The following is a 144,179-nucleotide window of genomic DNA, read 5'->3' as shown; positions in this document are numbered from 1 at the left end:
TTCCAACATCAAAGCACCGTGTTGGAAAGCTGTGTTGAAAAAGATTCAGGCCCGTCCCTCCACCCATGGCAGCATGGATGGCAACAATGTATTTGTCAGCCTCTGCTTCTGCAATCAAGGCCTGGGCAAAATATGCTGTGTAAGATTGGGTAGGAGTACTGGATTTGAATTGCTTTCCAGTGGCTGGATCAAACTTCACTACACCTGCAAAAGAAAACCCATCATGATAGTCTTAACTAGTCTGTTTCTCAAGTAATAAATTCAGCAATAAATGCAGGAATCCAGTGTTTACCATGGTACTTGTCTGCAGCTCTCTCGGCATATGGGTATCCCCGGCCTTTCTCAGTCACAACATGGATGAGGACTGGTCCAGTTGTACGTGTATTCTTAACCTCCCAGAGAATGGCCACAAGGTCATCAATGTTGTGACCATCAACAGGACCAATATAATAGAGACCAAGCTCTTCAAAGAGTGTTGAACCAGATCCACTGACCATTCCACGGGCATATTCATCAACTTTTGCAGCCAGTTTATGCATGTCTCCACCAATCTTTTTGGTAATTCCCTGCCACAACCTCAGTTGTAACAAAGATCAGATTCACAAGGGGGGGGGGGGGGTATGACAGATTAGTTGTTACTGGAAAGCTTCACTAACCTTAGCAACCTCCCTTAGTTCTCTGAGAGGCCTGCTGGACTGCAATCTACTAAGAGCACTGCTCAAAGCTCCTACAGGTGGCGCGGGCCCATCAAGAGTAGCTGTGGGTAGTGAAACTTGTCTGTTGTCATTGAGAATTACAATCATGTCTGAGTCTAGGTACCCAGCACTATTCATGGCTTCATAAGCTTGCCCTGCAGTCATAGCACCATCACCTATTACAGAAATCACACAGTTCTCTCTGCCCTTCAGGTCCCTACCAACAGCCATTCCTGTTTCCCAACAAATTAAAACCAAGAAAACTTATCAGAATCGATGACCAGACAACCCTGCTGAGGTTTCTGAAAGATTTGACCTCAGAAATCTAGTTGGGTTCAGGATAAAATTCACATGGAAGCTTTCTGTAACCCAAAACATTAAGGCACACATAGATATAGGATATGGAAAAGAATAAACAAATACCCAAGGCTGCAGAGATGCTAGTAGAACTATGACCCGTTCCAAAGCAATCGTAATCACTCTCTGAGCGTTTAGTGAATCCTGATAGGCCGTTTGTACGCCTAAGGGTCGGCATCTTATCTCTTCTCCCTGTTAGGATCTTGTGCGGGTAGGACTGCAGAGTGAAATGGGTATTATATTAGCAAATTCTGAACACGACCTTCTGTGTCTTCTTCGTCAGCAGAGATATAAAATACAGGAAACAAATTACAGAAAATAATCTCTACATGGAAGGAGGACTGAGGAGAAAGTAAACTAAATAAAGGGGGGAAGCGGCGACCTGATGACCAACATCCCATAGAATCTTGTCTTCTGGGCAATTGAACACATAATGAAGAGCCACAGTAAGCTCAACCACGCCAAGGTTTGAACCAAGGTGACCCCCCGTCTTAGAAACGCTGAAGATGATATCGGACCGCAGCTCATCTGCTAGTTGCATCAGTTCCTGCATGCAGTTACAGATGATAAATCGGTTTAGTGTGGAAACGACGGCATACAGCTTTTCCGATCCGTGAAACAAATACTGCATATCTTCGTTCATCTACGTACCTTGGTGGAGAGGTTTTTCATGTGGTTTGGATAATTAATGGTATCCAATAGAGGAGTGGGTGGTCTCTGTGAGTGATACTCCCCGCTTTCTGATAGTGATGCGCAGACACCATCTGGCCTTCTTCTCCTGACCTGCTCCAAATCAGACAACCAAAACAACCCATTTCTTTCAACAACTCTTGTCTCGAAAACCGGGACTTCGGAAGTAACAAAAGACTCAAAAAAATCTTGATGGGTTTTTCGTCAATTTCAAAATATCTAACTACCCACTATAAAAACAGGACAAAATTCGGGGAAATTTTCAAAATACAGAAAAAGAACCAGACCCAATTGTTCATGTTCATGTTCATTTTAGTTTACACGAGTCCTTTCAATGTAAAGAAATATCAGACCTTATTGTGTCTGTTTTGGAATTGGTGTGGAAGATCTGCTCCGCAGAACAGATGAGAAGAGAACGATATCGACTTGAGGGAATCTGAAGAAGCTACTTCTCTGGGTAAATGGAAAGGGAAAGAGAACGATGAGAGAGCCATTGGAGATACAATTGCAACAGTAGAAGCAGGGAGAACTAGAGAGAAACCCCGAAACTGAAACATTAACAACAAGATAATGAAAGAAGAAGGAGAAGAAGAAGAAGTACAGAGTTCAGATTCCTTGATGGAAGATGGGAGGAGGAGAATAATGAAATGGATCACTCCACCACAATTCCCACTTCTCTGCTCAGTGTAGGAGGAAATAATTGAAACGGGAGTGCTTGAATGAGATTTATAGAACTTCATGTTTGGTTTATTCAAGTGTGGGCCATGGCCCACCCAAATAATCGACTGGGCCTTTACGTAGTTTATCTCCATGCTGCCTCGGACCAATGCATGTGCAGCAGTGCAGACCAAACCAAAAGGGCACGTCTTCACTCATTGGACCACCGACCCTACCGACCACGGACCACGTAACCAGTCATCACGATTCACGAACCTTATTTTCTTTTTGACTAGTTTTGAGTTATGACTAATTGATCGCCACGTGTAAATTTACGTGCAAATATATAAAGGAGGAGAGAGAAAATAATGGATGGATCATGGTTTTCAAAATCGGACCGGATGGCCGGACCAAAAAACCGGGAATCAATTAGGTAATCAGTTCTGTTTCATTTTAAAGTTGCTTTTTGGTTAAAAACCGTTGATTTGATTAGCAATCCCTTGACCTGACCGGAAAATGATTTTTAATTATTTTTATTTTTTAAATCAGAACAGACCATCCATTCAAACCAGATGGTCGGACAATTCAACCCCAAGAACGGGTCCCAAAACGGTTTCCTGTCCAATCCGGTTTTAATAACCTTGGCATGGATGGATCAATGGTTTTGATGTAGAGCTGATGTGCCAAAATGATAACAAGATTTAGAATTAAAAAAAAAAAAAAAAAAGATAAAAGATAAAAAAGATCAACGGTTTCGATGTGGAGCTGATGCAATGTGAATGATCTTCACCCTAGGCCCCTATGACGTGGTTTGTTAAAAATAAATGCAAAACACTTCCCTGAATCGTTATCGTCTTGTTCTCAATAATAATATTCTGGGTTAAATTACATATAGCTTAACTAACTTTGGTTAGTGAAATTTTAATACCTTGGACTTTCATCAATATACACTTAAGTCTAACTTCTCTAAATTAGGGTTAAATCGGTATCACAGTGAGGGTGAAAATTACTAAAATGCCCATATTTAATGTTTACAACTAAACAAACAAAAACATTTGAATTCTCTAATGAAACTTTCAGGCAACGAGAATAGATAAATACTAAACAATGCTTACATGTTGGTTTCAAGGTTTAAAATATCAATATGTCCGATATGTCGGTAGGGGTATATCGGGCGATATCGATACTTTTTTTTTTTTTTCAAAATTGGTTGAGGGGGGCCGATTTAAGGCTCCTCCACCCCCTGAACCGGTCAGAACCCCGATACACCCTCTATAGGGGCATATCGGAGAGCTCCTGGAACAATACGTATCAGTTGATATGGGCCGATGCGTGTTGATACTTTGAACCTTGGTTGGTTTTTATACATATGCAAATGCATTGCCCACCAAAATTTTTTCCACCATTGTTTACATCCCATGGCAAAAGAGATGAAAAAGAAAATCTAAACATAGGTGTTTCGTAAATTCATTATTATCTTAACATTAAATAGGTGTTTAGTGGGGTATTAAATTATTACAATTGAAAGTTTAGGCCCTCAAGTGTCACTACCCCCAATGTATAAGGTACCTATATGTAATTTACCCTAAATTTTGTCAAAAGCTAAGCCCGAACTTAAACCATCAACAGACCTAAGAAATACCTTCATGTTTTAAATAAACTAGTTTAAGGACACGCACTATACATATGTGCAAGTAAAAGGTAAAAACATAAATTAACATTATAAAATCAAATTTAACTTTCATGACTTACACCAAAACTAAAACAAGTATCCATTTTATATAGTATATAGATAGATATGCAAACTAGACCTAGACCTGTTCATGGGCCGGACCGGGCTTTGACTCTTTACTAACAAAAAACTGTTAGGCCCGAGCCCGAGCCCGAAGCCCAACCTAATAAAAGAAATTCAAAATTTCCCCTATTCAAATGGACATTTTTTATTTTAATTTAGATGTTTTTTCTCCTATTTAAAATGAACAATGAGCCTACAAGTGAATCAATGACCTTCTCAAATCAAAAAATTTATTCAAATAGACAGCACATAGGGTTTTTACTTAGGTTTAACTATAGGTCGGGCCGGGCCGAACTTGGACCGGGCTATTTTGGCAAAGCTCGAGCCCGGCTCGAATTTTATGTGGACCGGGCTTTTTGGCTTGAGGTTAATCCCGCGGGCCAAAAAACCTGTTCAAGCCCATCTGGGGGTCGGGCCACCCGGCCCATGAATAGGTCTAATGCAAACACACCCCCTTCCATTGATTTCTTGAATCGTGATGGAAAATAGCAATATAATCCTTCAAAGTTTTAAAATCTCGTTTTTGTTCATTAAAAGCCTTAGCAAAAAGTAATTCACATGATTTAATTGGATTTTTTTGTTCACTTTACCAAGGAACAACAAAGGCCAAGTTGGAGTTGAACTTAATTCTCCACTATCTAGGAATGTCAACCAGTTGGGTTCATTATGTATTTGCCTCCCTCTTAACCCAACCCTATCCAACTTAATAATTCATATCTTGTGATGCCCTTGTCACAATCAGACACCAAAAAGCTAATGGTGTAATGTTCTTGTCAAAATTAAATATATAAACGATTGAAATAAAAGATAAAAAAAGGAGGTTTGGTCAAAGCAAAACTCTTAATATACAATTTTTAAGCAACTAATTCTGCAATTTTTATTAATTTATTTTTTTTAATTTCTACTTTATTTATTGATTCGGTTTTAAAGTCTTTCGAGTTTAACAACATTTAGCAATGTTTATATTGATTAAATAAAAAATAATAAAAAGAAATCAATATATAAACACATAAAATAAATATTTTATTAAAAATACCCATTTAATAACTATATTGTGAAAAAATAAATAATAAAAAAATATTTTATAATACATAGTATAAAACTATGAATTAGAGTAATGAAAATAGGAGCTGCACAATTTTTTCGATGCTTGAGTCATTTAAAAAAATAATAATAAATCAATAGGAGCTGCACAACTTGTTTGACGCTTGAGACATTTGAAAAAGAAAAGATAATAGGAGCTGCACCATTTTTTTATGTATGAAGCATTTAAAATAAATTAATAGGAGCTGCAAAATTTCTTTGATACGTAAGGCATTAAAAAAAGAAAAGTTAATAGGAGTTGCACAATTGAACCTTGTACAACAAAAGTAATTCCTATATATATATATATATATATATATATATATATATTATAATTTTAAAAAATGATTTCTCGAAAACACCAATAAATAGACATTTCGGAGAGAAAAAACGATACATGTTCCATGCCAGACGTATCAATTATCATATGGAAAATTTGAACCTGCAAATCAGATTGTCTGCGAACTCAGTCAAAAAATGATTTCTTCAAAACAGCTATAAATAGACAGACATATCGTGATTCGTGAGAAATCGTCTCGGTGACAATTGAGAGGATGGCCTACTAACTAACTCAGAGTCAAAAGATGAGAATAATATTGATTCAATTAAGCTGAGTCGGACTGACAGGGTAACAAAAGTAAACCGGATTTGAATAAAATTTTCGGTCCAGAGTCCAGACTTTTATTAGTTTTTCAATTTTATTTATCCACACCTACACCTACACCTACACCTAGTTTAATTACTACTTGTAACCAATCAACGGGTATCATAAGCTGAGTCAGATCCGAACCCTCTCACCCTCTCAAAATCCCATATAGCTTGGACCATGGATAATGGAAGTGCTTTATTGTATCAATGGTGGTGTTTCATTGTATTATCGGGGAGATACGAGTATATTCCACTGGTCCCATCAATTCAAAGACTTCCAAAGTTTAAATTCATCTCTTTGAGTTAATTCAGCCAATGGAAAATGGCACAGTTACCCTTCTTCTACCTTATCCCCTTCATATCTCTCGACAGTCTTTTCATTCAGTAGGTGCTTGGGACCATTGCCATTTATTTTTAAAAATACACTAACACCATATAGGTGCCTGGGCGAGTTTACATCTCCGCCCCACAACGTCCCACAGCACATTAGAAAATATATCCCAATGATGATATCATCGGGATTGAGAGTGGTATTATCATCAGGAGATGTTTTTAATACTCAACAGAGATGTGCTGTGGGGCATTGTGGGGTGGCTCCTTTTGGGGTGGAGATGTGAATTCATATTTATAGGATATCCTCCTATTCCATTAATATGTGCAGTATAAACATAAACTAGCGGATTTGGAGGGGTGAAATACAAAAATGACATTTGGAAATACAATAATAAAATAAATTACTTTTTTGTTAAATAAATAACAATAATTATATTACTTAGAATAATAAATAACTATAGTGGCCTCAATTTGGTTTAGGGCTGGGCCAATCTAGGTAGAAACAGTCTTGAATCAATTATTTTATTTAATTGGTATAAAAGCACAACCTGATTATATTCAAATATATAATATATATATATATATATATTAAAACAAAAGCGATAACAAATTTTCTCCTTTTTTTGATTTTTTTTATTCCATATCATTTTTGAAACAACCAATGAGATGCACTTTCCAAGAACCTAAATAATCTCTTCTCCTAAAATTTCTCCAAAACTATCTCCCCCACTTTTTCCAAAATTATCTCTAATTCCTATTTATCTTCTAAATTATCTCTATTTCCAATTTATCTCCAAAATTATCTCTAATTTAGTAGAGCATTTCTCTCCTAAATTATCTCCAATGCCTATTTATCCTCTCCCCTACTTTTTATATATATCTATCTCAAAAAACTTTGGATTAAAAAAGTTAAGAATTATTTAAACTCTAACAAAATTATATAATAACTTTAAAATATTTATTAAAAACACAAAAAATAATTTTATATTTTTATAAAATATATGTACTAACAATTTAAATTATGTTTTTCTGGATTATTAATTTAAATGTTTTTAAAATATTTAATAATATGTAATATCTTTAAATAAATAAAATTCAAATAATTTTATAGATTATTTAAATATTTATCATGACTAGATTTTAAATAGTTAAAATAACAGAATTATGTAATAAATTTAAAAAAAATCTTCAAAGTAGAAAAATAATTATAACATAATATTGTAAATAACTAATTTCACTTATATCAAGTAATAATTCAATAAAATAACTTTCAAAAAAATAATATTTATTAATAATAATTTTAAACTCTTAATTTGTATTTATTATATAATTATATATATATTAAAATTAATATTTATTGTATTTCAGTAATTATTTATTGTTTTCGTGATAGATGTATTTTCAATGATTATTTATAAATTTATTTTGTTTTGTTATTTAACAGAAATTTCCAATAATCATTGGAGATTAAACTACTATTATTGAATTTTTTAAATTTAATTTATTGTACTTATTGTATTTTTGTTATAACTTATTGGCTAATTAATATTTATTAGAGATTAAACTATTATTTAAGATTATACTATTTATTGACTAAGTTAATATATTTTTAGTACTTATTGTATTTTTCACTACCAATATATTTTCAATAATTGTGTATTTTTGCTATAAATTTTCAATAATTATTGAAGATTAAACTATTGGTATTTATCTTTAAATAAATAAAATTCAAATAAATAATTTAAATATTTATCATAACTAGATTTTAAATAGTTAAAATAACAGAATTATGTAATAAAGTTAAAAGATTTCTCTAAAGTAAAAAAAATAATTATAACATAAAATTCAAATAAATAATAATTTAATATATTACAAAATTAATAATGAAATTATGTAACAATAGTATAAATTATGATTATATGGATAATTAAATTCAATAAATAATTAATATTTTAAAATTTAAATATTAATGCACGGCGGAGATGTGCTGTGGGACATTGTGGGGGGCTGATTTGAACTCATATTTGTAGGAAGGTTTCCAAATAAAAAAAATAAAAAAAAATATTGGGCATGCAAATAGAAATGATTGGAGTGGAGCAGGGCATGGGTTGGGATTTCTAGCCCCATTAGATTATCGGGTGGCAATGGAGTGGTCAGAAATATTACCATTATTAATTTACAAAAATACCAAATTTTCCAAAATTATGAAAATTAATTGACAAAAAACTCAATTACCAAAAAAAAAAACTGCCAAAGTTAATTACCAGATTAGCACAATTACTTTACCAACATTTTATTTATTTATTTATTTGATAAATTAAAATTTAGTAATTTCTATTAAATTAAATTACCGAAATATTTTATGATAAATTAATTATAAAATTACCAAAATCACCCCTAATCTGATTTTTTTTTAGTAAGACGACATTCGTTTGGATTCAAGCAAATTAGAAATTTAGTTAGAGTTTGCAATCATTTTGGTACTTGCAACACAATTAAAGGAAAATTTGCAACCTATTACTAAATTTGGTTCAGAAATGGCTACACTTTTTTTGGTTGATGAAGTTATCAAGAAAGTTGTACCCCTTTTGCATTTGTTCTATCTTTTGCATGTCAACCAATAAAACAACGTTAAACTTATAGAGAGGTTTGAACTCTTTACAAGTTACACAACCAAACAGGCAACTACATGTCTCACTCCAAAACCTAACCAACTTTGCATTGTGCCAATTTTTTGGTTGGTGTAACCATCAAAAAAGATCGGACCAAAAAAAGGCTGTACACCTTTTGCTATGCATTCGTTATATCCGATATGGGTGTTATTGACCGCTCCATCATCAGACGACATGTGGCATGCTCTAAGGGGCATTTTCGTCATCTCAGCCTCATCTAAGGGTATCACTGTATTTCCTGCCAATGCATTTATGGCAAGATAACACTCGGCTGCATGGATGTATGTCTCCGCATTAACTCCCACAATCACAGCTCTCGACAAGTATAGCCGTTACACTGTGCCCGTTGTGCTGCCTCGTGGGCGACTCCAAAACTACTATATAAGAGACTCCATGGCCCTAGGTATGGCCTCTCATGTGCACTTGCTCATTTTAACGGTTCTAGTTTAATGATACCTTGGCCTTCTCAGAACCCTCAGCTAATTTGACTGTAGGAGTTTTCGAACCCTAGACCACATCCTGGTGACCCTGACATTTTTTGATTCTTTGTAGGTGGGACTCTCATCCTCTTCATCTCAGAAGTGATAAAGCTGTCATTATCTCCGGATTTGGCAGCAAGGCTATCTTTTTTATGTCAACCAAACAAACGATAGTAAAAACTTATAATGAATTACTCTTTATAAACCAAACAAGGCCTGTGCAAATCTTAGTGAAAAACCTAACCAACTTTGCACCCAAAACAAGTAGAGCCCTAAGGGCATTAGCTAACCTTCTAATTTGAACAAGGAAACAAGGTTTTGAAAGTGCCTAAGCCTAACCAAATTTAATGAGGCACTCTTTACAACTTTTAAAAGAGGAAGCCTCTTGTCTGCAGGGCTTTAGGCTTTGAGTGAGGAGGAGAGATAGTTTAGGAGGAGGTTTAGGAAGAAATATGGATTGTGGTAATTGTTCAAGGGACTATAAAAGCTAGGGGCATGCTGAGAAGGACTTCGGTGGAAATAATAAAAAAAGATTCATGTGCCAATAATATAATGATGGATATGGCACTAAACATAATAGAATGACAAAAGAGGATTCATGTAGCTACCCCAACAAGGCTTAGATGATAATGGTGATTTCATGATGGGCCACACAACAAGGGTATCCCCAACTAGGGGTGCAAGTCAAGCGAGTTGGGTCAAGTTTATGGTCAACCCAGGCCCAACCCTAAGATTTGGTCCTAAGGCCTGAGCCCAAGGTCAAACCTGATCTTCTCAGCCCGAGCCCAATTTGATTGGACTTGGGTTAGGCTCAAGCCCGAGCTAGGATCGGGTTTGTCAATTAACCCACTCTAAAATTATACATGTATGTATGCATTTATGCAAATATGTATACATATGTGTATGTATATGTGTAAATATGTATCTATATATTTATGTATGAATGTGTATAGTTGGGCCAGACTCGACTTGGGCTAGGTTCTGCCTACCTAAGGACAAGGCCCGAGACCAACCTGAAAAATAAAAAGCCCAAATTCTTGGGCCCAAGCCCAACCCCCAAGGACTGAAAATCCAATACCAGCCTGTGTAAAACAAATCAAAACCATATGGTTTAAAAATAAATTGTTTCTCAAAACCAAAAAAAAAAACATGTTCTTGATTGTGGATGTATTTCTTGTTTTCATATTTTTGAAGGGTGAAAATTTTGTTTTTGTTTTAGAAAATATAACTTGATGGTTTTAAAAACATGATTTGTTTTTGGAAACAAAGCCATCTTGTTTTCACTTATCAAAATCTAGACCTATATGTATATCTATACTACTATACAAAGTACGAATAGAATCTAAAATTTTTGGAATCTTTTCTAACTAAAATACCCATTTTTTGAAATATGATCCCTATTTATTGTAAGGGTAGAAAATGTAATTTGAATGCTATTAATGAGTGCATTCAATTCCTTCTCATTAAATCAAAGATTTAAGGTATTAACTCTCATTCACCCCCATTGAATCATATATTTAAGTAATTTTCGTTTCTTCTCAGCATTAAAGTCCACTAATTAAATTCACACATAATAAATCAATAATTCCAATAACATAAAAATTTATACTTATAAAGGCCACCAAGAAAATATATTGTTTTCATTTAGGTGGTGGTAAGAAATTAAACCATTTTCCCATTTGGAAATAAAACTATTTTTATATTCTCTCTCATTAAATCTCAAGTCTAAGGTATATTCTCTCATTAAATCCTATATTTAAGATATATTTTTCTTATCATTAAATTCTATTAATTAAATCCACAACATTAATTTTAATAGTATAAAAATAAAAATTTTGAAAAGTAATTTGAAAACAAAACCATTTCCTTTTCTCCCGGTGGTGGGTAAGCATTTCAACCATTTGTGATCAAATGGGATAATCAATAATGCCATAATTACATAATAAAAAATTAAAATAAATACAATATAAAATATAGAAAAAAAATGAATTGGGTATACCTCTAATACTGGTATTCATTACATTAAACAAAAATGAGTATGAAGTGTAATAAGTATTTTTATTAATGATGAAAATGGCATTTCAAATTTAAAATCAACCTAGAAATAAAATGATGTCATAGTTAAATAATAATTTTTATAAAAAATGGAAAATATAAAGAATGGAAAAAATAAAAAATAGAGAATTTTTTTAACACATATCTAATGTTATATATTTGTAAAAAATAAAGCGCAAATTTCTTAAAGTATCACTATGATTTGGGAAATTGACTAACTCTACGTTTATTGTCTACATATTGTCTTAAAGTAAGTCCACGTTTTTTGACAATTCACATCGTTGTTAAGTATTAATGGAGAAACAAAATTTTAAATTTTCTCTCCACTACTCCTCAAATTTTAAAAATAAAGCTCAATTGATGAAAATTTTCAAGAACTGTAACTTGCTCCACACTCTCTCACTGTCACTGTCGCCGCCATTGTAATTTGCTCTATACCGTTTAGTTCTATCCTTTGCTGCTTGTTGCTTACTCGAAGCTATTGGAACTTCTTGGTTTCAAACAAAGGAAAATGATTGTTGGGGCTAAGAAAGTAAAGGGAGACACGGGGCGGTGAGGGAAGTGGTTGGAGACTAACCTGTGCAACCTTCTATTATCTCAGACCCTTTTAGGATGTACTCAGCTCCTTCTTCTGGATAGAACATGTCATTCTCTGCAAAGTTGTTCTACACGTAACCATTCTTATAGTTGAATAAACATTGATACCTTTTGTAGGACCTCTGAGAACTGTAAGATGATCCATGACATCTTTGTCCACAAAAATCATCAGCACAGGCTGATAAAAGTTGATATGACTGCTCTGAGCCATCCATTGTGATGCAAAATCATCAGTGTAGGCAGGCAACTAACTCTAACTGAGTCTAGTATATAAAATCCAAAACTACAGAAATCTCCTACTCAAACTGATGAAAAGGACCACTTGTAAAGTTCATCTTCTGAAGCTTACACAAACCCTCTCCCAGTTCCATCATTGCTCCTCTATGATTCTGGTTAAAGAGGTGATGAAATTCTATGGCACATTGCAGAATCCCATGGATCAGGGTTCATCTCGGCTCCTTTGCCTTGTTCCATAGAGCTTTGGGAAAGTTGTGGCACTTGTAGTAATCCCTATTGTTCACGAGTGAAACCGCTTCATTGAAGTTACAGTTCTCACCTTCTTCGTCATCTTCACATAAATATATATTCCTATGGTTAGTCAATTTCCTAAATTATAGGGGTACTTTAAGAAATTTATCCAAAATAAAAAATATTGGGTATATCTCTAATATTATACATTCATTATATTGAACAAAAATGTGAATTATACATAAAAAATAATTTTGTCAATGATAAAAATGTAATACAAAAGTTAAAACCAACCTAGAAATCAAACTATTTTCCTTTTTGGTAAGGTGGGTTAGTGGTTTGGGTCAAATGAATTAATCAATGATATGATAGTTAAATAATAAATCTTTAAAAAATAAAAAGTACAAGTAATCAAAAGAATATGAAAAATTATATAATAATTATGTCAAACAATAATTAAATATGATAATTAAAAATTATGTATATAATGTAGATGAAATATATAATTTAAAACTGATCCAAAAGCAAATCTATTTTCCTATCTAGACGGTGAATCAATCAGGAGTGCTCACGATTCAGTTAACGGAACGGTAGGGTTATTTTTTGAACCGAACCGACCTGTTTGGTTTTTCAAGTATTCGAATTGATACAATAGGTTAACCGATCGATCGGTTAATCGGTGGACCGGTTAACCACGGTTCGGTTTTTGATTTTTTTTATGCAACTCAAAATTAAAAAAAAAAGGGAAAAACCTTCCCTAATCCCTAATCGGAGGCCATTGGTTGGTCTGGCCCGTTAGGAAAGAAGAAGAGAGATGAGAGAAAGTGACTGAGAGAGAGAAGTACTGACTATCGATTCTAAATCACCAATCTTCCACTAATATGCAACTATTTCAACATAGAAAATAAACATTATCAATGAGAGAAAGAAATAACCTTGATTGTTAACCTATAACGGCTTTAAAACCCTACTATCTCAATTAACGAAACAATCAAGGGCACTCGTAAAAAAACTAATGCTCAATCGAATCTCCTAGCATCTGAGGCGTGATGGAGGGAAGAATGTACCAGACATTTGATGGCAAGGTACCAAAACCGGAGATCATGGAAGATGATCTAGGAAGCATTGAGGAGATGGAAGGCCTGGCGGTAATGACGACCTAGGTAGAGAGGATGTGCCTGCATGTAGATGTTAGCGGTAATGACGACCTAGGTAGAGAGGATGGCCGAGGAGTAGAGATGCTCGCCCGAAGGCCATCGGTCTGTTGGGGAAGAAGAAGAGAGATGAAAGAGAACAGATGTGAGAGAAGAGAACTGAGAGAGGGAAAGGCCCGAAAGAGAAAGATTTTAGGTTAAAAACTTCAAATCAAAACCACAATTCGATTTTAAAAAAATATAATATATAAATTATATATTATAACGAACGTGTACATTTACTAGAAAGAAAGAAATTTTATAACGAACGTGTACATTTGCACTCATACATTTACACCCGTACAAATTTGCATTACAAATAGAGCTATAGGAAAATATATGATGGATATAAGGATGCAAATAATTAGGTTGCATGAGTAGAAGAGTTTCAACTACACCCAAGCCCTAGTGCATTCAAAGTTAGCAAATGTTCAACCCAATGAGATTGTACCTCTGGGGGATGTCAACCCATTCCCCCCGGTACCTTAGCTTTGGCCAATACGCATAAAGAATTTTTTTTTTTTTCCCTCATAGATTCATGTCATACTACTTTCAAAGTAATTAGTGAACTAAATGCTATTATTTGTAACATTTTCACCTCCCATCTCCATGAATTCTAAAAATTCACCTTTTTTTGTGGTAAGCATTTTTACCCCACTTTTTTTCTCTTGCATTTTTTAAAGATAAAAGTACTCAAAAGACATTAAAATTTTGGAGAAACAAATGGGTTGGTGACTTTACTCTTATTGGGGATGCTAAGCAGAAGGTAATTGAAAATTATAACCTTTTGGTGTATGAGGTCATTGACCTTCGAATTATGGTTGTTTATAGTTCATGGCAAAAAATTAAAATAGTTTTCATTTTATTTATCCTCAAGGATGATAGGTTGATCTAAAAGCTTAATTTGAATGATAAATTTTCTATGAGCTTTGCTTACAATGGGAGAGTGTGCTACCAACAATGGTGAATACCTACATCCTAGAAAGTTTGCAAAAACCCAAAACGGCAAAAAAGTTAGGAAGCTTCCTTATCTTTCTACAAAAATCTTTCATTTAATAGCCCAATAGACCATAATAGAACAAGATACTTTGCCAAAAGGACTTGATCTTTAAAGACAAGATCCTAATATATAGCTCAATATGTCTTTTGGCCACTTGGGGAAGATCTTTCTAAAAATACTTACTAAACAATGCCAAAGTCTTAAGTAATAGGTCAATCCCCATCCTAGTCTAACTTACCAAACCTTCAATTATTTTTGGGGAGTTCAATTATGCTATAATTATTGAGTTAGGGACCATTTTGGAGATAAATCTTGAATACCCATTAACGGGCTGTTTGGCATCCTTATCGTTTTTTGGAGCAACGGCGCCACATCAGTGTCACATCAGAAAAAAACAGTGCTCCAGGAAATACGCATTTGTTTGGAACCATTTTTCCATAAAAAACAGTACTCCAAGCCATGCCTCGAAAATCGGGAAGTCATGGCTTGGAGCAACGCCAAATTTGACGTTTTCTAGAGTTGCGGCTCGTTGCTGCCAACAAGGCAGTGATGTGGCACTAGATAATGGGTACCAGTGCTAAAAACGTTTCCTAGAGCAATGGTACCAAATAGAAAAAGTTGTTGTTGCTCCAGGAAACGTCCCACCTGACAGCAACAGTTCCAAACAAAAATAAGAGCACCCCAAGCCACACATCAGCAGCACCGTTTTCTCAAAAAACAGTACTGCAACTGCAGCATCGATGCCAAACGGATTGTCGCCCTTGATGGCACAGTCAAAATAAACTTTGATGCATTGCACCTATCAAATGGTCAACGTTCTATTGCTTGTATTGCGTGTGATCACCTCAGGTCAGTCCTTGATGCTAAGAAAATATGTGCTTCTATTAATTAGGCGGAAGATCAGGCAGTGTGAGAAGAATGTGACCTTACTTACTCTTAACTTTAGAGATCATCCAATCATTGTGGAGGGTAATTTTAAACTAGTGATAGATTGTTTATTGAAGAATTGGATCCTTGGGGCTTAAGAAATGTCATCGAAGATTGTCTGCATGTAAAGAAGTTGCTGGAGAATGGAGTTGTCTTTCATCATGAGTTTCATGAAGCAAACCAAGTTACAGATTGTCTTACAGTCTTACTCGTGAAGCCAGATTTGTTAGTTGCTTGGATGTGTCTCATCTTCCTTGTAGTATTTAGATTTTATTTGTTTTTATGATTTCAGGGGTCATATTTCCCCTTGCCTTGTGTAACTTTTCCTTTTTTTACCTAAAAAAATCTTCTTTCATTAGTCACCAAAAGATTTATGAATTCAACTGTCATTAAATGAAACGTGTATTAGCAATTTTTAGTATTAATATAGTGCTATATTTATTATATTAGAAATTCTATTTAACACGACCATCTAGAGACAAAAGTTAATGTAAGAGTATTAGGCACACTTTGGTAGTACTTTTCATAGTTTTCTTTATATTTTTGAAAGTTTGAGAATACAAAGTACATGAACGCATTTATTTAATGTGTTTTTTACTTTTAAAAAATGTAAAGTAAAAGTACAAAAAATACAAAAGAGCACGAAGTCAGTTTTTAAAATTTCATGCCTTTTAGCCTTGTAAAAAACTTTATACTTTCTAAAACATGTGAACCAATCACACTATGATACTTAATCACCTCACCACATTGTATCATAAACACATTAATGTATTCAATGGCGTAGTATCATTGGCTTAACTTCAGGTGCCATGTTGTCACGGGGGTAGTTCTGCAACGGAAGAAACCCGTGCGGCGTCCAGGACAAGCCTGATGTGTGCTTAGAGGATAGGAGTTGCCCGATGAGATGGCTCCACCAACGTTAGTAACACTGGATCATGACTTCAAGTCGCATGGTCGGGGCACTCGGCTGGCTCTGGCCAGTTCATGGGAGGCGCCGCTTACGTGCTAAAAGGGAAAGGCCAAGATGTGAGGTGACTAGGTGCCGATGTGATGGGTCTCTTGTATGCCGATGATGTAGGCACCTGTGTGCCAATGATGATATGCAACCGCTTGGGCCGGAACACACCCGTGCACTATGGGCAACGGGATAGCTCATTCAGCTTGGGTAAGGGGTTGGCATGGTGAAGGGACAAACTTGAGCCAGTCCTGCATGCCAAGCCTCCATTGAGTATCGGAAGCGCAGTGCCGGTCCATGCACTGTCCCCATGAGCATGTGTGCGCCCATGAGGAACCTTGGTAGCCATGCTAGTCATTAACCAGGGCCGCCCTGCAAAGGATGTTGGTCTAAGAGTGCCAAGGTTAGGCACCTAAGGAGGTCATCACCCCTCCTCAAAGAGTACGTTAAGCTTTTGGTGGTCTGCCTGAAGATAACATCACTTTTCCCAAAAATCTTACAAGCAAAAATGACGATGGTGTCCCTTAACGTAAGCCTGCCAAGCATAGGCAAGGCTAAGCCTGTGTCAGACCGTGACAATGTGGCATCCTTATATACTGTCATACTGTCATGTAGCATCCACATGTCATTGGTCCAACATTCAAATGCCATGTGGCATCTGAACATAACTAATGACAATTGTGTGCTATGTGCCATTCATCTATACAACCATCTAGCATGTCATATCATTTATTTACCTTCAAATGCCATGTGGCGTTCATTTATGTTGCCACATGGCATGTAATATCATTGACTTACATTCAAATGCCATGTGTGTCCATATATGATGCCAAGTGGAATATACACATATAAAATATTTATTGTATCCAAACGTCATCATTTAATTTGAAAAAACATATTATTGAAAAAAAAAATTCATCCAAATGGTTTTGAAGAAAAAAGTATGAAGCCAAAAGTATACGCTGTACTTTGTACTTTCATGATGTTGAAAGTACAAAGCACGAATACAAACAAACATGGCCTCAAATATCTAATAATATATTCAAAATGAATAAATCGATTAAATTTGCTAGTTCATTCATACCAAAATATTTTATATATTAGATGGCAAAAAAAATAATTCAAAGTATTAATTCTCTCCAAATTTTACTTTATATCAATTCAGTATTCATTCATTTGATTGGGGAATTAATTTAATAAAAGATAAATATAATGTTTGAGGAAATGGCTCAAATATGACACCAGAGAAACTTGAAACCAATGAATCGATATCATAAATGTGGTAACCAATTGGGTCATATTTGTCAAAATTCAAGGGAGGGGTTGGTTTTGATTGGTCAAAACCCTTCTTGTATTTAGAGGTGAGCATTATCCGATTAAAACTGAAAAACTGAACCAAAAATTTTAGCTTTGGTTTTGATTTTTAGAATTATAAATTTGGTTAATTGAAAAAACCAAATTAACCGAACTTTGCTATATAATATATAATATATTCATATATTAATATATAATATATAATATAATAAAATTTCATTTCATAATATATATAATCATATATTATATATTATATGTTATAATATATATATAATAGATAATATATATATATATAAATTGTATTATTGAAATTCGATTTTAACCAAAAATTTTGGTTTTGGTTTATTCAGTTTTGTTTTTAACTGAATAAACCAAATGCTCATCCCTACATGTATCATGTCTTTCTAGTAGCATATATTTCCTTGGAAGAAAATAAAAAGGATTCATGGCTTTTTTTTTTTTGCATATTAAATGAGCAAGCATCAACATTTGGAAAATTCAATTATGTTTAGAAAACAATTGTAAATTAAATGCATGTGAGTTTTTTTTTCAAATTTTCAACCAAACTGCACTTAATAATATCCAAAAAATAATTTGTTTTACTCTTTCACTTTATATCTCCTTCTTTACACTATTTTTGCAGCAAACTCACTTTCTCTTCTCACAATTCCTCCAATAAACCCTCTCTGATGTACAAATAATTTAATCAATAAAATGGTAAAATAAAATAGTATTATAGAAATGAATAGTTTTTGAGATTCTAAAATTCTTCACACAGATCCTAGTAGTTTTGGAGAGAGAATAGAACTAGTATTTGTTGTGCTTCTTGAGTTTCCAAACAATCTTTGCATTATTAAAATACTAGTAGATGTGCATGTGCGTTGCACATGGAAATTTTAGATAATAATAATTGAAATATCGAAAACAATATCAAAGATGTGTCTAGATTTTTTTTAATTTCTTCTATAATCTTTTATATTTATATTTATTTTTATTTTTTTCTTATTTAATGACACTGCTTATATCTTGTATAACATGATGAATGTATAATATTAGGGGTGTCTCCCTATTTTTCTACAAACTTGTTTTTTCCTTTTCAGTATTTCTATTTATTTTTCATTTTTATTATTTAATTGTGACATCATAGGTTAGCTTAGACTATTGAGTTCTTGAACCATTCCCCGAATATAAAACATTTTCCTTTTGGAGACAATTTTAAATTTTGTATTTTATTACATCAGTAATAAAAATAATTCTCGTTTATCAAACTTATCTTTTCTTTTAATATGAATTAATATATAATATTAAATATGTAAATTTTCTATAGTTTTTCTATTTAAAAAAAATATTTAACTATGAGATATGGGCAGATCCAATGCTATGAATATTTGAATCATTGAGTTGCCACTCAAGGAGGAAAATGGTTTCATTTATAGATCAATTTTAAATTTTGTATCCCATTTTCATCATTAATAAGAATACATTTTATTTATCATACCTATTTTTGTTTGATATGGCAAATATATAATATTAGAGATATACCTAAAATTTTCTATTTTCTACTTTTATTTTTATATATTTTTAAATTTTTAATATTTAATTATGACATCATAGACTCACCTATTTGACCCAAACAATAGAGCTACTTACTAATTAGAAAAATCGATTTAGTTTTTAGTTGATTTTAAAAATATAGGTCTTATATTACTAATATCAATGTTCATTGATTTAATGATGATAGATAACAATACCTTAAATATAGGGTTCAATGAGAGAGAATGAGAGTAAATGCATTAGATATGGGATTTAATGAGGGAATGAAATGCACTAAAAAGTAACATCCAAATTATAATTTTTGTCATCACAATAGATAGTGACCAAATTCAAAAAGAGGGGTGTTTTAGTCCAAAACATCCATAAACCATGGGAATCTATTCACACCTTTAGTAGTATAGATAGATAAATAGATATAGATGTATATCTAAAATGTTAAAGTAAAGTTGAAACCTTTTTTCTAGAAATTGACTCTTAACTAAACACACTAAAACCAAAATCTTTGGATTTTAGGCATTCCAATTCCAATATCAAGTTGTTGCATAATTAAAATATTTCCATATCTCACAAGCTTCTACAATTGATCTCATATTCAAAAACCACTAAATTGCACTCTTAGCCATACTTTTTGATAGACAATATCAAAATGCTCTCTTTGCTTTTACAAATAGTTGAGATTGGTCAAGAATGAACTTTATAAAGAAGAAGAAGAAGAAGAAGAAGAAGACATTATTAAAGGAGAGGCATGAATGAACAAACAAATAATTGTCAAAAAACAAATTTCAATTGTCAATAATCATTTTGGACTTTACGCCATTGGATGACAATCATAAAGCAACAATCTCCATCTCCTCCTCCCCCCACCCCCTCAGAAAAAAAAAAGAAGAAGAAAAGAAACTGTTGAAGATTAATCAGTTTTATGTTGTTTTTTTGGGTAGTTGTTTTATGTTAATTGTTAGATAGGAGGTGGGGACCATAGTATTGTGAGTCCAAATTGTATTATGTTTTTGGGTATATAGGTTGTTTTATGTTATGCCGCCCTATAAGGGCATACTTGTCTTTGTACTGCTCTATTATTTTTAGTATAAATAATAAGTGAAGGGGGCGGCTACATTATTGCTCTCTTTTCTTTTAGGATCTCTTCTTCTCTTTCTTTCCTCCTCTCTTCAAGAAACCACTTTTCTGTTCATATTTTTTAAGTTCAGCAGATTTCTACTTGGTATCAGACCACCAGTTAGAATTCTTGAAGCATTCTCATGCAGCCCTAGACCTTCCGACTGCATGAAGTAACAAAGGGCTGATCGATCTGCTATATATTGCCCAGTTCTTGGATTTTTTTGTGGGATCCAGTCATCAAGAAAGTAATTTACTGTTCAGCATCAAAATCAGGAAGAACTAGAGTGCAGGGAAGATTCCCAAAAAAGTTGGACTCTTTGTTTTTTATATGATCTTGGGCGCCCAGGTATTATTAGTTTTCTTTTGATATTCTGAAGAGGGCAGTTAAGTTTCTGGAATTTTCTAAGCCTCATAGAGTGATTAATTCACTCTTCTCACTGTTGAGAGGTGTGGGGAGGAGAGAGATTTATCTTTGGATGAGGTTTTCTTCTTCCGGAATGGTTGATTTTTGTGTGTGATATTAAATTGTTTTTGGAAGGTCTCCAATCTATTTTTTCTTATTGTCAAATTGTTAGAAATAAGATGGAGAGTTGGAATACCAAGGTGAAATCCAACGGTACTATGAGACTGGTGTTGGAGGTAGTAGTGGTATTTTTGGGTCTGTAATCATTACTACAATAAAACCTGATAGTACAAATTATTTAGAGTGGGCACAATCAGCCAAGATGGTTATTGGTGGCCGTGGAAAATTAGGTGTAGAAGAATTACATGGTAATGTCCAGGCTATTTAATTCTATGTTACCTCATATTGCCAAAAATTTCCTATGGGCTAATAATGCTAAGGAGATTTGCGATGGAATGACTGAAACCTACTCTCATAAGCAAAATGAAGCCAGAGCTTATCAGTTAAGGAACCAGGTGATAAGTATGAAAAAGGAAGAAAAACCCCTTGTCGTGTATTTCTCCATGCTAAAAACCCTTTGGCAGGAAATAAATCACTTAGAAACTATGGTATGAGAAAGTGTAAATGATGCAACAACCTATCATAGACTAGTAGAGAGGAATAGGGGTTTTGAGTTATTGGCAGGGTTGAACCTTGAATTTGACATTGCTAGGAAACATATTCTTTCTAGGGAGGGTGTGACACTCTCTCAATCCTATGCCTTTATCTCTAGAGAGGAGAGTAGGAGGAATGTAATGCTAAGACAGTCTGGGATTGATCAATCGGCTATGGTTAGTCCAACCAAACCTAAGCCAAATGGAGATAAGGGGAGTAGTGAGACTGGAAGGGAAGATAAGAAGGACTTGGTGCGTGATTATTGTAAGAATCCTAAGTATACCAGGGACACTTGTTGGAAGCTTCACCCAAATCTTATGCCTGTCCGAATAAAAAACAGAAGGGAAATGCAAATTTTGCTACTACAGGAGACTCTCCGGACCCTCTTTCCCAAACTGATTAGGAATCCATTGCAGTAGCAATAGTGATAACAGAATTGGAGAGGTTTTGACAACTTATGAGTAAGAAAGCTTCACTTAGCTCTGGCCTTCCAGATGGACAGCAGAATGCATGAACCAACTACATCACTTCTTTTGCACATATAAATAGTTCATATGCAACTGCAAATCCTGCATCCACTTCAGATAAGGAGGGTTCATCCTGGATTATAGACCCATGAGCATCTGAGCACATGACTAATGCCCCTACCATTTTCAGTTCCTATCAGTTGTGCTCTGGTAGAAATAGAATCTCTACACCAGAGGGTTCACATGTTCCCATTACTGGGAAGGGGACAATTAGAGTGACCAATGATATAACTTTATCTTTTGTTTTACAAATCCCTAGACTTCATACCAACCTACTTTCTGTTAGTTCTTGGACAAAAAGAAAATTGAATTGTTCCGTGACCTTTCTTCCTGGTAATTGTGTTTTGTAGTATCTGGAGTCAAAGAAGATGATTAGGGGTGGTCGTGAGGTGAATGGAGTTTACCTTGTAGATGAGATTCCGAGACATCAGGGCCATCATGTTAGCAGCAACAATAGTAGTGGGTCAGAGTCAGTGAACCAGATTATGCTTTGGCACAATCGCTTGGGACATCTTTCTTTTAGTTCTTTGAAATTTATTTTCTTATACTTGTTTGAGTCTATTCAGTTATCTACCTTGGAGTGTGAGAGTTGTTAGTTAGGAAAGCATTGTAGACAATCTTTTAAAGCAAGTAATAAAACAAGTACTTTTATTTTTAATATTGTTCACACTGATGTATGGGGGCAATATCATATCCCTTCCATGGGAGGATACCATTACTTTCTTTCATTTGTGGATGATTATACACGATATTCTTGGATATATTTGATGAGATCACGAGATGAGGTTCATAACTTGGTACGACAATTCCGCCAGATGGTTCTCACACAATTTGGAGTGAAAACTAAGGCCTTTAGATCAGATAATGCCATAGAGTACTTTAAGAAGGACTTGACCACGTATTTTTTAGAACATGGTGTAATTCATCAAAGCAGTTGTGTATATGCACTGCAACAAAATGGAGTAGCTAAGAAGAAAAACAGACATGTTGTGAAGGTGGCAAGAAGTCTTATGATGTGTGCTTCAGTTTTTATGCATTTCTGGGGAGATGTAGTTCTTACAGCAATGCATTTGATCAACCGTGTTCCTTCACGGACGTTGGAGTTTAAAATGCCATTTAGTCTTCTTTTTTCAGATAGGGAGATATTTCACATACCTCTGAGGGTTTTTGGTTGTGTTTCTTTTGTTCACATTCTTGGCCCCCATCGCAAAAAATTGGATCGCAAGGCCAAGTTGGGAATGTGTGACATTTTCTCCCAACTTGAGGGGGAGTGTTGAATATTAATAAGTTTTATGTTGTTTTTCTGAGTAGATGTTTTATGTTAGTTGTTAGATAAGAGGTAGGGACCACAGTAGTTATGTGAGTCCAAACTTTATTATATTTTTGTGTCTTATATGGATTGTTTTATGTTATGCTGCCCTATAAGGGCATAGTTGTCTTTGTACTGCTCTATTATTTTTAGTATAAATAGTAAGTGAAGGGGCGGCCACATTATTGCTCTCTTTTCTTTCAAAATTTATTCTTCTCTTATTCTCCTTCTCTCTTTAAGAAACCACTTTTCTGTTCATATTTTTTAAGTTCAACAGATTTCTACTAAAACCATTGTCTAATGCACTTTCTCTCTCTCTCTCTCTCTATTCACAATTTTGCTTATATCTTCTTCTCTGTTTTATGTTTTTTAGTCTCACATAATGGCCATTGCCGCAATGGACCAAAGCAAAAACGAGGTTCCCATCCCAGAAGAATACCTTTATTTTTTTTCTTCACTGCATTGCACTCCAACATCATGCCTTTTGAAGAACCAATGTCATTTTATGGTTTGAACCTTGAACTTGCTTGTTTTGTGAAAAATTCAGTTTGTTGTTGCTTTGGTCCACCACAACAATGTTATTTTTTTCGAGTGTGACATGTTGCAAGTGGGGGGATGGGAGAGAGAGAGAGAGAGTAAATGAGAAAGGAATACGAACGATCCTCTAGATATTATTTAGGGTAGTTTGGTCAAAAGTTACCCACTTACCATATTTAAAATTATTTTTTAGGCAAAAGGGATTTTGTCAATTTAGAAAAATTCACTAATATTTTTTCAAAAAGTCCTATGTTTATTCCATATTTGTTAATTATTATACTACATACACTAAAACAATTAGTTCAAAAAATAATTAACACAACATGAATCTATATTAGCCCATAAGTCATAATTTAGAAATACAACATTTGATAAACTTACAATAAAAAAGTACAAAAGTTATTCTTAAAATACCCCTATGGTTTAGGAAATTGAATAACTCTACCTTCATTGTTTATGTACTGTGTTAAACTACCCTTATGTTTCTTAAAATTTGTCTGAAATGTTCCTTATCATTAACTTTTCATCATGCTACGTTCACAAGTGACATCACATGACTGATATATTTTTTTAAATTACTAAATTACCCTATTTAAAATTTGAAGCAATTCTTATTTGATGATGTTGTGTCCTTTCAGAAAGAAGGACCAACTCAAACTTCTTAGGGCTTGTTGTTGCTCAGCCTGCGCATGAACAAGATTTCATGATGTGGCCATGAGATGCCAAATTTCTTGATGCAACAGGCTATGGAGGAGGTGGTGGTAAGGTGGAGAGGGAGGCGGTAGTGTCAATGTCGGCGGTGGTGGCGTTGCCATCGATGGAGGTATGTGGGATGAGTACAGAGTGTGTGATATTGAAAGAGATGCGGGGAGGGAGAGACTTGTTCGAGTTGCCATGTGGTCACATGTTTCACTGGATGTGTATACCGCCATGGCTTGCGAAGAGGATTACTTGACTGTAGATTCTGGCTTCCGACCGACGATGTGCTGTAAGAGATCGAAAGACACTCGGGTGTGCTTGTTAGAATAGGTCATAGCCCAAGGAATTCTTGTACAGATTGATTTTACGCATTCAAATAAAATAATGTGAAGATTGATTCTGTGAATTTCATTTTCTTAATTTCAAGCGGCCTGGTGGTGATCGATTATATGGAGTTTTTGACAACCAGCTGCCTACTACTTGTGAAAGCTTCCATTTGATAAACACTTGTCTATGTAAAATGTCAAGAAGGTTGTTTCAGTAAGCGGATGGTTACCAACCCCACCTAATTGCTCCAGGCCCTGAATTATTTTAAAGGTCCATCTTGGCATGGTCAAAATTCTTCCACAAACAAAGAGATGTTTGGCTTTGGAGTTGTATTCTCTTACTTTTGTTGTCTACTTCTGTTCTCTTCCACTATTATTACTATCAACCAAGAAATATTTGTATGAGTCTCACAAAACTTCTTATCTTCAATTTGATACTTTTTCCTTTTTGGCTTTTGATTTTATTCATGTTGCTAGGTGTTTTTCTTACTTGATTTGTGACTAGATGTCTTTGTTACTTGGAAAAATGTATAATGCAGGAAAGATATGATACTATAAGAGTTTTGACCAATCAAAACCTACCCATGAGTTTTGATAAATAGTACTTTGAGATATCAAAAGGTTTTGGACCAGAATAACATGACAATTGTTGAAAATGATGCCATTGATCTAGCCAATGGTGTTGAACGAGACCCACCAGCGCTTCGGGAGTTTCCAGATACACACACTGTGTACTTGCTATGGAGGGCCTAGAGGACTCGGTTTGCTCTCTCCTTGTTGTTACGACACCAACTGCAACATAACAAATAGGCCCTTTGGGTTTTACTCCTCACCCACAACAAGGAAAACTCACTTATAAAACCAAATTTTACTAGGCATCTCCTTGTACAGTCAAACAATAATATGAAGCAAAAGAGAAAGAAAAAACAAGATTTATGTGTTGAAAGTAACGATTGAAAGAGGAAGGTTGAAGGGTTTAGGAGGTTTTTCTTTTATCTTATTACATAGCAATGAAGAGATGATTGAAAGAAAAGAAGAAAAAAAGAAGGATGATGGATCTCTAAAACAACCAAATGTGGATATATAAGAGATGAAAATTTTCGTCAGTTGGGTTTTATTTTGAAAATTTGAGGGATAATGGAGGGTAAATTCAACATTTTTTTTCAGTTAGGCTACATTTGGAAACGATGCAAATAAGTGTGAATGAAAATATGTAGTGTAAAACGGTCCATATAAATTGCAACATTGGGTTAGTTTTGCACTGACAAATTTACCTTCTTACCAAACATACTTTTAGTTGTAATTGATGCAAACACAAATTCCAATAAAGCATATGCCTTTTTTATCAAAAACCCACTTGAATGTAAATTTACTTGTTTTTTATTGATGTACTTTTACATCTTATTATCAATGTAAATATGCATTGGAAAATGTGTTTTGTCATTTGTTAATGCATAAATGTAATGTTGCCAAACACAGAAAAAAGTGAAGTAGAGTGCAAATTTACCTTGAACCAAGATTTACACTCCATTTGCATCATTTCCAAATGCAGCCTTAGTACATAACGACAATGTCAATTGTTAGAAAACTTAAGGATAATTTAAAATAAAATGTAAACAGTAAGGGAGTTGGTCAATTTCCTAAACCATATGGGTACAATAAGGGAGTTGGTCCATTTTCATCATAGTACCTTGGCTTCGGTTCTAGGGGGGCCTCCAGGTTGGGAGCTTTAGGTATCCTCCCTTGACTAGTGGGGTTAAAAGCTGGGAGTGCGGGTAAGGCAGGGGAGTGAACTCTCTTTTTTTCTCTTCTGGGCAGTTGTAGCATACCCGGTGGTGGAGGATAGGTTCATGGTTGCAAATTCGGCTGGTTAAGTTGTATGGGGCGTATTGGTGTAGGAGTGGGGCGTGATACAGGTGGTGGAAGAGGCAGTGGCGCATAAGGTGCAGCGGATGTTGGTGCAACTATTCTGTAGGCAGGCCTTACTAGTAGACCTGGATGAGCAGTGGCCACAAAGTACAGAGTAGGGTAAGTAGGGGTTGTCGATGTCATTATAGCTTGGACTTCACCTTCCTTGCACTTAGTTGGGGGTCTTTTACCCCCCATCGGGGCTTGAGGACTCCCAGGTACTTGTAACAATGAAGGATCCAGTCTTCCCTATCGAATTCCTTCTTCAATCCTCGTTGCCCCTCTTACCACATCATTGAAATCCTTCAGGGGCTGCCCAATCATCAATGTGTAATAGGGTTGCTTTAACGTCTTGATAAACGTTTTGACCATCTCTTCCTTTGACATAGGATCCTTAATTTTAGAAATCACCTCCCTCTAACGATAAGCATATTCCAGAAATGTCTCTCCTGTCTTTTGAGTCATTGCTTCCAAATCTGATTTATCAAGCAATAGCTCCATGTTGTAAGAGAAATGATCTAAAAACACTTCTAAAACATTCTTGTAACTTTTCTTCTTTTCCACATCCAAGGAGGCAAACCATGTATGAGCACTACAAGTCAAACTTTTTTGAAACATCTGTATAAGCAACCTCTCGTCAGACCCGTATTGGAACATGTCCCCACAAAAGATTTTTAGGTGGGTCTGAGGGTAACTTTTCCCATCGTACTTCTCAAAATCTGGGATCTTAAACTTCTCTGGCAACTTGGCATCAGGATATAGACATAGTTCCTTAAAATCAGTAATTCCCAAATTGTGCACCCCTTTTACTCTCCTTATTTCTTCTTTCAATTTTTCTAGATCGTCCTTAAAAGGGGCAGTATCTAAGATAGATTGGACAGAGGACTTCAGCTCTTCTTCATCTGGGATGGTAAGGTTAGGTTGTGTGCGCAAAGGTAAGGATGGTTGTGGAGAAGGGGAATGGGTGGCGTTTAAAATGAAGGTGGCAGGCTGGGTTGTGATGTTTGAGGTTGGTTGTGATGAAAACATTGTAGGGTTGAACGATGGTAGGGGGTGACTGTGGGGGTGTTGGTTGGTAAGGGAATGGTGAGGGGCGTGGCTAGCAAGGTAGTGGGTTGGTTTTGAGCCGCAATTTGGGCTAAGGCCACATCCAATCTCTCTTGTAGCTTTAAGTATTCTATGTAAGGAACTGAAGCAGGCTCCCTCGTCTCTCCTCTATGGGCAATTTTAGGTTGGGGGACATTGGGACATCTGCCGGCTGGGTAGATTGGGCCATCGCACGTGCGACGGACCGAGTGATATGCCTTGTGGATAGACCTTGCTTCACAATCTTGTACCACTTCCTACTTAGGTTGATTTATTGAGAGCCAAGTTAGTATCCGACTTTTGTACACCAAACCAACAGATTTTTTTTCTCTTTTTTATCATCACTTTTATTAAGTATATATATATATATATTAACTTCCTTTATTTTGTTTATTTTGGATACACCCTTTTCTTATTACCATTATTTTTTTATGTGTTTATTATTATCAATATTAATTTGCACATTTTTATTATTGTTGCTATTGTCATCTTGTCTGAGAGGAATGGTATAACATTGAATAATACGACTGAATCTCTAGGCAATGATTAGGTTAACAGCTAAAGGCAAAGTTCCACATTTTGAAATGAAAGAAAGGTGCAAAACAAAAGAAGAGAAAAAAGGAAATCAAAAGCTAGGGGGTGGAGGCGGTGGCTCCACTCCAACTGCTTGAAGTAACGCCTCTAGTTGCATGATCCTTCTTTCTTTTTTTTTTTTTTTTTTTGCGCCCCATAATTAACTCCCGGTGGAGGGGTTGCCACCGAAATTTTATTAATATGAAGAAAACTGTGGAGGGGGGACGTGAAACCTTACCCCTCGCTCTATACAAAGGGAGCCTGGCTCATATTAACATTAAGCGTCCAGGCAACCTAAAATCAACGAATTCCCAAAAAAGGAAGACCTAAACCATCTGCTATAATCAAGTGTTGTACGTGGGAAGGAAGTGTATCTGTGCAATCATAAAGATTTTTCTAAGACTCTAAGCAATCCATCTTCGCAAGATCATCTGCCGGTTGGTTAGCCTCTCTGTAAATATGGACACAAAAGAATTACAATCTATTCCTAAGCTCCTGAACCTGAGACAACTAGAACCAAAGTTTCCAAGGGGTTGTACAAGTACCATTGAGAATATCAATTAGAAGTTGGGAAACTGATTCCATCATTATCTGATGATACCCCCTCCACCACATGGGTCAGGATTTCCTCTAGAAGCATCATCAATATTCAACTTAAAGTAGCCCTCCGGAACTGGTAATAAATGCACCACCTTGATGTAACTATTCTTAATTGGGTGAATTTGCAACTCCAAAGCTTGTAAAGAGAGTTGTTGAGTAAAATTCACTCTATGGGTGAGGTGTAGAGGTGAGGATACCTCATGAATCCATCGCACAATTACCCAAATCACCATATTGGAGCATCTGAATTTATTTTCCATTCTTGCCTATTTCTTTCCTTGCAGATTTCCCACACTGCAAAACAAGCAATCAGCCCAACTGTAACAGCCCATTGGTTTTTGCCTGCGGCTGCTGAAAACCAAACAGATAGGAGCTCCTTAATACTCTCATTACCCCTGAAGGGAAGCCTAAACAATCTGCTAAAGAAAAGCCAAACTTTTCGAGCTAGACAGCCATGCACCAGCAAATGATTAAAATTCTCCTCTGATTGATCACGACAGCAGACACATCTAGATACAAAAGGCATTCCCAACTTCTTTATATCAGAGTCCACCCCTACCTTCCCCACCATAAATTTCCAGACAAAGAAGCTTATCTTGGTGGGCAATGGAGCATTCCAAATTGCCTTGTACCAATCCATCGTAGGATGAGCATCCCTATAAAAGGATCAAACTGTTTTAACAGAGAACTCTCCTTTCATTTCAGGAAGCTAAATTATCTTGTCTTGGCTATTAGAGAGCTTCACACCTGACCTCTGAATCTGTTGGAGAGTCTCATCCTCAAGAGACCCCCTAACCTGATCCAGACTCCAAATTCCTGCCTCATCAACAACATCACAAACTCTCAACTGCAAATTCAGACCATCAAGTTGAATGGCTTTCACAATTAAAGGACCATCCATGGTCCAATTATCCAACCAGAAGTTGATTTCGTCCCTTCTCACTAACCACCTTGAGAAAATGACTAAATCTCCTCTTAGTTCCATGTTCACCTTCCAGGTACAAGAAGTATTGCACAGAGGGATGGTTGTATAGAAATGACTACCCTTGAGCACCTTAGCTCTCAAAAAATCTGCCCACAACAAATTTTGGAATAGCATTCGCCACAAAGCATTCAACCTGAGTGCTTTTTGGACATCAGATAAACTTTTAATGTGCAGCCCACCTTCAAAAAAAGGTCTCACAATTTTCCTCCAAGCTATCCAATGGTGATGACTACATGTCTCCGAATTAGACTAGAGGAATCCTTTCATTAATTGATCCAGGCGTTTGATTACCTTCTTGGGAGTTGCAACCGTCGACATCAAGTATATCAGAATACTACTCAATACATGTCTAATTAAGACCAACTTACCTCCCGCAGAAATCATTTTCCCTTTCCATCCCGAAATTTTTGCTACCACTTTCTGCACAATCCCATCAAATGCTTCTGCTTTCACTCAGCCCTTTCCAATGGGGATCCCTAGGTAGGCGAATGGGAAAGACTTACGCACGTAGCCCATGACTGAAGTTATGATTTGGATTCTACTGCGAGAGGCTTGTGTTGAAGTAAAAAAATAACTTTTCACCTTGTTCACAAATTGACCCAAACATTGCTCATACCTTCAGATTATTGACATTCCTTTCTCTAACACCTACTTGGACCCTCTTGTGAAGATAATGGTATCATCAACATAGAGGCTATGGGTGATAGGAGGGCAGCCCCTGTGAGTCACATAAGCATTTGCAGGATATTGTACGCCCAGCTTGGACAAGTTTCTGCTGAGTACCTCATCTGCAATGATAAACAAATATGGAAAAAGGGGATCCCCTTGCCGCAAGCCTCTGGTGAACTGAAAAAATCCTGTGACTCCTCCATTCCAAAGAACTGAAAATCAGAAATTTACAACCATTTTCCTAATCAAATCAATCCAATGTTCACTAAAACCGAACCGTCTCAGGACTTTGAAGAGGAAGTCCCAATTCAGCCGATCGTAAGCTTTGGCCATATCCAGTTTCAACACAGCATTTCCCCCCACCACCTTTCTATCAATATCTGTTATCATTTCCTATACCAAAGCTACATTATCCATGATGTTTCACACCTGAATAAAAGTACCTTGCTCTAGCTACATGATCCGTTGTCTTGGTCATTTACTATATGGGCGGTCGATTCTGCATATGTGGACACAAACTCCCTGTACTCTTCGTACTCTTGATGGACTTGGGAAACCTGTGCCTAAACTTGGCATAACTGTTCTTTTAAAGCATTATTCCGGGCTCTAGTTTGCCTAAGGGCCTTCCTAGTGTCCTACTGCCTATTCTGTACTTCTTGAAGTTTGTTTCTCAAATATTCTTGCCTGACTCCTGCCTTTTCCACTTCTTCCTTAAACTTACCACTTTCTGCCTCTACACGACGCCTTTTCCTAATTGCTTGCCTTGCAATCCCTCTTATGTGGTCTTCGTGCTTCCCAATCTTCTCCTCCCTTTCTTGGTTCAACAAATCTTGATGCTTTAATTCGACCATGGCTTCCATGTACGAGTCAACGAATGGACGTTTTAATGATGCTATTGATAACGACCCAAAAATAGGAGGCTGCACTGGCGTTGGAATTTCTGGGGGAGGCTACACTGGCAACTGCGGTTCACCTAGATCTACCCAATGCAAATACAGCGAGTCACATGCGGATAATCATGTTGGGTAAAGCATAGAGAGATCTCTCTTGCTAGATATCCAATGTTCTCAGAATCTCCTTTCCATCAAGGCATGATGTTCGGTAGGAAGGTAGACTAGTCAACCTTAGGCTGACCTTGATTTTTACCAAGGGGGTAAATGTTGTATAATCCAAAGCTGTAGGAGCATAAACGATCCCCAAAATGGCCATTGACCCTCAAGATGCAACCTGGTCAAACCCCTGAGTATTTGTGCTAGGATCATGGGGACCATGGTCTACCTTCTCTTGGTATTTCTTCAGTATTGTAACCAAAATGGGATCCACTTTAAAAGGATCAATGGGGAACAACATATGTCCGGCAATGGCTAGCAGAATAGCATTTGCCCTTCCTTCAGACGATTTCTTAGGATCTTCATCTGGGTAGTTTGTTAAGCTCTGCCCTAAGAGAATCCAAGCTAACAGAGTATTCATCCGGCATCTCAATCAAGCTTTTATTGCACTTGAGGAAGACTAAAAATTCAGATCGATAACCCTTCTTTTCCATAGGAAAGATTATGTCATCTTGCAGTGGCATGTGGAGTAAGAAAGCTACTTCTTCAAGAGTAGGGGCTAGTTGGTGTCTTCCAAACCGGAACACCATAGCCTTTGGGTCCCAACACTGGACAGCGGCTTTCAACAAAGGCCAATCCAACTTCACCTTGGCCAGGTCCATAACATTAGCCCATCTAACAATACCAATCAACCTAATGATGTCATCATCTCTTTGAAATACCCTTTCATACAGCATGGGGTGGCAGCATGGGTACTCATACAAGTCCTCGAACATCTGCCATCATGAAACCAAATGTTCATTAGTAAAAGACTAGAGTTATAAGCAGTCAAGATGATCATTGTTCAAATAACCTTCTTTGAAATGTTTCAATTTCCCTTTTCTCTCTATTTTTGCATTTTTTTCCTATTTTTTTCTTCTTGCTTTGTTCATTTATTTGTTTTTTCTTACTTTGTCTCCCTTCCTCACACTTATTATATTTTGCTTTTCTCTCTTTTTATTTTTTTCTCTTTTTGTTTTTTTTTCTACTCTTGATATGTTGTTTTATTATTTTTTTGTTTTTTTCTTTATTGTTCCATTATTCTCTTTTATCATACTTTTTATGTTCCTCCACTATTCTTTTGCCTTTCGTCCTACCCTTTTTATTCATGTCCATTATTCGTAAGTTTGTTCATCTCAAATCTTATTCCCCCCCCCCCACAATTTTTATTTTTTTCTTGTTGTTTCCTATCATACAAGTCCTCTTATCCCTCTTTTCTTTTTTTTAAGAGAATAGGCACAAGCATGGATAGGCTTCCTAAACCAAGGGTTTAAAGAGGGTTTAGGTTGGAGACTCAAGTTATGAGTAAATGAATGCTATATCTGGGAAAAGTCTGGAGGGTTTTGAACTAGGGGAATGGGTTACGAATTTAAATCAAGCCTCTGGGCTAGAAGATGGATCAGGTGTTTGAGTAAAGGACGATGCATTTGGGATTTGGACGTTTGGATCGGGTATTTGGATAAAGGGACCGGCTAGGGCATTTGGACTAGGTATTTAGACAGTGTATTTGGGTTGGGGTATAGACCATGCATTGGAGGTGAGGGCTAAAGGTTTTGCACAAGGTATTTGAATCAGATATCTGAAAGAGGGATTGAGTGCTTAAGTTAAGGATTTGGGATATAGGGTTTAGACAAGGTATTTGGACGAAGAGTTTAAACATGGTATTTGGATGAAGGGTTTAAGCGAAAGCTTTGGATGAGGGTGTTGGGTTCAGAATTGGGCTTCGGGTTATGTCCTAGCTCTAAACTCACTTGGGCTTGATTAGGGTGTCCCTGGGTCTAGATTGGTTTGGGGTTTGTGTTTTGAGTTTAATCCTATTTGGGCTAGGTGGCATTTGGCATGGGTGAGATTGACTCTAGCTTTCATGTGGACTTAGAAATGGGTCGGACCCAATTTATGGTTTAATCTTAAACTAGGCTCACACTAATCTATGGCTTAGGCTTTGGGGCTGGTTTGACCTCTACCGGGTTAGGACAAGTTAGGCTTAGGTTAAGTTTCCTAGGGTTTGGGGTTGGAAATGGGCCTGGTTTGACCTTGTGCCTCTCTTCTTTCTTATTCTAATATTTTATTTTGTATATATTTTTTGGTTTTCTTTTTGGTTATGAACCACTAATGCAATCATACAAGCAAGCAAAGGATTTGGATAGACACAGCCCTATCAACTAGGTTAGCAAGATCAATGCCATGCATGGGGTGAGGTTTACACATAGACTCAAGGCTTCAAGGTCGCCAATCTTCAAACCTCCGCCCATTGGACAGATGGGCTTCTTGGGTTGGTGATTGGTTGGAATGCCGTGCATTGGGTGTCATGTCCCAATGGCCTTCGTGTACTGGCCCCCACCTATAGGACAATAAGCTCCTAAACAATCTAATATGCTATACAAAAATGCATATGAATCATATAACAAACAAGACTCAACAACAACAATATATATATATATATATATATATATATATATATCAACAAAAAAGGTTACAATAACTACATAAATATTAACTTAAATAAGATTCATATGGAAGGAATCAAATAAACGTTGCATTTCCATAGCTACCTATGGTTCTCATTATCTCATCTTTTCCTTTCTTTTTTTTTTCTCTTTTATTTTTGATTTTGAAGGTAATTAGTCATAGCTGGGTTTTAACTTTTCCCAAAATGGACCAATTAAGGCCTCAACTAACCTATATCTTAGCCTAAGAAGCTTATGCAAATCCCCTTTTATTTTCACCCCTTTTTTCTCTTTTTCTCTTTTTTTTTTGTTTACTTTGTTATATTAAGACTTGAAACCGTTTCAGCTTATGTTTCATTATTTTATCCCCCAAACAAGACCTCATGAGCTTGATCACATTAAACTCCAAAGCTCTTCTCATGCTCACCAAGATGAATGAGCCATTAGAAGTCCTAAATAACCCTCTTATTACAGCATTTTAAATCACCCAACCACAAGAAAGAAGTGCTGAGATTTTTTTATGATCTCCCAAAATCAAAATTAAGAATCTAGGTGCCTTCCAAACCATGAATAAAGTGCTAAAATCTCTTAAGATCTTTCCCAAGTCAAAAAAGGTTAAAGCTCTTGGTTTCATCGTAGGGGGATTAACTATCCTAAGCTGAATTGATTTTTATTATTATCCATTATTCTTAATAAGAAAGGAAAGAAGCTAAACTTATAATCCTAAGCTGAATTGATTTTCTCAAATGACCTAATAACTTAAATGTTATTTACAAAGATGGTGCTGCCCCTACTTTGTTCACATTTTAGCTTAACTAGCTTCTTAGATCTTACACATACTACTCTTCCCAATCTTATTCTTCCTATCTCCCTAACTTTTTTCTTGTATTTTTTTCTATTTTTTTGTTGTTTTAAGTTTAACTTTCCTTGGTTGCTAATTCTCTTGATTTATTTTAGCCTTATGTGTCAAAATATGTCCTCAAGAGGGATAGGTTCAAGTGTGATCAATTCAATCCTATATGTAACTATGTTCTCATGTTATGAGTCTTACAAAGGAAATGGCACATTACATTTCAGCATGCATCGATCCTTATTATGCTTCCCTAACAATGCCAACTTCAAATAATTGCGCACAAAACATGATTTCAGCTAAAGAAAACCTAACTTTAACCACCCATATCCTTCACATATCGTTATTCAATTTGCATTTCAGCATGATCATCATTCTTAAACCACCTTAACTAACATGCTATTTGTGCAATTGGGAATGAGGCAATAATTTAATCATGATAAACAAGTGAAAGATATTAAGTTTGCATGAATTTAAGGCCCCAAAACATTAATGGAATATAACATTCCTATTGACATGCATGCCTCCAAACTTATGCCCACTTAATGCCTAAAAGACTCCACATCATACGAACAATTCAAGCACTTCAAAGGAAGATACACATGTCATTTTCATAATTGAACATGAACTAAACTTTATCAACATTAAAGAATTGCATATCATCAAGTCATCACGGGTTAGAAAAAGAAAAAAGGAAAAAGAAAAAAAGGCCTACTAACAATACATGGGCTTGAAGAGAAACCTTGGGTTAATGGGCACTTACCTCTTAGCAGCCCCAAAAAAAAAAACTCCTTACTCATGGCAAATAGCAAAATAAAGTCCAAGTATGTGAGTAACAAAATGAATCCCAAATCCAACTAATTCAACCATTGACAGCCCCTACATAACCCTATATCTTCCTAACATGCACATATTTGAATTCGGCCATCACAAGTTCAATGTAAAAAATAAAATAAAAAAATAATGAAAACAAAACAAAACATGTATTCAATTCAGCCTAGACCCCCTTTTATGAAGAGAGAAACTTAAGTTATCATAAACCCAACAAGGAGTAAAAGACAAGGATCCAACTTGAGAAGAACACATGTAAATTTGATATTGCTTTCTCCACTAATGGGAAGAAAGGGAACGGCATACACAAATGCTTTCCCCTCCCCAGTGGAATCGCCAATCCGTAGAAATCCCATTGGATATGGGGATCACTTCATGGCCACGAGTAGAGTCGCCACTCATCAACCACTTGAACAAGGAAGTGATGGGTCTCCCTTGCTTTGAGAAAAATGACTCCCAATCCCTATAACAATGACTCTAGGCATCAAAGGGAAGGAGAGGGAAGGTGTTACTCTCATTTTCTTATCTTGTGAATGCCAATCAAGATAAAATTAAAAAAATAAAATAAAAACAAAAATAAAAATAAAATGAAATAAATAAAATCATTCTTCATGAAAAGCTAAATGGCTTCCCCCAATTCATTGATGGTTTGTCATAAAGAGAGTGCTATCTTACATGGCTCAATCTTCTATTTCCCTCTTCCCGAGTGGGGGAAGCCCTTAAGGAGCAAATGGGCGAATGTCTACACATTCTACCCCCTTTTTATCCAAGGCTTCCCACACTTCTACTCGAATGAGAGAAATGATGAAGCCATGAAGGATGCAACCCACCATGAACTTCCCTCTAAGTCGAATTCATAAGCCTCTAATCAGAATAGGATGCATGCATTAATTTATACAAGAAGAGGAATATAAATGTCGAGCCAATAATAGGAAGACTGAATTCACACATAACATCTTCATTCGTTTTCAAACAAAACTAACTATAAAAGAAAGATGAAGGTAACAAAAGTCAAATAAAATAAATAAATAAAAACAGAGATATTTTCAATGAGGTGAGTTCAAAAAAGTTAGCCATATTCATTCATTTTCAAACAAAATTAATCAACAAAATATAATCATAGCAACCAACTTGAATATTTTTCTATTGGCCAAGAAAACGAAAAAAAAACAATAAAATTAAGATAAATAAAAATTGGAGATAAAAGAAGTTGTAAATTCTAAAAGTTACCTCACTTGTTTCTCTAAGACTATTGGGAATGTTATGTGAAGGTTTTGATGGGTGGACCAAAATAGGACTTCTCCTCTTCCTTCTTAACCAAATATGATGGACTAAGATAGGTTCACCATATAAACATAGAGGAATAAGATAATGAGAAAGATGGAGGGAGAGGTGTGGAGGAAGAAGAAGATTCGAATAGGGAGATGGGTGGAGAAAATGGTTCGGTGGTGGGAAGAGTGAATGTAGAGAAGAGTCTTTGGTTGAGAATGGGTGGTGTCTAAGGCTGAGAGAAAGTCAATGGAGTCAAGAAACCTTTGAATCTTGGGAGAGAGAGAGAGAGAGAGAATTTGGAGAGGGACCATAGCCCCTTTTCAATGAGGAAGACTTCTATTTTTGGTTAAGAAAAAGCTACTCGTTGGGAGCTAGCTATGGTGGATTCAAAGGAGGAGGAAAAGCACCTAGAGAACCTTTGGGTTATTTAGGAAACCCCCCATATTGATCTCATACGAAAAGATCTTCCTTCTTTTCTTTTCAAAGAAATCTTTCTATTTCTTAAAGAACAAGAAACATTCCTTCTTGGTACATGGCTTTACTTGGTAAACAAAGCTGCATGGCTTTTTTTAGGAATGGAAAAGAGCTCTTCCAAAAGTGGTAATGGCGCCTAAATCTTGCCAAAAAGCTAGCAAGCAATCTATGGTTGGGATTGCACAAGGTTGGGAACAAGGAGATCTAATGGTTAGGGTTTCAACACATGGAAAGGGCCTCCTTGCAAATATTTTGAAACAAAATTACAAGTAGAGACTAGGCTGTAATTGTCAAAAACCATGGACGTCCTTGATTGAATTTGAGGGTTTTTAGAGAAATCCAATGGCTAGGTGGATTACAAGTGTTACCCGATATATGAGATTACGGAAACGTCCTCGATGGAAGGTGAAACGGGCATTTTATGGCCTATGTTTTCTAAACCGTCGATTAAAAGGATGACAATGGGCTTGATTGGATTTGGCGGTGGTCGGTTGGCATTTTTCTTAGATGGAGGGTAAAATCATCATTTTAAGGTCCAAAATTGGACTGATCGTCGATCAGGGAGTTGAAATAGGTTTAAATGAGGTTTGATTATGGGGAATGGTGTTTCATAGTGTAAATATTGATTTTGGCGGGTATTGGGCAATGTGAGTGGTTCATTCGAAATCTTTTTGGATAAAGGGTAAACTTGTCATTTTGAGGTTCAATATTGGATGGATTGTCGATCAAGGGATTGATAAGGGTTTGGATGAGGTTTGGTTGTGTTTCATAATGCAAATATTGATTTCGGAGGACATCGTGTGGTTAATTCAGAGTCATTTTAGATGAAGGGTAAAATCATCATTTTAAGGTCCAAAATCGGACAGATCGTCGATCAGGGGGTTGACAAAGGTTTAGATGAGGTTTGATGGTGGGACATGGTGTTTCATAGTGTAAATCTTGGGTTTGGCAGATATCGGGTGATGTGAGCGGTTTAATTGAAATCTTTTTGGATGAAGGGTAAAATTGTCATTTTGGGGTTCAAAATCGGGTGGATCGTCGACCAAGGGGTTGACAAAGGTTTAGATAAGGTTTGATGGTGGGGCATGGTGTTTCATAGTGTAGATCTTGAGTTTGGCAAATATCGGGCGATGTGAATGGTTCAATTGGAATATTTTTGGATGAAGGGTAAAATTGTCATTTTTGGTTCAAAATTGGAAGGATCGCTGATCGGGGGATTGATAAGGGTTTATATGAGGTTTGGTGGTGTTTCATAGTGTAGATCTTGATTTCGGAGGATATCGTGTAATGTGAGTGCTTCATTCAGAATCTTTTTGGATGAACCGTGAAATCAAAGAATTTAAGGCTGGAATTTGGCATGATTGCTTGTTTGAGGGTTTGGTTTCATGTGATGTGGTCTGATCGGGTATTTGGAGTGTGAAAAGTGGGTTAGAGAAGGGTCTGAGCAAAAATTGGGTGCTGACAATTGGTTAGTTGTCCAGTTCCATTTTATACTTGGGCGATCAAACCATTCAACCTAGTAATTGGTCAATTGTCCAATTCCATTTTATACTTGACCCAAAATTTTTCAAAAATAAAATGTGGACTTGGTCAATAAACTATTATCCCAAACAATTGAACCGCTAAATTGTTTAATATGGTAAATGGGTTTTGGGTCATTTTTTATTTTAATTATATTTTATTTTTTATTTTTTTTAAATGTCATGGTTGATCCATTCAGACTAGACAATCAAACTGTTGACCTAGAAATCGATTGCCAAGGTGGTTCCATTTTGGGTTGATTTTTAAATCCTTGCTTAATTGGTTTAATCCACTTATTAAAGTCGATTAGTTGTGTTTATTTAATTTAATTAATTAACTTTGTTTCCTTAATTAATTTAATTTACTTAGTTCATTGCTTAATTATCTTATTCAATCCGATTAGTGCAATTTTAAATTACTTAATTAACTTAATTAAATTCTTTATGATCATTTAATTAAATAAATTTATAAATTAAATACTTAATTATACTTTATGGTCATTTAATTAGACCTTGAAGTAATTTACTTAAATTGACTTTATTAAAGTGGTCCATTTTTCAAACTTTAGGGTCGAAAGTGACCCTTTTTCACAATTTAGCAATACCACATAACAATGTCTAACAGATCTGTTGACATTGTTTCAAACACTATCTGTTTTTGCCCACAAATGGCTTTTTTACTAAAGTCCAGGGTCGAATATGGCCTGTTTTTATTCTTTAGGGTAAAAAATTAGCCTTTTTACAAAGCTCATAGATTGTCATAGCCAAAAATCCTTAATAGAAAGTAGTTATATTGAAATGAAGATATTTAATGATTAATTATATTATTAGGCTAATTAATATATTTATGTTTAAAAGATAATTAATTTTTAAGTTAATTAATCAAGTTTTTCTTTACACGGTAAATATTATTTACTTCATTCAACAAATATGTGTGTGTATAATTATATTTGTGACAACCCAATTGTGACACGTTATCCATTTATGTGTGTGTATAATTATATTTTACGTGTATGTATATAATCTTTCTAATTTGTAATTTTTATTTTAGTTTTTATTTTTTATAAGTAGAAATACTAAAATTAAATTTTGAGGCAAAAATTGAGATTTTTTTTGGTGTGGTGGGATTGCAAAGATTGTGAAAAGTTATCCAAAAAAATAAAAGATCACACCAATCAAACAATCAAACACAAAGTCAAGTCATCTAGGAGTTTTCAATACACTATATATTATAACCCATGGCCAAATGGTTGGGTCAAAAAGGGTCAATGGTTCAACTACCCATATTGAATAAATCCTCACCAAATCAATGGGGTTTGACAAAATAGTGGTCTTTATGAAACCTACAATTATAAATAGGGCCAAGTCACGGTTTGAATGGTTCAATTGACTAAGTTAATGAGAGGTTGAAAACATTGAATAAAACATCCTAAAAATTATAATCCATTTATATTCCATTTGAAAATGATAAAAAATAATTAACTATAGTAAACATAATTTAGTAAATCACTTAAATAAAATAAAAATAATTAATTATTATTGTTAAAAATATTATTATAATACAGTAAAAATAAATTAATGAATAAAAACTAATAAGATAAATTAAAAACTAACAACCATTGAAAATTAATATAAAACTAATACAAAATTATCTAACAATTATTACTTTATAACTAATTTCTACTAACTTTAAACCAACTTAAATTCCACATGAAATAAAAAGCTTAATGTGATTAATTAAAATTAGTAAGTATTAATAAAAACAAAAATTAATAAAATTTTATTATTTTTTAATATAGTTTAATTAATTTGTAATAAATATAAATTCCATTTAAAAACATGGAAAATTATAAAAGCTTCATTTGGGTTTTTTCTGATTATCCTACAAACCTCCTCTATGTTTCATCCTTAACAAAAACCCCCCCTATTGTTTTGAAAAAAAAATGTGCAAATACCTTCCTTCCATCATCATTTCAAATGGGAAATGCCAATGTGATGCATTATTTTTTAAAATATAAAATTTACCCAACTTCATTCGGATATAAATTTACTAAATACATTGAAAAAGATAGTTGCTCCCTTTTACTTCAATTCATCCTTTTAGCCTTACTTTTTCCAAAAAGAGTATACAAAATTACTCTTTGAAAGTTGTCAGGTAAATAACACCTTAAGAATGATAAGAGTATATTGGTAAAATTTAGCATTTTTGTCATTGAAAAGATAACAAAAAGGAGGTATTTGTACTCTTTTTTTCTTCAATAAATATGGGGAGGTTTTTGCTATGATCAAAACACAAGTTTTTTTTTAAAAAAAAAAAAAAACACAAGGGTGGTTTTTTGAATTGTTATAAGCAAGGTTCAAAATATTGATATAGGATGATATGCCGGTTGGGGCATATTGGCTTGTATTGAGGGTCGCTTCTATGTGTTTTTAGTTTTTTTTTTTTTCAAATTGTTTTAGAGGGGTCGGTTTAAGGCATATCTACCCCCTGAACCAAGTCTAATCTTGAAACACCCACTATAGGGGTGTACTGGGAGGCCACTGATATGACCTGATACATATCGATATTTTGAATCTTGGTTATATGAGGAGTTTCTTTATAATTTTACCTAAAAGTAATACTAAAATAATAACAAACTAATAAAAATAAAAAATAATAATAATAGCATTAGGATATAAAAAATAATAAAAATTTATCTATAGCATAGGAAATAGGGCACTCTCATTAAAACATAATTTGAATTGTGATTGTATAAATTAGACGTAACCCAAATAAATGCTTGAGTTGGACTTAGATTTTTCTTTTTTTTTTTTGGTAAAAAGCTAATATCATTAAACCAAACCAGAACAAGAGAGAAAGACAAACTAGGAACATAAACAAAACATTAGAGAAGAGAAAAAGGACAAAAAACAAGAAACAAAGAAGGACGTTAGGGAGGGATTAAATCATTTTGGATCAAGCCTGAAAGCCAAAACCGGCAAACATTTTTCTAGCAACTTGCACCACCCAAACCTTTTTGAGCTTTTACATGGGCAACCATATTTTTTGATCTTGGAACCCACACAAATTTAACAATTACAGGCATTGCAAAATGAAGACAGTATTTAATAATAGTAGAGATTTTAGAATCACAATCAGCACTAGCATAAGTCAAACAGTCCACAACAGGTTTATAGTCACTTTTTACAATGATTTGGGATAATCGTAACTCAAGGGCTAGGAGCAAACCACTTAACACTACAAGAGCTTCAGCAAAAACAACAAAATCTGCCTTTAACCAAGGATACCCCAAGAGTTCTAGGTTTGGGCCCATAGATTTTGAAGCCAAGCAAACCAAGGACCCATGGGTCCTAGCTACCGGATGGAAATTCTCCTTTTCGATCCCACCAACCAACACACACCTTTGGAGACGACTTCCTTTCCTTCTAGCACACTCCTCCAATCCATGATCCATTTCGAGGCAAATTTTCATTTAGGTTTAGTTTGGAAGGAGTACAAATACACTCCTTCCAAACTAAGCCTTAGGAAGGACCTATGCTTTACATACTTGGCTCTCAAAACCTTAGCCCAAAGACTCTTATCGACACTTGCTAACCTCCAAGCTAGTTTAGCTAAGAGTGCCTTGTTAAAGAAAGTTGGGTCATTCAAAACTGTAAGAGAAAGCATGACATACTATAAGTTGATAAGGCATTCAAAACTGATTTTTTAAGCACTTCTTTACTTGTTTGGTTCAGTAAATATCCTTGACTTGGATCTGGAAAAATGATAGGGGAGCCCAAGATATGTTGAGGGTTTCTCAACTTTTTTTTTTTTAAATGCATTCATTTAGCTATGATTTTCTTGAATTTAGGGTGCATATTGGAGTTAAAAGAAATTTCAGATTTGCTAAGATTCACATGTTGGCCCAACGCTTGTTCATTGAGTTTAATGGCCTCCATAATCTTTTGGGCTTCATCTAAATTCACCTTCAAGAAAATGAAACTATTATCTGCAAAAGAAAAACAAGTGAGGGATGATATTAGGGCCTCCATGACTCACCCTGATTCCAAAAACCTGTCTAGCTTTGATCAAATCATTAAAAATACTCAAAAAGACATCAACACATAAGAGGAACAGGTAAGGAGACATTGGATCCCCTTGCCTAAATCCTCTCGAAAGGGTATAATTTTCTACTTGGAGCCCCATTTATCAAGATTTGATAGAAAACCGATGTTTTACACTCCATGATCCACTTTAACCCATGTCTATCCAAACCCAAAATTTTTCAAAACTTTTATCAAGAAAGTCCACTCTATTCTATCATATCCTTTACTCATATCTAATTTAATGGCCATATAATCTTTTATAGCATTTGTTTTCCCAATAAATCTCCCTTATAGGAAAACACTCTGATTATATCATGGACTTAGATGGTTTCTACTTAATTGGGAATGTCAAGGCTCCTTCCTTAATTGTTTTAAAGCCCGTGCATCGCACGGGTCCAGAGACTAATAGATGTATTTACAAAATGAAAGGTTTGATTTAATCTGGGCTTTTATTAAATGGGCTGGATATGAATCTTCCCTATGGAATATCCACTTAATCTTGAATCCATATTTGACAAGGGTGGTCTGAGAGTCTGAGACCCACTACTCGTGGTTTCCGGCCCACGTTTCGACTCTTCAGTATCCTGTCCTCACTCCTCACCCCAATCCAAACATTAATGGATTTTTTTTGGTAAAGTGCATCAACGGATCTGATGACATGCTTCATGCAACGTCAGATTGGAATCGATCTGACGTCACAATGGATGTCGAGTAAAGATCAGAAAGGAAGCCGAGGATGTGCGAGCGGCCATTTGACTCCAGTGCTCCACCTGCTCCTACTCCCCATTAGTTCATTTGGCGGGAGATAGATACTAAATTTCGTCTCCATCTTTATTTTCATTTTTTTTTTCTCTTCTGTGGAAGCTTAGAATTTCTTCCTTTCAGCTGGAAAATTTCTGCTAATAGAGATTTTAGGGTATGGAGGAAGCGGCTGTCGTTTCTGAAGCATCAACCCGCGCTTCGGTTAGTTTCAAATCTACTTCTTACTTCTCTTTAGGCCCTTTTCTTTGAATTTTCAGCAATAGCTTATTTCTTTTAGCTTACAGGGTATGATTTTACTGTTTTTTTTTTTGATAAATAGAAAAGGGTTAGGGAATTTGGGAAAAAGCCTGACCGGACCGGTGCTGCGAGTGAAGAGAGCCCGGATGAGGCGGAACAGGGGTCCCCTGAAGGTTCCGTGGATGAATTCGAAGAGGCCGGTCCCAGAGCCAAGAAGAAGCGTATCTCGGAGGAGGCTAAGGCGTCGCGGAAAGCTGATCGTAACCCGATTGGTACATAATTCGTTTATAATCTGCGGGGTTTTAAATTTTGCTCTTCGTAACTAGCTGCTAAGTTCTGTTTGACCTAATGATCCCCATTTTTGTTTGAAGTGTAGTTCTTCACAAGGAAAAAAAATGTAAATGTTACGGAAGAGTCGGTATTTAAGTTGTCATAGAGATCTAATTTCATCAGACTTGAGTCTCTTTTCCATTTCTTTTTTTTTTTTTTTTTGACGTGATTACACATAAATTTTCTTTTGGTGCACAGCATTAATTGGACTTCAGTGTGAAACATCATGGTGTTTCAGTAAGTTAATAGTTATTTATTTTTTGAGCGGGATTAGTTGTTTTTTGTTGTACACCCTCTCATGTACTCACCCCTGCCCCGCTGTTAATGAAATAGTTACCTTCCTCAAAAAAAGTTAATAGTTGTGCTCTAGCTGTTTGATTGGGGAATTGTTTTGATCCACTTTTTTTGATTGCTCATTCCAAATCTTTGAAGCTCCTGGTAACCACACCAAAGAATTTGGTGGGAAGAATTCCATGTAAGAAATCCTCTTCAGCAGTGGAAATTAGAGAGGTTCTCAAAGAGATTAATAGTTCTCACTATTTCTTAATTCATGGACCAAATTTCTATATTTGATTCAGTGGGATCTTTCACTCACATCTTTTTTTTTTCCCATCAAGAATGATTTGTCAAACTCTTTGACCACAAAATTTGGAGTATCCTACTCTTTTGAATCTTATAGGTGTATCATAACTATAAGAGAAAGCTCCCACTGTCATGAATTATGTCGGCTCTATTGAAGAGCCAATTAGCTACCATGAACTATGTCTTCTTAGTAGTTACAAGATTGAAATAAATAATCCATTTATAAATTATAATTTAGACTGTTAATAGGATAGAGCATCAAACATGAAGTAGGGCAGGAATCACATTCACCACTAGTTACTTGGTTAAAATCCTCAATAATGGTCCTGTTAATATAATTCCAGATTATTTTTTCATTGGTAGCATAATCTCTTTCAAAATAATTTCTAGGAATTAGAAAGGAAATAACTGTAACCCTCACAATAAGGAGCAAAAGACAGGGGGTTAGGTACAATGAGATCCACAGGACAACATAATAAATTCCATGACCCTGGAAAGGACTTCCAAGTGGTGTAACTGAATTTGAAGTGCTGAGGAATCTATTAGATGGGGTGCTCTTGTGGCAAAGGTTGTGGTCTTGAAGTGTTTCTCTGTAGATCCTGTAAATTTTGCATCTAGTATTTTTGGGGTCTTTTATTTCTGTGTCCAGAGCTTCAGTTTTCCTGTTTTCTTACTTTTCCTTTTTTGTATACTACTTGTATGCCTTTTCCTTTATTTTAAGGAATTTTTGTGTCACTTAAAAATATGCCCATATAACCCACTGATCACCAATCAGCTAATCAACCATGAAGTAATTGGCATGAGTGTTCCTAGAAAGAGGGCTGCTTTAGAATGAAACAGGGATCTCTGAACAAAACTCACTTGGGAAGGTGAGGCATTAATCTCAAAACTGGCTGGTCCTTAATTGTTTTTGTTCCTCAGGTGGAATCCTCTGCTTCTTTAATTGAGTATGGAATCATTGGACCTAAATTTTAGGATTTTCAAAAAGCTAGTCATCAATCTTCTTGTGTTCAATTTAGTGTGGTTGGTTTGTGGTACTTTTGAAAAAAAAACTGGTCCTTTCATCTCTTTCTTAATAAAAGTGTTGTTTTTTGCAAAAGAGGCCAACCCATTTGAACCATGGTAACGTTTAGGACTCTCCAATTTTTCATGATTATTAGTGCCATGTCAACATCTTGTGAGACAAAACCATGGTTCTAATAGGGAAAGAATCCTTCACCGTTGCTCACCAAAAAAGAAAAAGAAAATAAAAAAGAAAAAAATAAAATATGATATTAGGTGTAGTGAAGCTATTTTAGTATTCTTTCCTTGTTAAGGTGTTAGCATTAAGAATTTCTTGGTGCATTTGCTGGTAACTATCAGAATGCTTTTGTTTTTAAGTAGTGGCATCTCAACAATTAAAGAAAATATAATTTTGATGGTAGTAGTATGGGGAACTTGGGGCCTTCAATAGGGGCAGATTTGATCTGAGCTGAGCCGAATATCTGGCTATTCGAGCTCGGCTCGCCAGAAAACTACAAGGCTCGAGCTCAAGCTCGACGCAATCTAGAGACTTGAGCTCAAAAGCTTGTAGGTTCGAGCTTGACTGTGAGTCAATCATTCTATAAAAATAAAAGGCATGCATATAAAAAATGTTTTTCTATTTTGCATATGAAAATTAAGAACTATAAAAACTAGTTATTATTATACATATAAAAAGAAAAAATATTATATATAATATGTTTATATGTATAATATATATGTATGTATGATGTATATATATGTATAATTGTGTATATGTAAGAGCTTGATTAGGCTCGCGAGCCTCACAAGCCGAACTTTATTGGGCTCGAGCTTTTCTCGATTAGCAAATAAGCCTATATATTGGGCTTGAGCACAGCTTGAAGCATGGTTTAGATCGAGCCGAAATGAACTTTTCACGAGCCGAGCCCAAATAGTTTGTCAAAATCTCAATTTGTGTCCACTCGTAGCCTTCAGGAATAGGAGGGTTTTTTTTGGAAGGACTGTGTGGTAGCTATGTATTTTGACCCGAGGGGACTCATTGAGTCAGAATTGTTGGCAGTACCGGAAGGGGTACAGAGAGCAAGAGAGCATAATTGCAAAAAATTGGTCATTAAAGGGGATTCAAAAGTGGTAATAGGGTGGCTATTGAATGAAGAGGGAGCGATGTAGAAGACAATTCTTTGGTTGATGCCTTAGCAAAACAAGGGGTTAATAGAAATCAAAAGCAAGGACTACATCTTGTATTGACTGGATCTACAACTTGTACATATATGTTTACTATTAATAAATTTCATGATCATTACTGATCAAATAAAAAAGGCTCCCCTTATTTTCTTTTGAAGCCATAGGGCAAAGCCTGATTATAACCACTGTTACACAAAATCAACTTCTACAACTTGAGTTTCAAATTGGATACAAATGATAGTTCTACAATTTATAGTAATTATTATAATCTTATATGCTTTGATGTGGTAGACTGGTAGTCTTAGCATTTAGAGGAGTAAATTTATTCTTGTTAGTGTAATCATGAAGTACCTAAGCTTAATTGCATAGTAAGCCAAAGCACAAGTGGAGACCCTCTATCTAAGACAAAGACCTTTGTCTCCTTTGTTGTTTGTTTTGGTGGCAGAAGTCTTAAGTCAGTTATTATGTAAAAGAGCAGAAGTTAGGATGTTTTGAAGGCTTTAAAGCAGGTAGAAATGGAGTTCCCATTACTCACCTCCCGTTTGCCGATGGCACCTTGATATTTTTGGATGCTTCAATTGTGCAAGTGTTGAAATTAAGAGTGATCCTAAGGTTCTTTGAAATATTGGCAGGGAAAAAGATCAAATTGATGAAAAGTGTGATGATTGGGGTAGGAAATATTTCTGAGTGTGTTTTGGAAGATTGTGCAGCTACTTTGGGTTGTTTGGTGGGGGAGTTCCCTTCTACTTATTTGGGTTTCCCAATTGGGGGTGAAAGCCTTGGTCTCTTCTACCTGGCAACCAGTCCTTGACAGAATTGATCAAAGATTGGTAGGTAGAAGGGGAGGCATCTTTCACTTGAAGGGAGGATAACTCTTATTAAGAGTGTGCTATCTAATCTACCAGTGTATTACCTTTTATTATTAAAAGTTCCAGCTTCTGCAATAAACTCAATAGAAAAAAAATGCAAAGGGAGTTTTTATGGGGGGGGGGGTCAAAGGGCTTGAAAAGAAATGTCATTTAGTAAAGTGGGAGAGGGTCTGCAGGGAAAAGAAAGATGGGGGTTTGGGAATCAGAAAATTGAAGCATTTTAGTAAAGCTTTTATGGGGAAATGGCTGTGGAGATCTCATTTTGAGAGGGAGGCTCTTTGGAGGAGGGTGGTGGTGTGCAAATATGGGGTGATTGGGTTTGGGTGGGATTCTAGAGAAGTGAAGACCCCTTATGGACTGTTTTTGGAAGGGCATTATGCGCTTCCAGTCAGCTTTCCTCAATTTCGTATTGTTCAAAGTTGGAGATGGCTCAACAATTAAATTCTGGGTGATTGACTAAAATTGTGTAACCTTTGCCCACAGTTGTATAGGTTGGGTAAGAAGAACAACTGTCATGGAGAATTTTGAGATCAATCAAGGTAGAGCATTGTGATGTCCAAAATTTAGAAGATCCGTTTTTTGACTGGGGAATTCGGGAATGTGTAGAGTTACATCCAAAGCTATAGTCAGTCGAAGCACAAGTGGAAAGGAAGGATTCAAGATGGTGGGAAGAATCTAGAAATGTCCTTTTTCTGTTAAATCTTTCTACAAGGCTCTATCAAGGAATGATGGAGAAAGCTCTGAATTAAAAGGGATTTAAGGAAACCCTGTGCTTCCAATGGTGGAAGCTTTTGCTTGGTTCGTGGCATTGGACAGCATTTTGGCCCTATCATATTCAAAATAGAGGCTTCCACTTGGCTATCGGATGTTACTTATGCGAGAATGTAGAGGAGAATGTTTATCATTTGTTTATTGACTGCCCTTATCCATCTGGGATTTCTTCTTTGGGTTCTTTAAGGCTAGTTGATGGACCCTTGTTCGCAGAAGAGTTATTCTCTAGGTGGCCAGGTGTGAGGGAAGCATGAAAAGAAAGAAATAGGAGAATCTTTGAATATGAATTTCATTCAAGGGACCATATCATTCTTCTTTGTGGTAAAAGGAGCATGGATTGGGCTCTCATTCTTCCAGAGCTTGAGGGGTTTTCAAAAGAAGATCTTGGTGCTGGTTTTCGGAATATCCTTGAGTTGGTTTAGAGTCAAATTCTTTTCTTGGCTATTGTTTTGGCATTTTCTTCTTTGATTTCCTACTTTTTGTATTGTTTTGTTGATCTGGTCATCACCCTCAATTATACCTTTTTCTACTAATAAATTTTTATTTTTTACCAAAAAAAGTTCCTAAACTTAATTGTAAATGTGACGCTTATGGTTTATGTTGTCATAATCCATCTACTTGTACTTGATTTTTCGATAATGTTTGTGTTTGTGTTCTAGATGGTGATTGTTACATCTTAACAACTTGAAAATTGTTGTGTAAAGGCCTTTCTTTAGAAGCGGTCAAAGGTAATGGGAAGCTCATTCCCCAAGCAGTTAAGCATTGGGTTGAGCGGTATGAAAGGGATCCTAAACTTGCAATGGTTGAACTCTTGATGATGCTTTTTGAGGTAATCTTTTTTTCCTTTTATTTTCTTTTGTATTGTTCTTGTTAGTACTTTATTTAGTAGATGGTACTGTAAAAAAGGAAACTTACAAAGAAGGAATGGAAAGTGAAGAATGTAAAAGAGAAAACTGCATTATTGGTAATCCCTGATTAATTATCAAGCCTAAGCAAGGGATGCCTGTATTTGTCTTTTTTAATGACTTGCTATTTGCATGCCTTACATTTATGGTGTTGTCTGGAATTGATGGAACTGGCAAATGAACAGGCCTGTGGTGCTAAATATAAACTCAAAGAAGATTTTCTGGATGAGACTGACGTGGATGATGTTGTGGTTGCACTTGTTAACATTGCTAGGAGAGTATCCTTCTTTTTATGCTTCATCAGTGGCCCTGATTTATTACTTGCTTCATGTTCCTAAGTGCATTATCTTCATAGTAACAACTTGCCTTGCTAATATTTGGTTAATTCACCTACACTTGATTGGAGTTTGGCCTTAACTTCTTCAATAATTTAGGGCGAAGTAGAAGATTACTACAATTCCAAATTGAAAGAGTTCAAGAACTTCAAAGAAAACTTTATTTCTCTCTGGGACAATTTGGTCATTGAGTGTCAAAATGGTCCATTGTTTGATCAGGTTTTGTTTGACAAGTTGATGGACTATGTTATTGCACTGTCATGGTAGGCTGTTATCATTTTCAAGTTGAATTTGATTGTTTAATACTCATTTTACATGTAAATGTTATGTCTTATGGCTGAAACTTCATGTTCTCCATGTGCTGAAGCACTCCTCCAAGAGTTTATCGTCAGGTTGCTTCATTGGTTGGTCTCCAGCTTGTCACATCCTTCATAAATATTGCTAAAACACTTGGTGCACAGCGTGAGACTACTCAGAGACAATTAAATACTGAAAAAAAGAAGCGGAACGAGGGTCCTCGTGTAGAGTCACTGAATAAAAGGTTATCGATGACTCATGAGAAGATCACTGTGATAGAGGAAATGATGCGCAAAACATTTACAGGGTTAGATAAATGGAAGTTATTATTATTATTATTGATTTTACTTTTGGAGCTAAAAACTTCTTTTCCAATCAAAGCTGCTATCTTATCTTTAAATGTTCTTAAACACTTAAAATTGTTCATCTTGAAGGTTATTTGTACATCGGTATCGTGATGTTGATCCTAATATCCGAATGGCATGCATAGAGTCTCTTGGTGTATGGATCGTGTCATACCCATCATTGTTCTTGCAGGACTTGTACTTGAAGTACCTTGGATGGACATTAAATGACAAAGTAAGTCATTTTATTTCAAGTGACTTGTGAATTATTATTATTATTTTTTTGATAAGTAACTTGTGAATTAGGTTTTCCTACCACTGCTTATTTTTCGAATCTAACCAAGCTCTTTTTTCTAATTGCAAAGAGTGCTGGTGTAAGGAAAACTTCCATCCTTGCATTGCAAAATCTTTATGAGGTCGATGATAATGTGCCATCTCTTGGCCTTTTCACAGAAAGATTCTCAAACCGCATGATTGAGCTTGCTGATGACATTGATGTTTCTGTGGCTGTGGCTGCCATAGGGCTTGTAAAACAACTGTTAAGGTAACTATTTTGTCTTTAACCTTTATCTTTTGAAACAATGCCATCGGAGTTGGGGATGCTAATGGCCTGGGCTTGGTCTGGCCCAGTTTGATTAATATTATTAAGTGGGACACCAAACCTGACCAGGCTTGCACAGCAAATAGTACACCCATGCTCAACCAGTGCTATATGTATAAATGTTTTGATGCCATAATGGTAGCAGGCTTCAGCACATGTCGGCCTCAACCTGAACCTGGCCTGAAACCTTATTTAAGGTTTACCCAATCCTAACCTGAGAGGGTTGGGTCAATGCAGGCTACCACTTACCAGCCCACTGACATCCCTAGTCAGAATCAGACTGGAGAGAGAACTGTTATGCTGACTAGGTCACAGGTTGAATGATTCAACCATCTGTTCAACTGTTTGACTAGTTCAAATAAAAAAATGTGAAAAAACAAAAAAAGTTAAGAAATTGGAAATGGTCCTAGATTATCTTCTAAATCTATTTTGCATCAAAATAAGCTTAAAACAATAAAGATTAAAACATATATGCACATGGGGCAAATTTGACCAAGTCAACATTTATAAGAACTAGGCAAACTGTTTTGGCTGCCATTTCCCAGTTCTGGTGGTTCAATCATCTGGTATAGTCCAAGCCTGAAAACATTCTTTGAAGCATTTGCTTTTCCATACACGGTTAATCTGTTTATGTAATGGCAATTGGTGTTGTGTTATGGTACTTTGCAGACATCAACTACTTTCTGATGATGACTTAGGTCCTTTATATGATCTGCTTATTGATGAACCAGCGGAGATAAGACATGCCATAGGAGCACTGGTATATGATCATCTGATTGCTCAAAAGTTTAGCAGCTCTCAATCAGGGTCAAAAAGTATTGCCTTTAACAGAAAGCATTATAATGCTATGTGGATTAACTTGATTTTTTTTTTTTTATTTTACTTTTCTATGGAACTCATGATCCTGCCAAAATTGTTAATAGGTGATGAGAACGATTCTTCTGAGGTTCACCTGGGTAGAATGTTGCAAATATTGAGGGAGTTTTCAACAGATCCAATTCTATGCACATATGTCATAGATGATGTTTGGGACTACATGAAAGCCATGAAGGTATGCCTATATTAGCTTCCTGGTAACCCTTTTTTTTTCACTTTGTTTTATGAACTTTCAAATGATGAGAAATTATGTTAACTTACCATCATCACTTTCAAACAGTATTTGATAATGTTCTTAAAATATTTTATGCCTTTTTCTTATTTCTTAAAAAGGTGCTCCATTTCTGTTGTAGGATTGGAAGTGCATTGTCCCTATGCTTCTGGATGAGAATCCTTTAATTGAACTTACTGATGTGGATGCAACAAATCTGGTTCGATTGCTTTATGCATCTGCTAGAAAAGCTGTTGGTGAGAGGATTGTACCTGCTACCGACAATCGAAAACAATATTATAATAAAGCTCAAAAGGTAATAAAAATAAATGGTTTTTGTTGTCTTTGATTCAACCTAGGAAACTTTTATAGTTATCCTTTTTTGTTTTATTTTCTGGTTCCTACATTGTGTAGAAAAAGATGAATGCTTATTTTATGCATTTAAGAAAAGGATAAAATATTGAAAGTCAATTTACTTTAGTCTAGGCAAATTATTTAACTTGTTTTATGAAATTGCCTCCAACTCTCCCAGTGGCTGTGTATGTATTTGCGCAAGCTGGTTTTATTAACCTCCTTGGATTTATCAGGTGGTGAAAAGCTTGCTTGTTTTCTATTTTTGAAGGTTGATTTTTGATAAATTTTATAATGTGCCAAATTTCAGGAAATATTTGAAAATAACAGAAGGGATATAACTGTTGCCATGATGAAAAATTTTCCCCAGCTCTTACGCAAATTCATGGCTGACAAAGCAAAAGTGCCGTCACTTGTTGAAATTATTCTGTATTTCAAACTTGAGCTTTATTCATTGAAGAGACAAGAACAGGTGGGCCCCAGCATATACTCCTCATGCTGAATCATTCTACATGGCTCACAACCTAAAACTTGGTAACTAAGTGAAGCATTACTTTATTGCTCTTTCAGAATTTTAAAACTGTTCTCCAGCTCATCAAAGACGCATTCTTTAAACATGGAGAAAAGGATGCATTGAGATCTTGTGTAAAGGCTATCATCTTTTGTTCAACTGAGAGTCAAGGGGAGCTGCAAGATTTTGCCCAGAACAAATTGAAGGAGCTTGAGGATGAGCTCATGACAAAACTTAAATCTGCAATAAAAGAAGTAGCGGTATATCTATCTCTTGAACAATCAGTCCTTTTTTCATCTTTGGTTAGGCTGTTGGATTAAAATATCCTTGCCGTTGTTGCAGGAGGGTGATGATGAATATTCCCTTCTTGTTAATTTGAAAAGGTTGTATGAGCTTCAACTGGCAAAATCTGTACCTATTGAAAGCTTATTTGAGGATATGACCAGCATTCTAGGAAAGTCAACAAATTTGGATCATGAGGTATGTAGTCAAACCCGTTATAAGAAATATGTAAATGATTTTTTTGGGGGCTTTCTACCTCATCCTATGATCATGTTTACTCTCTTCCAGGTTGTAGGTTTTCTGCTTCTCAATATGTATTTGCATGTGGCCTGGTGCCTTCAGTGTATTATAAATGGTGAAAATATCTCTGAAGCATCTCTAACTTCTCTACTATCCAAACGGACCACCTTGTTTGAGCAACTTGAGTACTTTCTGCATAATCCTCCTAAATCCCAGGAAGATGGAAAGAAAGTAAATCTGCTTGCATGTAGAGTAAGCAATAACCTAAACTGATTCCTTGACTTTATCTTAAAATATTGTTTTGTTTGCCATGATGTGGTCTATTGGCGAATCTTGTCTTGCAAGTTTTAGAAAGTGCTCCAGTTTTGGTCCTCACCAATTCTTTGCTATCCCCTAGGTGTGCACTATACTTGCAGAAATGTGGTGCTTATTCAGAAAGACAAATTTTTCTTCAACAAAGCTGGAAGGACTAGGTTTTTGCCCTGGTGCATCTATTCTTCAAAAGTTCTGGGAACTTTGTGAACAACAGCTTAGTGTTCCTGGTAACTTCTCTCTTTTACACTTGTGTGCTGCACTTGATTCTTCTTTAGATGTGTGCATATGGCAAATCATTTCTCCCTATCTACATATTTTAGTTAACTAGTAAATGTTGACGTGCATTGCACGTTGAAATTTTAAATTACAATGACAATTATTATTATCACCATTATTATTATTATTATTTAATTTTATATTCTATTTCCATCATAAATAAAAATAATTTTTATTTTAACAATTTTTTTATCTAATATGATGAATATATAACATTAGAAATGTCCCCAAATGTTTTCAACAAAATTGTATACTTTCATTTTTTATGTTCTATCTTTTTTAAATATTTATTATTCAATTATGGCATCACCATGAGTTTATTTGAAAAGTTTGATCATTAACCCACCATCTAGATAGGAAAATAGCCTTGCTTTCATATCAATTTTAAATTATATATTTCATCTACATTATATAAATAGTGTTTGTTTATCATACTTAATTTTTATTTGATATAATTAATATATAATATTACATATGTGTCCAATTTTTTTTATAATTTTTATATTTTTGATTCCTTATGCCTTTTTTATTTTTTAAAATTTATTATTTTACTATAACATCATTGGTTAATCCATTTAATCCAAACCACTAACCCACCACCCAAACCATTTATTATTGCATTTCCGTCATTGATAAAATTATATATAATACTTATTTTTGTTCAATATTTTTTTTTATAAACATATAACATCAAATATGTGCCCAATGTGTTCTCTAATTTTTTCTTCATTTTTGTGATTTTTTTTTGTATTTTTATTATAAAAATTTTATTATTTCACTATTACATCATTTAATTTAATTTCAAGGTTTATTTTAGATTTGTAATTCCATTTCCATCGTTAATAAAAATATTTATTACATTTCATACTTAATTTTATTTAGTATAATGAATATATAATATTAGAGATATGCTTAATTCCTATATATTATTTATTTTGATTATTTATTTAATTATGGCATTATTGGTTAACTCATTTGACCCAAATGGTTAAATTGCTTACCCACCACTGGGAGGGAAGAAAACGGTTTTATTTTCAAATTATTTTTCAAAGTATTTATTTTTATACTTTTAAAATCAATGTTGTGGATTTAATTAATAGAATTTAATGATGAGAAAAATATATCTTAAATATAGGATTTAAGGAGAGAATATGCCTTAGATATGAGACTTAAGAAGAGAGAATAAGAAAATAATTTTATTTCCAATTAGTTTTAAATTTTGTATTCAATTTCCATCATTAATAAAAGTCTTTCTTATTTATCATACTTATTCTTGTCTAGTATGATGAATATATGATATTAAAAATGTTCCCAAATTTTTCTTTAATTTCCATATTTTTTGCATTTTTTCGAGTTTTAATTTTTATTATTTAATTGTGGCAACAGTGCAACATGGGTTGGCCTATTTGACCCAAAATTGTTTAATTTTTTATGTTATTAGAGTTATTTATGTATGGATTTAATTAGTGGAACTTAGTAGTTAAAAGAAACAAAAATGCCTTAAATGCATGGTTAAATGAGGGTGAATGAGAATTAATACCTTAAATGGAATTTAATGAGAGAGAATTGAATGCAATGAATATTAGTATTATAATAGATAGGGACTCCTATTTCAAAAAAGGGATATTTTAGTCTAAAAAAATTCCAGAAATCTTAGACCCTATTTGTACATTTTATAGTAGTATAGATTCTCGTAAAAGTTGTGCCAAGACAGAAGTGCAGACATAGGGTGTAGGACCTACCACTGGTTGTGGGTTGTGAACCACTTGCTGGCTGTTGTAGTTTAAAACACCATTATTCGGTAGAGTGATTGTAAGTGATGGGCCACCTTTGTTTTTTGGTTGTAAGGAATTGGGGATGATACATCTTAATGTTAGTCTGATGGTTGTGATTATCCTGTGAAGTCCGCTTTAGATATAATTGTTGATGATAGAAAAATAAGTTACTCTTATCTGTATTAATGACTAAGATTTTCTAACCAGAGACCAGGATGCTTCTTTGGCCTAGAATTGAAGTTTTAATGTTCAGAAGAAGAATTGCCTATAAAATGTGATTCCTAGAAACTGGGACATATGTTGGGCAGAAAAGCTTTGACTACTAAAAGGGTTGGATAAAAGTTTTTGTCTCCACCCCTAGATTCTCAATCCTCCTAAATGGAGCTCTGATATGCTTTTCTAAGAGCTCTAAGGGGATCTGATAGGGGGATCCACTTTGCCTTTTCTCCTCACTTGTGTGAGGGAGGCCTATGCCAAGCTCACATCAAAAGTGGCAATGAGTGTCTTTATTGCTGGTTTTGGGGTAGGTAAGTGTGCCCCTGAAGTCAACCTCCTTATTGATAAAAAAAATAATAATAATAATAAAAAATAAAAAAGAAGTCAACCTCCTCCAATTTGTTGATGATACCATTTTCTTCTTTGATGCTTCTTTTGAGCACCTTACTATGCATCTCCTTGGAATCTCTGCTGGTTTGAAGTTGTCTTGGAATTGAGAATTAATTTAAGAAAGAACTTCATTATTCTGGTGGGTTGGGTTGCTGATGTAGAAACCTTACTAACAAATTTGGTTGTAGTGTAAGATATCTTCTGATCAAGGGGCCATTTGATAACAGCTGAAGATGCTAAACTGAAAAGCTTATTACTTTGTCTTTTAGTGAATAAGTTTTTAAGGAGTTTGTGGGCTCCTTAATAGCTGAACTGAAGTTGGGTAGATCACTATATCCTTGAAAATATTATTCTTTAATTATTTTAACAACTAGATAAAGCAATGCCTTTTAGTTTAGCAACTTCAGCTGTTATCAAGCAGTCCCTAAGTATTTGGGCATGCTACTTGGAGCCAGGCACACTTCCAGTTCTCTTTTGAGTCTGATTGTTGAGTGTTTTGAGACTTGAGAGAAGGTTATCTACATTGAAGGTGAAATTCCTTTCTAAAGGAGGTAAGCTATTCTAATCAAATGCACTTTGTCAAGCCTACCTATATGCCTTTTTTCCTCTTCTCAAAAGCTTCAGAAGTGTTTTAGACCTTCAAACCCTTTCAATGTAGTGCTTAAATACTCCCAGTCCTGTTCTCAGATTTGCTCCATCTCCACACTTGGTCACTTGGGTTGGTACTCATGCTCGTACACCCTTGTCTTGATATTCAATCCATAGGCAATATGTACACCCTTCTCCACCCTTGTGTGTGGAGAAGCTGAAGAATCTGTTCTTCATCTATTAGATCAATGCAAAATTTCATCCTGTATTTGGGGCTTCTTTGGGCTATTGGGCATGGTTAGGAGTCGTCCTAGAGATTCAAAGGAGATTTTTCCTTGCTGGCGAATCCTGAATGGGAGCAAGGAAGCAAAAATAGTGTGTCCCTGTATTCCTTTTGCTGTATGTTGGGAGATTTGGAAGGAAAGAAATAGAAGAATATTTGAGGACAATGCAAAATCTAAGGAGGAACTATGTTCATTAATTGGTAGGAGAATTCGGGATTGGATTTTGATCCTCCTCGAGTTTGTTGGGGCTTCTTGATAGTCATTTAGGGCTGTTTTTTGGCCTTGGTTGAATTTGGAAGGGGGCCTTGATGTAATTGGTATAATTTTTCTTTTGAAGCTATTGTTTCTTTTGTTTAGTGATTTCTCATCACCTCTTCTTGTACTCTCATTTGAATTAAGGAAATTTCTTTTTTATTTATCTTCAAAATAAAACTATTCTAATTAGCCATAGGTGATGACTGCCATTTGACTTTGAGCTTGTTAATTTATTTAAATTCATCTTTTTATGGTTAGCCCTTTTTTGGTATGAGAATTTAAATTATGATTTGATGTATATACCAACAGATGAGACAGAAGACGAGGATTTGAATAAGGAATACATTGAAGAGACAAATCGTGATGCTGTCATGATTGCAGCAGCAAAGTTGATTGCTACCCATACGGTTCCTAAGGTGAAAATGTCTCTTTTTTTAAATGCCTTTTTCAATGCTATTGAGGGTTTCTCTTACTTTTACAGAGTAGATGAGAAACTTTTGAAAATTATGAATGCTATATGATTGTGATAATCCTGTTTGTTGGAAATTTTTGATATAGGGCTTTGCCCTTTGATTGTTGTGCTAGTGGTTCACAATCCCTCCAACTGATCTTTTTCTCATGATTATAGAATGTTATATTCTTATTAACTATCATTAATATGACATGCCATGGCTAATATTTATGCAGGAGTTTCTTGGTCCAGAGATCATTTCTCATTTTGTGATGCATGGTCCAAGTGTGGCAGAGATTGTCAAGCATCTTATTACTGTTCTAAAGAAAACTGCTACAGATGATGTCCCTGGTCTCCTTCTAGAAGCATTAAAGAGGGTAACATTCAGGAACTTTGGCCTAGCTGGAGCCCAAAATTTTGCCTTGAAATCTCATCCTTTCTTGCAATGGACATGGTCTCAAAGAAGGGCTTACAGCTTTGACTAGGAGATGTTTCTGGTCTTTTGATTGACTTTAGGTTCTCATGTCTTTGCTTGTTCTTTATTATGATCTCTTTCAGAGAATATTTCACAAATTTACTTAGTTGCAAGCAGGGTGATAAGTTTCCATGGTTAAATATCCTTTTTATTTTTAACAAAACTACCATGTATTATAGTTTTAGGGAAAAGTTGCACCTCATCAAGCTTGTCTGGTTTGGAGTTGGTTACATGTCCACCCGAATCTTCGGTTGGTCTTGGTCTAGGAAAATTTATTAGGATGTTATGCAGCCTTATTTTATGCTTTGATCTTCTCATGTTCCTTTTTCTTTATTGTTTAGTAAAGATATTTATACTCTTGTTTGTTTTTTTTTTAATTTTTTCTTCGTCTAGGCCTATCATCGGCATGTGGAGGAAGTCTCTAAAAGAGATGATGATTCCTCATCAAGCAAGTCCTTTCTAGACTGTAAGGATCTTGCTTCTCGGCTCTCAGGAACATTTGTGGGTGCTGCTCGAAACAAACATAGGGCAGACATCTTACAAATTGTAAGGGATGCTGTTGCATTTTCCTTCATAGATGCTCCTAAGCAGTTGCCTTTCTTGGAAGGAGCTGTACTTCAGTTTGTATCCAAACTTCCAAATTCCGATGTCCTAGACATGTAAGGATAAAGTTGTTTTCTTACCATTATCATGTATAAATGTTCTATTCTGGGACATTTTTAAAGTCATGTTTTAATTCCAACTTGGTTTGAATGTAGTCTCAAGGATGTCCAAAAACGAATAGAGAATGTCAACACAGATGAGGATCCTAGTGGCTGGCGCCCTTATCATATATTTGTTAATACTTTACGTGAGAAGTATGCCAAGAATGATGGTTTCCAAGGTACTCTTGAGTTCCATTTCCCTTTAATGAACCTTTCCATCCTTTACTTTCGAGTTGTATGCTTTTTCGGGGATTTCTTTGCTTTCTTGTCATCATTGTTTTTTCCTATTGTTTGTAAGTCTACCACTTCCATTTTCCAATACACAAGCAAGGCATCTGTGACCTGAAACAGTGGAAATTTATTTATTTTGACTGGAAAAAGCAGATTTTAATAATTGAATAAAAGAAATATGTTAAAAATTAAATACCATGCTCCCCTCTTGGTTATCCTCAGCTAACCCCATTCTTTATATTGGTCTTGTACCTTGATACCAATAAATTCTATGTACCCCAGATTTTACCAGTCATCTGCTAGGTGGCTAGCAGTCCTTGGAATCCAGCTGAACTGTGCTCCATTTTCTGAAGATATCTTAGATATTGCCCTTGGTATGTTTTTCTGTTTCCATACTCCCGTTGTATTGTTCTCTACCCGCTCAATTACAACCTTTGAATCCCCTTCAACCTGTAGCCCACTGTAGTTGAGTGACTTGGCCAGCGCAAGGCCATGGAATACTGCCTATAACTCTGCTATAATAAAATACCCATTTCCTATTGGTCCTGATTATAGTGCTTGAATGAGTCCATGTCAGTTCCTGAAAAATCTCCCTACACCAAATGAGCTGGGTTCCAATGCTGCACCTGTTAAAATTCAATTTTAATCTGCCCAAATTGGGTAGTCTCCACACAGCTGCAGGTTTAGTCTTTGTTGTTGAGGAGGAAGCTATTGCAAACCAATTTGCCATCCACAGAGTAATGCTGAAAAATCTCCAAAGTTCCCGGCCAGTATACGATTTTTACCAATATGTTCTCCACTGGGACCTCAACAAGTGGAGTTTATTTCTGGGTTCTTATTATTGCTTTTCCCAGTGTTTTAAAAGGTATGGAGGTGTACGCCTGAAGGTGTGCCTCCAGGCAAGGTGCTTCCAAAACACCCTAAGGTGTATGCCAGAGACACTGATGCTTCTGAGGCATGCACCTCATGCACCCCTGATACAAAAAAAAAGGCAGAAAGAAAGGAAAAAAAAAGGAAGAAAATGAAAGGAAAGGGAAAGAAAGAAAGAAAGAAAGAAAGAAAGAGAAAAGAAAGAAAAGGGAATGGAATGGAACGGAAAGAAATTTGGGTTGGGGGCTCATCTGTCCTCCTTCCCCTTCTTCCTCCTCATCCCCCTCCTCTTAAGGAGGCTTGCGCTTATGCCTGTAGGCAGTGAAATGCCTTGCATCACATCTCCACATTTTAAAACATTGGATTTTCCATTTCTCTAGTCAAATATGTTCCAACTTTGCTTGAGATTGATTCTCTTAAGCAATTTTGTCTGTGTCAAGATGGAATATAGTAGTGAGAGTTCCACATCTTCCATGCCATTCTAATTGTGCTTTAGAGGCGCTCTGCTGTGCCTGAATAATTAACTAGTGGTGGAAGTGGTTGGATAAAATCATTTCTTCTTTTGGTCCCTTTTATAGTCAGAAAAATTGCTTATCGTATTAAACTTCACATCTGCATAAATGTTTAGAATGTCAAACAATTGAGGACTGATTGGTAGTTGAATATTTCATTTTGAGGGGAAACAATTATCATCTTATCCTGCTGTGTTCAGAGTTGAAAAGAGTAAATGTCTCATTCTTTGTATCCAACTGTCAGCTAATTCCTTGTTTGACAGTGTGCCTATGGGAGGAGTAGGGAGGAATAAGTTATGGAGAGTTTATTGGGGTCTTGTATTATGATGTAAGAACGCATGTACTGAGCCGCCCCTTTTTTGTGCGGATTTCAAAGGTCTGAAACCCATCCTGATTTCCAATCTGATTAAGATTTTGTATATACATAGATAATATATAATTATATAAAGTTTACAATTAAGAAGTTCAATACTTCATATTTGTACAAATTCATTATATACAAGTTAAAAAGTAATTATTTTCAACTTTATTACTTTTTGTCCTTTATTTTCAAGACAACAAGTGGACTTGGATTAAATCCAAGACCTCGACCAAAGATCCCTCAATCCAATTGGATTTTGGATCGGTTTCAGATTTCAGCTTTCAATAATTGGAACAGATTCTAATATGGCTTGATCCAATCCAAATCCTACCCAATTACAGCCCTAGCTGATGTCCATTGGTTGGTTGTGTCAGATTCTCCTTCTAAAAGCTTATATTTACCCAAACGTGAAAAAAAAAAGATAATGAAATATTGCTTGTACAAGATCATTGCAAAGGTGTTATCTTTGAGACTAAAGAAGGTATTGTCAGACATAATTGAACAAAATCAAGGTGCCTTTGTGAGTAGAAGAAAGATTACTAATCAAATCCTCATTGCTAATGAGAGTGTGGAGAGTTTTAAGGAGGATAAAAAGAAGGGAGTGGTTTGTAAGCTTGATATGGAGAAGTTATATGACATGGTGGATTGGGAATTTTTGAGGAAAATTATGACCAAATTGGGGTTTGGGGCTAGATGGTGCAAATGGATCATGGGTTGTGTTCGGAGTTGTCATTATTCAGTGCTAGTGAATGGGACAGTGGTAGATTTCTTCTCAACCATTAGGGGTATAAGACAAGGAGATCCCTTATCTCCTTTTTTGTTCTTACTAGTTGCTGATGTTCTGGGGAAACTAATCCACAGAGCAAATTCTAGGGGCCTCATTAGAGGTTGGAGGGTTGGAAGGGAGGACATCCCACTCACTCACTTACAGTTTGTTGATGATACGATCCTGTTTTGTGGAGGTAATGTGAGTTTCAACAGGAACTTGAAACTGGTGATTTAACTCTTTGAGCAAATGTCAAACTTGAAGGTGAACTTTGGGAAGAGTTGTGTAGTGGGAGTGAATATGGAGGGAGAGATCAGGGAGAGTGCAAAAGTGCTTGGGTGTGAAGTTTCAGGGTGGCCTTTGAGTTATCTAGGGTTGCCCTTGGGTGATAATCCTAAGAGAAAGAGCTTTTGGAACCCGGTGGTGGAAAGATTTGAAAAAAGACTTGTCTCTTGGAAAAAGAATTACCTCTCTCTTGGTGGAAAGACTACACTGATTAAGGCCACATTAGCAAATTTGCTCATTTATTTCCTTTTAGTATTCAAAATTCCAGTGAAGGTTTCTAGTAGGTTGGAGAGGTTGATGAGAGATTTCCTTTGGGAGCCGAGAAAGGAGAAGAGGGACCATAGAGTTAGCTGGAAGGTGGTGACTAGGAGTAAAATTTATGGTGGTTTGGGGCTTGGGAACATCGGGAAAAGGAACTCGGCCCTTTTGGGGAAGTGGTTGTGGAGGTTTCCTCTGGAGTAGGAGAAGCTATGGGCTAGAATAGTGGCAAGCATACATGGGATGGAGCAAAATGGATGGGATGTGGGAATCAGAACAAGGACCACAAACACTTTCATCACCCCTTCAACTTCTAGTTTTGGGTTTGGGTGAAACCTGGGTCTGAGGAGGGTTGTGAGGGACTCAGACCTCGACAGTATTTTGAGCCTCCTTGAACTTCTTGATAATGTTTTCTTAGACCCCTCTAAGGTGAACTCTAGAATTTGGACCCCTACCCCCATGGGCTCTTTTTCTTGTGCTTCCTTCTTCAAAGTCTTATGCCAGTCCACTAGTCTTGCAACCTCCTCTTTTCCGGTTAATGAGGTTTGGTGCAGAACAATTCCTCCTAGGGTTGGTAATTTTTGTTGGGAAGCCTATCTGGAAAGACTCAACACTGGTGATTTGCTCCAAAAGAAGAGACCCAATACTTGCTTATCACCCCATTGGTGTGTTCTTTGCAAAGCGGATGGGGAGACTGGTTTTCACTTACTGGTGTCTTGCGAATTTGCAAAGTCAATTTGGGAGTGGGTTTTTTCTCTCTTTGGGCGTAGGTGGAACCCTCCATCAGACTTGTAGAGTCTCTTTTCCCCTTTTTTCAGGTGGCGCATGAAAAGGGGAAGGACTAGGTGGAGAGGACTGAATGAAGGTGTCTTGGAACCCCCCCCCCCCCCCCCCCCCCCCCCCCCCCACCACCACCACACACACACACACACACCCCTATTGGATTCTTAAAATTAAACTTTGATGGGAGTTGTAGGGGGAATCCTGGACAATCAGGGATTGAGGGTGTTTTTAGGGATGAGAACGAGATCATTTTTGCTTTGTTCTCAGGCCCAATTGGAGTGGGGGGCTCCCTTAGGGCTGAGATCTTGGCAGTTATGGAAGGAGTTCAGAAAGCTAAGGAGATGAATGTCAGAAAACTCATAATTGAAGGGGACTCGGAGGTGGTGATAGGGTGGCTGATTAAAGACAACTGTGGCTTATGAAACTATAGCAATGAGAGGAGGAAATTCAAGTGGCTGATGCGGGAGATGGAAGTCAGGATGAGTTGGGTTAAAAGATCAGCTAATTCTATAGCTGATGGATTAGCTAAACAAGGGATAGAAAAGGAAGCAATGTTTTGGGCCAAGTTGTAACTTAACTGTTTCTTCTTTTCCTTTTCTTTTCTTTTGAGGGTTTAAGTTGTATTTGGAAGATAAGAGTGTTTGTCTTCCTTGCTGTAATTATTCTTATGCTGTTTTAACAATTTTAATGAGTCTGTTATTGATAAAAAAATATATATTGCCTGCAGAAATAGGTAATAACAACCTAACGACTATGAACCAAAGCACATTGACCAAAATTAAGAGAAACCACTTTGAAACTAATTTTCAAAGACAAAAAAAAAAGATAAAAAAGGGTGTTAACCCTTAAACCAATGTAGATTCAGTACTAAAATTTCGAGATATTTTACCTTATTATGAGAATCAAACCTACTACTTCTGGTCCTGAGTTTTATTTATTTATTTTTTTTATTTGAAGGTAAAGCAAGATTGTATTAATAGTACACCAAAAGTTGACAGCCAAAAAAGATGTGAAATAATTTCCTTTGACGTAGACTGAGGTTGACAACCATTGCCTTAGAGCCTCAGTAATGCCATCAATCATTCTTTCAAAAAGATTACACTTCTGATAAAAAACTATTGAGCAGCAGACCAAAAATATCTTCCTTTCCTGCCCATTCCAGCAACTTTCTGCCCCAGTAACCAAGCCTGAACTGAACCTAGCATGCATCCCTTGTATGAAATAACCTTGAAGAAAAATGTCCGGATCTTATGAGTGAAACTGCAGTGAATAAATAAGTAATTAAAAGATTCTTCCTCCCTGCATGAGGGGTAAAGGGGGTCTGGAACATTAACCCCCTGTCTTACTAGTATCTATTTAGTTAGAAACTTCTCCCAAGCTACTATCCATGTGAAAACTTGGCCTTTGAGGGGGTAGAAGACCTCTAGATGGCTTTACTAGGAAACAAGGAAATAACTGGTCGCTATGTTGAGCCCCCATGATAACAAGACTTAAGAGACAAGAGGCCAAACTTAAACCATTTCCAGCATCTAGAGTCTTGGGCATGGATTAATTGGTTGAGATTTGCAGTAGGACCAAAAGTCCTGATACGGAGACCACAAAAAGCGCAGCTCCCAGAGTGGTAGTTCACGCCTAATATCAGTCTCAAAATCAGCCTCCAACTGAAGATAGCTTAGTGTGTTTATGAAGCCAATTCAACAATACCATTTCAGCAAAAACTGGTCTTCAACTTGCTTGAGTCGAAGTGGCTTTTTTCTTGCAAAAACACAGTAGAGGACTGATAGAAATGAGCTCCTATCAAAGCTAGGTCGAATCAGGGTTTCTGGGAGGCAAGGGAGAAGAGAAGAGAACAAGAGAGTGGAGAGAATAGTTGAATTGGACAATGTGGAGAGGACTAAAGGCTGCAGTATGTTGGACACTGTGGGAAGAAAGAAACTCTAGGATATTCTCAGAAACTCAGAGAGGAACAGCAGATCTGAGGGCTATCATACATTTTAGGGCGGTACAATGGCTGAAATCTTTGGAAATATTCACAGATTACACTATGGATGATATGTTGAGGAAGTGGGGTGAAATTGCAAATTGCACGCAGACCAAGTCAGTAATGAGTGTGGCTTGGACCCCCCCACCTAGTGGATTCTTGAAATTAAACTTTGATGGATGTAGTAGGGGAAACCTGGGACAATCGGGGATCGGGGGTGTTTTTAGGGATGAAAATGGGGTCATCTCTGCTATGTTCTCAAGCCCAATTGGAGTGGGTGACTCCCTTAGAGCTGAGATCTGTGCAGTTATGGAAGGAGTCCGGAAAACTAAGGAATTGAACATCAAGAAACTTATAATTGAAGGGGATTCAGAGGTGGTGATAGGGTGGCTGACTAAAGATAAAAATGATTTATGGAAGTATAATAATGAGAAGAGGAAATTCAAGTGGTTGGTGCGGGAGATGGAAGTTAAGACATGTTGGATTAAAAGATCTGCTAATTCCCTAGTTGACGGTTTAGCTAAACAAGGGGCAGAAAGGGATTCATTGTTTTGGGCTAAGCTGTAACGTTAGTGTCTTTGTATTTTCTTTTTTCCTTTCTTGAAGCTCTTTGTGACTCTTGGAAGATAAGTGTGTTTTTCTTCCACTTGTAAATTTTCTACTGATGAATTAATGAAAGTGTTATTGATCAAAAAAAAAGAAAAAAGAATAGTTGAATTGGACTCTCCCCTCTTTCTCCTTTATATAGAGCACTCTCCTAATCTAATTAGGAGTTGATCCAAATCAACTTTGGATCAAGAGTTAATCTTTAATTGATAAGTATTATCTTCTTAAGATGATAGGTGCTCCATACCCAAATCCATGCCCATTTTCAACCCAAATCACATGACAACTTAAGTTGTCATGTGATCACTTAACTAATCATATTACTAATGGGCCTTAGGCCCATTTCCTCTAATGGTTTACGTCCCAAGGTATTGCATGGCCACTTTGGGCCTGAATATTGTATGTTGTGGGACCCACAAAGGTCTCACATAAGTCCATAAGGGTTCGGTGCCAGTGAACCCCTGACCCAATCAACATGAGCTTAGTTTGGGCCCAACATTTACACCTAAATGATCCTTGGATTTAGCCACCCTATGAAGACCCAAGGATAATGGACTTATGTAAGATAAAGCCCATCAGGTAATCGACTTTGTAATGGTCTTTTACACCTAACCTCTCGGCCCATAATCATTAGAACACTGCCCATAGGGAAGGACCTCTTCCCTGACTACAAAATGCAGTGTCACACTCTCTACTCAGATGGATCCCAGGATTAAAACCTTTTGCAAACCTTTTTCATAAAATAGTAATATAACATATAAATATATTTTGGAAATCAGATTTCAAATATAGTTGAAATCCATTGCTGGTAGTTTAGGTTTCTATCAGAGAGTGTAAAGCCTGATATTCATTTTGTCTGACAAAGGGGTTGATCTTATTCCTAACACTATGATCACTCACTTAAGTAATTTCCCAAACTGCCCTAACATGCCTAGGTATTTGACCCTTGATGGATTTCACTAGTTGACACACCAAAGACAGCTTAGTCCAATACCTAGTGTAGTATCATAATCAAGTTTGGGATTAAGTGCAACTTTCCATTTCTACCCACCTATCTCCAAGGTCTAGGGCATAACTAGAAATTGGTCGGGTCCAGGTTCAGTGTTTCTTTTAAACACCCACTAACTGTGTTTGGGGTCTAACCCTAGCAGCTGAGGCAAGCTGCTCCAAGTTTATCCAATGGCTGAAAACATTCTAAACTGACACGAGTCTCATAAGTGTCCAATTTAAGGAGTAATTCATATAAAACATACCGATTAGAACATGAAACAATAATGTACTTTATTCATTCACTAATAATTGTTTATGTACATCATTCTAATTGGAGCTAAGGCCATATACTGTCTAAAAGAAATAACCAGATGCTGTGTCAAGACCATGTTAACAAGACTTAACAGACAAGAGGCCAAACTTAAACCATTTCCAGCATCTGGAGTCTTGGGCATGGATTAACTAGTTGAAATTTGCAGCAGGACCAAAAGTTCTGATACCTGGTGTGCTTCCCAATCATTAAAATTCCTCCTAAATTCTGGAGTCAAGCGATGGAGTCATCTTCCACCACATAGGAATCCGCCGCCAACACATATCTGTTACTAGCCAACATAAAGAGTTTGGGGAACAGTTTCACAAAGATGTCAATCTCCACACCAAGGATCCATCCAAAACCTGGGGTTTCTGCACTTGAATAAAAACACCTGGGGCTTATTTTCAAATCATTGGTTAGAGATATACATTAGTGGATCTAGAAACTCATTAGAAAAGCTTTTCAGTCTCAAGGCTAAGAATCTGGGGTGGTGAATGATCCAAGGTTTAACTCTATTCCTCATCCATTTAATTACCACTTCAGTATCTCCCTCCCTTACCTTGCAAAGATAAGCAGTCCAGAGGGCAAATCCTTACCTCAAAGGCAAAGAGAATCTTTTCCCATTGAATCTCCCTTCTCCATGGACCCTTGTAAACCATGCTGGCATGTTTTAAACTGCATTTGCTCTACATCAAATTACCTCCAAACTAATTCTATTTTGCATTTTCTTTATGTTCTCACCTTCATCTGCTTAGTTTATGAAGTTGGAAGAACAAATAATTTACTCATTTATTTTTTTGGAAATCCTGTTGATTATTACTTTTTATTTTCATTGGATTATTTTGTGCATTTGATTATTCTGTTAATCTGTTTATAGATTAATTTTTTGTTTTCATGGTTGAAAAATGAGTGACTAATGATCATAAATTTCAGATGGGAAAGAAGTTGTGAAACGCCGAGGTCGTCCACGTAAACGGCGTAATATACAAGGGAAGAAACTCTTTGATGGACAAGTCTCAAGTGAAGAAGAGGATTCTATTAGTGCATCTGACCAGGATGCCCAAGATGGAGAAGAAGAGCAGGAAGAGGAGGCAGAGGAGGTTCCTTTGATACATTCACTTAGGTCATCATCCAAATCGAGGTCATTGAGAGTTTCACGGCAGGAAAGTAGAGGCCAGATGAAGACAGCAGATTCCGGGAAAGCTTCACAAGATAAGGCTGCTTCTAGAACATCAGGTACGGAAATTTCATCCTATCACGGGCTTAAATTATACAGCATTATTTCTGGGCAAGACATACAGAAAAACTATTCTCCCTACATTCAACTTGGTTCCACAAGAACAAGATACATCCTTGAATATCTCTTTGGTCAACAGACCTGGTTTCAATTGAATTTGATGACTGTCCAAAAGATAGATCACTCGGGATAACTTGATTGGGTTAGGTTTTGTTGTCCTAGATGGGAACTGGACCATTGGCCTTTCTTCACATGCACATGACTTGAATGGTAAGTGATGGATAGATAAACTACTTTTGTCAGTTTTGGGCTTTTCTGGTCCCGGTATTATTTTAGAAACTGAAGTTTATGAAACTTCTTGTTGACTTTGACTGCTTGCATGCTTGAGGATTTACAAGAAAAGTATTCTAGTGGTAGGATTTCTCTGATGAACCAGGCCCGTGTGGAGTAGTAGTTCACTCGAGGACTAGCCACTTCCAATAGCATTTTCATAGTATTGACCAATGTTTTAACTTTTAAAACTAGACTGGACCAGATGGTTGGACTGTTCAACCTGGGAACTGGAAGGCAATCTGTTTTTTTTTTTTTTAACCCCCGGTTTTCATTTTTGGAAAAACCTAAGATCTCCTAATTACATGTGTTAGACATCAAACCATCAAGCTATCATTCATTTTGTGCTTATTTATGTGTCTAATTTATATATTGATTAAATATGTATATATTTTTAATAAAACACAAATAACAAGACTTGAACCCTGGTCATTTGAATTCGGATTTGGTCCTCACACTGTCCTCACAGCCACCTGCAGCTGTGCATTGGGAATATCTCCCTATGAATAAAAATATACTAGTATGAAGATGTTCCCAATGTCCTCACAGCCACCTGCTTTCTAAATGGATCTGGAGATTTGCCACCGAAAGGGGAGCTTGGTGGAGAAGCCTGATTGCTTCTAAATTTGGGGTTGAATGGGGTAACTGGAGAACTAGAACCCCCCCACCTAACTGGGGTTATTCTTTATGGTAGTTCAAATCATTGACTACAATCAGGATGACCAGTGGAATTGGGTCTGGTCCAAAGAGGGTATTTTCTCTGTAAAATCTATGGCCCATAGACTTTGTAGTAGAGTGGCAGAGGGGGACTTCCCTGCTGAGCAGGTTTGGAATTCAGTTTGTCCATCAAAAGATAATTTCCCTGTCTGGACAATGGCCTTAAACAAATGTCTGTCCAGAACCAATCTTGAAAGAAGAGGATTGCAGATCCCAGATAAATCTTGTGTCCTTTGTGATGATCATCTAGAGTCTACGGATCATCTTTGCATTCATTGCCCGTTTACTGCCCAGGTGCGGTATCACTTCTTGAAGGCTGTGGGGATATGTTGGGTCATGCCTAAATCGGTTAAGGAGTTGATTTGTAGTTGGAAGCTCAGCAATTTAAAGAAAAGAGGGAAATTGATCTGGATTTCCATCCCGGCAGCAGTGATTTGGGCTATTTGGTCTGAGAGAATTAACAGAATTTTTAAGGAAAGAGTGAGAGGGCCCGATGATATAGTTCAGATGGCTGGTAAACTGATATCTTGGATTTCAGTCACCCCAGAATTCAGACACATAAATGCAACTCAGTTAGTGAGAAATCAGTCAATTTGGTGCTTGTAATGGGGGTTTCTCAGGCCTGCCTTGTTGTTGGCAGGTTCTGTTTTGTACTTTTATTAGTTTGATTTAATAAATTTACCTTACCTTTTCCAAAAAAAAACGAAGATGTTCCCTGCATGGCTGCAAAAGGCTGAGGACCAAATTCGGTCTCTGGTCATTTATGCTAAAAAGCAACACCTTAACCATTTAGCCGACACTAACATTTATGTTATAAATTAAAAAAAAATTATTTTATGTTTTTTTGCTATTTGTGAAACCGTTGACCGTAACCCGGAAGACTTTCCGGTTTTGTATCTGGCCCGAGTCTTAAAACACTGTTATTGACAAGCAACTTGACTTTTTTACAACATTGCACAGCACATTTCTGAAACCTTTACTCTCAACTACATTCATATCTTGTCATTTTCTGAAACCTAGTATTGATGGGCAATTTGTTATTTCTCAACATTGTATGGCATATTTCTGAAACCTTTTTCTCAACTACCTTCGTATCTCTATGTTATCATCTTCCTTTCTTTGTTTTATGATCTCGGATGGGATTAAATTTTGGATATGGATTTGTTGCAAAGACTATGGTAACGCTCCATTGATGGTCTGTTTTTCCTTTCACGGAAAACATCCCCTCTCCTGCTGCGGATGACCTCTCGTTGTGGGTATATGATATATCTAATTATGTACAGATTGGAATATTCTCGATTATGGTTTATAGAATTACAATTAGATGGGTTATCTTACATTATTGGTTTTTCATTTACAGGGGCCTCTGATTAGTGGCACTGGCGAGTGTTATGTGCACAAACACGATGCATACCTAGAAATATGATGACATATATGTAAACTATGTTGTAAAACTCTTTTCAGATGGGGGCCATTTCTCCCTTTTTTGGGGGTGGGGGGAGGAAAAGCATCTTGTATTCTCGTGGTAGATTTTGACCCTTTTTCGGTTTAATTTTTATCTTGTAATTGATGTAATCATTTCTTTTCTTTTCTTTTTTTATTTTTGTAAAACTAACTGCTAAATCACTTAGGCTGCGTACTGAACCGTATATATAATGACCATTGCATTTTGAAAATCGATGTGAAAAAAATGTAAAGTTTTACATCGATAAAATTGTAGTTTTTATGTAAAACTTTAAAGGTGGTGAGGTTTTACATTTATTATCGATGTAAAACTACACCATCCAAACGCACACAAAACTGAATTGAAGTGTAGTTTTACGTTGATAATAATTAAACTTTTACCAAATGCATACAAAAGCTAACTGATATAAATTTTACATCGGTTCTTGATTTACATCGCATCCAAATGAAGTCTTAGGAAAAGAAATTTCATTTCTATTTGACAATCGTCTTTGTTGAATTCTAGAATGTCTAAGTCTAATCATCATTTAGTTGGGAATTTGAAATAAGTTTTCTTGATACAGTGCCCCATGGTTAGTGGTAATACAGGCATTCACCAGGAATGACCGGTATAGCAAGTGGACAAAATGATAAATCGTCTTTGGCGAGCAACGAGATCGGATGGGAAAGGATGCTTGCTGTTGAATCTCATTGGTAGGTTTATGTTCAAGATTGTATTGATAGCTTATGTTTTGATTTTGGTGAAACATTGTTGGTTTTGGGTCTAACCGTCCAAGGTGTTTGTTCCAGTGTTGGAAGTTGGAACTAGTCTGTTTAACCCCCAATTAGCAAATAGGTTGTATCTAAGATGAATCTTTGATTATTCAGCTACAGGCTAGCACGTCCCAAACAAACTCATTGTCACTGTACTGTTTGTGACAATGGCTAATGGCCCTATCCCCATTATTGGATCTTGTTCAATTGGCTAAGGCTGTATTTGCCATTTCTTATTTTAAGGACTTATCTCTTTTTGCAGTTAAAATCTGTGTTCCTTAAAATAAAGAATGCACCTAATGGTGTGTTCTGTGTAAAGCAGATGGGGAGACTGGTTTTCACCTAATGGTGTCGTGCCACTTCGCGAGGTCATTGTGGGATTGGGCTTTCTCCTTATTTGGATGCAGTTGGAATCCCCCATCAGACATGTAGAGCCTTTTCGCCCCCTCCTTCAGGTGGCGGTTAAAAAGGGGAAGGACAATGTGGAGAGGACTAAGGATTGCAGTATGTTGGACACTGTGGGAAGAAAGGAATTTCAGGATATTCTCAGAAACTTAGAGAGAGACAGTAGATTTGAGGGCTATCATATAGTTTAGGGCGGTATAGTGGTTGAAATCTTCGGAAATATTCACAGATTACACTGTGGATGACATGTTGAGAAAGTGGGGTGAAATTGCAAGTTGTACACAGACCAAGTCAGTAATGAGCGTGGCTTGGACCCCCTCACCTAGTGGATTCTTGAAATTAAATTTTGATGGATGTAGTAGGGGAAACCCGGGACAATCAGGGATTGGGGGTGTTTTTAGAGATAAAAATGGGGTCATCTCTGCTATGTTCTCAGGGCCAATTGAAGTGGGCGACTCCCTTAGAGCTGAGATATGTGTAGTTATGGAAGGAGCCCGAAAAGCGAAGGAATTGAACATCAAGAAATTTATAATTAAAGGGGATTCAGAGGTGGTGATAGGGTGACTGATCAAAGAACAAAATGATCTTTTGAAGTATAACAATGAGAAGCGGAAATTCAAATGGCTGGTGCGGGAAATGGAAGTTAAGACATGTTGGATTAAGAGATCAACTAATTCCCTAGTTGATGGTTTAGCAAAACAAGGGGCAAAAAGGGATTCCTTTTTTTGGGAGTTGTAATGTTAGTGTCCTTGTATCTTTGTATTTTCTTCCTTCCTTTCTTGAAATTCTTTGTGACTCTTGAAAGATAAGTGTGTTTGTCTTCTACTTGTAAATTATCTTGATGAATTAATGAAAGTGTTATTGATCAAAAAATAAAAAATAAAAAATGCCAAACGCAGCCTAAGTGAATCATACTTTAGATTTTTGCTTGAACTAAGACCAATCGTTGACTGCATCACAACATTTAAAGTTGGGATTTCGTTGATCTTGACCCAGTTGACCAATCGTCTAGTTATCCTGACTTTTAGTGACCTAAAAATCCTGTTTGCAAAACATTGCATAAAATCCCAAGGTTTCCTTTTATTCTCCTATTTCTGTTTTCCATTAATTTGTCATTCATTTTACAAAATTTCCGGTTAAGCAAATAAAAAAAACCCCATTATAATGCCATCATTAGAAGTTTTAATTTTGAAAACCACGAGGAAGTTTATGGTGGAAAGGTAATGGAAGAGTAACGAGAATTGAGGAGGAAGTATGCTTTATTACTACGAAGATTCTACTCTCCACCCCCATTTTGTCTGAACACTACTATATCCTTAGAGAAGGAAAACGGAAACCTGCCCCAGAACCAGAATTAATGGCATTGCTTTAATCGTAACGCCTAAAGAAATTAAAAAAGAAAAAGTAACGCAAATCGGCCCATACCATATATTGAAGCCCATGCAAAAGCAAAACCCATGAACTATTTCCTCCTGAACAGTCTGCATAAAATCTCAATCCTTCTGACTCAGTCACTCCTCAACCTTCAAAAGAAGCCAAGGATAAAGATCTACGTTCTACGACCACGACCTAATGGCCAGGTCAATGACGTCTGGGGTGTTACAGTTCCTGGCCTGCATTGCTGTGTCGATTGCCCTCAACAAGAACGTGGAAGGAAATGACACGGCAAATGGGGTGGGTGGATATTCTGTGAATGAGGTGGATGATGGCCTGCAATTGCCACCTTTTAACCCAGGGTCTCAGCCACCTAGTCCATACATTCCAATGCTTAGTCCAGAGTACTTCGCTATGGCACAGAGGTGCCTCGTTGGGTTAGATTTTATGTGTCTGGAAGAGGTGATGGATTCTATAGGGAAGAATACATTCCTCCTGAGTGATGCATGCTGCAAGCAAATCCTGGGAATGGGAAGAAAATGCTGGGATGATGTTGTGGTTCCAATAAACCGGCAATTCGGTCCCAAACTCTTCAACCAATGCATCTCAGTTGTGGCACCATCTATTTCTCCCATCCCACCAGGAATGGAATCCAATTAGGCGAAAAAAAAAAGTGAAATGAAAGGCGGAGAAATTTCTTTTCTCGTATCCCCTGCAAGCAAAACCACTTGGTATGTTTTCCCATGGTATGTATTAACATTTAGTAATAAACACAGTTCTCTCAAATGTAGAATGGTTGGGAAATAAAGATTTTGCCATTAAATGAGCAAAAAGTGTAAGAACACTATTGACTATTTCAGGTTCAGGGTAATTTTTCCATGCTCAATTCTTAAAAACTAACCAGTGTGGCGGGGTTAGGGGTTAGGGGTTGGCCTGGTGAAATTAGCAAACCCACCCAAAACCTGAAACCCGGGTCAATGAATGCATGATTTTTTTCTTTTTGGTTTTTTATTTACATTGAAAGAAACAAAATCAAGGGATGTAAATTAAAATCAAGTTAGAACAAATGTCAAAATTTGTAATCAAGCCAAGCCGAGCTGTGCTTTGCCCTGCCCAGCTTGACTCAGGGTTCAGAACTAGTCTGAGCGTTGAAGGGACAAAACATAAGAAGACTTTGAAACATGAACATCCCGCCCATGCTTGACCAAATCCATCCAAGCCCATCCCAACTTCTGTTGGGTTTGGGACTCATGCTTTAACCTTGGGTCCTGGCACGAGGTGCAAGTCTCATGCTTGGCTTGGATTGGCCTAAACCCCACTAAACCCACTCAATTTGTACTCCTACTTTATTAGGTGTTAAGAAGGATTCAAAAGGATTTAAGGAGAAAGAGGGATATAATGGGAGGGGGGATTGAAACTTAAATCCAATCAATATGAAACAGCTTAGAAAATTTTCCTCAAGAATCCATAAGAAAGGGGCAAAGCAATCGATAACAAAGAAGCACTCACTTCATTTTTGCCTCTGTAAACAAAACATGACGATTCACCCGAGGGTCATACTTACGAAACTCAAGCTTTTCTGTGATTTTCCGAGGATTCTTCCGCTTCACATAGAAGAATCCTGTGCCCACAGCTGAGATAAGCCTGATGAAAATTGATCCACCCTTTGCCTTACCCATTCTTAGCTTTTTTAGAGACAAAAAATAGTCAATTGAAATCTGTAAAAAATAAATAAATAAATTCATCCCTGTTTAAATGGATATCATGCAAAAGGATTAGATCTTACATCAAATGCATATATGTGATTAAGTTCATGTGGTTGATGAGAAGCACATCTAGAACAATTATAAGGTTCTGAAGAACAGATTCTACCAAACTAGTTTATCATAAAATGCAAAAGGATTAGATCTTACATCAAATGCATATATGTGATTAAATTCATGTGGTTGATGAGAAGCACATCTAGAACAATTATAAGGTTCTGAAGAACAGATTCTACCAAACTAGTTTATCAGAAGGTTGTTCTTATAAAATGATTCATGGCAGGATTCTGGTGTACACCAAATAATATTGTCCAGTAACTGCACAAACCTACCCGTGTTCACTGCTACATTTATATGAAGTCCAACTTTTGTTGTTGAGGTTACTCAAAGAAGTGAATCGTAAGACAAACTTGTAAAAAAAAGTAAATAATTGAGCAATGTTATGCAAACTGAATCATCAGAGAAGGTTTAAATGATACCCACGAATCTTCAACTCATAGCATCACTACTCATCAACAGACAGCCCCATACATAACCTGGTTTGGGTTTTTCTTATTTTTTTTTTCCTTGGATGCTATAAATAAAAGTTCTCTTTACCAATAGAAGGAAAAAAGTTTCCCTGTTAATGGGCTAGTCCAGATTAGCCTAAATCTAACAAAAGAAAATGTACATTGACTAGACATAGTTGCCAGATTATGAACTCCTTTCTATTTCCACATCACCCTCAGAAAATGAGTTGGCTCTGCCATTGCTGGCGCATCAGTTTGAGAGGGGAGATCAGGTCGATTAATTTGGAAACCACAGACCATTTCTTTTTCTTTTTCGTTTTTCAAGTAAATACACTAACCTGTAATAGCTCTCCAGTCCCAAAACCTAATATGTTGTTGTCAGCCTACCAAGTTTGCACAGGACAGAAAATGCTTTTACAAAATCTCACCTTCATCATCTCTCCACATGCCAAGGAGCAGGACAAGGTCACCCAGAGAACAACCATCAAATGGGAAGTTGCTTCCTTCTGTTGGCAGGTGTTTATTATTTTATTTATTTTTGGCGGGAGGTGGGGGAGGGGAAGAGTCGGAGGTTTCAGACCACAGGATAGACCATAACATGATTAATTGATCCAAACAGACTTACCGACTTCCACTTGACAAGAATGCTCCTTGTTTTGATTCCTTATAACTAGTTAGAACCAGTACTTCAATGGGAAAAAGAAACTATACTCTTCTTAGTCACTGCAAAGGGGGAGCACTTTCTATATCTGTTTTTAAAAACCCTAGGAGGGGAATGGGAAGTCCAAAGCATCTTATAATGCAATCCAATCATCATAATGGGGCCAAAAAAAATTACTATAAAACCATAATACCATATTATTTATAAAAAAAAAACACTATAATACCATATCCACTGTGATGTAGGACCAGCTCAGTTTTAGTCCTTAGAGAATGTTGAATGGTCTTATTGATCGCTGTAATCTTCTTGAAGGAATAAGAGAGAAAATAGAGAGAGAGAAAGAAGAGAGAAAATACCTGGAATCACAGGGTGCCTAGAATCACTCATCATAGCTAGCATAAGCTGAAGAAAACTCAATAAACTTCATTGCCTTTGTGTAAAACGTCCATACATATTTATAGACTCTAAACTTATAATAATCCTAGGAGTCAAACTGTTAGACTCATAATAGTCTTAGGAGTCAAACTGTCAGACTCAATAATCTTAGTAGTTAGTAGGACTCAAACTAAGTTGTCATATCCTATTTCAATTCAAAGAAGACTCAATAACTCTAATCCTACTTATGCAATGACTAAAATTTTAAACATAAACAAACTATAACTAGACAATCAAACCCTATTATTGGATCCCCCAAAAAATTGCAAAAATGACAAAAAAATACCCCTACTGTCCAAAAATACAGAAATACATAAAAATTTCATAAAATTCCAATTTTGCCTCTTCAGCTCCTGCATCACACTGTTAAGAAACAAAGCCTTCATGTTCTGTCAAAACAACAAACTACTTCAAATTTCCTAAAAAATAAAGTGGCTTGTAACCCCACTTACGTTGGCTTGCCACAATCTATGGAAATTGAGAAGGAAAGCAACCTTATCATCAAACGACTTATCCATCATAAAGGACTCCTAAAGAATGATGGAACAAAACCTTTTTCAAGAGGACGGCATATTTCCAAATAAGCCAATTTGGCACCAAAGTTTCTTAGTGAGATAAGGCAGCAAAGAATGATCAAATTGAAAAACATGTCTCTTGGCTCCAACTTCTAGACTCTCCTGTCTTTAACATAATCAAGTGTAGCATTCTCAGCTAGTTTGCTGAGTAGACCACCCAACTCACCAATGTCCAAATCATTTGGATTTCTTCTGAAAGATGAGGAGTTCAGCCATAAACATCCCACATAAAGTCATAGAAGGATATAACACTCATAAAATACCAGGCATGCTCCCAAACCTCAACATGATGCCATATCAAACTCAGAAAGTCAACTTTTCTTAAAATCCTCTTAAGAGTTCAGATTCCCCTGTGAAACTATTGATAAAGTTTCTTAGGATTCCAAAAGAACTTAAAGAATGAGTGATTAGGATTGTGGGAACTGAAATTTTGAACCAGGAAAGGGTCACTTGCACCTAGTGATCTGAAATTAGTTGTATCCATTTTTGACCAAGAATATCATTTTTATTATCAGCTGACCAAGAATATCATGTTGGCAGGACCAAGTGGGTTGTGGGAAAGAATCTTGTTCCTGGTCTCCCACTTGAAGCAAGGCATTTATCTAAGTTAAGCAGCAGTAACATACAGGTGAAAAGGAATCATATAAAGCCTTTCAATTTAATAAGATTGAACCACAAGGGATCAACTTTTCAAGATTTAAAGAAAAACAAATTAAAGATAATAAGGTACTTTCTCCCCTTCATAAGGCACAATCATCAACCATAATCACCAATTAAAAAAAAAAAAAAAACTGCAGAAACTTAAGAATTTTGAAGGAAAGAATAATGACTTAATGTTCCAACGTGTAAGAGATCAAGAATACAGTTAGCTACTTCATTTCGAGCGTATTCTTTGGAGGAGGTCGAAATCTATTGCAAAACCAAAATTTAGAACCTTGGGTAAGATTTGAACGGTTGTTGAACTCTGCCGTGGGCTAACTTGGACTTTTCTCTGGACTCTGATCAGCTACTTCGTTTCTGATAATCCAATAGATGATAATGATATGGAGTTCAAATTTAATAGCCATACTAATTCAATGCCATATTGCTAAATCAAGATCATGTTGGAATCACAGTCTTCTTGGAGGCTCATGTCCAATCAAAGCATTCACCTAGAAAAGATGGCATAAAACAGCAAGGGAGATATTATGCATTAACTCAGACAAGATATTTGTACATGGGCATAAATGCTTTGTCCAATCAAAGCATTCACCTAGAAATTTGTATTGGCGGTAATCAAGGAATTTGATATTGATGAATCCAGCACAAAATCGAACTCAAAAATGAACACTGTTACACTGCCCAAAAAATTTCTATAATGAAAATCTACCCTCGAACACTAGCCAAAATTCATCCAAAACATATAACCTACAACGACATTCCATTTCTCTGAACTTGAGCAAGAGAAATGTGGAGAACAGTTCAATGCTTCTAGCCGGCCTACCCGAAACCGCTACCAGAAAAGGCACTAATGGAATCTTACCTCTTATCTTCGTCGTCGCCGGAATTCCGTCGTCTTCACCATTCCGGGAACTGGAGCAAACTACTTAAAAAACCCTCACAGTCACAGAGGATCCTTCCTTGCAGAACGTGGATTAGCTGTAAGGACATAAATGCCCTTAAGGGAAATAAATAATTACTTATAAGCCCAAAACAGAGCGTAATCGGGCAAAGGTAAGTTATAGTGTTCCGACCGACCTTCTCATCCTCTTCCAACACTACCATAAACTCTTGCTTTCACAAAGAAGGTACACTTTTTACGAATTCTTCATCCGATTTTCTGTGGTTTCTGAGAAAACCCTATAACGTTAGTCCTGATATCTGGTTCCCCTTCCTTTTTTTTTATTTTTTTTTATTTTTCGTTGCATAGATTGATAATCGCAATCGAGATGGCGAGCACGATTGATTCCGCCGGAGAGCCAATCCCGACTTCGGCCGTACTCATGGCGTCTTCGAAACATATAGCAACGAAATGCAGAATTGAGAACATGGCGTTCATCAATTGCAAGAAGAAAGATCCCAACCCAGAGAAATGTCTTGATAAAGGTCAGGAGGTCACTCGTTGCGTTCTAGGCCTGTAAGTATTCAAGGATCTACGTCTTTGTTTGTCTTATTAATATACATTGCAGTTGTCGTTGTGAAAATTGGACCTTTTGTTGTTAAACTTGTGATATGGCCAAGCAATCGAAATAGAAAAGCTTGCTTTGATCTCTGCCCAAGATTCTACAGTGTGTGCATTTGATTGGTCTGAGTATTACAATATACATAACTTCTCAAATGCAAGGAAGCAGAATTATTTCGCTCAGTTATGGTTAAAAGCTGGCATTGTTGGCCTTCCTTTTTCCCTTCTCTTTGCCCTTAAAGAGTCATGTAATTGGTCAATTATGGAACCTTTTAGCATGTTATGATGATAAGGAGTAGGCGGCTTTCTGACTGCTATAACTTCTCTTGATCCAGAGACTGTACCAAGCTTTGAATCTTTTTCCTAAGAGGTGAAATGTGAAGCTTTTTTTATAAGTTCAAGGATGAATTCTTAGATTGTTACTGAAAATAGGATGAATTCTTATTAAACGAGCACTAGCACCAGAAGCTGTCGTAGTGTTTAGTTCTGCTCTTGCAACTTATATTGATGGTTACAAAGGAGAAACATAAATCGGGCATGACAGATTCGGGTTTATGGTGATGCATATTTCCTCTCTCGGTTGCACCTGGGAGGCATTAAAGGAAAATATAATTGGGTATGTTATTTGGAAGGGTTAATGATGCTAGGTCACTAGTTATGGCTGCTCATGTTTGTTCCCTATGGTGAAGAGGCGTTTGAAGTGAACTTCACTTGCGTAAGGAATTTTATTTCATGGCAAACAGCTAAGAATGAAAAAATAATACCACTTGAGCAAGGTAGAGTTCTTTCCCTTCTTCTGTGACCTTAGATTGCTACAACTGTATTAAGGTGAATTGAGTCACATGTTAGGTTGCTACAACCGTATTAAGGGGAGTTAAACTACATTAACTCTATATGAACATTTTAGGGAGTGTCGGTTGGTGGTTCATTATCAGGTGGTGTTTCTATATATGGGAACCCACTTTTTTAGGAAAAAGAAAAGAAAACTCTAAAAAGTTGTTCTAGTAAAGGTCTGGTTCTTTTCTTTTTTTTTTTTTAGTGAAACAAAAAAAAAAAAATCACCAAAGTTTACTTTTGCATTTCGAAAGGCATTTTATAATTTACTTTGTCCATAGAAGCAAGAAGTAGGTGGAAAGCAGTGCCCCAGATTTCTGTAGTTACCAAAAGGTAGCATAGTTTTTTGGAATTTGTCACCTTCCGTTTCTTGTTTTTAACCATAAACACCCCCTAATGAACCTTCAAAGGTTGTTTCGTTTTAAAACACAATGAAAATGAAAACAAATAGCAATCAAACATGTCCTGAACACTTAATAATTGCATTAAGTAATGCAGTAAACCATGTTTATGGCGACCATCATCATCAATAAATAATTCCTAGAAGCATGGCATTCATCTTTGAATAAGGGGTATTCATGAGAAAGGATTATTTGGAATCACACATCATTTGCCATTTATTTGTGTTTACGAAAGGAGTGGAATAGCAGACTTTTGAAAGACTGATGCAGGTTTTGTTTTTTTTTATCAATAGTGCAGGTTGATTTTGTTTTCACAGTATTTTGAAAATTGAATCAATCATCCATAAATGAGGGAGAAATTAAAGTGAATGTTACCCGTAGAATTAGAGCAGGTTGGCTGTGGTTTTTGACCAACATATACTAATTAGACTATAAGCCTCAGTTTGGAAGGAGTACAAATGCAAATACGTACAGTAGTAGTACAAATATATACAAAATATAAGGTTTTGCACTCTACAGATTTGTATTTGTACTCCTTCCAAACTGAATCAAGGAACATCCTATGAGACAGTTATAATAGGGCTGCAAATGGATTGGATTTAATCCAATTCATTTATGTTGGATTCAAATATTTATTTAGTCATAAGCAGATCAAATCAGATCTGAAAGCATGATCCATTTATTAATTGGGTCGAATTCAGATATTAATTGATATTATCTGCTAAGATTTGATCCAATTCAATTATATAGTGAATCTTTAGAATTAAGTTGGCTGCTATGTTTTTATATTTTGATGAGTAATAGTAAATCTTTATTAATTCAAAAACTGATTTAGAGTTGTGATTTCATACAACATCCAAGGGAGAGGCGCAAGCTGCAGCCCCTCCTAGAATCTTACAATTAAACTAGGAAAAAAATTCAGGAATCACAGCTGAGCCCAAAACAATTCTTCCCTATTTACCCCTTGCTTGGCTAACACATCGGGCAAAGTATTTGCTGATCTCCCCACTCACTATAAAGAGACCAACATATGCCTTGTCGACCAATTGAATTTCTTCATTTCGTTCTTGTAGCACCATATAGCATCTTCAGGATTTTTCAACCAGCCCACCACCACCTTGGAATCCCCTTCAATTATCAAATGCTGTACACTCAACTGGTTTGCAAATTGCACCCCTTGTACAGCTGCTTATAGCTCTACCTTGATAGAGTCTCCAACTCCTAAAGGACCCGAGTAAAGCAAGAAAATCTCTCCATTCTCATTTCTCAGAACACCCCCATTCCGGATAGTCCTGGATGACCCATGCTACTTCCATCAAAGTTCAACTTCAGTGAGCCTTCAGATGGAGGAGACCAGCTTGTAATTAACTTGTCCTTTAAGGGTGAACACCTCGTTACTGCTGACCAGTTTCTCCAAAGGTCATTAAAAGAGAATTGGTGAAAGATTTCCAAAGTCTTCAGCCAAAGTATTGGCCTATGCTAATGCAACACACTGTCTTTCAGTTCCTGACTGCTCCTTTCATTTTCTTGAAAAATTCTAGCATTCCTTTCTTCTCAAAGAGTCCAAATTAGGGCAGCGTGAGCGCATCTCCGCATAAGTCTCCCTCTTTTTGTAGGCCAAGAGAAAGTAGAATGGTCAAAGATCATGCGAACTTCTATTGGTAAGCTCTAACTACTCCCAAACTACAAAAGTAGCCAAGCCCAAAGGTCTGTAGAAAATGGACAAGATATTAGTAGATGGTAACAATCCTCCCCATGAGTTCTACAGAGGATACACCAGTTGGGAGGAATACAAAGGAAAGGCTTTCTCTTTTGTATCTAAAGTGTTTACTTTCCCATAGAATACTTCCCAACAAAACGCCATAATCTTTGGGGAAACTAGCCTACACCAAATTTCCTTTGACGGAAAGGGTTGTTGAGCAGAAGATTGAGAGGTGGACTTGAAATAAGAAGCACAAGTAAAGGTTCCTTTGGGTCTAGGAGCCCACACCCTTTTAGTCCCCTACGAAACCCAAAATCCTAATTAGGAGCCAAGGGTGTTCCCGAGGATGAGACAAATTTTGAGACCACCTCTTTTTTATACAAAGAAACAGAAAATAACAAAGGGAAAAGGTCCTTTAGAGGGGTGTCTCCTACCCAGATATCCTCCCAAAAGCGAACAACATTGCCAAAACAAACTTCATACCTAATAAAATTGAGAAATTGAGGAAGGGTGTTGTGAATGGCCTTCCAAGGTGCTACCAGGTTAGCCTGCCTTGATACACCAGCATACCATCCATTCTTGTACTTAAGGGTGTCAATGGACCGGTTTTGGGTTGGACCCCGTCTAGTCCAAAATCAATTTGGATGGATCGGACAGACCAACAAGACATATTGGATTGACTAATCCGGTCCAAAATATTTATTAGAATGGATTAGACCTGGTCCGTCCGGGTTTGGGTTGAAACCAATCTAAATCAAAATGGATTTGAACAGATTGGATGGTCTAGACATTGAATTGGAGCGGTCCAAATTGGTCCAAAATATTCATTGGATTGGATTGGACCTTGTCCATTTATAATGGACTCACATTGTACTGGATCGGATTGGACCAAATTCAATCCAATTGACACCCCTATCTATACTCCCATGAATAGCTTTTCACCACCTCATGCCACAGCCTCTCACTTTCTAATGGCCATTGCCACAACCATTTCCCTAACAGAGCTTGATTTTTTTTCAACCACCCTCCCAAGTCCCAAACCCTCCTCTTCTTTACTTCTGCAAACAATTTCCCTTTTAACCAAATGATCCTTTTTTTCTTGTCCCTGCTTCCACAAGAAGTCTCTCATCAACTTCTCCAGCTTCCTAGTGTCCCTAGGTGGTATCCTAAAAACATACAGAAAGTAAGTAGGTAAGTTAGCCAAAGTAGCTCTTATTAAGGTGATTCTCCCTCCCAAAGAGATGTAATTCTTCTTCCATGAAGCTAATCTCTTCTCAAACTTTTCTAGGATTGGGGTCCAAAATTTGCTCTCCCTAGTCCCTAAGTAGGACATAAGCCAAGAAGAGATGGAACACTCAAGACACTCTGCAATAACTTCAACTCCCAAACCTCCAAGTTTATACCCACTATGCAACTCTTCTCCAAATTTATTTATTTTATTTTTGATCAATAACATCACTTTTATTAAAATAGATATGGAAGTTACAACCAGATTGGAGGGGTAAAATGTCTTAACCCTCCCTTTCAAACCTGAAAACACATATTACAAGATAGCCCAAAAGAAATCAGTTCTTCCCACCCCCTGTTTAGCCAAGGTGTCAGCCATGGAGTTGGTACTCCTCTTGGCCCATTGAACCCTTATAATCATGTTCTGAATTAGCTGCTTGATTTTCTTTCTTTCATTTGAGAACTTCCACAAGCTGGACTCTTCCTTCTGCAACCATCTAACAGTCAGTTGAGAATCTCCTTCCACCAGCAGCTTACTAATATTCAACTGCTTAGCTCTTTTAACTCCTTCTAGAACTGCCAGGATTTCATCTCTCAGTGAATTCCCCCAACTTATAGGTCCTAAGAACATAGCAATAATTCGACCTTCTTCGTTCCTGAAAATACCACCTATACTTGAAAGACATGGGTTTCCTTCACTACTACCATCGAAGTTCAATTTGATGAAACCCAAGTCTGGTGGAGTCCAAACAGGTCTAATATCACTAGACATAGGAGCTGACCGAGCCACTTCTCCAAATTTATTTTCAGATTAGAAACCCTTTCAAATCCTTTGATTAGCTTCTTTAGGTTTGCTACCTTCTTACTAAAACCTCCTTCACAAAAGATCATTAGGTCATCTGCAAACTGAAGGTGGGTGACTAGGATTTGGTGTCTCTCTATTCTCCAACCCTTAATGGCATCTTCTCTATCGGCCTTACCGCGTTAGTAGTGATCCTACTAATCACATCAGCTACTAAGGTAAAATGGAAGGGAGAGAGTGGATCCCCTTGCCTGACGCCCCTACAAATTGGAAAAAATCCTTCACCACACCATTTACCAGAATAGAGTAGTGTCAGGTACTAATACACCCAAATATCCAGCTATACCACTTGTCCCCAAATCCACAGTTTCTCATCACCTCTAATAAAAACTCCCAGTCCACCAAGTCATAGGCCTTTTCTAGATCCTATTTACAGACAAAACCTCTTTGCCTAGACCTTTTCATTTCCTCCACACACTCATTCGCAATTAGAATCTGATCTGTTATTTGTCACCCTTGAATGAAGGCCCCCTAAGTTTCACTAATGATAGAAGGGCGAACTGTTTTGATCCTCAAAGAAAGCACTTTAGCTAGAATTTTATAGATGTTTGTCACCAGACTAATAGGCATAAAATCTTTTGGGTGGTTGGCATCAATCTTCTTAGGGATCAAGGCCAAAAAAGTGGCATTGATTCCAGGGCTTATTACATGATTGTTTGCAATCCTTAAAGACTTCAACTAAATCCTCTTTTAGCACCTCCCCGTAATCTTGATAAAAAGCTATTGTAAAACCATCTGGACCTGGAGCCTTGGATCTATCCATTAGAAAGACAGCTTTCTTAATCTCTTCCTCCTTGAACTTCATTTCCGACCACCTTGCCATTCCGTCCTCAAGTCTTGGCCATTCCACCCCTCCCACGATTGCTCTCTCACTCAAAGTTCTTCTATAGATCGATTTGAAGTGGTCCACAAGTTTTCTGGCTATGTCATCCTGGTTGGTAATCACCTCCTCTTCTATCTCTAGTTTGGTCACAAATTTCTTTCTTCATCTCCCATTGGTCAAGTCATGGAAAAATCTAGTGTTCCCATTGCCTTCCTTAATCCACTTGTGTCTAGATTTTTGTCTCCAACTGAATTCTTCCCTCAATAACACCTCTTCCAGATCCTCTTTCAATTGTCTCCCATTGACTGCTATATGGGACAAAGTTCTAAACGATCAAGAAATAACATGTTGAAAAAATGGGTCTAGCTAAAATAAGGATGATGTGATGGATGAGTTGTAAGACTAGAAAGAACAAAATAAGAAATGAGTACATCAGAAAGGACTTAAGAGTAGCTCCAATCAGTGGCAAGATGAGAGAAAGCCGACTGAGATGGTGTGATCGTGTGAGTAGATACTCGATGACTGAACAAGTGAAGACTGACTCGGTACAACTAGAAGGCTCTAAAAGAACAAGGGGAAGACCAAAGAAAACAAGGTTTGAAGTGGTAAGAAATAATTTAAGAGACTCCTTTTTGGTCAGTAACTGTAAAATTTTGTGGATGAACATAAAATAAAGTACAACTGATTACATATGGTACAGGTGATCATTATTGTAACAACTAGCCTATAGCTAGGGCCCCTAGAGAAAAAGGATAAACTCCTCAAATCAGTTCCTGACTATGGATTCCTTCCCTGGCTAGCAGATCAGTAACACTATTTGCTGATCATGGTGCCCATATAAAATTTGCATGCAAAATATGAGCCAAACAAATAGCTTCTCTGATCTAATGTTGTAGGTGCCAGTGTCCATCTTCCTTATCTCAGCCAGCTTATTACAATTTTCAATTCTCCTTCCACAATCAGATTTCTATATGCCATTGAGTTGGCCAATCTTAAGCCCTGCAGTAATGCAAACATTTCTACTTTAACAGAATTTCCTTCTCTTATTGAACCTGAGAAAGGCTAACAGTGTTACCTTTGTATAGGGAGAGGAGAGGACCAAGCTGGTGAATTCTTTCCCTTCTAGCAGACATTGATGTTATTGTGGCTCAATATCTAAGAATGTCCTCAGTGGAGAATCTCCACTCAATGGATGATTGTGATTTCTATGAGGCTTCTTGTTAAGCTTTCCACCATTTGATATCTATCAAGAAATATCCTTCTATTTTGTTTTCCCTATATGGTCCATAGAATTGCTGCATGTGTGCATCTACAAAGGATTTCCCATATTTTTTCCTAGGGGAGAAGAAAGGTTGAAATAGTGTATATATTGTCTTGTGGAAGATTCCACCTAGAACTGACAGATCAAGGAAATGCTCTCAAACATTGGATGAGACAGAATAGAAGATTAGTGGGTGTTTTCCTTGTAGAGAAAGCACATGTTGATGAGAGAGTCCAATTGAATCTTCACCTTTGAAGAACCTCCTAAGTAGTGATCCTTAGATGAAAAGCTTAACAGCAAAAGGCCTTAATTTGAAAAGGGGGGAGTTGGGCCTGAGCATATTGTGTTTTTTTTTTTTTAATGGGCTACACAATAGGGGGTGGTCCTCCCCTAGACCCCCCTCCCCCCCCCCCCCCCAACTGGGTGAAGTTGGGAGCCTATCCCATTGATCAGGAATTTTGCTTTTACTGTAAAGTGTAAACATTACTTGGTTTTGGGTATTGAAGTTTAGAATTTTGACAAAAGAAGCACAAGAGAACTGATCACATTGATCCACAAGCCAAACCCTGTTATCTACCTCATTTGGATCTAAGAGAACATCATTTAAGGTGTCAACTAGATTAGCAGCCTCTAGTATTTCATGATCCCCAAGTCCTCTTCAGAAACCATAATCCAAAGCAAGGTTCAAAATCTCGATATGATATCAGGCATATCATATTGTATCGTTAGGTCTAACCATCTAAGATACGCCCATTTTTAAGGCTTTCTCAGAAACTTGTTTTTTTTTTAAATGTTAAATAGCATTGAAATGGTCCCTCTATTAAAATATGAGTGAAAATTAAAAAAAAAAAGGTTTTAATTCACCCAAAGCTAAATGTGTATCGGGATCCAGGTGTATCAATACTTTGAACCTTGACCCCAAGAGATAGATGTACCACCATTGAAAACAAAGAACGCCAAGGGAAGGTTTTTTATGGTTTTAAATGGTGTATAATGAGGTATTTCTTACCCTTAGTCTACCTAAACCAAGACCACCTTCCTCATTTTACAAACTACTTTCTAATTGATGAGGTGATCTTTCTTAGAGTCACTTAGTTCCCAAAGGAAGTCCCTCATTTTTTTCTCCAAATTAGCGACCCTACATGGTATTAAACCAAAAAAGAAATATACTGGAAGATTAGAGTAGATTTATTAAAGTGATTCTACCGTCAAGGGAAATGCAATTCCTCTTCTAAGAGGTTAATCATTTAGAGAATCTATCAAGAATAGGTCCCCAAAAAGACACATCTCTTGGATTAGCTGCTGGTTGAAACCCTAGATATTTCATTGGCCAGTTAGAAACAACACAACCTAAGATGGCAGAGTATCTATTTCACCACCTCATACTCAAGATTTAATCCTGCCTGACTACTTTTAGGTTGATATTTAGATTAGATATCCTTTCAAAGCAACCCGTCAACAATATTTGTTGGTAAGGTAATAAACCAGACTTAGTAAACTAGTTTTTTTGGTTTCATATTTCAAAAAAATAGGAACCTAACTTTTTCTACAACTACTTGTTGGAGTTTTCATTTCCAAAAAGTGGGTCACTTTTTCCTAAAAAAATGAACCACCAACCGAGAACCACCTTTATGTGCCAGAGGAAAGATTAATAGAAGAGGTTGAATTGTTAATAGAATGTTACTTTGCTCCCAGGTTTTGGGAATTTGTATTGGGTATCTCTACCTTCAGATTTTAGAAATTATCCTTTTCATGCTATAGAAGGGGCCATTGCTTGGTTCAGTGGTAAAATATTTGGCTGGCAAGCATGAGAACATGGGTCTGGCTCTGAAAGTGGCCACTTCATGTCAGACCCGTGAGAACATGGGTCTACCTCTCCCAAGACCCAGAATATCAGGGATCAGCATTAGTGATGGCCTTTATCCTTTCTTAACTCTCAAAATGGTTGCAATAGTATTATTTTGAGATTGAAGTGGTGTATAGATTGCTACTTCACCTTTTCTAAAAAAAAAGTGGTGTATAGATTGTAAATATTTCCCATATGAGGTACTGCTCTAAGAACATGTAATCCTTGTATGCTCTTTTGTATTAATTCAGCTTACCTACCTTAAAGAAAGAAAAGAGAAGAGGGTATAACCGTGTTTTGCCTAAGATGAAGTTGCAAAATTAAGCATTAAACTTTTACCCTTGGTTGAAGAGTATTGGAGAGAAAGAGATTGAAGGATAAAAAAGACAACTGCAATAGATGATGTATTGCATCAGATAATGCTTTTCTTGGATCAGATCTTATTTCCTTAAGAAGACTGGAATGATCTGATAGCAAAGACTGAAACTAAAAAAAGCCAGGTTTTGTCGCTGTTAAAGTGTCTAGGCATCCAGGTAATTTGGTGCTAGGCAGAGTGCTTATGTACAGCATGGGTCCCTACCTAGTACCGAAACATATTGCCTAGGTGGTAAAAAAATGTGTTCATGTAAGAGAACTCATCAGTTGCATACTTTAGGACTTGAGGGTATGTATTTTATATTATATTGTGCACAAATATTTGAAGCACTTCCTCTTAGAAAACTTTTATCTTGCCAATTCATATTCCTTTAGGCCCAGTTTAAATAATCAGCGACTCATCTGCCAACTTTTCTTTATGGTAAGGAAGGTGGAAAATCAATATTTGGGTTCTTTGGAGGACTACTAGTACTGTTGAATAAGTATTGTTAACAAAAGGGAAATTTGTGGGAAAAGATGAGATGAGATGAGATAAATATTGACAAGGAGTACAGGCTGGACTTATTTCTTAAGCTGTAACTGCCATAGCATGGTTGCCACTTAGCTTTTCCTCCTTTTCTTTGGCTTCATATTGGTATTTAAAATCTCACTTAGTTTTTGGTATACAGATAACAAAAACTATGGATGATCTCCTTTTCTTTCATCAAAATAAAGGCTTTAAATCAACTCATATTGGACCAGCTCCTTCCTAGGAAGCAATTCCTTCCCATCTTCTTTTTGATGGACTGTTAGAAAGGAAAACTTGTACCTTATGATCTTGTGAGAAGGGGTATGGGAAGGATCTTGTTGTAGCAGCAGTTCTACCCCTTTTCTCTTTTAATGAAATCGATTTGTTACTTTTCTTTAAAAAAAAAAAAAAACAGAGGGTCATACCAGATTACCAGTATAGTCAAAGCTTCTTACACAGGTGACTTGGAGGCCCAAATATCTTCCACAGAAAAAATCGTACTTCTAAGAAAATGGTTAAATATTTATGGAGTTCTTTTATCTTCATCTTTGTTGAGTTGGGCCGATTTCTAGTTATTGGGCCCAGTTATTTATTTCTTATTTTTAAGTTGTTAAGTTAGGAAGTTGTTGGGCTTTAGGTCCATCAATTACTTAAGTAGCCACCCTACTAAGGGCATTCTTGTAATCTCTTATTCTTTTAGGTTGAGTATATAATACAAAGAGGGGTTGGCGACCAGAACTAATTCAATTCTGGTTGACATCCTATTCCTTTTCTTCTCTATTGCTGAAACTCTTCATCTTCTTCTTTCTCTTCACAAGGAATTTATCTAAAACTGCAATCAGTGATTTCTACTTGGTATTAGAACAGGTCGAAGGTTCCTTGAGCTATTCTATCATGCAGCCCTAGATTGGCTGATTGCATGGTGATTTAAGAGGCTGATCGAAGATCTCAAGTAAGCCCAGTTTTTGAATTTTTTGGTGGATCTGTTTTGCCCTGTAGCTGGTCTAGGGTTTCCCATCAAAATCTGGAGAAACTGGAGAAAGGGGAGAGTCTTGTTTCTGTTGGACTCTTCAATTTTGACCTAGGAAGTGGTGCCCTAATTTTTTAGGATTCCTTGGAGTTTTTTTAGGGGGGCGGTTCAATCCCTACCTGTTTTGGAGGTTTCTGGAGAGAGCAGCTGCCTCTTCTTTCTCTTCTCCTATCCCGTAGAAAAGGAATCTTTTGTGAAAGGACCATCTAGGGCACTAGAAGGGTGTCATTGGTACCAAAAGTGATTTATTTGTTACTCTTGCATATTACAGTAACCTTCTACCCCCTTTCTGGTAATTATGGAGGGTAACGGAGTTGAAAACAAGCCCGTGAGTGAAATGAGACCAGTGAAAGGAGGTGTCAGAGACCTTTTCGGGGTTGGAACCATTACTACAGTTAAGTTGGATGGTTCAAATTACTTAGAATGGTCACAATCTGCAAAGATGGCCATTGGTGCTTGTAGGAAGTTAGGGTATATCACTGGTGAAGAAGTGAAACCCGAAACTAACAGCTCCCGGTGGGTACAGGAAAACTATATTGTGATGACTTGGCTGTGTAATTCGATGCTACCCCATATAAGTAAATTTTTTTTGTGGGCAAATACAGCTAAGGAAATATGGGATGGGGTTGCAGAAACCTATTCACAGAGGGAGAATGTTGCTAGGACTTATCAGTTGAGAAATCAGATTATTGCTACAAGACAGGGAGATAGATCTATTTCTGTTTATTTTTCAGCCCTTAAAACCCTGTGGCAAGAGATTGGCCATCTGGAGACAGTTGTTTGGGAAACCACTAAGGATGTAGCTGCCTACCAGAAGCTCCTAGAGAAGTATAAGGTTTTTGAATTTCTTGTTGGCCTTAATCCCGAGTATGATATTGCAAGACAACATATTCTTTCCAGGGACAATGTTACTCTCTCCCAAGCATATGCTTTTGTGTCAGGGGAAGAGAGCAGGAGAAATGTGATGATGAAAAATTCTGGTTTTGATCAATCAGCCATGGTTAGCACTATGAGACCTAAACAAAGTGGAGACCGGGGTGGCAGTGAAATCAAGAAGGAAGACAAAAAGGATTTGATTTGTGACTATTGTAAGAAGGCTAAACACACATTGATTCTACTAATCCCATTACAGATAACCTGGACCTTCCTATTGCTCTCAGAAAAGGGAAGAGAAAGTGTACTGCTCATTGTATTACATAGTATTTATCCTACAGTGGACTTTCTCCTTCCTACCGTGCTTTCCTTTCCTCTCTTGACTTTGTGTCTATATCCAAGGGTGTCAGTGAGGTTCTCTCCAAACCTGAGTGGAACGCAACTATGCATGAAGAGATGGAAGTCTTAATTAAGAATCAAACATGGGAGATTATGGATCTACCTGAGGGCAAGGAGACTGTCGGATGCAGATGGGTTTACACAATCAAATATAAAGTAGATGGAAGTATAGAAAGGTATAAGGCCAAACTTGTTGCAAAAGGGTACACGCAGACCTATGGCATTGATTACTTAGAGACCTTTGCACCAGTTGCAAAGATGACTTCTGTTCGGATACTTCTTTCTCTTGCTATCACATACTCTTGGCCCCTGTTTCAACTTGATGTGAAGATTGCTTTCCTAAATGGAGATCTACAAGAGGAAGTGTATATGGATCTTCCTGCTGGTTTCTACAGTGATGCTGAAAAGGGAAAGATATGCAGACTTAAGAAGTCACTTTATGGTTTAAAGCAGTCACCCAAAGCATGGTTTAACAGGTTCAGGAAGGCCTTGGTTGCTTTTGGCTACACTCAAAATCAATCTGACCATACTTGTTTGTGAAGCGGAGAGGATCCTTGGTGTGAGTTCTAATTGTTTATGTAGATGATATTGTTGTCACAGGGAATGACCTAGGTGAGATTGATAGTTTGAAGAAGAATCTTCACAGAGAATTTGAAATTAAGGATCTTGGAGAGCTTAGGTACTTCTTAGGCATTGAAATTGCAAGATCAAAACATGGAATTTTTATTTCTCAGAGGAAGTATGTTTTGAATCTTCTACAAGAAACAGGGAAGCTTGGAGCAAAGGCAATCAGCACTCCTATTGATCAGAATCACAGAATTAATGCATCAGAAGGTGATCTGGTAAAGGACATTGGGAGATATCAGAGACTTGTGGGGCGGCTGCTATATTTGTGTATGACAAGACCAGACATCTCCTATCAGTGAGTGTGGTAAGCCAATACATGCATGCTCCACAAGTCCAGCATTGGGAGGCTGTTGATAGGATTCTTGCTTATCTGAAGGGACACCCAGGCAGAGGCATATTGTTTGTTGATCGTGGACAGTTGAAAGCTAGAGGCTTATACAGATGTTGATTGGGCAAGATGCCTTGATGACAGGAGATCTACTTCAAGAGTTTGTACCCTTGTTGGGGGTAACCTAGTCTTGTGGAAAAGTAAGAAATAGATAGTGGTGGCAAGATCAAGTGTAGAAGCTGAATACAGGGCCATGGCACATGGAGTTTCAGAACTTCTCTGGATTTGTTCCTTGTTGGGAGAGATTGGTGTAAAGGCAGAAGAACCTTTAATGTTGTACTGTGATAATCAGGCAGCAATTAACATTGCCCATAACCCAGTTCAGCATGACCGGACAAAGCACATTGAAGTGGATAGACACTTAATCAGAGAAAGGGTGACTTCTGGGGAAGTTTGTCTCCCATACATTGCTTCTGATCTGCAGCTTGATGATGTTCTCACAAAAGGTGTTGCAAGAAACAAGCTGGAGCATGATCTACACAAGTTGGGAACGTGCAACATTTATTCCCAACTTGAGGGGGAGTGTTGAGTTGGGTCGATTTCTAGTTATTGGGCCCAGCTATTTATTTCTTATTTTTAAGTTGTTAAGTTAGGAAGTTGTTGGGCTTTAGGCCCATCAGTTACTTAAGTAGCCGCCCTACTAAGGGCATTCTTGTAATCTCTTATTCTTTTAAGTTGAGTATATAATACAAAGAGGGGTTGGCGGCCAGAACTAATTCAATTCTGGTTGACATCCTACTCCTTTTCTTCTCCTCTTTTCTTCTCTACTGCCGAAACTCTTCATCTTCTTCTTTCTCTTCACAAGGAATTTATCTAAAACTGCAATCAGTGATTTCTACTATCTCAACTGTGACCTGAAGACTTGCTTTCGGGGAAACTAATATCCTAGCAAAGAGGTTCAATTCTACTTTTAGTTGGATAAGAAAAATCGCAAATGGGATGGTAGATGTTTTGGCAAAGCAAGGAGTTGACAGGCCTAATTTGTTTTGGGCAAAGTTGTAATCTGATGTACTTTGAGGCTCCTATGTAGTTTGAATTTTGGGGGCTGACACTCCAATTGTCAAGTTGCATTATCTATTTCTTTAATTAAATCTAATGAAATCTATTTTCTGCTGATAAAAAAAAAAACTATGACTTGAAGGCTTCTTGCCATGCACTCAGGAGTGACAGTATGCTCATGCTAAAAAAAAGAGTGACAGTGCCCCTTGAAGAGAAAGTAATTGTATGGATAATGTGAAAGAAGTCCAATCGAACAGAGATAGAAAAGAGAGAAGAGAGAGAAGAGAGAGAAGGGAGAGAAGAAGTAGAGAAAAGTGCGAACTAAGAAGACAGAGTCTAACCCAGTCGACCATCTATTTAAATTTAACAAAATTGTTTGCAAAGACAAAAATGCCCCTGCATATTTATGAGACATAAATAGCACATTACTTAAATGGTAAAGACTAGAATACCCCTCTTTAGTCGACTCTAACACTCCCCCTCAAGCTGCAGAGTATATATCATATAATTCCAGCTTGTTACATATATAGTTCGTTCTTCCCGTACTCAACCCTTTTGTGAATAGATCTGCCCACTGATCACCTGTTCTCACATGCTCTGTGCTTATGACACCATTGAGGACTTTTTCCCTTACAAAATGGCAATCTACCTCTATGTGTTTAGTTCTCTCGTGAAAAACCGGGTTGGATAAGATGTGAATTGCGGCTTGGTTGTCACAGTATAGTTTCATGGGTTTGCTCATTGAGAACCCGATTTCCTACAATAGATTCTTCAACTACAGTAGTTCACATGTAGTGTATGCCATGGCCCTGTATTCTGCTTCTACATTGCTCCTTGCTACCATAGTCTGCTTCTTGCTCTTCCATGTCACTAGATTTCCTCCAAGAAAGGTGTAGTAACCTGTAGTGGATCCCCTGTCTAATACAGAGTCAGCCCAATTTGCGTCTGTATAGCCCACTATTTCAAGATCACCTCCTAGCTTGTACAGTAACCCACGGCCTAGAGCCCCTTAAAATACCACACAATCCTAAGATCTGCATCCCAGTGAGGCACTCAAGAACTCTACATAAACTGGCTTACCACACCAACAACAAATGAGATATTAGGCCTAGTGATAGTTAGATAATTCAGTTTTCCCACTAGCCTTCTATACCTTCTATACCTTCTATACCTTCTAGGATTATCAAATAATTCACCTATATCACTTCCCAATTTCACATTCAGTTCCACAGGAGTTTCAGCTAGTTTAGCATCTAGTAGTCATGTTTCTTCCAATAGGTCAAGAACATATTTCCGCTGACATAGGTTTAGCCTTGCTTTGATCTAGCAACTTCTATACCCAGGAAATACTTCAACTTTCCAAGATTTTTTGTCTGAAAGTGATCTTGTAGAAGTGTCTTCAATCTATCAATCCCAATTCTATCACTGCCAATTATGACTATGTCGTCCACATAAACTACTAGCAAGATCTTCCCGGCCTCAGAATTATAGCTAAATACTGAGTGGTCAACTTGACATTGTCTCATTCCAAACTCCTTAACTACTTCACTAAATTTGCTAAACCAAACACAGGGAGACTGTTTGAGCCCATAGATTGCCTTCTTGAGCTTACACACCTTACCATCCTCCCTTTGAGCAACAAACCTTGGTGGTTGCTCCATGTACACTTCCTCTAGAAGATCACCATGGAGGAAGGCATTTTTAATATCAAGCTGAAATAGAGGCCAATCATGCATGACAGCTAAGGAAATCAACACACGTACTGGGCCAATCTTCGCAACAGGGGAAACAGTTTCTACATAGTCTACACCATAAAGTTGAGAGAACCCTTTTGCAACTAAACGGGCTTTCAGGCATTCCACTCTCCCATCTGGTAGATACTTAACAGTTTACACCCATTTACAACCAACAACATGCTTACCTGGGAGAAGATTGGTGAGTTCCTACGTATGATTGTGATGAAGAGCAGAGAGTTCCTCTTCCATAGCTTTTCGCCACTCTGGCGAGGTAAGAGCCTCTTGAACATCCTTAGGTGTGGATATAGAGGATAACAGAGAAATAAACTCGCGATGGGAAGCAAAAAGGTGAGATGCAGAAACATAATTGGATATGGGGTGTAAAGTGCAATTACGTTTATCTTTCCGCAATGCAATAGGAAGGTCAAGATTAGAAGGCAATTCGGGTATGGAAGGAGCTGGATTTGCAGGCGGAGTAGAAGGTGGTGGAGGTGTTGGTCTCTGTTGGTGAGTATACACTTGATGGATTGGTGGTCTTCTAGTACGCTTCCACATTGGGGAAGGTGGAGACTCAGTCATAATGGGAACCACTGGAATGGAATTATCAACTGGAAGAGGAAGAGGAGGGATATTAGGACCTGAGAAGTACGACACCAATTCAAAGAATGTAACATCAGGACAAACAAAGGATTTCCGAGTAATAGGATTATAGCATTTATACCCTTTCTAGGTTCTAGAGTAGCCAAGGAAGATACATTTAATGGAGTGAGCATCCAACTTGTCTAGACTAGGACCAAGATTCTGAACAAAGCATACACACCTGAAGATCCTGGGAGTAAGGGGATATGGAGACAAAGTGGGAAATAAGATAGAGAACAGAGAATGACCATCAAGAGTGAACGAGGGCATGCGATTAATAAGAAAACAAGCAATAAGTAATGCATCACTCTATAAATGTTTAGGAACATTCATATGATGAAGACTGAGTTGTTTCAAGTAGATGTCGGTTCTTCCTCTCAGCCACCCCATTTTGTTGAGGGTGTGGGCACAGGATGTTTGATGAAGAATACCATATTTTTCCAAGTACTGTTGAAATGAAGAAAGAAAATACTCTCTACCATTGTCGGAGCAAAGAATTTTAATTGAAACACCAAATTGTGTACGCACTTTAGCGTGAAACTCTTGGAAAATGGAAAATAACTAACTTCTTTCTTTCATTAAATAAAGCCATGTCATTCTTGAACAATCATCAACAAAGATAACAAAATATCTGTAACCATTATAAGACTCAATTCTGATTGGACCCCAAACATCTGAATGAACTAAATCAAAAGGACTCAATATACGACTATCAACTCTAGGACTAAAGGAAACCCAATGGTGTTTCCCATACTGATACGACTCACACTGCAAAGAAGACAGACGACTCAATGACGGAATGTGGAAAAATAAAGAGGAAGAGAAGAAGGAATACTTCTGTATTGATAATGTGTTGATAAAACATGTTGAGCATACAACTTAAATAAGAAAAGATAGGAGAGACAAACTCCTAGGATCTCTCTCAATTACTCCTAGAATCTCTCTCAATTAGGGATTGATCAAATCTTTCCCTTAATCCTAGGATATGACTTTCCTAATTTTATTCAAATAATCTTTCCTAAATTTATTCAAATCTGTAATCAATCAAATCTTTCTAAATTTGCAGCAAATCATATCTTGTCAACACTCCCCCTCAAGTTGGTGCAAAGATATATGTCATGCCCAACTTGCTAACTTGAAGTTCAAATGGCTGTCTCAACAAGCCCTTAGTCAAAACATCTGCAACTTGCTACGTGGTTGGTACAAACGGAGTGCAAATTATTCCTTCTTCAAGTTTCTCCTTTATAAAGTGTTTGTCAATCTCAACATGTTTAGTCTTGTCATGTAGAACCGGATTATGAGCAATGCTGATAGCTGCCTTGTTATCACAATACAGTTTCATAGGAAAACTCATTGGTCTCTTAAGATTTGCTAGCACCCTCTTTAGCCAAAGAACCTCACACACTTCTTGAGCCATTGATCTGAATTCAGCCTCAGTACTTCTTCTAGCAACTACACTTTGCTTCTTGCTTCTCCAGGTAACTAAATTTCCCCAAAGAAATGTGCAGTACCCCGAAGTTGACCTTCTATCAGTGATTGAGCCTGCCCAATCCACGTCTGTATACACTTCAACCCCTCTCTTCTCATTTTTCTTGAAGAATAGTCATTTTCCTGGTGTGCCTTTTAGATACTTAAGAATTTGATACACAGCTTCAAGATGTTCTTCGTACGAGGAGTGCATAAACTGACTCACCATGCTCACAGCGAAGGCAATGTCAGGACGTGTATGTGACAAGTAAATCAATCTTCCTACCAGCCTTTGATATCTACCTGCATCTACTGGAACCCCATCTTTAACTTCTCCGAGTTTAACCTTAACTTCTAGCGGAGTGTCTGAAGGTTTGCATCCACTCATTCCAGTTTCTTTCAAGAGGTCTAGAATATATTTTCGTTGCGAAACCACAATGCCCTTCTTTGATCTAGCCACTTCCATTTCAAGAAAGTACCTTAGCTGGCCTAAGTCTTTAATCTCGAATTCCTTGGCTAAGCTCTGCTTTAGTCTGCTCATCTCTTCAATATCATCTCCAGTCAAGATTATGTCATCAACATAGACAATCAGAACCGATACCTTGTCTTCGGTGGATCTTTTTGTGAAAAGAGTATGATCAGATTGCCCTTGACTATATCCTTGACTTTTAACGAACCTTGTGAATCTTTCAAACCAGGATCTGGGAGATTGTTTAAGTCCATATAGAGACTTTTTTAGCTTGCATACCTTAGTTCCAAACTTCTCAGTGAAACCAGGTGGAGGCTCCATATATACTTCTTCTTCCAAATCTCCATTCAAAAAGGCATTCTTCACATCCAGCTGATTCGGTGGCCAGTCAAGGTTAGCTGCAACAGATAAGAGTATTCGAACTGTATTTAGTTTCGCCACTGGAGAAAAGGTCTCAGAGTAGTCCACTCCATACGTCTGAGTAAAGCCTTTAGCTACTAGGCGAGCCTTATATCTCTCCAAGGATCCATCTGAGTTGTACTTCAGAGTGAACACCCATTTACAACCAACAACTGTCATTCCATCCAGCAGATCCACTTTCTCCCAAGTAGCATTCTTTTCCAAAGCTCTCATCTCCTCAAAAACAGCTTCTTTCCACTTAGGAACATTTAGAGCTTCCTGGATACTGTTAGGAATGGAAACACTAGACACTTGTGAAATAAAGGCACAATATGAAGGTGAAATATTTTTGTAAGATACAAAATTTGACAGAGGATGTTTTGTACAAGACCTAACACCTTTCCTAAGAGCAATGGGAAGATCAAGCTGTCTGGAAGAATTAGAATTACCTTGAGGAATATTTTCAGGTATTTTTGGAGAATTATCATGAATTTCATGATCCACCCTCAGATCGGATTCTTGTTGATGTTGCGGAATAGTGCCTCTCCTTTTCAGTGCTAAATGTTCCCTTGAATATACAAGGCCTTTATACTGTTTCGCACACATCTCTGTTGTTTCAGCTTTTTTATTTTGAGATGGCATCACCAAAGGTTGTTCATTTTCAATATTTAATTCATTTGTTTCCACTGATTTTGTATTTTCTGCCTTACTTTCGTGAGGAACATCATTATGGACAAATTCAAACATTAAATCAGAACCAACTAAAAGACCATCTTCACTAGTGTTGCTCTCCCCCTGAAGATGGGAGTGTCTGTAGTAGGAGGTTCCTTCAAAGAATGTGACATCCATAGTCACAAACATCCTTTTCAAAACTGGATCAAAGCATTTGTAACATCTTTGATTAGTGGGATAGCCTACAAAAATACATTTATGTGATTTTGGATCAAGTTTTGAACGTTCAGGGTCATGGTTATGAACAAAGGCCACACTTTCAAAAATTTTTAAGGGAATGTTTGTCACTAGCCGAGAATTTGGAAAACAGTCAATGAAAACCTGTATGGGTGTTTTAAAATCCAAAATTCGTGTAGGCAATCTGTTAATCAAATAAGTGGCTGTTAAAACGGCTTCTCCCCAAAAATACTTAGGAACCTTAGTTTGAAAACTTAGGGCTCTAGCAACTTCAAGGAGATATTTGTTTTTCCTTTCAGCCACCCCATTTTGTTGAGGTGTATTATTACACGAACTTTGGTGTACAATTCCTTTCTCAACAAAAAAATTCCCTAACACATTGTTAAAAAATTCCTTTCCATTATCACTTTGAAATATTTTTATCTGAGTCTGAAATTGTGTTTGAACCATGTTATAGAAAGTTTTAAACACAGTTTCAGCATCTGATTTCTCTTTTAAAAGGAAAACCCAAATGACCCTAGTATGATCATCAATAAAAGTAATGAACCAACGCTTTCCAGAAAGAGTTGTTACTCTAGAAGGTCCCCAAACATCACTATGAATCATGGTAAATAGTTTTGATTTTTTATATGGTTGGAACGGAAAAACAGCACGATGATGTTTTGCTAATTCACAAGATTCACACTTAAAACACGAATGATTTTTATTCATGAATAACTTGGGAAATAGATGCTTTGAATATTGAAAGCTAAGATGTCCTAACCGATAATGCCATAATAAAACTTCACTGTCACTAGAAACCGAGATAGAGCTTAAACAAGTCTGTCGGTCTTGCCTTCCAAAGGTTAATCCTTTATTAAAGAGGTAGAGGCCACCATCCAGTTTAGCACCCCCAATCATCTTCCCCGAGGTTAAATCCTGAAATTCACAACAAGAAGACCAAAAATTAACCCGACAATTATGATCAAGGGTTAGTTTGCTGATAGATAAGAGATTGTATGATAGGTTAGGAACATGTAGAACATCTTTAAGGTTTAGAGAAGGAGAAATAGACACAGTTCCTTTCCCAGCAATAGTAGCAAAGGAACCATCTGCAATTTTAACCTTTTGATTCCCTGCACAGGGTGTATATGAAGAGAAGAATTGTGAAGTGCCAGTCATATGATCAGTGGCACCTGAATCTATTATCCAAGAGCCATTGGATTTGGTACAAGCAATGGTTGCAGTGAAAAAATTACCTGACTGGGCTAGAGAGCAAGATGGGTTAGAGTTTCTTAACGATTGAGATTGAAACATTTTATATAAGTGCTCTATTTGTTCTTTTGTGAAAGGAAGAGACTCTAAGGATGATTGCTATCCTGGATCCGAATTGCTTACTTGAAGTGCGCGGACATCTCCCCCTGACTTGTTGTCACTGTCTGATTTTTTCTTCCAATCTGCTGGTTTCTCATGCAGCTTCCAGCAGGTTTCCCGAGTATGCCATGGCTTTTTACAATGATCAAACCAAGGCCTTTGCTTTCCTCCTTGTTTATCTCCGTCTACGTCTGCACCTCGGACCACAAGAGCGGACCCTTCATTCTCAGTTTTTATTTCATTAACATTCTTCAACATCACTTGCCGCCATGCTTCTTCTCTGCGCACTTCTGAAAAAAACTTCTCTTATAGTAGGCAAGGGCTTTCGCCCTAAGATACGTCCCCGAACCTCATCGAGTTCTTTATTCAAACCAGCCAAGAAGACAAAGACCCGACCTCTTTCTATCTTCTTTTTGTACCGAGCACTGTCACTCGGACTTTCCCATTCTTCTTCTTCAAATAAATCCAGCTCCTGCCAAACAGCCATCATCTCATTATAATAAGCAGTTACTTCACGCTTACCTTGCCGCATCTTTCACATTCAGGTATTCAGTTCGAACAGTTGTGAATGATTGTCCAGATCTGAATAGGTTTCCCTAACAACTTCCCACACATCACGAGCAGTCGGCAAGAACATGAATGGTTTTCCAACCACAGGATCCATAGAGTTGATCAGCCAGGTGGTAACTATAGAATTTTCAGAACGCCACTGCCTGTACTTTGGATCATCAGTGGCTGGCGATTTTACTTCACCATTCAAATAGCCGAGTTTCCCTTTGTCGTCGATCACCAACCACACGGACTGAGACCACTCAAGATAATTCTTTCCATTCAATTTGTGAATGGTAATCTGAAGAGAATTCTCAGAGAGAGAGATGGCCGCTGACTGAATACCTCCCTCCAAAGATGTCACACCATTGGTAGCATCCGAAGAGGTTGAACCAAAGCCAACCATGGCGGCCTTAAAATTCATGATCTAAAGCTCTGATACCATGTGGAAAAAAAAAAGAAAAAAAAAAGAAAAAGAGGAAGAGAAGAAGAAATACTTCTGTATTGATAATGTGTTGATAAAACATGTTGAACATACAACTTAAATAAGAAAAGATAGGAGATACAAACTCCTAGGATCTCTCTCAATTAGAGATTGATTAAATCTTTCCCTTAATCCTAGGATATGACTTTCGTAATTTTATTCAAATCTAATTTTTCCTAAATTTATTCAAATCTGTAATCAATCAAATCTTTCTAAATTTGCAGCAAATCATATCTTTCTTAATTTGCCGCAAATCATATCTTGTCGACACGGAACAAGGAGCTTGTGAGCTTTAAGAGATGGATGGCCGAGTCTACAATGCCACTAAAGAGGAGTCAAAGAGGTTTGAAGTGCAACTATAGAACCACCACTATCAGGGTAATACAATCCGCCAGCTTCATGTTCTCCACCAATCTTCTTCCCCGTCATTAGATCTTGAAAAACACAAGAGGAAGGGTAAAATGTGATAGAACAATTGAGGGATTTGGTTAGTTTACTAACAGACATAAGATTAAAAGGAAACTTGGGAACATATAAAACAGAAGACAAAGAAAGAGATGTTGTGTCAACATTACCAACATCGTAAATGGGGGAAGTAGATCCATTGGCAAGGGTAACATTATTTGATGTGAAGGTTGGAGAAAGGGAGGAAAACACACCTAGAGTCCCGATCATATGGTCAGAGGCTCCAAAGTCAATTATCCAGGGTGAAGGTTTGGATGCTAGGCAAGCCATACTTGAATGAGCAAGGGTGGCAGTATTTTGATGTGAAGTGGCTTGAAGGAATCTCTCATACTCCTCTTTTGGAATACTCATAATCTCCTTCCTAGAAGTAGTTGTGATTGTAGAAGATGTTGAATCAACTGGTTGAGTATCACTGACTTTACTACCACCAACAACTGCATGATTAGCCCATGTGGATGGTGGGCCATGCAGATCATAACAGAAGTTAACTGTGTGTCCTCTCCCACAATGTGTGCGTTTCCTAGTAGTGCTTCCTCTTCCTCTGCCATGGCCTCCCCCTAAATCACGATCTCCTCCACTACTACGACCAATTGCAAGGTTACCACGGCCTCCCTTAACTATACGACCACCTCCTCTGTGTCCATAAGAACCACCTCGAGTGCCAACAAGTGCTGATCTGTCGGGAGGTATGTTACTCTCTGTGGGGCTAAGAGATATCCTACGGAGACGGGCAAAAACTTCTTCTAGAGTAGGGAGAGCAGACCCCCCCCCCCCAATATCTATGCTCTGACAGGTTCATACTTTGCTTTCAGCCCCACCAAGAACCAAGTAACATCTAGTTGTTCCCTTTGTTGCTGCTGAATTTTGACATCTGGAGTTAAGGGATGATAGACATTAAGTTCATTCCGAAGATTTTTCATACTGGCATAATATTCTTCAAGGGTCTGATTTCCCTGCTGCAAACTGAAGTATTCCTGATAAAGATGATAAACCCTTGTAGTGTTGTCTAGTCCAGAATAGAGTTTCTTGGCATGTTCCCATATATCCTTTGTTGTATCTAAAAACATGAAGTTAACACTGATCTTAGGCTCCATATTGTTCCACAACCACGTCATGATTTAAGCATCCTCTTGCTCCCAATCACTGAAATAGTTTTCAGCAGTAGGTTTCTCCTCCCGTACATGTTTCACTTTCTTCTTAGCCTTAAGAAATACTTCCACCGACTTGGCCCATGGAACATAGTTTTCACCATTGAGTTTGATGGATGTCATCTGCACACTTAAAAAATCAGAGGAGATCAACACACTCGATTTCTGGTCACCACTTGCATCACCCATCGATGCCATTTCAATCTACAAAGCCGGTTCTGCCCGTCACAAAAAAAAATATATATATATATATAGATATTCAAACACTACGCCAACACACTCATAATCACCACAAACTTGCCCTAGCATACATTCGGCCACTTTGAACACTACTGTACTGCGAACAGGCAATTTTATAACCACAGAAAATCCCTCTTGAAACTGCTCATTAGAGTGTTCAGACCACCACGACTATACCTACTCGACCACCATGGCTGTCACTCATGGTGACAGCAGTCCACAAATTTTTTTTTTCTTTCACTAGGACTGTCACACTCTCCCCCTTTCACCAATAATCAAGCCACCAAAACCCTAGGACTGTCAAATGGATTGCCGCAGATATCTGGGTTTCGCCGCAGCCTTCTCCACCACCTACTCCAGATTGCGCAGACCAGAAAAAAAACGAAAATAAAAAAAAATAAAATAAAAAAGAGGGAGGGAAATAAGCTGATCGATTGAAGCTGTAACCTTCCTATATTAGTGGCGCTCTGATACCATGTGAAAGAAGTCCAGTCGAACAGAGATAGAAAAGAGAGAAGAGAGAGAAGGGAGAGAAGAAATAGAGAAAAGTGGCAAACTGAGAAGACAAAGAGTCTAACCCAGTCGACCATCTATTTAAATTTAACATAACTGTATGCAAAGACAGAAGTGCCCCTGCACATGTATGAGACATATAGATAGCACATTATTTAAATGGAAAAGACTATAATACCCCTCTTTAGTCGACTCTAACAGATAAATATCCCATTTGTAGTATTTTGGGGATTTGAAGAGATTGAAACATTAAGTACTTTACTTTAAAATCAGGCAGATAGCTAGAGAAGTGGAAGTCACCTTCATATGGGTTCAGCAAACTTGTAATGGTTAGGCAGATAGTTTGGCTTAACAAAGGATCAAATAGAGCATAGATGTTCTGGGGAGTTGTCCCAAGGGATTTAAATGACAATGTAGAGTGAAAAAGAAAGATCATAGGTTAGGTGGCGGGGCTAACCTAATTTTGGGATACCTGGATTATCTCGTGTACATAGCATTCTTTTTCAACAATTAATAAAAGGTTTCAATTACTTATCAAACACAGTAAAAAAAAAAAAAAAACATTGAGACTGCTTCCAAGAATATTTCTTGACATACTCGCTTATCATTGAGACTGCTTTCAAGGACATGAAGTAGATGGATCCCAAAAGAGAATCAGTCATGATTATGAACCACATACATTGTACTTTTGTATATTTCATTTTCTTTGTATTGATAAGTATGAATCTTTATACATCAGAAATAATATAGCCAACACAAATAGAGAGGGGAGAGAAAGAGAGAGTGCTGGCCTGCCTATCAAACACTATGTTGTTCTCTAATTACTAATTAGTCTAACAGAACCTGAAATATCTGGCTGATTAGTGTGACAATGTATGTTTCAGTCTGAGAATGGTCACTTTGTGAGAAAATTTTCAAACATTAGGCCTTTTGCCTCCTGGGATAATCAACATTGAATAATGGCCCTTTTTCTACCTGGGGTATACATATTCTTGCAGCTTTGCAAGGATTAAGACTAGCAAGATCTTTAAATAACAGAAACTTGCAGGTGGAAGGTGGCTCAAGGGTGGTGATTTGTGTTTTAAGTGGCTAAAAGCTTGCAATAGGTAAAGCATCTATGGGCTGAACTGAGGGAGTGGACAGAATAAAGGATGTGATGCAAGTTGTGCCCTGAAACCAATGACTCAATACAAGTTTGGAGTTGAAGTTAGAAAAATGAAGGATTTATGTTTGAACTTTGAAGTGGCTTAAGGTTTGCAATAGCTAAAACATTTAATGAGCCAAAATCAGGAGTGAACAAAGTCCATTTGTTAGCTTAAGGTTTGATATGCTTACCTTTTTTTTTATCAGTAACTGGTAATGATTTTACTGATAAAGGAATATAAAGTGTAACTACAGTGAGTATATTCATATATTCCACATGGTACAACAGAGCCAGATTACTGCTGCTATCCCCATCACTCCTGATAGAGCCTCGAACATAGTGAGAAGGTTCTTTATGTAAAGGATGCCTGTCCAAAGTCCATTTGTTAACCCCTTGAGCTAGGGTGTCAACATGAGAATTAGTAGACCAGGGAATCCAAAGATGCATGCATTTCTTATTTATTTTTTTCCCATAATATTCTTACTGGTCAAATATACCAAAATATCTCTCGAGTTCAAATATTGAGTAACCATTTTACTGATGATATGTTGCAAATCACCTTTTATTTTGATTGAGCCTTCATTTGGTTGCACACGAAATAGAGGAGAAATGGTTTCAACCAAGGTTCAAAGTATCGACACGTATCGGCCCGTATTGGCCGATACGTATCGTTCCGGGACCCCTCCGATACGCCCCTACAGTGGGTGTATCGGGGGTCTGACTAGTTCATGGGGTGGAGGAGACCTAAACCGCCCCCCCTGAACCGGTTGCAAAAAATAAATAAAAAAAGTATAAAAATGCAGTATCGATTCGCCCGATTCGCCCCTACTGGCGAATCGGGCGTATCGATATTTTGAACCTTGGTTTCAACAGAAAATATTATTTTATGCTGTCTGGCTGCACATAAAATGGTCATGGGTTTTTTTTCTGGTAAACAAATGGTTATAGAATTAGTTCTATAAGAATAGCAATCTTTCTAATATTCCAAAATGCCATTTGCTGAAAAGAAGGTTGGTCTTCTTGATTCAAATCCCACAATACCCATATATTTTTTATGTAGGTTTTTTTGTCCAATTTAAACCAAACACCAGGAAAATTATGAAAATGATCTGTTTTCCCATTGAATACCATTTTTCTTTTTCATTTATTTTGTATACAACCAAAAACAATCTAAAAGAAAATTTCTGAAATTTGGGCCACATGAAACAGCATTTTATATGTGGTTTATACATGACCAAAAAGAGCATTCTTGATGACAGTTAACCCAATTTAAAGAAAGAAAAATATGCTTTAAAGTGGCTAGTTGTATATGTATATTGAACTCTGCAATTATTTGTTCATGGACTGTTGGGTTGGTTCATATTGGTATACCTCAAGAATCCTTTTTGAAGCCCCTAATTGTGCCATGTTTCTATATGCCAAAAAGAAGAGATTGTGCATGCTTCTTGCTATATTAAGTGCATTAGTATCACAGATGCTATGTTGATCTACACTAGAGAGAATAGACCCCCTCTGTTTGTATTCATGCACTCAAAGGCATCGAACTGCTTCCATGAATCAACATTTTCTTAAAGATCTCCAATCTACCCATCATGATTCAACTTCTTCTGAATAATGAATTTTATTCCCTGAGACTATATGTATCAACAATACAATCAGTTACTCTTTCTCTAAAAGAAATTCTATATTATCCAGAATATGTTTTTATTGCTTCTCGTAAACCTAAAAGGTCCTCAAGGAGACCTTCCAGCTCCATGTATGTGTGTTTTTAATTGCTAGGGTTTTTGGTAGACCATCCCCAATTTACTAGTCAACTGCATAATTTAACTGAGTGGTCTTATTGACCGACTTGGTTTTCTCTTCGGATGATAAATACTTTTACAATTCAAGTGACCTTTTCAAATACCATGTTACATGCTTCTTCTGTCACCAAGCATCCCATCCCCATCCCCTGCATGAGAAGATACATTGCATCAGGCCTGAGCCCTGGCCTTTAAAATTTAATAAATGCCTCAACCAGAGCCACGGAAGTTGCATCGCAAACTGATATTTCAAAATAATATAATTCCTGATTTTCTGTTTCTGCAGGTTGAAAGGGCTTCATCAGAGGTGCACGAAAGAGATGGATGCATATGCAGGTTGCATGTATTACCATACCAACGAGTTTGATTTATGCCGCAAAGAACAGCAAGTGTTTGAGAAGGCATGCCCGTGGAATGAGTAATTGAAGAGGCATTTAATCCTGAATAACATGGGACAGTGTACTGCAAGACAAACACATCTGTTGCTTTTTCTTAACTAAATCATATGGATGGAATGCTTTCTTTCCATTGGGTTCAAATTTTTCTTGAGAAGATGGTTGGCCTATAGACAGCATTTTTTCTATACCGCAGCAGCTGCTGTAGTAATTGGCATTTACTTGTTTATCTGCATGGCATTGTTTCATCAAGTCTTACAAGATGGCCCCATAACTGTTCGGGACAATCGAGACTGACCTAATTAGAACCTAACATCTATTAGGGTCCGTTTGGTTCACAATTGGAATCAGAGTCAAAATCGAAATCCATTGAAATCAGAATTGGAATGGTCTATTCTCATAGTCTGTTTGATTCAGACAGGAATCGAAATGGGAACTGAAATCAGCTAAAATGGAAATTCATTTCTAAAGGGAGGGGAAGGGAATGGCCATTCCCTTAATGGGGGGATGCCATTCCACCAGCAATGGGAATAGAATTCTGATTCTGTCCAATCAAACAGTTGGAATTGAAATGGCCCATTCTGATTCCAAATGGGCCCTAATTTCCTATGATAACAACTTAAAATTTTATTTTTGAACAAAAACTACAGAAAAACCAGGGGGCCTTGATATGTTATAAACTATATATAATCGGTTTGGATCTGAACCTGTTTGAAGCAGCAAGAACGGGTCTTGACCCAATTATTAAATGGGACAAAATCACATAACCAGAGCCGGTATAATTGGTTCAGGTAGTTTGGTTCTGTGGAATAAATCCAACCAATCTGCAGCCCTAATTATTGGCATCTATTCTTATTTCTTAGTCCTTACCGATACGTTGTCATTGTACATGGTTACTAAACACAGCCTTAAGGGACATGTAAATCCTTGTCATTCACTTGCTTTTATCAATCTGTTGACTGTAGTAGAGACGTTGCAATTATGCCTATTATTTTGTTTGAAAGCAATTTGATTTAGGTTTCTTGTTTAACTTAAGTAATTAAATAAGGTTTAATTTGTAATTGTTTACCTATTTCACATGATAAAATGAGGCCCACACCATTGACTATGGTGCAATTGAGCCGAGTTGAGTTGAGTTGAACTTTGGCATGTCTTGATTCAACTTAACTAAAATACTATTAGGTTCAAGTTCGACTTGAACTATATTTTCTAGTTCAAGCTCGACCCAATTAAATATTCAATGAGTTTGAGTTTGGCTCGGAAGCTTTAATATATATAATATAAAAATATATTTTTATATTCTATAATATATAAATACATATGTGTATGTATATGTTAATCGAGTCAAAGTCACAAAATTTCAAATCTAACCTTTTATTATTGAAGCTCAAACTCAAATAACTAATCAAACTTACCCCAATGTTCGAACTCGATTCAAACTTAATTGTAATCGAAATTGATTCGAGCTCAATTAAAATCAAACTTGATTCGAGCCTAGTTAAATTCAAGCCTAAACTATTCAATTAGAACTCGATTAGATAGCAGTTTTACCATTGATAGTTTTTATGGTGAACCTTTTATTTGAATTAGGAAACTGAATATAAAAGATTAGGATGTATCTCACATCATTTGAAGTAGACTGTTTTAAGTAGCCACATCTCTGAACTAAGTACCTTTTTTTACAGAGAGTGGAGTTAATTACTGACACCACTCACTAGATATTCTTTTTCGAGACAGGTGCCCACATGTCTAGAGCAAAGGCTTTATATTGTTTGGGCTATCATTTATTATATACACCAGAAAATGATCGTGTACCAAGTATGGGGCATATCATTTTGTGTTTGAGATTTACTATATATTCATTTTAAAATTCTTATTTAAGTAAAAATTAAATTAGGTTTAATTTGTATTTAACAACCTATTTCATCTATAAAAATGGGACCTACACCATGGAAACTTTGGAATTCTTTAATAAGCCTTTTTATATTTTATAATTTTTATTATCAATATAGGATGCAGATTTGCAAAATTTAAATCTGATTACATAAAAAACCTCATCCAAATATTATTGAATCGAGTTGTGAAGCTTCAAGTATCATTGATAGGCCTACCTACTTGGCTAGATTCTTTTTTTTGTAATGTTTTATCTTTTTTGTGTTTTTTTTTGTTCATTTATCAAAGAAATGTAAGATTTAAATAGAGATAATTAAATGCAATGAATGATATTGTTCGATGCAAGGTATGTCGAGCCGAATACGCAACAGATAATCTTGCCAATTGGACAAGGTTAAGGTGAAAGGAAGAGACTGTGCATTGTAGTCTGCAAGAACATAGAGAATCAGAGGCCCGAGGAATTTAATGAGTTGTCGGGATGAGGTCGCCCACCAAGGTTCTCGGGAGGTCCCACTCTCCCTAGTGGGTCGTGTCTCCTTGTTCATGCGAGACTGCTTCCTTGTGAGGAGGCCTTTTCATGACGTGTGTTGACGTGGTCCGAAGTCATTGGCCACGAAGGCAGATCAAGTGGCAACTTCAACAAGCTAAGGTGTTACCGAAACAGTGAAAGAGTAGTAGCAAGGGTGTCAATGGACCGGTTTTGGACTAGACAAAATCAATTTGGACGGACCAACAAGACATATTGGATTGGACCAATCCAGTCCAAAATATTTATTAGATTGGATTAGACCTAGTCTGTCCGTAATAAATTTATATTGAATTGGGTTGGATTAAGCCAATATCTAGTCCATTGATATAAGAAAAGAATATAGGTGTAAATGGATCGGGTTTGGGTTGAAACCAATCTAAATTAAAATGAATTTGAACAGATTGGACGATCTAGACATTGAATTGGATCATATTAGACCAAATCCAGTCCAATTGACACCCATAGTAGTTCAATTTACAATTAACCTCACAATTAAATACAAACTAAATTTAAAATTGAGTATTTTAGTTAAAAGAATATACTGTAGTCTTATTCATATTTTTAATAATAGTGTAAATAAAGAATTATAGATGTGTTCAATTTTTTCTAAAATTCTTTTTGTATTTCTATGTGTAAAAATAATTTTGGTATGTCACACTTACTTCTTGTTTAATATGATAATTATATGATATTATACATGTGCTTGAATGTTCTTTTGCAAAATTTATTCATTTTTTTTTATTTTGTACTTTTATATGTTATTAATATTTATTTATTTATGACATTAAATACTAACAAATTTGACCCAAAAGTTGAACTATTAATCTTTGCCAAAACAGTAAAATAATTTCATTTTTGCTCAAATCTAAATTATTTATTTAATTTTAATTATCAAAAAATTATTCTTGTTTATTGCACTTATTTTTTTGTTTCATTAATAAAAATATCATAAATGTGTCTAATTTTTTCTACATTTTGTAATTTTTGTATATTTATTTTTATTTTAAAAATGTTATTACCTAACTATGACTATATAAGTTGAACAATTTGATTCAGATGGTTGAATTTATTAGCCACCACTTTGATAAAGAATGGTTTTATTATTGAGTTAGTTTTAAAATATACATGTTTATATTGCTAAAAATATTGGCATAGATCTATTTAATATCATTTATTAGTAAAAAATAATTTAATATATGATTTAATAAGAGAAAATATGAGTTAATACTTAAAGTTATAAGACTTCATGAGAGGGGATTAAATGAGGTGGAAAGTAATAATTAAAGTTACATTTTCTACCCTTACAATTAGAGATGCACTAAATAGACAAACAATGGCATTTTAGTATCAATTAAAGTTGACATTAAAGCTACAATAAAAATAACTTTTATACCCTTTCTCAAACAATGAAATAGGGATTTCCAATATGTGATAATTTGATTGAGTTGTGAAGTTTTAGCTATCATTGACAAGCCTACTTGCTTGGAAGGGATGCAAATAGATTGGATTATATTCGAATCGGGGTATATCCGAATCTGATCCAATATTATTAACACCAAATCCGATCACATCTCATAAACATGGATTTTTGGATTTGAATACGAATCCAATGAGGAAGTCAAATATTTGGATCTGATCCATTCTAATTTAATTTAAAAATAATAAAATATTAAAAGAAAATTAAACTATAACAATTTAAATGAAGAAAACAAAAAATACAAGTATTATTTCAACTATTTTCATCATATATATACATTTTTATAAAAAATAAATAATATAACAAATTTACAAAAATGCAATATAAATAATATATTTCTAAATAAATAAATAACATATATGTTTGTGTGTGAGTGATCCGAATTCAATCCAACTTTTGATCAAATCCTATTATTTGACCCAAAGATCCGGACTGAGGATATCCGAATTCAACAAAAAGGAGCAAATTGAATCATGATCCGATCCATTTGCACCCCTACTACTTGGCTATATGCTTCATTTTGTAATGTTTTTATTTTTTTGGTGTATCTTTTTTTGTTTTTGTTCATTTATAAAAAAAAATGTAAGATTTAAATAGAGTGAATTGAATGTGGTGAAAAGTAGTAGTTCAATTTACAATTTAAATCTCACAATTAAATAGGGACTAAATTCAAAAATAAGTATTTTAGTCAAAAGAGAATTCTACAATCTTAATCATATTTTTAATAGTAGTGTAAATATAAAATTACAAATGTGTTCAACTTTTACTATAGTTTTTTGTATTTTTGTTTGTAAAACTAATTATGATATTTTACACTTACTTTTTGTTTAATATGATAAATATATGATATTATACATGTGTCTAAATGTTTTTTTTTTTGCAAAATGTATGTATTTTTTTATTTTTGTATTTTTATATTCTATTATTTATTTATAACATTAAAGTTTAATACATTTTAACCCAAAAGTTGAACTATTTATTATTAATTTTTATATTTCATTTTTTGTTAGTTCTAGATTATGTATTTCATTTTCATTATCAATAAAAATAATTTGATTACATAAATGTGTCTAATTTTTCTACTTTTTTTATAATTTTATATATTTATTTCTATTTTAAAATTTTTATTACCTTACTATGATCGACTTCATAGATTGATCAATTTGATTCAGATGATTGAATTGCTTAACCACCACTTGGTAGGGCTGTTCATAAGAAGGCACAACCCGACCAAACCGACCAACCTAGACCAACCCAACCTGAGTCGGTTGGGTTTTCATCAGCACCGGTCGATTTCGGGTTGGGCAAATTTATAAACCGAAATATCGAGTCGGTTTCGGTTTCCTTGTGTAAAAACCGAAACCGAACTGAACTATTCTTCCTACTTAACTAGTCTTCTACTAGTTCGGTAGTTCCTAGTTTCCTACTTAACTAGTCTTCTAGTAAAACTAGAACAGCCCTATCTTCTAGTTCCTACTTAACTAAATTGTATCTATCCTAGTTTCTATAGTCTTTTACACCAAATAGCCAACCCATTAGGCAATTACAATTAGAATTAGGTGTCCTCTTTTACCTAGATTAGAATTTAGAAAGTTTCTTTAAATATAAATGTTTCAGCCTTCTTTCTATTAAACAGCTTGACTTTCTATTTTATTGTCTTATTGAATATTGATAACTTTTGTCTTTTGTCTTATTGAATATTGAATATTGATAACTTTTGTCTTCTATAAAACAGTTTTGTCTTTTGTCTTATTGAATACAAAAGCTTTTTGAGTGGAACAGGGGTTAGTAAGGTTGACACTGGACCAAAGGTGAAACAAGTTTCAGAAATAAGGTTTGACTATAGGAGCAAAACCGAAACCGACCGAAACCGACCCAACCCGACTCAAACTGACCAGGTTGGTTTTGCCTATCAATGGGTCGGTTGGGAAAACCCCAATAAACCGACCCAATCCGACCCGTGTACAGCCCTACCACTTGGATAAAGAATGGTTTTGTCTTTTAGTCAATTTTAAAAGATATGGATTTATATTACTAAAAATATTGGCATAGATCTAATTAGTAACATTTATTAGTGAAAGATAATTTAGAAATATAGGATTTAATAAGAGAAAATGGTATTTAATACCTTAAGTATAGGACTTAATTAGAGGAGATTAAGGCGGAAAGTAATAATTGAAGTTACATTTTTAACCCTTACAATTATAGATAGATTAAATACACAAATATGGGCATTTTAGTAGCCACTAAAGCTGACATTAAAGCTATAATAAAATGACTTTTATATCATTTCTTGTACAAAGAAATAGAGGGTATTTTTAGTCCAAAAAAAATTTACACTTTTATATATAGTATAGATAAATTTTTCTATATTTCGTAATTTTGTTATATTTATTTCTATTTTAAAAATTTTATTACCTAACTATGACTATATAGGTTGATCAAATTGATTCAAATGGTTGAGTTTCTTAGCCACCACTTTGATAAAGAATGGTTTTGTTATTGAGTTAGTTTTAGAATATATGGGTTTATATTGTTAAAAATAATGGCATATATCTAATTAGTATTATTTATTAGTAAAAAATAATTCAATATATGAATTAATAAGAGAAAATGGGAGTTAATACTTTAAGTTATAAGACTTAATGAGAGGGGATTAAACGAGGTGGAAATTAATAATTGAAGTCACATTTTCAACTCTTACAATTAGATATGCACTAAATAGACAAATATTGGCATTTTAGTAGCGATTAAAGTTGACATTAAAGCTACAATAAAATAACTTTTATACCCCTTCTCAAACAATGAATAGGGGTAAATTTTAGTTCAACAAAGCTACTTCCACCATGCATTCCCAATTTTATATATAGTATAGATATAGATTGGGAAAATGAATCATATACATTAATATGGATTCCACATCTTTTTGAGTGGATATTCTTTTGATAGGTAGCCACATGTTTGAAGAAATTACCACTTTTTTAAGTAGAGTTAACTACTCTTGCATCTTCTAAAAGTCAGACTTTTATATGAACTCAGAAAATAAATCATAAAGGTTTTGGATGGACTCCATGTCAGTTTAAGTGGACTTTTTTAAGTAGCCACATGTTGAAGTGAGTACTTTTTTGGGGAGTGGAATTAACTACTCTCCCCATTCTCTGGATACTTTTTCGAGCAAAAAAAAAAGAGGCTATATAGTGTGGGGATTTCCTTTAATATATATACTAGAAAATGATATGTACTAAATATGGTTGACTACACTTATATATCATTTTGTGTCTAAGATTTATTACTTATATTATGCATTTAATTTGAGTTCCTTTTTTAACAAAGTTAATCCAGGTTTAATTTGTAGTTGACATCTTATTTCATTTAAAAGAATGAAGCTCACACCATAGAAAGTTTTTCTATAATGATATTTTTATTTGAGTTAGAAAATTGAGTTGAATTAATTCGAGTCTAACATCTTTTGAAATGATTTTTTAGGTAGCTACGTGTTTGAAGAAGTAAGCATTTTTTTCTAAAAGTGGAATTAACTATTCTTACTTTTTACAAGAGTGGATAAACACATGTTTGAAGAAAAAAAAAACTTAAATTTGAGAGTGGGTAGAATTTGTTTGAGAGTAAGATCCATCCACTTCTTAGATTCTCTTTCTTGTGAAAATAAAATGCCACTTGTTCAAAAAAAGGAAATGTTCTTTGGTCGAAATGCTTTCTTAAAATTTTAGGGACTTTTCCCATTTCTCATAGGCCTTGTTCGCTTTTCGATAAGCTACTTACCCGGGTAAATGCAGTTACCTAGGTAAGTTTTTTTTTGTGAAACACTTACCTGGGTAAGTGCATTTACCCATGTTCTTGTATTTGTCATGTAAATAAGGCAATGGCCATTTTAGTCATAAAAATCCATTATTAAAAAGGGCATTTTTGCCCCATTCAAGTACTGGCAACTTTCCCCCTAAGTGGGAAAGTTATTTACCCAAATAGGAGCCAGGAAATTAAACTTTTCTTGGTCCCCACATAAATCTGATAAAAGAATATGGGATTCTTGGTCAATGGAAACAAAAATCCCATTGCAAACTTTCCCCCCTCTCAAAATCCAAAAAAAGAACGCCCCCTTAAAGTGACATTATCTTTTTTCAAAACCTCTAGAGACCTTGCTTGTCAAAGAATTGTTGTTATTTAAAACTTACCTTTCGTTACCATTAATAAAAGTTGGACAACTAAGACATTAAGTGTTTTTATTGACCTAACCAAACCTGATCATTTGTTAAATAAGCGATTAAAAATGATAACATGTAAAAAATAAAAAATTATTTCTTCTTCTATCTTTGTAAGAATTTATTTAAGTACATTAACCCGATTGATATGACATAAACCCGAGTCAAACCAAACCAGTCTAGGTCTATTATTCATTTAATTAGAGCTATTTATATCAATTTAAGTGTTAAAACCTTCTAGAATGGCAGTTAAATGGTAAAATGTCCTAGAAAGTGATAAGTCCAAAACATTATAAATAAGGGCCTCATACCATATGGGGGATCCATTAACAACACATCCATCAGACCCATTATGAGGGGAGAGGAGTCCAAACTCTTTTTTATCTTTCCTTTTCTCTCTCACTCATTATCTCTCTCTAGGGGTGGCAATTTTCCCCATCCCCCACGGGTACCTGGGCTCCCCGACCCTTTGGGGTTGGGTATGGGGGTGCTTTGGCTGGTCAGGGTCGGGGTGGGACTACCCCTGAATTCCTGTTCGAGTTCGGGGATGGGGATGGTGAATGCAATCCCTGCCCCAACCCATTCCTGATTAATAAATATATAATTATATATAATATAGTATTTATATAATATTTATATTATTATATTATATATTATATTACTAATCATTTATTTAATTATTTTAAAGATTAAAACTTAAAAAACAAAAACACTCAACATTTAGAGGTTAGAGTCTTCGACAAACACAGACAGAGAACTCTAAACCGTGAACCCCAGTTAGTCTTCTTCTTCCTTAGTCTTCGTCGCCAATTCGTCGACCGTCGTTGTTGTCGCCACTCGCCCGTCAGACATCGGACGTCTATCGTTGCCGACTACCGGTCTACAACTCGAGTCTCGACAGAGAACAGAGATACTTAGAAGAAAGAATTGAAACTCAATCTCAGTCTCTCAGACTACCAGTCTATCGTTGCCGACCACCGTCGAATTCTCTCTCTCGTCACCGGCCTCAACTCGCAACGATCCTCTCTCTCTCTCAGTCTCTCGAACTCTCAGTCTTTCTTTCTCTTTCTCTCAACTTTCTCTCAATCTCTCTTCTAGGGGATTCAGGTCTCCAACGGGGAATTCATCCCCGTCGAGGTCGGGGATGGAGGGGGATTTCTTTCCCCAACAGTGATAGGGGACAGGGATGGGAGGTGATTTGGGGGTAGGGGTCGGGGATGGGGAATATAATCCCCGCCCCGTTGCCATTCCTATCTCTCTCTCTCTCTAACCATTGTCGTTCTCTCTTAGACTTTAGAAATCTGACTAGTGGACTAGAGTTTACTTTGATTACCATCCTCCTCCACCCCAAGGTCCAAAGGGGTAGTATAGTAAATTTCATCATTGTACAAATTTCATTCATGACCAAGGTTCAATTTTTGGTATTTTTTAAAATATTATATAAAAATATATTTAAAAGTGAAACTTGAAACATTTTTTTGGAGGCTTGGAAAGTCAATATAAGCTTAAATAGTGTAGTAAGACTGAGACTAGATCGGGAAATTGGACTAAGAGGCCTGAGAGCTATGGGTCATTATGGTTTTTTTAACACATTGTATTAAAAAGCGATGAGAATAGTAAAGTTGTCGCAAAGTTCTTAAAGAACTTCACAATATACTTTTTGAGGGCCTTCTAATAATTTTCTAATTTTTGGAGAAACCAAATATAGCCTTAATGTATAAGCAAATCCTTGTCATCCACCTGTTTTTATCAATCTCTTAATTGTAGTATGTGTAGGGCAACTATGCCCATTATTTTGTTTAAAATTAATTAGATTTAGGTTTATTATTTTGATTTGAGAAATTAAATAAAGTTTAATTTGTAATTGATGACAAGAGAGAAATATAAAACCTCCCCTGAAGTTTCTAACACTTTAATAAAAACCTTTCATGTAGTTTCAAAAAAACCTGCAGTTACCTCCCTCACATCTTTGTCCTAATAATGGGGACTTCAAAGTTTTGAAATTGCCCTTACAACTTATTAGGGCATCTTTCAATATAATTCAAAATTCCTGATTTTCCTTTATAGACTTCACTTGGCCTAATGCTTTTGTAGGGTAAAAATACGTTACTACTCTTTTCAATTTGACTTGAGGAAAATTTAAATTAAAATTTAAAAGTTATTTTGAGGGTATTTTGGTAAATGTCCATCTGATTGATATATATATAAGGGTAAATGGGTACTTTTGAAAACTAATGCATTGGGCCAATGTTTTTAGTGAAGGACAATAACAAAAGGGTGGTTGTTGTAGTTTTTTTCAAAATTATAAGGGAGGTTTTTATGATTGTCATCAATTTTAGGGGAATTAACTACTTTATGGTGAGTTTTTTATTTGAATTAAGAAAATCATAAAGGTTAAGGTTAAGATGGACTCCGATGTATATATATATATAATTTTCAAAATCAGGTATCTTCTTTGATAAGAATACTCCACACAAGGGGAAACTCTAAACATCAGTCTCTAGAACATGTAGTAGAAAAAAATGTGTCAAAAAATAAATAGTTCGAAAGTTTCTTCCCAATCATATGCATGAAAACTAACCTTAAATAAATCCATTTTGAATACAATTCCTATCAGCACCCAATTTTTGTTCGGTCCTTTGTCCGAATCCCTAATTCACCTATGAACACCGATTAGACCATTTTGACTATGTCAAAACCCAGAAAATTCAAAGAACCCAAATCCCTAAAATCCATTGCCAAACCCCACCTCATACATTAAATTCCCAAAAATACCCCTCATTCCAAATTTCTAAAATTCCCTTGACCAAATTACCAAAATATCTTTCAAAACCAAAATTACCAAAATATCCTTCAAAACCAAAATTACCAAAATACCCTTCTTCCAAATTCTCAAAATACCCCTTGCCCAAATTCCCAAAATACCACTTTTTCAAAATTACCAAGATACCCTTCATTTGCCAAGTTACCACTATACCCCTTCTCTCCAAACTCCCAAAATGCCCTTGACCAAATTACCAAAATACTCTTCATGTTAAATACCCAAAACTACCCTCTTTTCAAGTGACCAAAAATGCCCCTTATACCGTAAATTCACAAAAATATCCCTTCATTCCAAATTCTCAAAATGCCCTTGACCAAATTACGAAAATACCCTTCAAAATCAAAATTACCAAAATGCCCCCTTCTTTCTAATTCCCAAAATACCCCTTGCCCAAATATCCCTTCTAAAATTACCAAAATGCCCTTCATTCCTCAAATTACTTGAATGCCCCTTTAAGCTTACCCATTTGGACCCCAAATTTCCAATTTTCCCTTTGAACCCAAATCATTAAATTATCCTTTTTATCCCAAATTTCCAAATTGCCCCCAAGTCCATAAATTACTAAATTGCCCTTTAAACCCTGATTTACCCAAAACCCCCTTCCATTTTTAGAGTTGGCCAAACCTCCCCTCCCTCCTATTTAATGAGAAAGGGGTGGAAGGAGAGGAGTTTGAAGAGGAGGTGAGTCGGTGAGGTGTCTTTTGAAAGGTTGGAGAGAGAGAGAGGGAGGAAACAAAAAAAAAAAAAAAAAAAGAGCTCGAGCGAGAGTAGAGAAAGGAGAGAGTTCTCGGAGGGAGGGGGATCATGTTAGCTCGAGAGAGAGAGAGAACGTGAAAGGGAAGGAGATAGAGGCGAGAGAGGGTTTTGAGAAGGGGCTGGAAGAGAGAGGAGTTGATTGGCTAGGATAAGTTGAGAGAGAGTTGGAGAAGAGAGGGCTTTCGAGTAGAGGGGAGAGCTCGATCGAACTGAGAGTTTGAGAGAGAGAGATCGAAGGAGATTAGAGGGAGGAGAAAACAGAAGAGAGGGCTTTGAGAGAGAAAAACAGAGAGACTAGAGAGTTTTTGAAGAGCGAGAGGTTCATTCAAGGAGAAAGAGATAGTTGAAACTGGTTCGAACAAGAATGATTCGTTGATCAAGAGCTCGATTCTCCTATCTTTTGTCAAAAACCTAGGAAATATCTTGGCATTCACATTTCTCAGTTGGGGAGTCGACTCTTGCTCTTCCTTCCGTGAGTTTCCTCTTGTCGTATGTGCATCAACCTTCACCAGTTTCTAGTTCGAAGTCCATCTGAAGCATCATTACCTAAATTCCACCTTTCAACAGAGATTGAATCCCTCTAGCCTGCTGTAGAATCGTTGTTTCATTCAAGGTCACAAGAGGTAAAAAGCAATTACCTCACACCCCCAAGCTCCTGGCAAAACACGATTAAACATTTAGAATAATCTTGGTTTGGTTTCGGTTATCTAGCTATTCTGCATTCAAGGTTGAACTCCTTTGACAGTTGAAAGGTTGTTGTAATTTCTTTTTCTTTTACCCTTCAGCCCGACCAGCTAAGTACGATGGTGGGGGTTGTAATAGAAAAGGGGTGAGAATTTATCCTTTTGCTCAGGCCCCTGCATCCAAAAGGGGTCAATTTGGAGGGGAGAAGAGAAAATTCCATATCCTTCCCAACTGGTGGATAACTTGGACTCTCAGTCTGAATTTAAAATAAATAGGGAATTATGGTGTTCACACTAACCAGAGAGAGGGTGCTTAACCCCTTCCCTCTCTCTCAACTTACCTAGACTAGCGTTGTCCAGACTGAAAGAATGGAGTCACCAATATTCAATTAATTTTGAAAAAAAATGCAATTCCGAGAGGTTCATCACTCCCAATTACCTATTCTGATGGGTGGCCACTCCATCTGTTCGGCCATGAAGTGAACTACTGGTATTTTTCCAATGATCACAATTCCCATATATAGTATGAGTGTCACCAAATTTCCTCAAAAACCATTAAAGAGATTGAAAATTTTGAGAGAAACTTCTAGTGGTAGGAAGGGAATGGAATGAGGAAGCTAAGATGGGTAGGGTGGGAGAAGCTGAGAGAACCAAAGACTTTTGGGGGACTAGGATTTACAAACCTAGATTGACTTAATGAAGGTTTGTTAGTCAAATTAGCGTAGAGGTTCCTAAAGAATCAAGATGCTATATGGGCCAAGATTTTAAAGGTAAATATCATCAAAACCAATAAAAAATCCATAGAAGAATGTCAAAGGAAGCTTCTCATGTCTGGAGAGCATTAGGCCAGAGTTTGATCTCTTTAGCGAGTCAATCAGGTACTCAAATTCAAAAAGACTTTGAATTAAATATTTGGGACTTCCCCTGGATATTTGAGGATGACAAATTTGTCTTCCCAATGGCCCCCTGAGAACAAAGCAAAAAGTCTATCAGTGAAAGATCTAATAATTCAGGGTACGAGTCAATGGAATCAAAATCTACTACAGTTTGTTTTCCATCAAAATACCAAAGAATCCTAGGTGCACGCATTTTTAATAAAAAAGAAGACAAAATTTTATTAACAGTGGTAAGGAATGGTAAGTTCATGGTCAAGAAGTTCTGTGAACAAAAATGGAGATAGGTTTTTGGTCAAATAAGAGATCAAGAGAAAAATTGGTCCAAATACACCTAAAAATTAAAAATTCATGAGAAATTCAAGCTTTTCTTATGGAAACTAATCCAGGGCGGTTAAGTCAAAACTGTATCAAATGGGAATCATAGAAGATGATTTATGTCTTGATTAGCAATCGCTTAGTACTTCATTTGGATAGTTATGAATGATAACCTTTTTCTGAATAAGGACAGACCTGTGAATTGGACTATGTATAAAACAAATTGTATTTGGAATAATTCTCTCCTGAATTTGTGAATATTTTACCAATTAATGAACTTTCTAATATTTATAATCATGGAACTAAAACCTTTGAAGGCATATGTACTTTGTTTGTGATGGGGGTATCTATAATGATAACCAAGGCACTTTTGGTGTATGCTGCTTTGCTTTGATAAGGACAAAAATTTCCTTTAATCAAATAAATGAAGAAAATGGTTTAATTCTTTGGTTCATATGGAAAAGCAGAAAATATGGAATTTTCAATAACAAATGTGTTCCCCTATCCCAAATTCTTGATCATGCTCTTAATCTTTTTATTGACAAGATCAGAACTAGTTTTGATGCATCTAATGGCTCTTGCGCTATTACATGTGTTGTCAGAGATGTGTTTGGCGAATTATTGGAGGTAGGGATGCAACTTTTCCGAATTAGAGTTGAATTTTGTCAAAATTTCAATAGGCTCAACCCAAAACAGTGTAAATTGTTAACTCGGGCCAACCCAACTTACACCCGTAGTTGGAGGTTAAAGCTTATTTCATTGGCAACACTTCCATTAACGTGGAAGCTTGGGAAGCCCATAACATTGCCTTAAATTACATGGACCATCCAATTGCTATTATGGGGGGACTCTCTCATTGTCATTTCATGCCTCGAGAGGAAGACTCGTAAGTTGCTGATTTGCAGGGTGGAGTACCACCACATCTACAGGGAAGTTAACCAAGATGTGGACTAGGTGGCTAGGGATGCTCTATCATTTTCGGACTCCATTCTTTCCTTTTGTAATGATAATTTATCCCATTCTTTCGTTCTTATTTGTCAGGGTGATTTGTAGGGTAGAGCAACCCCCCCCCCGGTCTTGTGTAACTCCTTATTTCACCCAGAAAAATTGTTATGGCTAAAGCCGAAAGGAGGCAAATCTGGTTCTATGCAGGATGCTACTGAAGCGGGATTGAAAGATTTTGAGATGGTTCTGATTGTGGTTGTTGATAATATCTGATGTGAAGAGTGTGGTGCTAGCTTTGGATGGAAAGGAGGGTGTTGTGAATTGGTCTTTTGCTGATCATATAGATAAAATTGCAACTTTCTTAATTTTTTTTGATGATGTGAAAATTTATATATAAGCCTAGAACTGAACAGTTAAAACCCCTATCAATGGGTGGGGTTGGACCTGACAAACCCAAACCAATTGGGTCAGTTTTGGTTCCTAATATATTGTCCCGATTGTTATCGGATCAGAACTAGTTTAACCTAGTCCTGAACTAATTCTCTCTCTCTCTCTCTCTCTCTCTTTATCTATCTATCTATCTATCTATATATATATATTAAATGTATAATATGTTAAATAAATTAATATTATATATAATATTTTCAATAGGTTTATTATAATCGGGTTCATCGGTCAGATCCGATTTTCTGAGAACTGATTGGTTCGGTTTTAGGTCTAAAATTACAAACACTATCGGGTCCAGTACAGGTCTAGGTTCTTAGTAATTCTTATCAGGTCAGTTCTAGTTCTTCCTAGACCCAACCTATTGATAGCCCTATCTCTCTCTCACTATCCACTCCCACTATAATACTATTTTTATTTTTCATTTATCTTTATTTTCAAATTTTTTATTTATCTTCAACCATTCTCTCCGTGTACTTTTAATATTATTTACAAGATACCAACCTATAAACTTGTGGGCCAAATGCACACTCAAGCCCAAGGCTTGGCTTGAAGAAAAAACCTAGGCCCAAACCTTTAATTTTTGAGTTAGGTCGGGCTTAGATTGGTTGGGCCCAAGCTTGATTTGGAAATTTGTGATCTTGATGTGAACTCAGGTTGGGCAAGTATTTGGCCAAAGCTTGGGTTAAAAATTTGTAGGGCCAGGTCCAGGCCAAGTCTAAATACAAAACTAAGGACCAGGTCTAGAATTTTTGGGCCAAACTAGGCCTTTTCATCTATATCTCTCTAATGTCTCAATCGAATTCCATGGGACAAAAGCAAGGCAATATTTTAAAACATTCTCTCTCCTCTCACTCCCATCCCTTCCCACCCTCTCTCCCTCCCTCCCCTCAACTCTTCTTCCAACAATATACACTTGGTAAAATGTCTTACTGCATGTCATATGTTAAATTACTTAATTTCACTTAAATATTTTTTAAGATTTTATAAATTATTTTAAAGTTATTAGATATAATTATAAAATTATTTGTTTTAAAATTTGAGTAATTAATGTAATTTAAGTATTTAAATAGATTAATTCAATTAGTAATTAATTAATTTACCATAATTAACCAATTAAGTTAATTAACCAATTTAACTAATTAAATTATGCTAAATTAATTTGCTTCATTTACCCAAATAGCTAACTTTAAATTTGCCTATATGAATAAAATTGCTTATTTAATGTGTTATTGCTTTTAGGGTTGGCAACTTTGATCCCAACCCATTTGACCCACCAAACCAATCAACATGAAAACCCACCCATTCCAATGGTGGGTCAATATGGGTCGAGTGACCCATTAGGGTCAAGGCGGGGTTGGGTTAAGGGTCACCCATAGACCCTAAGTTTAAACTTTGTTCAAAAATTTCTTATCCTCCTAAAATTTCCTTCTCATTCTTTTTGTTTACTGTTTAGGGCTTTCTGCTGAGAGCTTGATCAAATTTCAAAACCACCGATAACCATTCTCGCCACTTCCATCCTCGTTATTTAGGACTTCCTCAAGGTGCATTTTTGCGATCACCACTATCACGAGATCAAATCAATCCCCCACAAGATTGCCCCCGACAACGTTCCACAGTACATTGTCACCATGTATTGGGAACATTTTCCTATAATAATATCATAAATGATGATGCCATCATCGGGAGATATTCCCAATACACGACGGGATTGTGCTGTGGGACGTTGTGGGAGGCTGAGTTGAACTCCATTCTCGTTGTTGCCAGCAATAACGCCTTAATTAGTGGAAGCTGGAGATTTTGAAGCCTTTAATCGTTGTACCATGATCATTGCCACTGACAACAACACCTTAATCAAGCGGTTCAAAACGCTATATCCCAAAGCCTCCCATAAGTGTTCCTCCTAGTCCTCACCTAGCTTTGAAGCAACGGCCCTGTTGCGACCCTGTTTCAACAGCCTCACACCAACGTTTTCCTCCCCAATGTGCATGTTTCTCCTCCCCTGTTTTCTTATGTTTTTCATTTGGAAGGTTTAGTGGAGCAAAGGAGGAGAAAACAGGGGGTGAACAATTTGAATAGATGATGTCGGCAAGTGAGGTAGGACCATCTCATCTAGGAGGCATTGTTGCTGCCAAATTTTTTTAAGGTTTTTATCATTTTTTTGTATATTTTGATGTGATTATTGTTTTAAAAATCATTTTTAGTATGTATATATATATATATATATATATAACAAGGAACAAATGATTATTATTTTATCAGTTTATATGACTATTTTCTGCAATTTCCTTTTATAGTAGAAAAATACAATTTATAATTTTTGGTTGAATTTTTTTTGTTTGAAAGGTTTTATCATTTTATACATTTTCTTTATTTTTCCCTTTTTTTACCTCAAATATATAGTTGTGGAGTTTTTTATTATCATTTTCTATAAGGTAAATTCCCGATTAGTACCTTGTACTTTGGCTCGAGTAACAATTTGGTCCCTAAACTTTAAAATGCGACAATCTAGTACCCGAATTTTCAAAATATGATAATCCAGTACCCGAACTTTCAAAATGTGACAATCTAGTACATGTTGTTAACCAGTTTGTTAATCAGCTGTTAAGTGACATTTGAAAAGACACAAATGCCTTTCGAGTGTCATCTAATTCTCTTTATCAACCATTCTTACATTAACAAAAAAACAAACAGTCCCAAATTCTAGCTTCTTCTAAATAGTCACCAACTTTTTTTAATAAAAGTTAGGTTTGGGGGTGTTCATTTTTTGTCAACGTGTGGATGGTTGATAAAGAGAAATAGATGGTACTTGAAGGGCATTTGTGTCTTTTCAAATGTCACTCAACGGTTGATTAACGGATTGGTTAACAACGGGTACTAGATTGTCACATTTTGAAAGTTTTGGTACTGAATTGTCACATTTTAAAGTTTGGGGACCAAATTGTCACTCAAGCCAAAGTACAAGGTATTGATCGGGAATTTTCCCTTTTTTATATTTTTTTATAATTATTATTTTTAGTTGAATATATAATTTTTGAATTTTATTATTTTATTTATTATTTTGAAATATCTTGATGTTTGATTGAAAATTTATCATCTTATGTGTTTTGAGCAATATCTATCAAATTTTGCATTTTTCGGTGGTTTTATATTTTTGTTGCAACACTTTTTGCAATTTTTCAAAATTTGAGTTTTTTTCCCTATATAGATTCAAGGGTTGTGGTAAAAACGTTTATTTTAAACTAGAGGGTCAAATGGGTGGGTTACGATGGGTTAGGGTCAAAGTGGGTCACTAACATGGGTGGCAAATGGATTAGTGGGCCAATATGGGTGGGTTGGTACTCAACTTCTCAACCCACACCCAATCCACCCATTTGCAACCCCAGCTCGGCTACTAGACTTGTTCATGGGTTGGGTCGGGCTTTGTCTATGTATCAACAAAATACATTCAGGCTTGAGCCCGAGCCCGACTTAACCATCGGGCCTAGGTCATGAGCCTGAGCACAAGTCTAGCCAAAAATTTGAAGATGAATATTTATTATTTAATTAAAAAGTGTTTTATTTATATTAAAAGCTCTCAAAATTAAAAAATAATAAAAAATCTCACTATTACTTGTAAAAAAAAGAAGAGAAACAAAGAAAAAATATTATATATATTTAAATAAAATATATATTTTATTATATAATATATATTATCAAATCAGACTCAGACTTGAACCAGGTTTTTTTGAGAAAACCAAAATATGTGGGTATAAAATAATGTCCAAGGTCAACTTAAAATGGGATTGAAGCATGGTTGGGAACCATCAAGACAACCGGTTTTGTTTTACCTCAAACCCGGCCTTTGGCCAAAAACCGTTGAATTGGTCAACGACCCATTGACCTAGGCGATTAAACCATTGACCTATCGACTCATCCAATGATTTTTGACTATTTTTTATTTTTATTTTTTAAATTTTATTGTTAGAATAGATTATCCATTCGAATCGAACAATTGAACCATCAACCCAAAAAGTGATGGCTAGAACGATTCTATTTCCAAATCGTTTTTTAATAGGATGAACAGAAACAAAGAAAGATCGAGCTACCGGGTATGAATAGGTTTATGGGCTACGCTAGTATAATTCTGAATTGAATTTTTCACGAACCTAGTTGGAAAAGTCGTGAAAAAGCTTGATTTGTATGTTGTCTCAGCTTGCATAGAAATTTCAATTTCTTTCCATGGGCTTCGGAATGAAAGTTGGTCCATTGCAAAAAATAATGTATGTAGTTTGTGCTTTGTGGTACGAAAAATATTTGTGCCCCACACATCTCCCCCTTTCTCTCTCTAGCTAGTAGCTACACGGCTACACCGAAGTCTCGCACTCTCTCTCCCTCCCTCTACACAACATGAAATAGTGCAGTGAAAATCTCTCTTCTTCTCCTTCTTCTTCATTTGAGATTCATTTGTGTTTTCTGCTGGTATTAATCACTGAAGGGCGAGAGATACAGTTGAGGTACTACCGACCTCTACACAACACGAAAATAGTAGTAGGAGTGAAAGGTAAGATCCATCTCTCGCTCTTCATCTTCTTCTTCATTTTTGCACTGACGAACGATTCGTTTGTGTTTTCTGTCATTTTAGGGCATTAATCAGTGAAGGACGACAGAGACAGTTGATTCATTTGCGTTTTCTGCCATTTTAGGGCATTAATCAGTGAAGGACGACAGACACAGTTGAGTTACAGCCGACCTCACCCACTTATATTCCACCTCTATTTAGGTTTTTTTCCTGCCATTTTTGGGCTATTCTGGACAGTATGATTCATTTTAGGGCGTTTTCTCTGCATAAAAATTTGACAGGAATTGAAGATTAGAAGGTCTTAATCTTGTTTAATTTTGAACTCAACTAGATTCTGTTTTTCTTCTAGTTTGTTTGTCATTTTTCTTCTGGTTAATTGAAGTCAAACCTCATCCTAATTTTCTTAGGTCCACTGTAAAACTCCGCTCTGTCATGATGCAGAGGATTGTTAGTCCAAACAAAATTTTTGTTTTAGACATCCTCTACATCTTCGTTTCTATGTTTGGAGATTAATTCCAAGTGGACCAATACACGCATGAGACAACGGAAGCACCCGGTTTTTGTTGAAGGGATGGAAAGAACTGAGACCAACAACTCAGATAGAGAGATGGGTTGGCCATGGCTGTGGAATTTGTCTGGTATACCTAACTAAATGGCACGCTTCAAGGTCATGGTGCTCATGAAGTTTAACAAGTGGCTCCACACATGGGTTTCTAGCCTTCAGCAGCCCATTAGCTCCCTCTTCTATAAATTCCATGAGATCAACTCCTTGAGTGTGTGTAGGAGGGTGTGGGAGGAGGGAAGTGCTGCAGGGTTAGTATATTCATGCATATATGAACACTCACAGTGGAAAATGAGAGCTCTTTATCCCGACCTGGCTATGTCCAATGCCCAAGTAGCACTCACTTATCCCAGCAAGAGAGTAATCCAAAAACCCCTTTTAAGACTTAGTCTTGTTTAACTAAGCACTTAGAGGAGTAGGAAAGAAAGAATAAGAGCAAAGAAACAAAGAGAACAAAGGAAGATATATTTGGGGAAGGAAGATTTCTTGTATTGCTACATATGGTCTTGCAAATGATGGAAGGAGACCTATATATAGTGATTCCACTTCTTTAACCATTAATATGTACATGGCACATCATATACACAATAATCTTTTTTCTAAGCATGCCACTTATCCCTTAAGTGCCATCTTACTCGATTAAAGTGACACCTTTTATTTAGCTTATATGTCACTTCATGCTATTGGTGAGGTGTCCTTATATGAATTCATCAATTTGTGTCCCATGAGGGTAAAGCCCATTGATGGTCTTCATGTGGTCATTTATGAACAAACTTAACCTTGTAGAGCTCATGCTGGTACAATTGCCTTTGCTGGGTTAACTTAACAAACAGTTTAAGGTTTTTTTTTTTTTTTGGATCAATAACAAAGAACTTTCATTAATTAAGTATAGAAAATATTTAAATACAATGGTTGGGGGAGGTAAACTCTCTTAACTCTCCCCCAAAGAGAAAATTACAATGTAGCACAAAACAAATGACTTCTTCCCACCCCTTGTTTGGACAGTGCATCTGCAAATGAATTGGCACATCTTTTAACCCACTGCATACACACTTCCATTCCTTGAGTTAACCACTTGAATTATCTTCATTCATTAATGTATGTCCAAGACCCATCATTTGCTTTCTCTATCCAGCTACCAATTACCACTTGTGAATCTCCTTCAATGATGAACCTATTTATATTTAGTTCCTTAGCCCTTTTCACCCCCACTAACAAAGCCAGAATTTCTCCTCTCAATGAATCCCCGAATCCAATTAGTCCCGAAAAAAGAGCTATTATTGAACCTGCCTCCAATCTAAAAACACCTTCAACCCCTAATGGCCATGGATTTCCTTCACTGCTCCTGTCAAAGTTGAGCTTGATAAAGCCTTCCGATAGGGGATGCCATGAAGGATGGGCGATGATTCTGCTTGGAGCTGAAGCTGCTATTTCTTGCTAGTTGAGCATCATCAGATATGTTCCATGTCTTTACCCATTGGGCAACCCTCAAAGTAATCACCTCTATGATTGTTTCTCTGCTTCTTTCCTTTTCAGCAAATATTCTTTGGTTCCTTTCCTCCCAAATTGTCCAATAAACCGCTGCCCTGGTGCACAAATGCACATCCATAGGATTCTTACCCACTTTTTGATCTGACTACCAGTAGAATAGACGGAGAGGCTTTGAATGCTTGAAGGGGGAGTCCACCTACAACCAAATAAAGAGATAAACCACTCCCCAATAGACTTGTTCATGGGTCAGGTAGCCTGACGGGCTGACCCGATCTAAGTCAGGCTTGGACAGGATTTCAGGCCCGTGGGCTCGGACCTAAAATATCGGGCCCAAACTTATTTCGGGTCGGGCTCGGGCTTTCTCAAAAAAAACCCGACCCGACTTAATAATGTATTATATAATAAAAATATATTTTATATAAAAAAATACACACACACACACACACACACATATATATATATATAATATTTTTTCTTTATTTTTCTTCTCTTTTTTTCAAGTAATTGTGAGATCTTTCATTATTTTTTAAGGTTTTGAGGTCTTTTAATATAAGTGAAATAGCTTTTAATTAAATAAAAAAGGAAAAAAATCTTTTTTTTTTCCAAATTTTTGGTTGGGCTCGGGCTTTATATAAGGGCTAGGCTCGGGCTTTATATGAGGGCCGGGCTTGGGCTTAAGACCTAGCCCGATGGTCGGGCTGGGCTCGGGCTCGGGCATATTCTGTTAATGTAGAGGCAAAGCTCGGCCTGGCCCAACCTGTGAATAGGTATAGTCCCAAATAGAAGAAGTAAAGGGGCAAGATATTAGTAAGTGAAAGCAATACTCACCATTGGCTTTACAAAGGGTACATCGGTTCGGGAACAAGCATAAAAAGGCTTCTTTCGTTGAATTTGATCACAAGTATTAATTCTTTACAAAGCTATTTCCCAACATAGTGCTCCAACCCAAGGTGGGACTGGTCTCCCCCACACTTCTTTAGTAGGAAAGGGATTGGCAGGATTAGGAGTAGATTGAGTTAGGGCATTGGATAAAGAGGCATAAGTGAAAGAGCTAGGAGAGGATAGGGTCCAAATCCTAGAATCCACCCTAGAAGGGTCCAAGAAGACCTTTTGAAGTACCTGAACCAAAGACAACACCAAATCCAACGTTGATTCTTTGAGACTTTGTCTAAACCCCAAATCCCAATTAAGCTCAGGCCTTGGGCCAAAGGAGGAAACAAAGGTGGAGGAAGGCTTATTTTTGGATCTAGAAAGAGAGAATAAGGAAGGGCTTGGTCTTTATGCGGTACCTCCCCCACCCACACATGTTCCCAAAACCTCACCAAATTTCCGGAGCACAAGTTATACATGACAAAGGGTAGAAAACAAGGAAGGATGGCATGAATAGCTTTCCAAGGTGCTGCAGTAGTATCTTGGGCCGGAATTCTTGTGTCCTAGTCATTAGTCGCCAGCCCATGTATGCTCTTTATCACCTTTGTCCACAACTTGTCCTGATTCACTGAGAATCTACTCAACCATTGCCCCAACAAAGCTGTATTCCTCTTTTGAATGTTCCCAATACCTAGACCCCTTGAATCCTTACTTCTACTTACCACTTCCCATCTAACCATATAGTCCCTCTTTTCCTCTCCAGGCTCTCACAAAAAATCCCTTGTTAACTTCTCTAACCTTCTACAAATCCTCACAGGCATCCTAAAAACCGTTAGGAAGTAGACCGGAAGATTGGCCAATGTTGATTTGATCAAGGTGATTCTTTCACCAAGAGAGAGGTAATTCCTTTTCTAGGAGGCTAGCTTTTTTGAGAACCTATCCATCACCGGGTTCCAAAAGTTCACACTTCTAGGTTGCCCCCCATAGGTAGTCCCAAATAATTCAGTGACCACTGGCATACCTCACAACCCAAAATTGTTGCACATTCAGATACCTCTCTATCATCCATGTTAATGCCTGCCACACAGCTCTTACTAAAGTTAATTTTTAGATTTGACATCTCCAAAAAACTTGGACCACCTCCTTCAAACTCCTCACCCAATTTAGATCGCTTCCCTCACAAAATAAAATGGTATCATCAGCAAACTGCAAACGAGTAATAGGCACTCTTTCTCTTTCCACTCTCCAGCCTCTCACCAAACCCCTCAAATATGCTCTTTGGATAAGGATACCTAGCACTTCAGCTACTTGGGTGAATAAGAAAGGAGAGAGGGGGTCCCCTTGTCTAATACCTCTAATGGTTGGAAAGTGATCCACTACTATACCATTTAACAGAATTGAGTAATGGCATGTACTTATGCTGCCTTTAACCCACTTGCACCACCTATCTCCAAAGCCAAAGTTCCTCATCACTTCCAACAAGAAATCCTAATCCATCAAATCATGTGCTTTCTCTAGATCGAGATTACAAATCAAACCATTCTTTCCAGATCCTTTTAGCTTCTCCACACTCTCATTATCAATAAGGATTTGGTTGATGATCTGCCTATCCATGACAAAAGCACCTTGATTTAAGGATATAATAGAAGGAAGCACTAATTTAATTCTTCTTGACAACACCTTAGCAATAATTTTGTATAGCTTATGGACCAGATTGATAGGCCTAAACTCCTTTGGTTGGATTGCCCCAACTTTCTTCGGAATTAGAGCAATGAAGGTAGAATTTAATCTTGGATTTATTACCCCTTTGCTAAAAAAATTCATCAAACACCTTTTGGATATCCTCCTTCAAAATGTCCCTGTAGTCTTGGTAGAAGGCCATAGTAAATCCATATGGACTTGGTGCTTTAGATCTATCCATTGAAAAAACTGCTTCCTTTATTTCCTTCAAATCAAACCTTCTTTTAACCAACTCTTTTGCTCTCCCGATACTCTTGGCCACTCCAACCCTTCCACACAAAGCCTTCCAATTAGAGGTTTTCTAAAGATATGGTTCACAAAGTTTCCAGCAATTTCGTTTTTGTTGATCAGTAATCTCACCTTCAACTTCTAATTTAGAGATGATGTTTTTCCTCTTTTTGTTATTACCTAAAGCATGGGAGATTTTTGTGTTTTTATCCCCCTCCGTTATCCATGTTTGCCTAGATTTCTATCTTCGACTTATCCCTTCTTTGATTAGAATATCCTCCAATTCCTTACTTAGTCTCTTTTTCTCTTGCTTTTCTCTTTCTCCAAAGATTCCATCATTTTCTTTGCTGTCCAGAAGTTCAATATTTTCGATTACCTCTTGCTTTTTTTCTTCTAGTCTCCGGTCTCCCAAAATGCTGTACATTCCATACCTTGATTTTTTTGCTTTCAACTCTTTAAGCTTATAATGGAATTTCATACCCTCCCACTAATCACTAGGGCTACTCTTTGTCCACCATTCCTTTACCTTCTCTCTAAAACTTGGGCAACACAGCCACATGTTCTCAAAACGAAAAGGGGTTGGGCCGCTTCCTCTTTAAGTCTTAACTCATCCTTGGATAGGGTGACAAGCCAATGATCAGGGGTTATCCTAGGTAAAACCCTTGAAGCCAACTCTCTCTAGTTAGCTTCCTAATCCATTGTAAATAAAAATCTATCAAGCTTAGAGCAAATTGGGTTTGACTACAAGTTGGATCAAGTGAAATTAGTACTCAAAAGGGGTAGCTCCTTCAGCTCGCAATTTATGAACTCATTGAACTTTCTCGTATTGGTGGTTACTCTTTGCCTCACCTTGTTGGATTCCTCAATAAATCTTATCACGTTAAAGTCCCCTTCAATACACCATGGTTTGTCTAGTGATTTAAAAGGTGCACCTAGGCGCACAATTGAGGTGCATTTTAGGGTAGGTGCCTTAGCTAGGTCCTAGGCGTAACCCTTTCAAAAGGTGCACGCCTGATGCGCCTTGTGCCTCAAAGGGCGTGGCATAAAGGCGGCTTGTAGAATCAGAAATGTAATATGTTTTACATCACATTAGCTAGTTGATGTAATGCATTTGAGAAAAAAAGAGATTGTGGGTTTTACATGCTTGAAAATGTCTTATATGTTTGATTTTATTTTTAAATTCTCATTTGAATATGCTTTACATGTTATGTTTATGCATTTTATTTTTAGATAACAGGTTTTTTAAATTTAAGTTTATATTTTTTATTAATATTATGTTTAATATTTTTTTGATTTTTTTTTGAGTTTTTAGCATTTTTTTAAAATTTTTGCTCCTTGCTTCAAAAAGGCGTGTGCCTCGCCTTGCGCCTTTGGCGCAAATTGACCCCTGTGCCTTTTTTGTGCCTTGCGCTTTCAAAACACTTCGTTCGTCTCACAAATCTTGTATATCTCCTAGCTCTTTCCACATCTCATTCCTCTCTCTATACCCATTAGGTTTGTAAATGCTTGTTAACACCCATTCAAATCCATCATCCTCTTGTTGGAATTTGAGAGATACATAAACTTCCCCATACCTCCACACCTTGCAATATATTCTTCTTCCATAGTACCACCAATCCTCCAAAGGATCCCCATGATGGCGACATTTCCCAACCTATACCCCTAGACCTCCAAATACCTCTGGCCCATCTATCATCAAAAGCCAAGAGCTTGGTCTCTTGAAGCAGAACAACATCTGGTTTCTCCTTCTTCGGCATTTCCTTGATTAGTGCTCTCTTCCTCGTTTTCTCTAATCCTCGAACATTCCAGCTAATCAGTTACATTGATCAACTACAATTTTTATAATCCCTACATCAAACAGTCAACATACTTGCCTCCTCTTCTTCTGCCCTTCCTCTCACTAAACTCCCTATCTCCCTCCACATCAAGCTTTAGCCTCTCTACCTCACTCATCTTCCTTTTTCTCACTTTCAGTTTTCTTAAGCCTTAAGTTTTGTTCTAAGCTTTCTTCTATTTTTTAACCAAACTGTTAACCTGTGTTTTAAAACTGGATCCATTTCCTCCATAACCAGTCTAATGATGCATTAGACAAAAAGGTTAGCTGTCTGAAATTTTTTGCTTTGATGGCAATTTGCAATTAGAATGACTTTTTATCATTGCCAGCATATGCAATTATGGTGCCACCACCACTGAGTCAGAACTGACTATTGATGCTAACTATCTTGTTTAGACATTACTGATCTGGGTTCCTGTTAATATAGCAGTGATAGGAACAAAGAAACCATACATTCCATCACAGGAACAGATCTGGCATTTGATTCCTGAGCGAATCCCTGGATTAACCTTAAGGTTCTCAAGTTCAAGACCAAGGAGATTCTTTCTTAAATGGAACCCAACAAAGGTCAGGTTAGATTTAGTATGGTTTCTTAAATGGAAACCATACCTTAATGTTCAATACCCATGCCATGTGCCAAGGTAACATTGGCTTCTTTTCTAGCTGGTCTATTGTTCTACCCTATTCTGCCATATTAAGAGATGATATTGGTAAATCTAAACTGTTGATCAGAGTCATCAGGCAAAGGATGCTTACCCTTGGCCATTTCTTCACTCCTCATCCACGGCAAGGGCTAAAGCTTTTTGTTCTGAAACTTGACCATAAATGGAAGACTGGCTAATGACCATGTACTCAGTATGAGGGAACTATATGCATGCATTTTGTTTGAGGCACATTATCCAAGTGATAAGTCTTGAACCATTTATGTTGGGTTTTCTAATTTGATTTAAGAGGCTAAATTAGGTTTTATTTTTTATTGGACAACAAACTTTATCTAGAGGGATGAGATAATTAACTTATTACCAACATAATGTCTTGAAAGCCTTTGTGCTAAGTTTTTTTTTTTTTTTTTTTTTGGAAACTAAGTAACTTAGGTAGAAAAGAGTTCCTTGCTTATGCAGTATAGGTACAGATGTATGCATATATAGGGAATCTCCTTTTGCCAAAAAAAGTGTATGTATATGGAAGCAGGTTGGCTAGTTGGATCATTTAGTGAGCTTTTATTAAGGACCAAGAAATCTTCTTACACATGACAAAATTAGTTTGGAGCTCAAAAGGAGTCTCGAAGTTCCTATTCCCCACCCAATATTTATTGAAAATATTTTGGCCCAAAACATATTGCCATTTGTTTATCGGTCCATTTTACATTAAAAATTTAAATCTTGAAAATGTAAATGTAAGAAAGTGTATTGTGGAGGAAAAATCAACATGTATGCTCTTTCTAGGGATTTAAGATGTAGAGTGATATTGTCATACATACACTACTTATTACCTCATAAGTATACCTCTATTTACACATTTCCAGACCTTAAAATGAACCCATTGTCCTCGATCATTTGATTCCTGTGAATATTGAAGTCTTGAAATTTGAAGTAACAAAATCCTTTAAAGCAAGACATACTTTTTCTTGAAAATATTCAAAAAATAAAATAATATTAATACAAAAAAATGCAAACTTTTGGTACCAAAAGAATATAAAAATAATGCAAACTTGATTTTTAAAAGAAGTTAAGTGTTTTAAAAAGTCCATTGACTCAAATAAACTTAACATGAATATATTTAAAGTGAAAATGTAGAAGTAAAAGCATACATATGTGAATTGTGCTTAAGTGCTTCAAACACTCAACAATTCAAGCATGTAAAACGTTCTATCTGGTTATCATCATCATCATCTCTTGGTTGCATTGCTTGAGGTAGCTAGTGTGATGTTAAACATCTTGCATTTCTAATTCTAGGAGATCTGCCCTCTACCTCTGTAAAGGCTCCTTGAGGCAAGCCCAAAAATGTATATGCAAGGGTTTGGGGCAGTTCCCCTAACTTAATTTTTTTGTCCTATATATATAAAGATTGTTTTTTTTCTTTTGTGATTTTAATTGCAGTTCATTCTCTTTTAGGATTAGGACTTGGATATTATTTGATGAAAAAAATTCTTGTATTAACTATATTGATAAAAAAAAAGTCTTGTATTAACTATTAAGAAGGATGAGGAAACCTGGCTGTTCTTGCAAGGTGCCAACCAGCTGGTTGGTAAGGTCTCCTGCTGGTCGTAACAGAGACTTGGGATCGAATCCCGCCTGCACCTGGGTTGGGGGATGGGCTACCCCCAGTTGTGTAGCCCTTCAGAAGAAAAAAAAAAGGGCTGTTCTTCCAGGCAGCAAAAATTATCCAACACAATTCCTCTCATTACTGGATGATGAATTTTGAGTATTGTCTCTTATGGATGTCCAAAGGAATACCACTGTCTTTGTTGGGGCCCTTATTTCTCAGATCCAATTCTGTGGGACAGCTTTAAAGTCTGCTTCCATCAGCTTGTTGTAAAAAGACCTCAAAGTAAATAGCTCATCCCTTGCTTGCTGTCCACTATCTTCTATCCATGGAATTTGGCTGAGGGATTTCGTGACTAAGCATCTGGAGGGGGGGGGGGGGGGGTTAGCTCTTCGGATTCCTAATAAAAAAAATTCTCCTAAGCCTAAGGACCCAAACTAGTTGGCTTCTCACGCTGTCATAACCGTCTTTAATGGTCACATTCTGGTCTTGAACTACTGACATTAGGTGTAAAAAACACCTTTACAAGTGGGGCAAATGGCTGATATGGACTGTGCATTGAATGGCCAATCCAGTGAATCTGATGGATAGTTTGTATAGGTGATGGTGTTCCTCCATATGGCAAAAATAGGTGGTCTCATGTAGGGAGGCTCCATAGTGAGCCTTTTTTTTAGTAGTCCATAAAAATAGATACATAAAAGTACAATCGGCTCGACTGAAAAAGTTTTGTCACAATTGTATGGATTGGCTAAATGAATCTTGTTTCATGCTGTTCCACTGTATTCAAGGGCCATATCCCATTTTAGATTCTAAATCCTCAAATTGTTCCTCACTAACTCAACCCATGTCCCTTTTGGCCTGCCCCTAGCTCCTCGAAAACCATCAACTTGAACTTGATAACCTCTTATATGTGCAGTAGGCAGTCTTCCATCCACATGCATGTGCATGCATGGACATACATATGCATATGCATAGGCAGAGCATTTCAGCAATCTTCTTATGGTTATATCGTCTTTTCTTAATTCTTACAATGCTTATTTTTACTTCTCTTTCCCTTCAATGTTCAAGATAGACTGATAAAAAGTTCGAAACACTTCATTCTTCCTTGATCTTATTTATGTGGTGATGCTGATAAAAAAAATCTTATTTATGTGGTGTATGCGTATTCACACCACATACAAAAAGAGAGCTACATACTCCACTTGTTGCAGCACACATTACAACAAACACATCAGCTAATGCCTTTTACATTGGTCTAGGCTTGATTGCCAATGCTATATAGGGTGCAACTTCGGTGGGCTGCGGGCTTGGGTTGGGATTTTGTTAAAATTTGAATGAGCCCTGCCTGGAAACCCAGGCCTGATGCAGTCTAAAATGTTCAAATCGGGTACCTCACTTGCACCTTTGATACTATAACTTGACGGTGGAAGGTGTGGCTTTATTTTTGCAACTTTTAGTATGAGTTTTATATTTCCCTTAATTCTTTCATTTACCTGAGTACATGACTCTGAGTCCCTCTGAATTCAGCCTCGTGAACACTGAAATGGCATTAGTAAGGATTTGAATTGTTCTGTGTAAGGGGAGGGGGCAGGGGGCAACCTCACATAAGGAATGCTGGGCATTCTAGTGTATCATATGTAATTATTCTGTTACATAATATAATAAGGTTCAAGTTATTGATTGAAAAGATTTGTGTTGTTTTTTTCAATCAAAAAGATTTGAAATGTTCCAAATTCTTAAGTTACATTTTTGAATTTCTTTCCTTTCTTCCAATTTCTGTTCTCAGATTCCAAAGATGAGGCATGCTAAGGAAGAACAAGCATGCAACAGTGAACAAGTAAGCATTTATGAAATTGTTATATTTGGTAATTTGCTGAGATATTTCTAAACTTTATCTCGTTGGCTCATGGAAGTTACAATTAATGCTGTAAACTGTACAGGGCTAGGGGTGATCATTCTTGGCCCTGCCTGGCCTGTCTCAGCCCGCTCTGGGGCAGGGCCCACGTTTTTGTGTGCAAGCCTGGCCTGACCTGTGTCTGCATTAAGCCCAGAAAATTCTTGGCTGGGCTTGGGCCCAACACTTCAAGCCCAGCCCAGCCCGCAATATAATATAATATGTATTCTTAAATATATACTATTTTTATATTATATTATTATTATGCGTTATATATAATAAAGTATATATACCTAATGTTATATATATGCAAGTATGTTTTATTTTATATTAAATATTAACTTTACTATTCCATTCTACTACTGTTAGGGGGGTGAAGAAGAGAGGGAAAATTCTATGGAGATGTGTAAGAGCAGCTGTATGTTGGACAGTTTGGGAGGAAAGGAACCAACGGACCTTTCATGGGAAAGAAAGAAATAAAGCTGTAATTATTGAATTAATTTCCATATGGGTGATTCAGTGGGCTAAGACCTTGCAAATTTTTGAAAACTACTCAGAAGGAGATATCATCAGGAAGTGGAAAGAAGTGGCTTGGTCAGTTCCAAGGAAGAATGTATTTCACCCAGTTTGGTTCTCTCAGCTTCAGGCTACTAAATTAAACTTTGATGGAAGCAGCAAAGGAAATCCAGGTCTGTCGGGTATGGGGGGAGCTTTCAGGGATGATGAAGGTTGAATTATCGCATTGTATTCGGGTCCTATTGGTTGGGGGGACTCTCTTAGAGCTGAAATATTGGCTGTTATGGAAGGGTTAAAAAGAGTTCAAGAGTTAAATATCAGAAACCTGATAGTGGAAGGTGATTCTAAATTGACTATCAACTGGTTAATGAAAGATGATTCTAGTTTGTGGAAGCTTCTGAATGAAAAGAAGAAAATTAGATATCTCACACAAAATATGGAAGTCAAGTTTCAGTGGACTAAGAGGTGTGCCAATTCCTTGGCAGATTCATTGGCTAAACAAGGGGTGGGAAGAGATAATTTGTTCTGGGCAACGCTGTAATCTGAACTGTTCTCTTGGGAGGGTTAAGAGTTTTTACCCCTCCCTTTGTATTTTTCTATATTAATCTCTTAATAAAAGTTTTTGTTATTTATCAAAAAAATAAATAAAATATAAGACTTTTTAACACATAAATATGCATGAGTTGACATGTGTCAATACATGAGTCAACTCAAGTAAGAGAATTTTCCTCCTAGAGCAAGGCCTTTTATAAATGAAGGTGAGGCCTTCATTCACATTCTTGAGTGATGTGGACTTGGGACAAAACTAAATTATAAGTTTGTAACACTCACTATTGAGTGTTGTTTCATGTTCCACATTGCTCATGAATGGAAATCAAGGCAAAAGGATAGGTAAGCCAAGCTAAACCAAATTCAAGGATTAAATGAGGCCCATTCTTTTATTTTTTATGCATAGGCCCAAAGCCTAGCCAAGCCCAGTCTAGTTTGGGCTTGTGCAATGTTTTCTTCATGTATTATAAATCATTTAATTTAAAGATTTTCAAATAATTATTTTTTTTCATCCAGCCTGGAAAACTTGTAAGACTGGTGGCTTGGGGTCGTGTAGGTTCAGACCTGGGCTTGTAATTTAGGTCTGGGATGCGGATCAGGCTGGGCTTGGGCCTAGGGCCCAGCCTAGGATGAAGCTAAATTTTATCATGAAAATCTAGCTTCTTACCTTCCCCATCTCGGTCCAACCCATGATCACCCCTATACTGGGGTGACCCTATAAAAATAAGTAACATACATGGAAATGATCATTCTGGGGAAAATAACAATGAAACTAATGTGGAACCAAAAGAAGAGCTAGAAGAATGAAAACAAGACAAAATGTAGAAAAAGCAAAACACAAAAATGGGTATTGGAAGCAAAAATCTACTTTTTGAGAGATACAGAGTAAAGGGGAAGATCACGCTGAAGATTAGGGAAATAAGAAAGGCCATGGTAATGTTGGTAGGTCTCAATGTGATTGAATGGTTCAAATTATTTGTGGAAGGTGCACTTCAGTCGGGTAAGGGAAAGAGTGGAAGAGTTCGAAAGAAGAAGATGAATGAAGGTACTTTGCAGAAAGAAGATGGAACAAAAAGGTGGTTTCTTGGCCCTGTATGAATATTTTGAGGAAGGTAAGAAGCAACTAGTCTGCTTTCCTGAAGGAAGAAATGGCTGAAGTTGTAAGGAGATCAAAATATTGCTACAAGAGTTCCTGAATAGGATGATGGAAGGGACTGAGATAAAACAAAGCAATGGAGAAGTAGAAAAACTTAGCCCTAAGAAGATAGCAGAATCAGGTAAAAATATTCTAGTGAATGGTTTGGGTATTGATAAGTTGGTTTATAGCATAGAGAAGGTAGATTGGGAAAAGAAATTGGTGGTTGAAGTAAAGAAGAAACTAGAAAACTGGAGGATTGTGGCAGATGATTTAATTAAAAATTTGAAGTTAACTACCTATCAAAAAAAAAAAAAGTTGACCGGCCTTCTATTATTCACCCTTTTTGATTACTGTAAAGCAGTGCTAAACTTAATGGATGATGGATTAGATGTTAGTGCAATGAATTTCCAGCTGTGCACTGGAGCAGCTGTAGTAATGAGATGGTACCCTAGCTCAAACTTAAGACCTTTTTTGTGGAGGATGGTGTAACTATTCGGGTTGCTGGTCTACCTTTCCATCTATTGGAAGGTGGAGGTTTTTGAATTGATTGCTTCCTTATGAAAGGCGTGCCTAGAAGGTGTCTTCCTGTTAGATCTCCAATCAGCAGCCATGAGTGTAAGTGGAGTAACGCCTGAAGAAATTCCATGGAAGATAGAGGTTTTTGTAGATAATAGATTCTACTCGGCATGGCTATTGTCCTCCATTTAAGCTGCTTTGTGGAGGGATTCTAGGTAGGTGGAAGACAAAAAGCTTGAAGAAAACTACCTATGTGGGACAGAGATTGCCCTATTTGAAAATGATTGAAATTTATATGAAAATGGAAGGTTTGGGGAAGAGGAATGAAAAAAAGTTTGTTTAAAGATGAAAGTTTTAAATGTGCAAGCTGTAGAGAACACTGATGTGGGCCCCACAGCTATGGTCCCACTGTGTTCGTAGGGTAGAAGATGTTCTAGTCTGCCTAGGGTTAGCTATTGGTCATTTAGTTGTTTCAGTTGTTATTTATTTCAGTCTTATTTTTTGCTCTATTTGTTATGTAAAGACTAAGGGCAGATCTGTCCTTTCCTTGTAATGAGCATAACCTATAATTATTAATTAAAGTGGCGGCAGCAGAACATTAAGCTTTTGCTCCTCCTTTCAACTCTTGTGTTCTACTGCTTCTCCTCCCTCTTCCTCTTCTTTCCTCTTACCTTTCTTCTTATTTTCGATCCTGAAATCCATTAGGGTTCAAGACTGATAACAGTCCTGAACTTCTACTTGGTATCAGAGCTAGGGTTTCTCATGTGAGTCTAGTCCAGCCGACCACATGAGAACCATCTAAGGCTGGAAGCTGAGAAAGCAGAGTTTGTTGACTGGTTCTTGGAGATCTCCAGAGGATTAGCGGCTGTTTGAAGAAGTGCCACAGTTGCAGCGAGTTGGTGATCAGGAAGAATCAGAGAAGGCTAGGGTTCGGGTAACCTTGGTAGGCATCAAACTGCATCCTATTGTAAGTCTTTTATTTTCTGAGAGAAGTAATATCAAAGAAGATAGGTTGGACCTATCCAGCAAGGGTGGCCGAACCACTCTAGGGTTTTATCTCTCTATTCTCTAGGGTTTTGTCTTATCCCTGCGGCAAACCCTAGTATTGGACTGAACCTTGTGATCTTATCCCTGCGGAAAACCCTAATAGTTCTCCTCAACATTGATCAGTTTTAGGGTTTCATATTAACCCTAATACAAACCTTATCCATACGGTATTGTCTGGAGTGTACGGCTTTTAGGACTGATTAAAACCTCAAATTGGCTTCAACATATCAGATTGTTCTTCAAACTGTTTTTCAGTTTTCTTTTGGGGTTTCGAACACTTCTAAAGCGGTGAAAACAGTTTGGACTGTTGCTATTGTGTGTGGCTATTGATTTCAGATCAGTTTTATACATGTTTCATGCACATCTACTGTGAGTACAGATTGGTTCTATACTGATTTTGTGATTGTGGTTGGTAGTCCTAGTGCTGGTTTTGACTGTAGTAACCCTAATTTTGAGACTTCTGGTTCTTGACCGAAATGGAGTTTAAGAATCCGACAGAAGGCAGTTTTGGGAACAGCAGTTATGGTGGTGGTTCTGAGACAGGTTTTCAGATTACAACCGTAAAGTTTGATGGATCAAACTATTTGGAATGGGCCCAATCAGCCATGATGACTATTGGGGGAAGGGGCAAAGTAGGGTATCTCTTGGGAGATGTGGCAGAACCTTCCAAGGGAGACCCTATGTATACCAAGTGGGTCCAAGAAAACTACTTGGTTATGACATGGCTCTGTAATTCTATGCAGCCCCATATCAGCCGAAATTACTTATGGGCAAAAACAGCCAAGGAGATATGGGATGTGATGAAAGAGACTTACTCCCAACCCCTTAATGTTGCCAGAGCATATGAATTGAAATGTGAGGTGAATTCCCTTAAACAAGGAGAGAAACCGGTGTTGGTCTACTTCTCTACCTTGAAGTCCCTGTGGCATGAGATTGATCACTTAGAGACTCTTGAGTGGGAGAGTCCCAAAGATGCTTAGATACATAGAAAGCACATCGAGACAAACAGAGTGTTTGAGTTCCTGGCAGGACTGAATTCAGAATATGATATTGTGAGGCAGCAGATTTTGACTAGAGATAGTGTGACCCTCTCTCAGGCATGCTCCTTAGTGCATAGTGAAGAGACCAGGAGGAAAGTCATGATGCAACCTCAGCCGCTTACACCTGCTTTGGTAGCTGTCAAACCCAAAACAGGGGGTGATTCAGAGAGGGACAGAAAGAAGGAAGATAAAAGGGATGTGGTGTGTGAGCATTGCAAGAAACCTAAACACACAAAAGAAACATGTTGGAAGTTGCATCCACATTTGGTCCCGACAAAGTTGAGAAATAAAAAGGGTAATGCTCATGTGGCTATGACTACTGATTCAACATCCTCATCTGGCACAAGAGGCACACCATTAGAGACCTTAGCTGCAGTTCGGGCTGCTCTAATACAATTGGAGAAGGAAGTTGGCAGTTCAGCTCAGTTACCGCAGTCATCATCAGCCCCGGCCACATCGGCCTTTGCACACTCAGGTACTCGAGCCTCAGCCTACTATGCCTCCGCTCCAGGTACTACTGAACCTTGTTGGGTAATAGATTCAGGTGCATCCGACCATATGACTAGCTTGCCCTCTTTGTTTACTACTTATTACTTATCTTCTGGTAGGGATAAAGTATCTATAGCTGATGGCTCTCTTGTCCCTATTTCTGGCAAGGGTGACATCAAACTGTCGGATACTATATCCTTGTCCTCTGTCTTGCATGTTCCTAAACTGGATACTAACCTCCTTTCCGTTAATAGTATTACCAAACATTTGAACTGCTCAGTAACTTTCTTTCCTGACCGATGTGTTTTTCAGGACCTGGAGACGAAGAAGGTGATTGGGACTGGCCGTGAGACGAATGGGATCTATCTGCTCGGGGAGAGTTCTCGACGGGAAGAGTCAGT

General features: G+C 36.7%; 4 protein-coding genes and 1 long non-coding RNA gene across 13 annotated transcripts in view; 3 read left to right on the top strand and 2 right to left on the bottom strand.

Moving 5' to 3' along the window:
• LOC104588418 (putative 1-deoxy-D-xylulose-5-phosphate synthase, chloroplastic) overlaps positions 1 to 2,454 on the bottom strand; it is a 3,774-nt gene extending 1,320 nt beyond the window's left edge. The window contains exons 1-7 of the mRNA XM_010246338.3: positions 2,096 to 2,454; positions 1,704 to 1,835; positions 1,435 to 1,599; positions 1,119 to 1,269; positions 657 to 928; positions 293 to 566; positions 1 to 204 (exon numbers count right to left, since the gene is read on the bottom strand). The exon at positions 1 to 204 is cut by the window's left edge and continues 104 nt beyond it. Coding sequence (XP_010244640.1) covers positions 1 to 204; positions 293 to 566; positions 657 to 928; positions 1,119 to 1,269; positions 1,435 to 1,599; positions 1,704 to 1,835; positions 2,096 to 2,299 — 1,402 coding nt within the window. The 5' untranslated portion in view covers positions 2,300 to 2,454. The remainder of the gene's footprint in view (positions 205 to 292; positions 567 to 656; positions 929 to 1,118; positions 1,270 to 1,434; positions 1,600 to 1,703; positions 1,836 to 2,095) is intronic.
• A 9,211-nt stretch (positions 2,455 to 11,665) lies between these two features.
• Positions 11,666 to 13,854, bottom strand: LOC148801763 (uncharacterized). Its single transcript, XR_016083728.1, has 2 exons — positions 13,597 to 13,854; positions 11,666 to 12,629 (listed from the first exon to the last, which is right to left on the bottom strand). It is a non-coding gene; the product is annotated as an uncharacterized LOC148801763 (long non-coding RNA).
• A 30,316-nt stretch (positions 13,855 to 44,170) lies between these two features.
• SCC3 (sister-chromatid cohesion protein 3) lies at positions 44,171 to 72,648 on the top strand. Of its 4 annotated transcripts, XR_733779.3 has the most exons (23): positions 44,173 to 44,395; positions 44,514 to 44,703; positions 49,875 to 49,999; positions 50,261 to 50,353; positions 50,510 to 50,673; positions 50,778 to 51,014; positions 51,142 to 51,286; positions 51,417 to 51,595; positions 52,322 to 52,467; positions 52,576 to 52,703; positions 52,882 to 53,055; positions 53,401 to 53,562; positions 53,661 to 53,861; positions 53,944 to 54,081; positions 54,172 to 54,375; positions 54,521 to 54,665; positions 58,532 to 58,638; positions 58,910 to 59,050; positions 59,542 to 59,807; positions 59,907 to 60,031; positions 68,742 to 69,044; positions 72,120 to 72,249; positions 72,632 to 72,648. XR_733779.3 is itself a non-coding variant. In XM_010246336.3 (22 exons), the coding sequence occupies exons 1-22, from the start codon at positions 44,351 to 44,353 to the stop codon at positions 72,131 to 72,133; spliced, it is 3,432 nt and encodes a 1,143-aa protein (XP_010244638.1). In that variant the 5' UTR covers positions 44,171 to 44,350; the 3' UTR covers positions 72,134 to 72,571. The 4 variants fall into 4 exon arrangements, 2 of the variants coding, with proteins under 2 accessions (XP_010244638.1, XP_010244637.1); XM_010246336.3 differs by lacking the exon at positions 72,632 to 72,648 and having other exon boundaries at positions 44,171 to 44,395; positions 72,120 to 72,571; XM_010246335.2 differs by lacking the exons at positions 72,120 to 72,249; positions 72,632 to 72,648 and adding an exon at positions 71,453 to 71,768.
• A 7,030-nt stretch (positions 72,649 to 79,678) lies between these two features.
• On the top strand, positions 79,679 to 108,294 carry LOC104588416 (NADH dehydrogenase [ubiquinone] 1 alpha subcomplex subunit 8-B-like). The gene is made up of 3 exons (XM_010246334.2): positions 79,679 to 79,818; positions 79,941 to 80,147; positions 107,951 to 108,294. Exons 2-3 carry the CDS (start codon positions 79,960 to 79,962, stop codon positions 108,084 to 108,086), a joined length of 324 nt encoding a protein of 107 aa, XP_010244636.1. The 5' UTR covers positions 79,679 to 79,818; positions 79,941 to 79,959; the 3' UTR covers positions 108,087 to 108,294.
• Positions 108,295 to 127,196: 18,902 nt separating this feature from the next.
• The window catches only part of LOC104588414 (sequence-specific DNA binding transcription factor ATNDX), a 60,734-nt gene continuing 43,751 nt past the window's right edge, over positions 127,197 to 144,179 (top strand). Inside the window, exons 1-5 of one of the 6 annotated variants that reach the window (XM_088900881.1) lie at positions 127,208 to 127,581; positions 127,663 to 127,753; positions 137,849 to 137,976; positions 138,376 to 138,426; positions 144,091 to 144,179. The exon at positions 144,091 to 144,179 is cut by the window's right edge and continues 25 nt beyond it. In XM_088900881.1, the coding sequence (XP_088757007.1) occupies positions 138,385 to 138,426; positions 144,091 to 144,179 (131 nt within the window). In that variant the 5' untranslated portion in view covers positions 127,208 to 127,581; positions 127,663 to 127,753; positions 137,849 to 137,976; positions 138,376 to 138,384. Of the gene's footprint in view, positions 127,582 to 127,662; positions 127,755 to 137,848; positions 137,977 to 138,375; positions 138,427 to 144,090 lie in introns of all 6 variants that reach the window. The other 5 variants (XM_088900885.1, XM_010246328.2, XM_088900882.1 and 2 more) reach the window with 5 other exon arrangements.

Source organism: Nelumbo nucifera, chromosome 3 (genome assembly GCF_055504915.1).
Source record: "Nelumbo nucifera cultivar China Antique chromosome 3, China Antique-T2T, whole genome shotgun sequence".
Lineage (NCBI taxonomy): Eukaryota > Viridiplantae > Streptophyta > Magnoliopsida > Proteales > Nelumbonaceae > Nelumbo > Nelumbo nucifera.
The sequence above is the reverse complement of the archived record's forward strand: the minus strand, read 5'-3'. Positions and strand labels throughout refer to the sequence as shown.

What these genes read in the sequence shown, in the direction of transcription:
- SCC3 (XM_010246336.3), top strand. Translation starts at nt 44,351, where the DNA reads ATGGAGGAAGCGGCTGTCGTTTCTGAAGCATCAACCCGCGCTTCG. An exon ending in ACTACATGAAAGCCATGAAG is followed by an intron (nt 52,704 to 52,881) that starts GTATGCCTATAT and finishes TTTCTGTTGTAG; the next exon opens with GATTGGAAGTGCATTGTCCC. An exon ending in TAAATCTGCTTGCATGTAGA is followed by an intron (nt 54,376 to 54,520) that starts GTAAGCAATAAC and finishes GCTATCCCCTAG; the next exon opens with GTGTGCACTATACTTGCAGA.
- LOC104588416 (XM_010246334.2), top strand. Translation starts at nt 79,960, where the DNA reads ATGGCGAGCACGATTGATTCCGCCGGAGAGCCAATCCCGACTTCGGCC. An exon ending in ACTCGTTGCGTTCTAGGCCT is followed by an intron (nt 80,148 to 107,950) that starts GTAAGTATTCAA and finishes CTGTTTCTGCAG; the next exon opens with GTTGAAAGGGCTTCATCAGA.